This window comes from Carlito syrichta, unplaced genomic scaffold (assembly GCF_000164805.1).
Source record: "Carlito syrichta isolate Samal-C Ts95f unplaced genomic scaffold, Tarsius_syrichta-2.0.1 Scaffold100986, whole genome shotgun sequence".
NCBI classification, from domain to species: domain Eukaryota; kingdom Metazoa; phylum Chordata; class Mammalia; order Primates; family Tarsiidae; genus Carlito; species Carlito syrichta.
In genome coordinates this window covers 312,183-456,361 of record NW_007045082.1, presented here as the reverse complement: position 1 = coordinate 456,361, position 144,179 = coordinate 312,183, and the positions used below count along the sequence as shown (strand labels likewise).

The 144,179-nt window shown below is 34.9% G+C and overlaps 1 long non-coding RNA gene across 4 annotated transcripts; it reads left to right on the top strand.

Moving 5' to 3' along the window:
• Positions 1-35,872: 35,872 nt before the first annotated feature.
• LOC103266860 lies at positions 35,873-136,682 on the top strand. Of its 4 annotated transcripts, XR_002482309.1 has the most exons (7): positions 35,873-36,425; positions 38,124-38,184; positions 91,938-92,052; positions 113,093-113,286; positions 113,696-113,756; positions 118,223-118,302; positions 136,578-136,682. It is a non-coding gene; the product is annotated as an uncharacterized LOC103266860 (long non-coding RNA). The 4 variants fall into 4 exon arrangements; XR_002482310.1 differs by lacking the exon at positions 136,578-136,682 and having other exon boundaries at positions 113,122-113,286; positions 118,223-118,916; XR_504722.2 differs by lacking the exon at positions 136,578-136,682 and having other exon boundaries at positions 118,223-118,916.
• The last annotated feature ends 7,497 nt before the right edge of the window (positions 136,683-144,179 follow it).

Genomic DNA, 144,179 nt, shown 5'->3' with positions numbered 1-144,179 from the left:
GGCTTGGCTTTCTTTCAACTTGGCTTTCTTCTTTCTTTGCCTGATGTCTCTTCTAAATTCTGATGGAGGACCACAGGTCCATTCATTTATATATCTATTCATATCTTCACGAAGGGTCCATGATTTCATCTGGTTCCTCGGGCATTAATTAGTTGAGTGTCATTTCTGAATGATTTTTTTTTCCCATGCCCATGGGCATCCCAGGCCTTCAGTTTTCTACATGCCAGGATTAGAAGCATGAAAATCCCTCTGATGCTGTGTTGGGCTTTACCTGCCTAGACTCACATACAACATATCTATGTATAAGTTAAAGAAGGAGATTTTTTAAAAACAAAAACAAATTCCCTCCCTTTCTTCTAAACTATCATAAGTTATTTTCAGGAGCACTCGGCAAGGGTGAGGGGAAAGTATAACACTGTGGTTGATTACACAAATATTTAAGAATTGTGAAGAATTATGTCACTTGAGACTAGTATTTTTATGAGTTTCTTGATGAAATATATAACTAAAATAAATGTTTGTTTATTTTAATTTGCTCTAATCTACTTTTAGCAAGAGACTTATTCTATTTTTATGAAATGTATCTTTACTCTAATGTCTAAAAATAAATTATTCCTTAAATGTAATTACTAACATATTTTTCTAGTTTAGAATTTCCTGAGAGGAAAAAAAAATTTTGTTTTGGAATTTTTAGTGTCAAGGACATATTAGAATATAAATGTTGTTGACATCTTGAGTTTAAAATGAGAACTCTCTGTATTCATAAAAGAGATTAAGAATTTTAAGAACACTTGACAATAAATTGCATTAACAGAAGTCAGTATTCTCTTTGTAAAAATTAGATATTTCCACTTATGGCCAAATGAACTCATTATTTTTGTTGTTGTTGTATTCTGGTTATATTATCACAAGAAAATTATGAGACTTTCAAATTTACCTCTCTGTTGCTAAATACTGGAAACTCCCATGATGTTTAATGTCTGCTACTTTGATAAGCATACAAAATTTATAATTTGTCATTTTAAACTAGATTTCTTTCATTTGTAGTAGTTAGTGGTAAAAATTGTTTCACATTTTTGCGATTGTCTTTGCACTTATTACCTCTAATTCACTACTACTACAATCCTAGTCCTATAACACATTTTTGTCCACGTTGTACAGAGAATATCAATGATTCCTAATTATTCACAAAAGAAAATTTAAATGCATTGTCCAGATTACTATCTCCTTTATAGCCCTGTCCCGGTCTCCTTTCTCCTCACTAAATTTATTGACTCAACCTATAAATTATTTATGACACAACTTACAATTTATTACATACCCTGTCATTGTGTAAAGCTGGTATAATTTTTAATCTTTTTCACTCATAACATTTTTTTCTCTCATTTCTACTAGTTGAAATCCTATCTACGGATTAATATCTGGTAAATATGCCCTGAAATTTATATCAAACCCTGTTTAGTCTGTTTTGTGCCACTATAACAGAACACCACAGTCTGGGTAATTTATAATGAATAGAAATTAATTTTTTTCACAATCCTGGAAGCTGGAAAGTCCAAGACCAATGTGCCAGTATCCGGTGAGGGACTTATTGCTACATCATCCCATGGTGGAAGACAGAAAGGCAGAGGAGTGAGAGGGAGTAAAAGAAAATGCTTGAGAGCCGGGCTCGGTGGCTCAGCCTGTAATCCCGCGCCTTTGGGAGGCTGAGGTGAGTGGATTGCCTCAGCCTGCGGGTTCGAGACCCGCCTGGGCAGCAAGACCTCATCTCTACAATAAATCGAAAAATCAGCCGGGCATGGTAGTGCATGCCTGTAATTCCGGCTACTCGGAAGGCTGAGGCAGAAGGATCGCCGGAGCCCAGCAGGTCGACAGAGTGAGACTCCAACTCAAAAAAAAAAAGAGAATGCTTGAGAGCAAGGAACATTTTAAAAGATCTTTAAATCATGTTCAACTAATGATAAGATTCCTTTAAAGTTTTGCATTTTAAAGTAAACTCAGGTCTCCATAACCGGAACTTTCCAGAAATGTTTATAAAATTTGGTTGCTGAGTCTCTGAAAAATAGTTTAAAAGATATACATAAGTATTTGTACAAATTAAGATTATTTAAACTGATTTACATATGGTGGTTATGTTCTTTATAAGTCTACATTTAAGTTCAATTTTAAGATTATGCAAACTAACTTTGCATAATTGTCACCAAATAGTAACCATTAAGCCCTATTTATTTTTGTAGTATCCTGGGGATACATGTGTTTTATTTTTGGTAATCTGCCTTCATTAAATCAAACATTTTTTTCCAAAGAAAAAAATGAAGAACATAATAATTAATTAAATATGCACTCAATTTGCAAATAAGAATTGATGAAAAAATAGACCAGTTAGCTTGATAATCAATTGTATTGACTTGTGTTTAAAGCTGGCTGTAACTTCAAAACTAGAAAATAAATCAAGTTTTTTTCTTCTGTCTGTTAACATCATCCATTTCATTTGGATATATGTTTACATCTACATTGGTATTTATATTTATAACTATGTCTTGCTTAACATAGTATTTGCATATGTTAATCAGCAAATTAGGGTAGTCTTTCTTTTAATTACAAGTGGTAGGGCCAATTATAAAAAGCTGTATATGGAAAATCAGTCAACAATTTTATTTTTTCAGCAAAAAAAGACTTGCTATTCCTCTAGTATTGGTAGAGTTTGAATTTTTGAAGTGTTTACTAACTCAACTAATTTACTAATTCTTTGCAATAAGATATAGTTATTGGTTTTGATGAATTTGTAATGGAAACTAGTATAGATAAGATTCTCTGAGTTATCAGGATCCACATTTATTAATAACTTTGACTTATCAAATTCAATTATTGGTTAACTGCTGGAAAGAATTAATATTTTTATACTATTCAGCTAAATTTATCTAAAGTAAATAAAATGTCATTTTGGCAAGAAATGACTTTGGCTTCCATATTCGGCCTCTGATTTCCAGCCTTCAAACACCTCACACTAAGTTTAATTCCAATAGTGTTCAGACCACACAAATAGCACAATGTTTACTACTTGGTTTAACAAAATAGAGGCATTGGCACTCACAATTTTTATTCTTTACATATTGACCTGATTCATTAAGGCAAAAGATCAAAGAGGCTTTTTGAAAAAGGAAAAAAAGAAAACTTCCTTGCTAGAAAATGGGAAAAGCTGAGTCTGAAATTAAATCCTAAGCCTCACAGGTTGGCTTTTCAACAGTTCAAACCTCAGTTTTTCACTGTAACTCCCCTTTGAAACAAAATGAAATTTTCCAAACCTAAGTACCGTGTGTTGCAAGCTTCTTTTGTTTTCTTCTTTACAGCATTTCTCTTTTTAATCATGCTGTCTCTACTTTCATTATTGTCTTTGAGCGCAGTTCTCTTTGAATTTTTCTTTCTTTCTATATAGTCTCTTTTTATCCGTCACCCCTTTTCTTTATTCTTCCCTATATCTTCATGCTTGAATCTAATGATTAAACCTCCTTGCCATCTAAACTTTTGTCTGTTTGGAATAAGCATAGACAAAACTGTTCCACTCTCTGAGAACCACTTCTACTATTTTCATAGTTTGTAAAACTGTAATAGATATAATTTGAGTAAATGTTCTCGACATATAAATTGCATCTCAGGTAATTCTCAGTATTAAATTGGAGTGTTGTTTATCCATATCCTTACATTTAAAAAATGTTGATTATTAGTATCCTTCCCTTTTCTCAGAGAAGTGCCAGTTTCTGTCTTTAGTTATATGTTTTTAGTACCTCATTTCATACTACTGTGAATTATTTTTGCTTCATTAAAAAAAGAGATATCACATAGGAAGTATGCTCTTGTAATGGAATATAGGGAAGTCCTAGGGCTTAAGTAGCATTGAAACTGCTCTGGTTAGGTGGCACCAATCCACGTTGCTTCAGGTCACACAATGTTAATCAATACTTAAGTTAAAGGGCCTTTAAAAACATCTTATAGCCAAAAACAAAATAAAACATAACCCACCAAAAATATTTTCACTTTTTGGTAGGTAGTTTTTGCATTAAGCATATATGTTTTGATAATAGAAATGCCTTTCTAGCTGGGCTCGGTGGCTCAGCCTGTAATCCCGCACTTTTGGGAGGCTGAGATGAGTGGATTGCCTGAGATGGCTGGTTCAAGACCCGCCTAGGCAACTTGGCGAGACCTCATCTCTACAATAAATCAAAAATCAGCCAGGCGTGCTAGCGAGCAGCTACTCAGAAGGCTGGGGCGGAAGGATCGCCAGAGCCCAGCAGGTCGAGGCTGCAGTGGCCGGGAGCGGCCACTGCACACCAGTCTGGGCTGGACAGAGTGAGACTCCAACTCAAAAAAAAAAGAAATGCCTTTCTACCAGAGGATTAGAGGATGTCCACTAACTGAAGCAAAGCAAATAAAAAAGCTTTCAGAATGAACAGAGCATTCACTGTGGCAGTGAGGCTGGCACTTACTCATCTCATAGGACGGTATCTTTGGCTAAGGCTGTCATCCTCTCTGCTTTGACACTTGGAAATGGTAACTGAGTTTATAAGACAAAACTGAACACCGCTGCCTTCTTAGGGTGAGAAGAGTATGAAATAGAGCTCACAAAATAGAATTCATAAATATAATTATGTGCCATACTGTTGGGGAGAAAAACAGACTCATTACTACTCAAGTCAATGATTTGAGTTCCAGGCACCAGTACATTTACTTTATTAAAGGAAGAATTTGGGTGTACTCAGTTCCAGAGAAATGGATGCCTTCGTATTACTGAACTTGGACTTTCATTAAAAGGTTGCTAAGCCGAATATAGCTTAGAAAAGGAACCCTTTAAAGAGCATTGTTAATTGTCTAGATTTTTCTCAAGGCAAATGGCAACACTCACATACTTTCTCCTCTCTTTTTGTTGTATTTTTTGTTTTTGTTTGAGTTGGGTCTCACTCTGTCACCCAAGTTGGAATGCAGTGCCACACTCATGGCCATCACAGCCTCTGCCTGCTGCACTCGGTCAATCCTTGCTCCTTAGCCTTAAAGTAGCTGGAGCTACAGGCATGCACCACCAAACCTGGCTAATTTTTTGATTTCTTGTAGAGACAATGTCTCGCCAAGTTGCCCAGGCTGGTCTTGAACTCTTGGGCTCAAGCAATCCTTATGCCTCTACCTCTCAAAGTGCTGAGATCACAGGTGCAACCCACCACACCCAGATAGGAAATGGGTTATTTTAGAAAATTAAGAGCAGGAGAAATAGGGAGATAATTTTAAATTTAGCACTCAGACTAATTTGAAGAAATAAAAAGAAGACATATTTAGATTGGTGATTTTAGATAGAGGGTGTTTTCTTGATTTACCTACCTTCTTAGCCTTTCCTAGGCTGTAAAGTTTATAAAAGATAAATAATAGGCCTGTATTCTGTGAAGAAACAAACACAACCCCTTTTGTTGCTGTGTTTGAAAATACTTTATTTGAATTTGATATGAGAAAAATATATGATTTCTGAGAAGAATCCTACAATGCGAAAATGAACATATAGAAAGAAATAGATTGGTCATCACAACTCCCTTCTTTACTTTGAGGTTTATGCTAATGTACACCAGAAAAACACTTTCCACTGGTTTCTTTGACCATTCTGTGACTTTGGTCTTTCCACTCCACTGCACACAGGCTCTCATATTTCTCACATCCCACCCTAATGTGCTTTGAGCCATCTCTTAAGTTGCATTTGGTTTCAGAGTACTAGGTATATTGCAATTTTATTACTATCATACATATTAATAAAATATCTATAATCAATAGTATCAAAATTATTAACTATCAATACTGTTAACATCAAAAAACAATATTTACTATGTACCACTCACCAAATGTAATATATATGCATAAGTATTTTGGTAGGCAGATTGGATCCTTAAGCAAGAAGGAACAGAACAGAAGCCTGTGAACACAAGGACATAATGAGGGCCAGAAAAATTGGAAATCTGTCTAGGAGGGCATCTGTGGGCCCCACTGCCACTGCTTTGGTTGGTTGGAATAATTTACCAGTGATCCCTCTGTAAGGTAGCAATTACAGAATAGAAGTTCTGTACTTTTTGATTTTAGAATGCTACTTCTTTAAAAGTCTATACAAATTCTATAAGAATTTTGATGGAAGCTTGTTTCTGGAAATGTAAGTGGCACTTAAAGAAATGTATGGTCAAAATAATTCACTGAATGTTTTACAAAAGCACAAAAGACATTCGAAATGGTTAAGTCTGTTCAATACCTATTAGCACAGGGATGAATTGATCATCCCTGAGGTGTGTGGCATTGTTATTGATCACAGAGCTTGAAAAACTTTGATGACTAGCTTATTTAGTTTAAAAGAATGCAAAAACTCAGAAATAAAATAAAATTTCCTTAGAAATTTTAAAATAATACAGAATTATCTAACGTTAATTTATTAATGAGTTCCTTGTATTTATTGATACAGTTGCACTGATTTTTGAGGAAATACTAAACACTTTAAGTGGCATGTAGTGTTTTGGGTTTAGATTCCATATTTTAAACAGGGAATAGGTGTATCCTTGGGGTTAGCAGAAACTAGGTTATTCTAGTCTTCTCATGGATCTAAAATTTGGGCTACATATTTGTATGGAAATTCAAAAGATTTATATTCTACTTTCTACAGTACCTTGTAACAAATATTAAATCCATAGAAAAAAATTTATTAGATCTGGAAGAACACTTCCATTACTGGAAAAGTAAAACAAAAATGCTTTATGAATTCAGAAGTAGGTAGGAATACAGTGTTCTATTTTTGTTTTGCTTGTAGAAATGCACTAAAATTGATCAATAATTTTTGAGTGCTTGCTGTATTTTAGCACCATTTTTGTCATCATCACAGTTACTAAAGTAATTAACACAGTACTTCTCCTCAAATATGGTTTGACATAATTATGGAAATGACACATGAAAGTCTCTTAAATAACCAAAAGTCATTTTACCAGAGAGTGTTATTGGGGCAGCAGGACTTGAGAGGAGATGGGGCTCAATGATGGTGGCGATGTGTTATAATATTGAAGACTAAGTCAGACTTTGCTAGTGAAATGAGAGTAGCAATGGAGGGTGTTTAGAATGAGGGGAATCTCATGAATGAAGGAATGAAATTTCCAAAATGTGTGACCACTGATGAGACAGTGAGAAGGTGATCCTGAACTATTTTCTTGATGAGTCCTTGTAAAAGAGTTCAGATGAGAATGAGGGCGTGTATGTATGCCATTGACATCTAGATAGAAAAGTTTGTGTTTGGGGTGGTCTGATAGAGGGAGCCATAATTGTTTTTTAAGAAGAATTATAGTACAATGAAAGCAGCATTTAAAATGGATTAGTCCGGAAGTGATATGCAATGTATGGACGATATTTGGCATGTGGGAAGAAAGTCTGGAGGCAGTGTGGTGCCCTGAAAGTCCGCAGGAAACCTTTCCAGGAAGACAGGTGTGAAGTAAGCGATAAGCTTTTAACTTCAGGTGGTGGTGATTAGAGGGGTGTAAAAAGAGAGGATACCCGAGGTGTTTAATTTATAATAACATTATATATCTATATTTGAATCTTATAACTACCCTCATATGTTTGGTATAACAGTTGTTGGTTTAGTTTAGTGAGCAAAATACGTTACCATTAATGTATTCCTTATCTCTCAGTTACAGGTGTGATTAAAAATCCACATTGTCCTGCTTATACAGAGATCTTACTATGTAGTAGTACCCCCTATTCTAGTCCACTAAGTGCATGTTCTTTCGATTATTTTCCAACAGTGGCAGTCGAATTTGCTGAAACAGATACATGCTCTCAGTCCATCCCCATTTTGAACAATAATCGGTACTTTTGAGGTTGTCGGCCTTTCAACTCCATTTCACATAAGCTCTCATATTTCTCACATCCCACCCTGATGTGCTTTGAGCCACCTCCTAAGTTGCATTTGGTTTCAGAGTACTAGGCATATTGCAATTTTATTACTATCATACATATTAATAAAATATCTATAATCAACAGTATCAAAATTATTCACTATCAATACTGTTAACATCAAAAACAATATTTATTATGCACCACTTATCCACTAATCTAATGACCCACTGGATGACTTGGGACTGAATGCTCTGTATCCATTCGTCAAACAGAAGGTAACTGGTACAGAATGCATGCCAACCCCTAACATTGTTATTAATGCCACCTATCAAGCAACTGAACCAATCCACCATGTATTGGTAGATTGGAATGTAAGCTAGCTGCCAGAATGATGGCAAAAAGTAAACTAATAGGATTTCTTTCTTGCCTTCTTTCTTTTTTTTCTGAGTTGTAATCTCACTCTGTCGCCCAGGTTGAAGTGCCGTGGCACACTTACGGCCACCCCAGCATTGATCTGCTGGGCTCCTACGATCCTTCCACCTCAACCTTCTACAGGCGCTCACTACCATGTCTGGCTGATTTTTGATTTCTTGTAGAGATGAGGTCTCGCCAAGTTGACCAGGCTGGTCTGGAACCCTCGGACTCAGGCAATCCACTGGCCTCGGCCTCCCAAAGTGCTGGGATTACAGGCTGAGTCCCCAAACCCAGCCAGGATTTCTTTTTAATTTCTATATGGATGAATGCTTTTGACCTTTTCACTATTTCTGTACATTGTCAGAACACAGGGTCAAATTAAACTAATAAGCAAATTTGACAAAGGCATGAGGTTGATGCTGATATGAACTTTACGAATGATAAAGGAGTATATTTTCTATTTTTAAAGTATTCATCCATTCTATGCTTATCAATTGGAATACTATTCAGAGGTCATTTATGTTATGGAGTTGAGCAATGCACTCATGAAAATTCTTTCCATAAAATGGAGTTTCTCTCTTGTTCATTGGAAGGATAAGGCCCATTTTATAACTAGAGTGTGAACACTGGCAACAACGTTCTGCTGCTGCTGCTGTTTCTGTTTGTTTGTTTGTTTTTCATAATTGGATCTATCAAAGAGCCTCAACCATTGCATATTTTTGCCCTGCAGCCTCTCACCTGACTGAGTCAATATAGGGTGGTTTTCATGTACCAACATTGCATAAATCGTGTCAGCAACAACCTGGTCAATTCCATCTTTCGTGCTGTTTTAACAACTGATTTCCTCATGTCAAATTGACAAATAATACAAAGAGCAGTACAAAAAGATTACTTTTACTATGTTTTTTCACTTGGACATTTAGGCAACTTTATATCAAGTCTCTGTGTATCCACTAGTCTATTTTTGCCAGTGAAACCTTGAAAAGAATGTTGTTTACATGATAGATATTTAGGATTTATATTGCTGTAATTAAATTCTCTCTATGTTGTTAATCGGTGAAGAATTCTTGAGATGTAAGTGAAATATTGTGTGAATTTTATTTAATGAAGCAATTAGGACTCTTTGAACCTGTGGTTGCAACTTCTAATCGAGGAAGGTATTGGGAATCCACATTTGAAAATCTCTAGGAACTTTCTCTGGGCAGTATAATGCTTTCATTTTTAAAGGGGGAGAATAAAACTTCACTTCTGAGTTATATTTGTCTAAAGAAAAACTGCATTAGAGATTTCGTATGATCCTGACGGGTAGCCTAGTGATCCTTGGCTCTAAAATACCTAACGAACTTGAGGAGAAAAGTAGATTTGCATTATACAGAGAGTTCTTTGTTTTGGGTGATTTATCTATTCTTTTCCTGCAGATCTAGCGATAATTAAAACAAAATCATCAAATTGGAGATTGCCTACCTAAAGAAAAAAAAAAAGACTTCTTTGTTAACGGTGAAGAGAAAGTTATAAATAGTTTAAATGAGAACACCAGTATGGAAGAAGTAAAGTCGTATTGGGATACTGCAAGTGAGGCAAGGGGGAAAGGCGTCACAGACTTCAGTACCTCTAAAAATAACAAAGATGCATAAAGAGTACAGCATTATTTACTAGGTGTTTTGATACTTTTGATCATTACTTCAGAAAATGAGCACTGTTGAAACACAAGTATGAAGCACGTTTAAAATGTTAAATCAAATTGCAAAAGCCAAAATTTTACTACAGCTAATTACACCATACTAAGAAGAAAAGAAAAATGAATTATCTATTTTAGATAAAGCCTCGATATAGTTGTATTTGTACAAATTCTAACTGTGATGAATTAACACAAGTTAAGTTGGTGGATGTTCAAACCAGGGACTTGAAATTCTTACTCTATATGCATCAAGTGTATCTGAAAATTGCTAATGTAAATATTCTTTTTCCATGGGAATGTTGATGCAAATAAAATCAATGGAAGAAGCTATACTACAATTTCTCAAGTTGGAACTTTTTGTATTATAATTTGGTTTTCATTCAGATACTGTCATAAAAAAAGTCGTGTATCTTTCTTAAGCTCAAAAAGGCGCAGATAGATATAAGTAGAGGACAAAATAGAAAAGAAAAAAAGAATTTCTGGGACTACAAGGCACTTTTTTCCCCTCTGATTTACCATTTATAATGTAACCTAAACATTTAGAGCACCCACTTAATATTTTTTGATTTGTATTTATTTATTTGTTTCTGCTTATCACAGAATGTGCAGATGTACCTTCTCAAAACACTCAATAGTATGTTTATTGGAAAAATTATTTTGCTAGATTTACTTATATTTAATGCAAATTTTTTCAAGAAACTGTACATTTTGTCAAAAAAGAATTTTTTCCATCAGTCTGTGTATAATCAGAAGAGAAAATTCAAAGACTAGAAATAAAAAGTGAATGATTAATAAATGACCAAACTGTGGCGTGTGAACATTTTTAGAAAGAGATTAAGGGAATGCTTCCTACGTCAGTAAGATAAATTTGTAAGGAAAACAAAGAGTACTGATTGCAAGCATGTTGTTAGCGTAACCACAGAATACCAGATATCCACAACACAGCTTATAAATTCCACTGGACATTTGTACACACATGGTGGGAGGAACATGAAGAGTGGGACGTATCAGGGTATTTTTTTTCTGGATTAATTTTTAATTTATATGATGTTACCACAATAATATTCAGATTTCTGGAAAAAAGTTAATGAGAATTTTTTTACTCCTGCAAGTATATTTAATAAAACACATCCAAATTTATTCTAAAAAAAACACGCTTTGAGACAATTTGTCAACCTATAATTCTTCAAGAAGTGAAATCAGCAGTTGATAATAATCGTGCGTCTGTGGTTAATTAGCTCAGTTGGTTGAGTCATAGAGCTAATTAGGCCAAATCTGGGTTTGATCTCTGTGTGGGCTGGTGAGTTTTGCTCTTTTGCTGGGTCACAGAATACAGTTCTAACTCAGGCCAACCATCTCATAGCTGTAAGTCACTGGCCATAAGGAAACTGGACAAGGGAAATCAAATTCTACAAGCCTGGAATTGATCTTTGAACTACAGGCAGTATTTGCATGTTAACATATGAAGAGAAGCATTAGTTATTCACTCAGGACTGCTGCAAAAAGACATACAGGAAAGTTTCTGTAGCCTCAAATGACACATTCTTTTTTTTTATGTCTAAAGATTTACTCAAGTGTTTTTTCTATCACTCAACTATTCCTTCAGTTTACCAACTCTTTGTCTAAATGTGTTTATACAGATACACCAAAGCTCAACCGATATTCCTAAGACTAACTTTTTTGCATGGTAGAACCTTGTGTCTCAACAGAATATTGAGCTGCATTCCTTGTCAACTAAAAATAGGCATGTTTGCATCACCAACACAGTTTACTCTGAATTTCGATTTTACCTCTAAATCAACTATTTAATAGTTATGCTCATTATTCATAAGGCACAGAGCTTAATACACTTGTTTGTTATATCAGAGATAGGTTCTGTATAATACTTTCTGTCTCCATTTCATTTTACCTGCTTTGTCAAATGTCCCATAGTCGTCTTGTTCTTTGAAAGGTTCAGGTACTCTCTCACTTACTTCCAATTCTTTTTGTTTCATTCATTGTCACATGGTATTTAAATATATACATGACTCTGTATTATCTTTAGTAGATTGCTAGGGTATTTAAGGGGTCTGCTAACTGAGAAATACGACAAAGGAAGGAGGAAGAAAGAGATGGAAGTCCAAAATGTCACATTTGTTGCAGATAGAGACTAGATTGGAGAGGGTAGCTTAGATCCATAGGTAAATAGGCTTTTTAACACAAACCTCAAACTTAGAGAAACTTACTGAATTGCTTAGACTAGGAAAACGTAGATCTCCCTAGAGGGATCGACCTTACTTTGTGGACCAATAACTTCTTCTGTAGGAAAGTCAACTTCCAAGGGAAAAAAAGAGGGGAATGAATGGGTTTTTCCATACATGGACAGCTTTTTTTTTTTTTTTTTTGCTAGCATATTAATCAGATTAGTCCACTGTAAGAGAAGAACGGTATGAATTGCTCCATACAGAAGAAAACATTAAGCGAGAAAAATAATTCCTGCCACCCTCTCTTCAACTTCAGATGTTATTTTTAAACTGCACAAATGGGTGTAAGATGAAAAACAAGAAAAATGACAGAAACGACAACTTCGACTGTGTGTACATTGTGGTAAACAGATACTTGTAAATTTCTTGAGAATCAGCATAACTCTGTAGTGTGGTGGTCTTTGATGATGGTCTCCCAAATTTCTGAGGGCGAATGGTTCAAATGATATCTGCCACATTGCAATCATAAACATCACGATCATAGTGAAATGCTTTCCTTGGAAATGCCTATATACCATGATGAACAAGTTAAATTAAAAGTAAATATTTTACTGAACTAATTCATTTTACCAGTGCAGTATCATTAATAGTAAACTCAACATACCACTAATCTAATGAGTTGGTTCACTGTTGTAAAAAGTTCTGTTGTCAAATGCCTTTAAACACCATGTGATGTGGGGTATAATTCAGGATTAGGTATACAAGTGATCATTGTACAGGTAAAGTTTGGGCCTCCCTTTGGTCCCCACTTTGCCTGGTTTGTGATCAGGTACCCTTACTGATGTTGTGTTCCCCCACCTACTCACCCCGTCAGTATCTCACTACTGTTTATTCCTTTCTGTTTATGGTAAATGTTCAGGGTCCTCTAATGAGTGAGAACATGTGGTACTCTGTTCATTGTTTCTGTGATAGATCAGTGAGTATGATAAACTCTAAATTGCTGTGAAGTCCATATGTCTGTCTTTCTTTATGGCTGCATAATATTCCATTGTGTATATGTACCACATTTTTTTATCCAACCCAGTTTCGATGGGCAGCATGGTTGGTTCCATGTTTTTATTATTGTGAATAGTGCTGCAATAAACATATATTTTCAAATATCTTTTTTGTAGAATGATTTGAGTTCCTCTGGGTATATTCTCAATAAGAGAATTGCTGGGTCATCTGAAAGAAATTATCACATTGTTTTCCAAAGAGGTTGCACAAGTTTACATTCTCACCAGCAGTGTGGAAGAGTTCCTATTCCTCTGCATCCTCACCATCTACTGTTGTTTGTTTTATTAATGATGGCCATTCATACTGGGGTTAGGTGGTATCTCAATGTCATTTTGATATGCATTTCTCTGATTATTAGTGAGACTGAACACTTTTTCATGTGTCAGTTGACTGCCCATATGCCATGTCTATTCATGTCTTTTGCCCACTTTTTAATGGGGTTGTTTGTTTTTTTCTTTTCAGCACGTTTTGTTCCTTGTAGTTCCTGGATATTAGGACTTTGTCAGATATACAGTTGGTAAATATATTTTCCCATTCTGTGGGCCCTCGCCTCACTTTCTTGATGATTTCTTTTGCTTTAGAGAAGCTTTTCAGTTTAATGAGGTCCCACTTGTCTATTTTATCTCTTATGACTTGGGCTCTTTGGTTTTGGTCAGGAATTGTTTGCTGGTTCCCATTTCCATAAAGGTGTCTCCTGTGTTTTTTAAGGTTCTTATAGTTTGAGGTTTTACGTTTAGGTCTTTGATCCATTTAGAGTTGATTTTTGTGTATGATGATAGGTAGGGATCCTGTTTTAATCTTCTGCATGTGGTCAGCCAGTTTTCCCAGCATTATTTACTGACTAGGTTCTCCTCTCCCCAGTGGTTGTTGTTGGAGGCTTTGTGAAAGATGAGTTGGTTGAGAAATTGAGGTTTGGTTTCCAGAATCTCTATCCTGTTTCATTAATCCATATGCCTATTTTTTTACCAATCCAAGACTGACTTTATCACAGTACTTCTGCATAGTTTGATAAGGAATTCCATGTAACTGGTGTTCAGTAAATTTAAGTTTGGAAAGCATTCATCAAAACCCTGATATGACCAAGTTCTTTGTAGTAAGATTTTATAGTGTCTAGTTTATTACTAATGAAGATGAGAGAAAATTTATTCTCGAATTATGTTTGCAATAAAAAGTATAAATACATACCAGATGGAAATAGTGTTTTAATTGCTGTATAACTAATAACTAGCAGCTTGTTGTAGAAGCTGTTTTATAAATTTTACTTACAATCTATAGAGAATGACTGTTGGAATATATTTGCATTGCTACAGTGGTTATTTTGAGCAAAAGGACTACAGATCCATTAATGAATTTTATGAAACAGACTCCACATGTGTTAACGTTTTTCAGAATATAATTGTACTCAACAAAGATATTCAGTTTAAGTTTTGGTATAAAACTGTAATTTTTGTCTAAGGAGAAAAACCACCTGGAAAATTGACTTGGTTATAGAAGTAAGAACAGCACAACATTCATTTACGTGGCAAATAGTTATTGAACACCTCCTTTGTGCCAGGCACTCTTCCAAGGACTGATGATGTAATAGTATACAACATAGATGATTAGCCCTGCCCTCATGAAGTTTACATTCCAGTGGGAGAAGCTAACCCCTGTCCACTTCTCAAGCATTTTGTGTAAATAGCCCTGTAAATTTAAATTAAAAAATTATTTATCAGTTCAAGATTAAAGCCCTCAAATGGGTTTATAAACCCAGCACATAAAATAAAGGTAGGATAATTTTGGTTGGTTTAACACATTTGTTTATTCTATCTTCAGGCAAAGAATTATAGTTATAATAGTACAAAGCCTGTTTATCTATTTTAGAACCTGCAGAAAACGCTCCTTAGAGAAACGAGTAATTAAATATTAGTCGTTTCGTCCTTGTAACATTATCCTCCTCTGTTCTCTTCCCTATCTCAAGGAAATTTCAATGAAATAATCGATTCATTTCATTCACCTTTCTTATGTAATTTGCCATCATTTTATGACAGAATGTAACTGATTTTCCGTTACTAAAACAATTTCACATTTCAAACTCTAAAACTCCTATGATTACCATAATACTTCTTTAAAAAACACACAGCATTTTGTTCAAATATGAAGTTTTGTAATAACCATCAAGTATAAGGACTACGTTTTATCTAGGCTTCATACTTTTTCAACCATCCCAGATTAATAAAGATTACAACAGACAATGTTATTCCCCTAAGGGAAAAAAAAATCTGGTAATAACCCCAGATTCACAATTTTCCATCAAAATACTAAGTTGTAATTATTCTTTAAATAAATGAAATGCAGTCTTATAGGATGACTATATGTTTTCTTTGGCCCTTTCTGGATTTCTAATTTGCTGTAAATAATGCTGTGTTGCTGTTTTATTGCCTAAAAAGTGAAATATCAGATGACATTGTATATTTTAAATAAATAAAACTTTATTTAATCAAGATAAAGTGGATACTTTTAGAATCTTTAAGGATCTTATACATTATTTGTGGCTTACAAAAAACTTTAATCTGAATTTATAGAGAGATATTGATTAAGTTTAGATCTCAACGTTGTTTCCATTTAAAGTGGATAAACAGACATCTAAATTCATGTAGTCCTCTTTAATAATACATGCAATCCTATTTTTTATAGATTTAATTTGATCTTTGTAGAAGTTATCAACAAAAATCATTCAACTACAAATAAAAGGAATAAAATTTAATTGTGATGATTCTAAATTATATGGAGAAAATCTATCTATAAACAAAAATACTTTTTAAAACTAGGCCTTTTGTTGAGGGAAAAGAACACAAAAACATTTTTTTTTTGAGTTGGAGTCTCACTCAGTTGCCCAGACTGGAGTACAGTGGCCGCACCCAGCCACCGCAGCCTCGACCTGCTGGTCTCCGGCGATCCTTCCGCCTCAGCCTTCCGAATAGCTGGAACTACAGGCATGCGCTATCATACCCGGCTGATTTTTTAAATTTATTGTAGAGATGAGGTCTCGCCAAGTTGCCCAGGCATGTCTGAAACCCTCAGGCTCAGGCAATCTACTCACCTCGGCCTCCCAAAGTGCTGGGATTACAGGCTGAGCCACTGAGCCCAGCCTGGTATGTTGATTATAATGTTGATGAAACAGAATGACAATATTATTCTACTTGAATTCTTACTAAATGAATTTTTAAAAGTTATCACAAAACAGAATTCTAAACATTCTTTCACTTCTTTGCATGAAACAAAGCAAACTGTCCAGGTAATTCAGGTTTCAGCAAACTCAAAAGTATTTGTTCAGTATAGTTATACAGGAAATATAATTTCATATCGTATGACTCCTCCTATCCCCAGGGATAGTGTGTTTTGGAAGAAGAGTGAGAGGAGAGAGAAATAGAGATACTTTCAGTTTGTTGATTTGTATAAGAGAATAATAGCACCTGCCTTGCTTATCTTTCAAAGATATTAAATGACATAATAGCCATACAATATAGCATCATATAAATGCACGATAATGGTAGCATCATTGCCCTTTATTGGGAATTCTGCTGAGAAATTTTGCTCCATCACTTTTTGTTACTATTTTCAACTTGGCATAAAGCTCCAAGGCTTAAAAAATGAGTCATAGTTAATATTACTTACTTATCACTATGTACTAAACATGTTCCAACCCTTTTAAGTTGAATTTATTTCTTTAATTCTGTCAACAACCCAATGAGGTAATTATTTTCTTTATTCTTATTGCAAAGGAGAGGAAAGTGAATACAGGTTGGTTAAATGACTTATCCAAGGGCTACAGTGCAAAAAACCCTGCAGGTTATCTGGTCTACCCAAAGCCTCAATGGGGCAATCTCCTGTATAGAATCTTTCCACAGAGCACAGAGTTTTAGAGCCTCTGTTCAAATTTATTCCAGTTAATGAGGCAGGTTATGCTGGTGTGCCCACTGTTGTATGAAAACCCCCTTCCATAAAATTGTGCAGATTAAAAAAAAAAAAAATCTTGAGTTTGAGTTGACTTTTTTTATCTCTTTACTAGCAAGCATAAATATCTGGGACTATATAAAGAAATCTACTTTTACAATTTTTCACTCCTATTTAAAAAGAATTTCAATAATAATTTGAACGAATGATAGTGAAGGGAGTAGAAGGGGTAACTTCTAAAACAAATTCTGATATATCAGGACAAGACTTTATAAATATAAAAGTAGATACTTGTTATTATGTATATTAGAAAAGGCATTTTGTAGTGTAGTCTAAGCAAGAAATCTCTTAAAATGAACACGTTAAGCATGCTTGCTTAACCTATGTATGATGTCTTTATATGTGCACATATGCATGCTACCATTTCAGAAGCTCAGACTAAATAGTTAAGGAGAATCATTCTCCACATCCTAGAAGCTTATATTCTAAGAACCATCACTGCCAAATTCAAATACTTGTAGTAGTTAAATACATTAATCACTGATGCCAATAAATGAATACAATTAAATAATCAGCTTTTCCCTCAGCTCTGATTATGGTCAAAGACAAGTTTGATTTCAAGTTGTTGGATTTTTTCAAAAAACCAAAGTATATATTCTACATCTCTAGCTATTACTTTCAGTTTTGCTAATCTAGCTTCTTTTCTATCTTAAAATAACAAATAAGAAGCTATTCTTTTTAAAAATGGAAAACATAAAAAGTTTAAAATTTTATAAAAGTTTTAGCTGTTTAACTGTACATATATGCCCACCGAAAGTAGACTGGGTAAAAAAAATGTGATACATATACACAATGGAATATTATGCAGTCGTAAAGAAGGACAAAATTATGAACTTTGCAGTGGCTTAGATGGATTTAGAGTCTATAATATTCAGTGATCTATGACAGAAACAAAGAACTGAGTACCACATGTTCTCATTCATAAGTGGACCTTGAACAATTATCCGATTATCATAATACTATAAGAAAGGGATTGGCAGTAGTGGGAAACTGCTAGGGGATGGAGGAGGGTGTCACACTTCATCATTAAAGGGTAACTGATCTCAAACCAAGTGAATCAGGGACCAAACTGAGGTCCAAACTTTACCTGTACAATGACCATTTGTTTACCTCACATCTTTAAAAAAAAAAAAAGCCTGTATACACACACACACACACACAAACACACACACACACACACACATACATACACACACACACATACACACACACACACACACACACATACATACACACACACACATACACACACACACACATGTACTTACACATTCTTCTCTTTTCATGTCATTTTCCATTTTCTTAAAAAAAATTTTTTTTCTAAGATAAAGGCCTCATTCTGTTGCTAGGCTGAACTTGAACTCCTCCTGGCCTCAAGCAATTGTCCTGTCTCGGACTCCTGAGTAGATGGGATTACAGGTGTGCACCAACCTACCTGGCTCCATTTTCAAGTAATAAGGAAACAGACATTTGATCAAGCAATGCTTGGGATTGTTCATTAGAAATCCATTTTGAAATTATTTTGAAAACATGGCTGGTCAAGGCACATAATTACTGAATCGAAAATACACAAGAAAAATGATTTTATTTATCTACATACATTATACCTGAGTTTTATCTTTGTCATTTCTCTCTTCTGTCTAAAGTAGGCGATGTTACTGCTTATGGGCTAAAATAGATCCTACACTAAAAGTTTGCTTCTTCTGTAACCTTCTAGATACTGTCTCACTGGAATGTCACACGAAGCTTTTCAATAAGCATCCCATCAAGTATGCAATTTTCGTAATGCTTACAGCACAGCAAGAATTTTAAAATATGTCACAGGATTGCTCTTCCCTTTTAACCATCAGCATCTGGGTGCACATGATTTTGTGTTTTATACCTTCTCACCCAGCCTTCTCTTTATACTTTTCTCAATCATGGGTAGTGCTTCACACTAAAAAAAAAAAATTATTTTAAAGATGTGGGGTACAATTCAGGGTTAGGTATACAAATGGTCATTATAGAGGCAAAATTTGGGTCTCACTTTGGTCCCCACTGCACCTGGTTTGAGGTCAGGTACCTTTATTGCTGAGGTGTGCTTCCACCTCCCTCTGTTGGCAGTTTCCCACTACTGCCAATCCCTTTCTTGTAGTACTATGAGAATTATTCAGGGCCTGAGGACAAGTGAGAACATGTGATACTCAGTTCTTTGTTTCTATGATAGATCACTGAATATGATAGACTCTATATCCATCCAAGTTGCTGCGAAGTCCATAATTGTGTCCTTCTTTATGACTGTGTAATATTCTATTGCATATATGCACCACACTTTTTTATCCAGTCCACTTTCGATGGGTGGCATGGTTGGTTCCATGTTTTTGCTCTTGAGGATAGTGCTGCAGTAAACAAGTGCTTCACACTTTTAAAATTACACATGACTCAACTGTCATACTCTGTCGGAGGGAAGATACTAGCCTTATATTAAATTTTTTAGTGTTTTACCTTTTCTGTAATACTTTAAGCTTTTTGAAGACATGGGAATCTTTCTTGCATAGCGCTTTACATATATGAAGTACTCATTATTTATTACAATATTGAAGGAGTAGAAGCCATCTTGACAGTTATTCTAATGGCATGGTTATAAGTTTGTTTTTTTTCCTGAGTCACAGAAGATTAAATTCTATAAATGAGGAGTTGACACAGGACCTGACAGGTAGGAAAAGGTTGAAATTTTGCCAGAAACAAAGAAAGGAAAATAAATGAAGTGGATGAAACTTAAAATATAAATAAAAATTAAATATAACATAACCTATAAAATAAAACATAAAAATATAAAGACTATAGCATGTGGGGGTAAACAGTCATATTTTATTTTTGAAGAAGTGTATGAACCATCTTCTCTGAGCAACAGGTTAAATAGACATTGGATGTTATGGCAAGTTAAGACAGCACGTTTTTTTGTATGTGGAAGATTCTATTGTTTCATTACAGAGCTGGGACACAATATTCAACCAAAGTGCAAACACCAGAGCTCATAATCACAACACCAAAAAAACTAAATCTATTAAGAAAGCTAAAATTATAACAATATTGTTTGTTTTGTAAGTCAAAATGTAAAATGCTTTCCAAAAACATGTATACTTATATTTTTATTTTTTAAATTTATATTTTATTTTAAAGATGTGTGGTACAATTCAGGATCAGGTAGACAAGTGAGACATCATACAGGTAAAGTTTGGGCCTCCCTTTGGTCCCCACTTTGCCTAGTTTGGGATCAGGTACCCTTATTAACGTTGTGTCTCCCCCACAAACGCTGGCAGTATCCCGCTACTGCCAATCCCTTTCTTATAGCATTATGGTAAAAGTTCATGGTCTGCTTATGAGTGAGAACATGTGGTACCTATTCTTCATTATACTTGTATTTTTAAAAATTATATTCCTTTTATTCCATTACTGAAAAATAATGAGTAGGACATTTTATTCCCTGATGATATCATATAAAAGATTTAGTCCTGTAGTATATTTTTAAAAACTAAAGTACTGGGGAACAATAGAAGATATAACGTAATAAAGTGGGCTCAGTTCATGTACAAATCACTTCCATTTAATTTTTTTTCAGTTACACATGGGTTTTGTTAAATAAAAAAATGCTCTTAATTCATTAGGATATGAGTAAAATTATCCTTGCCCTACTCACAAAATGAAGGTTATTGATAAACAAAAACCAACATTGTCACCCAAATTAGTATCCTAAATGATATAAGTTTGTGAGCAAAAATAGAAAACTTCTTATATAAATCCATGAGATGATGAGGAGCTCATGGGATTTTCATCTGGTTCTCCTAGAGATGAAGAAGGCGTAAAAACTGATATAGTCAGAACAATGGCCATTAATATGGAAATAATCTGGAGCATTCCTATTACAGATCTGGAATAAATTTAACAAATTGACTACAGAAGGCAGTGTATGAATAATCGATGTGTTTTGCTAATTCTCCCTGCTCTTGGCTCAACCACATGCCTTTTAAGGAGAAGCTGTCATCACACATGCAGAAGACCTGCAGACCTGGGGGACTTACTCCACCAGTGTAACCACAAATTAGTGGGAAGGTTGAGGACAATTTTATCGGAAGTCAAAATTATAAAATATCCGTAATTGACTATACATACTTGAGGATAAGGTCAGATCACATGTGAGTTTTCAAAAACAGTAGCCATCTATCACTGAGAACAGACAGAGGAGGAAAGTCTAGAGAGATGTGATGAACAAAACACCGAAGTACAGCCCATATGTGCAGTCAGATAGTTTAATAGGTACTAGAATGAATTACCTCTACTTTTCTGGCATAGCATTAGTTAATCGTTATCTTTTTTGGTCCTTTAAAGCTCCTGACATGACACTTGGACATTGCTTGAGCATATTCATTGGACTGCAGACAAACACTTTTATCAAATAATCCAGTGGCTAAAACAGAATTATAAACAGATATTCTTAGTCTGAGGGTCATGCCCTTCCCAGTAGTACTTCCAATTAATGCCTCAGATCTGGGATTGGCTCTTGACTGGGCAGCAATGACTCATGCTCTGCTTTTTTCCAAAGGCTTTGCCACTTACTTCAGGCAATGAATTGGTGAAGTTATATGTGCATTTAATATTGGGTCAAGGAAGCCCTGATGGTGCGTCCCATTAGGTAGAAAGAAATGTTTTAGATGTTTACGACCTTGTCATTTAACTCTGTTATTTTTTTTTTTTTCAGATTGAAAAATATAGTTTATTTAAAAAGTAAATTAGAGAAAAAGAGAAAGAGAAAATTCACCTCCCTAAAGTAGGGGAGGAGGAAAAAGCCAGGAAACATGGCGGTGGCCATGGCTCAAAGAGCACATGGCCACACTAGAGTCTAGTAAGGCAACAGCCATTATTTAACTCAATAAAAAACTGTGCATTTTGCCAAATGGTGGGTCTTATACTCCTTTATTCCCTTTGAATCTGAAATTAGTTCATACTTAAGGAATAACTTCAAAGTTATCAAGAAACATGCCAGAATTCCAAGATTGCCATGCTTAATATGTGAGCCTCACTTGGCATGTGAACCAGGAAATAAAATATTGTGCATATTTAGCATAAATGTTCTTCTTAAACAAAGTCAAACTAATAAGACAAGCAATAGCTTTACTGCTAATTTTAAACTTGATATGATTTGTCTTTTCTAACTCTCAATATGGCAATAGAACCTATTTAAAATCTCATGGAAAGAGAGGATTTATGACACACACTTTGAATTTATTTCCTTAATTAAAAAAAATCTCAAATCAATTTATTTTAGATCATTCCATCTGGTTTATGTGGTTTCAGAGGGAAAATCTTTGTATCTCAAGTTCTTGAACCAGCCAAAACTCCACTGAATTTACCAATTACTTGAAGACCAAATCTGAATATCTGAGAAATCCCAAGATATACAAAAGCAGCAAAAGAGGCATTTTAAAAAATTACTTAGAAATGACTTTTATTTTGGAAATTTGCATATTATATAGTCTCTTTATTTTGGAAAATTAAAAATAGAAATTTGTAGTTTTATAGTTATTACAAAAGTAGTAGTTAAAACCCTAAGCTACTTAAAACACCAGTGTTACCACACACTTAAAAACAGTACTTTTTCCCAATGTATGATGAGTAGTGTTGCAGTAGCAAAGATCATCATACTTATATGAACCTCTTGTTGCTTATATAAGTTGGATTGGAGTAATTAATCTTAGAGTTATCAACTGAATCAATTCACATTTGCTTAGCACAATACTTGTTCTTTGGATGTGCTCAAAGATCTCTCACTTTATAGCTGGTATTTTACGAAATCTTGTCTATCTAAAACTTCTTATTCCAATGGAAATGTTTTCATCTCTTCTCATTTGCTGCAAAAAGAATAGTCATGAGTACTTAATGGGTCTTGAGGTTTAATTGATCATAAGTGTAAAGTATAAGGCAACTTAATTTTCTACATTCATTTTTGAATTTAGTTAACAAAAAACATTGTTCTCTGTGTAGCCTCCTAATTTTCTAAAGAAATTCTAGATAATAATATCTGAGAACTCTGAAATGTTCTCATTTATATGATTTTTTTAAAATGTACTTTGTAATATTTTTAGTTAAGCACAATTTTGTAAAAAAAATATAATTTTTCATGGTGGGAATGCAAACTAGGGCAACCTCTTTGGAAGACAGTGTGGCGATTTCTGAAAAAACTAGAAATTGACCTTCCATATGACCCAGCAATTCCCCTATTGGGAATATACACAAAGGAACTCAAATCATTCTACAAAAAAGATACCTGCACACATATGTTTGCTGCAGCTCTATTCACAATAGCAAAAACATGGAACCAACCATGTTGCCCATTGAAACTGAATGGATAAAAAAATGTGGTTCATATACACAGTGGAATATTATGCAGCCATAAAGAAGGACAAGCATATGGACTTAGAGTTGGTCATACTCAGTGACCTATCACAGCAACAAAGAAGAGTACCATATGTTCTCACTCATAAGAGGACCTTTAACAATTATTATAATACTATAAGAAAGGGATTGGCAGTAGTGGGAAAACTGTCAGGGGAGGGGAGTGGGATTGACAGTTGAGGAAAACTGCTAGGGGAGGGAGGGGTCTACCTCATCAACAAGGGTACCTGCATAATCAACGTTTGTATACCTAACCCTGAATTTACCCCCACATCTTTATAATAAAAAAAAAGAATAAAAATTTTAAAAATATATAAAGAAAAGAAAATAAGAATCCCATTAGAAACCCACTCTTTCATTCACATGACCTCAAAGGAGTAGTTATATCAAATATATATATATATATTTACACACACACATATATATATATTATTGCCTACTAGCCTTACTCACAGCTAGATCTTGCTTTTAAATTTTTCTTAGTGCTTGATATTGCTTCATTTTTTCCTGATTTAAATTTAATTTTAATATCTTTATTATCATCAGCTACTTTCGACCCCTGCTCTCATGCCAACTCTGCTCCTCCAACCACTACGATGCAAGTGTCTCCTACAACCACAACATCCCACACTGTTTCCTTTTTAGTCTCAAAAGATGTCAATGTTTTTATTTAGGAACAGTTCAAAACTAAACATGGTGATTTTTTTTTCTTTATTTTAAACTCAGGGTTAGGTATATAAATGTTCATTATGTAGGTACCCTTGATGATGAGGTGTGCCCCTCCAACCCCTGGCAGTTTCCCTCAACTGCTAATCTCACTGTTTCTTTTGTTTGTTTGTTTTGAGTAGGAGTCTCACTCTATTGCCCAAACCACAGCCTCTACCTGCTGAGCTCAGGCGATCCTTCTGCCTCAGACTTCCAAGTAGCTGGAACTACAGAGTGTGCTCTACTGTTTCTTATAGGCTCTTTCATTTTCTGTTTTCCAACTTTTAGTCGAAATACATCTGAATCATTCAACTAGTTTGCCTCGTGCAATTTGCTTTTTTGATGATTCTCAAGGCAATCATCAGAGTCCCTATAAAAAAGCAGTGTTATTTCTCACTAAAATTATGAAGAAATTTAGACAAGAGGTGATCTTAGGGAAATGACTTTAACCAATTTTCTACTTTATCTCAAGTTCCACATTTTCACAGAAAAACTTCTGTTTTATCCCTTAACAACTTGGGGAAGGAAAACACAGATGGAAAAACATTGAGCAGAAATTCCTAAATGGGAGCAGTTAGCAGCTTTGAAAATGTAGATGTTTGAGAAGAAAAGAAAAAAGGAAGCAAAACTGAATCATGAAACTATAGAAGATTCCAAAAAAAAGTAATTTAGCTCAGCCTTCAGCAAACTACAACCCATGGGCCAAAACCAGGGTCTGTTTTTGTACAGTCTACTCACGAAGAATGGTTTTGACATTGACACATGTTAGAAAAATATTTTGAAAATCATACTTTATGATGTGAAAATTGATAAAATTAAAATTTTGTTTTCCATAAATAAAGTTTTATTGGAACACTGCCACACTCTTTCGTTTATGTATTGTCTATGACTGTCTTTATATTGTAACAGCAAAGTTAAGCAGTTGGGACAGAGACCATATGACATGTAGCACATAAAACATTTATTATCTAGCCTTTTGTAGAAAGTTTGCTGATTCCTGATGTATAACATTCCCCCAAGTTAATTCTGCTAGCTGATTAAATGATGGCTTATTGAATACCAGCTCTGGAAATCCAGGTCCAAATAAATCAATGAGCATTATTACCTTCAGATTTTTCCAGCAGAGTTTTTCTCTACTGGAAAAAAAAAGTAACACAAGGTGAGTACAAATAATCCATAAGAGCAGTTACATCGGTCTATTTGTTGTTTTGCAAAAATTAAACTGTTCATTTTGAGATAACTGTTTACTCATGTGCAGTTATAAGAAATGAAACAGAGATATGTAATTGTCAACCAGTTTCCCAAGTGGCAATATCTTGAAAACTGTAGTACAATATTAAAACAAAATACTAATATCAGTACAGTCAAGATATGGAATATTTCTATCCCCATAATAATTCTTTCTCATGATCCCTCTTACAGCTACACTTACTACCCTCTCCTTCCCATCCTTCTCTTCACCCCTTCATCGGTTACCAGTTTTCTACTTCTATAATTTTGTAATTTCAGAGTGCTAAAATGTCATCACCAAGTGTAACTTTGGGAATTGGCCTTTTTCATTCAGCATAATTCTCTTGAAATCAACCAGGTTGTTGAGTTTATCAATAGTTTGTTTCTTGCCATTAGTAAGTAGTTTTCCATGGTATGGATGTACCGAAGTTTTTTTTCCACCACTCATCAGGTGAAGGACATCTGGGTTGCTTCCAATTTTTGTCTATTGTGAATATAAAGCTTCATGTACAGATTTTTGTGTTAATATAAAATTTCATTTTGGAGAAATAATACCCATGAGTCAAACTGCTAGAACATATGGTAAGTGCAAGTTTAGTTTTTAGAAGAATCTGCCAAACTATTTCTAGAGTGGCTGTACCATTTTACATTTTAATTAGCAATATAACAGCGATTCAATATCCTCATCAACATTTAGTGTTGCTACTTTTTGTTTGTTTTAGATCTTCTAACAAGTGCATAGTGATATCTATTGTGGTTTAATTTGCATTTCTCTAATGTGTTTATATGCCATCTGTATATCTTCTTGTATAAAATCTTTTTGCTATATTTTGCACATTTTCTATTGGGATTATTGGATTTATTTTACTGTTGAGTTGTAAGAAGTCCTTATATTTTCTACATGCTGGTCCTTTCTCAGAAATGTAGTTTGAAAATATTTTCTTCCAATCTGTAGCTTGTCTTTTCATCCTCTTTGTTAGGGTTCAGACAGGGTGAGGGCTGTGAGGTGGAGAGGGAAGGCACGCAGCATGGTAACCCTGAGATCCAAGTAAATGCAAAGAATTGCAACACACAAAGAGGTTAAGAAAAAGAAAAGTTTATTTAAAAGTAAGTTAGTGAGAGAAAAGGGAGAAAGAAGATTCACCTCCTCAAGGTAGGGGAGAGGACCAAAGCCAGAAAGCATGGTGACAGCCATAGCTCAAAGAGCTCATGGCCATACCAGAGTCTAGCAAGGCAATGGCCACTGGTTGCTTGTGGTTGAGTCCTTTTAACCATTCCCCTTGATGGGGGAAGATCATTAGGTGGTTGGGTGGTGGTCTGCTTCCACGTCATCACAAAGGGGCAGGCAAGCGCAGGTACTGATGATGTCAGGTGATGAACAGCAGGTAGATGGGTGGGTTTAATCACATGATTGCTGCCATGGTGGGGTTTATTTGAGTCATGCAGGTCACAAAGGACTGATTAGGTTAACCCTGGGAGGGGGGTGGTTCCTGCAAGAGACTTGTTAGACATTTGCAATGCACACACTTAGACATTTGCAATTCACAAATTCCTTGACCAAAGCTGGGGTGGTCACATTATTACTTTTATGACTGTGGCCAGCCAAAGAGTGATCTTTGATCTTCAGCCTTGACAAGGCACCTAAAAGTTTACTAGAGATTATTATGCTAAACCTTGAATGGTTGGACTGTCCTGATCTTGCATCTGAAAGAGATTTGCTGAGGGGGATGGGATAGGCTGCTGTTTGTCCTGCAGTAGAATGTCTGAATGCTTTCTAATGGTTGTGATGGTTGTGCCGAGGCAAAAAGACTAAACCCTTTCACTCTTAACTGATTTGTTGAGGAGAAATTTTAACTTTTCCTCAACTCTTATAACTCCATTGTTGGAATAGACCCCAGCAACAAAAGACAGATTAACAAGAAAAAAACAATCAAGTTTATTAACACATGCAGTGCACATTACTTGGGAAAAACTTCAATGAACACTAACTCAGAGCAGTGCCTTAGAACTCTGGCTTATACAGCAACTTCAACAGAGGACAATAAATTTTAGAGAAATGACCAGATCAAAAAAAAAAAAGCGGTTTTAGGCTTCTAGAGGCAGGAAACTGTGGGAAGGTAAATATATGGGAAAAATATGGATGGCATTAGGTTTGTTTGTAGATCCTCTAGTGCTTTCTCTGAGCTGATAAGAGTTGTCTCCAGAAAGAATTTATATACTCTCTTTAGAACTGGAAAAGGAGAGGATAAAGTGAGCTCTTTCTTCATTTGGTACTTCTTAATTGCCTTTAGCACAAAAACATTTACAAGTATGTCAAAGAGGCATATTTTGGGGTGACATTCTGATTTCTTCACAGTCTTCTATGGTGCAAAAGTGTTTAATTTTGACAGACCAATTTTTCTTAATACATTGTGATTTTGGTGTTAATTCTAGGAAACTTTTGCCTAGTCCCAGATACCAAAGATTTTGTTTTGTGCTTTAAAAGTTTTATAGTTTTATGTTTTACATTTAATCTTCGATTCATTTTGAGTTAGTTTGTGTATAATGTGGGGCATATGGGTCAATGTTCTTTCTCTCTTCTCTTCTCCTCTGTTTTCCTCTCCTCCTCTCTGCACTTCCTCCCTTGTCTGTCAGTGCCCAACTGCTCGAGCACACTTTGTTGAAAAGGCTGTCTTTCCCCCATCAGATCTGTTTTACATCTTTGTAAAAATTCAGTTGTTGGTTGGGCATATATGCATGAGTCTCTTTCTAGATTCCTTGTTCTGCTCCAGTGATTGATGTGTCTATTTCTCTGCCAGTGCCACACAGTCTAAAGACTTAAATATCGATCTATTTATTATAATAATATAAATATATTATAATAATATAATATATTTATTATAATATTATATATGATATTATATCTAACGTTAGTATATTATACTAGCTTTTAAATCAGATAGACTAATTCCTGTCACTATATTTTTCCAAAAATTATTTCAGCTTATTTCCATTACATTTCCATATATGTTTAGAATACATTTATCTATATATACAATACATCTTGCTGGGATATTGATAAGAATTGCATTAAACTGTATATCAGTATGAGGAGAACTGACATCTTTACTGTGGTGAGACTTGTATGGGCATGGTATGTGTACCCAGATCTCAGGTTTTTCATTCATATTCTGTAGTTTTTATCACACGAGTTTCGTACATGCTTTGTTTTTGGTTATTTTTTAGATCTACACCTTACTAGTTCTTTTTAAATTTTTTTTAACTGGTTCTAAATAGCTTTCTATTTTTATCTTTTTTCCCCCTTTGTTTTCTTTATTTCACTAGCTAGAACTTCCAGCACTATGTTTAATAGGAATGGTGAGAGGGGACATCTTTGTCTTGTTGATGATCTTAGGGGGAAAACATTTAGTCTTTTACCATTAAGTATAATGTTAATTATAGGATTTTTTTTGTAGAAGATCTTTATCAAGTTGAGAAAGTTTCCCTCTGTTCCTAGTTGTCTGAGAGTTTTTAGTCATGAATAGGTGCTGAGTTTTGTCAAATACCTTTTCTGTATCAAATGATATTGTTGTATGAGTTTTCTTATGTAGTCTGTTGATATTGTGGATTGCATGCTTTAATTTTGAATATTGAACTGGTTTTGCAGTCCCAGAATAAACCTCATTTGGTCATTATGTATAATTCTTTTATATATATAGAACTGAATTCTATTTGTTAATATTTTGTCAAGAAATTTGGTATCTAATATTTATGAGGGATATTGGTTTTCTCTTTTTGCATCTTGTCTGGTTTTGGTTATCAGGGTAATATTAAACTCATGAAATAAATGGAAAATTGTTCCTCCATTTTCCATTTTCTCAAAAAGACTGCATAAAATTGCTGTTAAATCTTCTTCTAATTGTTAGAATTATCCAGTGAAATCATCTGGGGCCAGAGGTTTCAGTCTGAGAGAGTTGTTAAATTACATATTCAATTTCCTTAATATTTATAGAGCTGTTCAAATGATCTAATTCATATTGGGTGAGTTGTAGTAATTTGTGTTTTTGAAGAATTGGTTCATTTCATCTAAGCAATCCAATGCACGTGTTTAGTGTGGTTTGTAGTGTTCCCTTATTATCTTTTGATGCCTTAAGGGTTTGTATTGATATCCTTGGTTTCGTTTCTAATATTGATTATTTGTATCCTGTCTCTTTTTTATCTTTCAGTCTTGCTGGAGGTTTATCAATTTTATTAATTGATTTTTAAAAAAGAATCAGTTCATTTTTTCACTGGTTTTTCTCTATTGTTTTTCTGTTTTCATTTTTATTTGTTTGTGCTCTTGTTTTCTTTCTCTCTGCTTTAGGTTTATTTTGCTCTTCTTATTCTTGTTTCCTGAGTTTGGAACTTTGATCGTAGATTCGAAACTTTTCTTCTTTTCTAGTATGTGCTCAGAGTTTTCCCTCTGAGCACTGCTGTGGCTGTGTCGCACAAATTTTGATATGATGTATTGTTTATTTGTTTGTTTGTTTGCGTCAATGTATTTTTTTCACCTGAGATTGTCTCTTTGGCTCATGAATTATTTAAAAATATGTTGATTAGTTTCCAAGTGTTTGGAGATTTTCCTGTTGTCTTTCTTATTATTGGTTTCTAGTTTGATCACATTGTGATCAGAAAAAGTTTTGTACGGTTTCAACTATTTTTAGTTTGTTGAGATTTCTTTATTTGCCATAACGTGGCCAATCTTGGAATATGTTTGTGGGCTCTTGCAAAGAATGAATATTCTAATTTCATGAATAATGTGTTTCATAAATGTCAGTTAGATCCTGTTGATTGATAATATGTTGACTTCTATATTCATGCTATTATTTATTTGTTCTGTCACTTGTTGAGAGAGATGTACTAAAGTATACAACTCTAATTTCAGATATATCTGTTTTTGGCTTTTGTTTTAGTAGTTTATAATCTACATCTTTTGCAGCTGTTTTGTTTGGTTCATGCTATATCTTCTTGTTGGATTGTGCCTTTTATCATGATATGATGTCTACCTCTGTCTCTGATAAATTTCTTTTCTTGGAAGTGTATTTTATTTGATATTAATATAGATACTTCTTTCTTTTGACTAATGTTTTTCTGACATAAGTATTTTCATCACTTTACTTTCAACTTGTTTATATTATTATATTTGAATTGGGTTCATTATATATAGCATTAGATTAAGTCACACAATTTTTAATCTATTATGCAAATCTCTGCCATTTCATTGGTATATTAAGACAATTCACATTTAAGTCAATAATTTATTTTTATGGTCTAAGTCTGTCATTTAATTATTTGTTTTCAGCTTGTTTTTCTATTTTTCATTTCTCTGATTGACTTCTTTTGCCTTCTCGTGAGTTTCAAAATTTTTGGAATTTTGATATATATAGAATTTTCTTAGTGTATATCTTTTAGTGGTTGCTTTATATATCTTGCATATTCATAACTTATCAAAACCTATTGGTATCTTCATTTTATTAGTTCAAGTGAGGTATAGGACTCTTACTTACCTTTCTGTGCCTTTACTTTTACCCATTTATGATAGTTGTCTTTAATATTTTGTTTACATACATTTGAACCATATCAGATAGTGCCATAATTTTGCTTACACAAGCATAATTTAGAAAATTGCAGAAAAGGAAAGTCTATTATATTGACCCATATTTGTACTTACTAAATTCTTTTATCCTTTTGAAGTTTCCAGGATTCCTTCTTTTATAATTTTATTTCTTTTTAGATAACTCTCTTAGCTATTATGTCAGGGCAGGTCTCCTGGTGACATTTTTTTTTTTAAACTTTTCTTTATCTTACAATGTCTTGATTTCCCCTTTATTCTTAAAGCATATCTTCTATGGACATGAAATTTTGAGTTGATAGTTGTTTTCTTTAGGCATTTGAAAATGGTGTGACCCTTCCTTCTGGTTTCCATAGATTTTAATGAGAAACCCACTCTCCCAATGGTTTTTTTCCCTAAAGGTGATGTTTTGCTCCTGTTCATTTCAATTTTTTTTCTTTGTCTTAGTTTTTTTATAACATTGATTATGATGTGTTCTAGTATGAATTTCTTTGGGTTTAACCTGTTTGTCGTTGACTCTGCTTCTTGAGTCTCTGTGTCTTTGCTAAATTTGGAAAGTTTCCAGCCGTTATTTTGTGAGCACATCTTAAGCTGTATCTTCTTTCTCCTGTTTTTCTATGAGTCTCATGACAAAAATATAAATGTTTTCTCTTTTGCTATATTTCCACAGTTGCCTAAGTCTCTGTTCAATTTTTTTATTTTTTAAGTATAGTTTCTCACTGTTGTTCAGATTGGGTAATTTCTATTGTTCTATCTTCCATTTCACTGATCTGTTCCTCTGCCTTCTTCACTCTGCTGTTGAGTACATCCATTTAGTTTACTTTTTATTTTTTCAACCAGTTGTTGCATATTTTAGTTCCGAAATTTTCATCTGGCTATTCTTTATATATTTTTTTTGTTAAGACTTTTGGTTTTTTATTTGTTTCAACCATGTTCATAATTGCTCACTTCAGCATTTTCATGGTGACTACTTTAAAATCTTTGTGAGATAATTCTAATATCTCTGTCATCTTGATGTTTGCATGTATTAATGGTCTTTGTAAAATTCATTTTGAGATCTTCCTTCTGCTGTGTATGACAAATGATTTTCAGTTGAAACCTGGGCCTTTTTGATATAATGTATGAGACTTTGGTTCTTACTGAAACCTTCTGTTTTAGCTGACTTCCTCCTGCAACACATTAGCAATGGAAGCTGAGGAAGCCACCTTGTCACTGCCAGATATGGATATAAGTAGTTTTTACTCCTGCGTAGACCTTCATTATTTCTGCTCCTGAGTAGAGCTCCACTGATACCTCCCTGGCAAGGAAAGAGGGAATGGTTTGTTACTGTTCCCATTGGTGCCTCCACCAGTACCTTAGAAGTTGAGGGAGAGCAGGGTGGTCTTGTTATTGCTGAGCTATTTCTAATGTTGTTAATCTCCTAGGCCTCCTCTGACACCTCCTCAGTGTGAAGGGGGAAAAAAAGCTTCATTACTATTGGTTTGAGGTTCATGCTCTCCATGTAGTCTCCACCGACACTGCATGTGGGGTGGAAAAGGAGTCTTGCAATTCTCCACCCTCCACCCCCTGCCCTTTGCCCATGGCTTTTTACTTAGACCTCTTTTTTAATACTCTGGGGAATGGAAAGAGAGGTCCTTGGTTCACTCTCTTTTAAGCTGGCAAGGGTTAGCAACTATGCTCCTTATTCAATCTTGAAGGTGAGGGTAGGGATGGGATCACAGATTTTTCTGTGGTGTTTGGGCAAAATGGTGTTGTTCCAATGCTTCTAGACTTTCTAGGCTATCTTTTCTTGATCATCCGGCTAGAGAGAATAGGCTTCTGTTGGAACTTTGTCTGTACCAGTTGGCGTTTCTGGGTTGCAAGCTTCTTCAACACCAAAATCTGGATCCATAAGCTAAGAAGAAAATTCATGTCATTTCTTGTGTCCAGCAGTTCTTAGCTAGTCTGTGATCTTCATTCTGCCTTTCAGAGGCTCCGTATATTTGTTTTATATATAATGTGCAGGAATTTTATTTGTACCTAGCAGAAGGATTAGGAAAAACTATGTCTACACCATCTTCCTAGAAGTATCTTATTTCTTTGCTTCTTTTTTAAATTGGGAGGACACATGCAATTTTCATATTAGATTGTTGAAAGAAGTTGAACAGAATGTTTAAAAGAACTCATTAATGAATTTAGTAGTAAAAAGGAAAAACTTCAGACAGAGAAAATATCTCCATCTGTAATTTATCTTTTAATATCCATTTTTACTTACACTTTCCAATTCTACCAGCTTGTTTCTTAACAATTTTGCCTCTTTTTGGACCTGCAGCACTTCTGCTTAGTAGTGAGCTTTTTCTCACTTAAAAGTACTTATTGAATAACTCCCACACGGGGCTTCTGTACATTTGGTTCACTGCTGCTCCTCTGCTCCTATCACACAGACCTGATATCTACTAGTACTTAATAAATACTGCTGAATAAGTAAATGAGAACTGGATATTTAAGTTTTCATTTCAGCGAGTGGTTATCTGCTTTCTTCTTGTTGTTCTGAACCCTGGGACATGTGTGTCTGTCCTGCTTAATTCCTCACCAAACACCCTTGAAGCGTGTGTGTAAGACACCAGCAGAATTTGTCCAGAATGTTGCTATCCAGAAAACAAAAAAATTCAATTTCAGCACATATGTAAATTTCTGTCATATAATTTAGAATTCTATGTATTTTGAACTACAAATGGCGCGGACAACACAATGGTTCCTGTGTGTGTGTGTTTGTGTGTATCTGTATACGTATCACTCTTATTGCTCCAAAAGAAAATCACCTGAAGGACATGGCACAGAAATGACCAAAAACCATTTATATAATATGCTTTCTAGCTCCCTGAATTTGGGGGGGTGGTGCTGATTTCCTTTTATTAGGTAAGTCATAGTTTGATTATTTAAAAAAAGATCTTTGTCATGCATTGTGTAGTGCATATATGTATAAATAGGGGAAGGGTAACATCAATTCATCATTTTGATAAGAAACGAAATATCACTTACAATTTTTTGCAAACAGAATTGTACTTTACATACAGGTTTTCCAAACACTGCAAGTTTTTTTTTTTTTAATGTAGTAGACATGGTCCGTTTTAGTGCTACTCAATATGTTTGGTTTCAGTACAATCATAATTGCTTTCCTGCTTGGCTTTAGATTCTGTTCAAGGAAATTGTGAAAGATTTGATTCGCTCTACTTTTGTTAGAAAGTATAGAAATATTTGTATATGGGAACTTTCATTGCCTGCTATAAGGGAAATTTGTTGGGGAGGGAGAATCATTTCCTTGTGTTACCTAAGAGCTGTTGATAAAGTTCCTGCATCTTTCAAAGGCATCTTTCATGCCGCTCAGACAAACTGTAGCCAGCAAAGGAAGAGAAAGAGCACTTCTCACATATGTCAGTCTCAGCAAACTTGCACAGCAGCTGTGCTAGGTACTGATGAGGATTACCACCAGACCCAGTTGCAGAGTTTTGTGTAGTTGAAGAAACAACTGGCTTTCTAAGAGGACCACTTTATTGGAGATGGCAGCAAGAGTGCATCCCCACTGTTGCTAGAAGATATTGTGGTCCTATACCACAAAAACAGTGCCAGATAAAATCAGAAAATAATACAAAGCAAGAAGAAAACTCGGAGATTTTTACATCTTAAAGTGAGAGACTAAAACAAATGTCCTGGGCTTGTTGAATTCACTTGCCAGGAAAAGAGACTGACGAAGGGATGACTTTAACTCTGAAAAACGTGCAGGGCATTCGGTCTTTTCATTTGAGAACCATTTGGGTGTGTTGAGAAATAAAGTTGCAGAGTAGGCATGTTCAGACCTTTATTTGCTACATTTGGTAGGAAAGATTTTTTTTTTTCCTCTCTCTTAACTACAAGAAGCCAGAGTTTTCTGTGCAAACGAAACAGGCGTTGCAAGAATCAGATTCACTTTGGACGACTCTTCACATTCCAAGTCATCATTGCGTTAGGCAGCACAATTCCATCTCTGGTTGATGGGCAGAAAAAGTGGGCAGCTTGCCAGGTAGACGTTTCCATGACTCCCAGCCCCCAAAGGTGATGCGTTTTTCAGCTAATTCAATGAAGAGTGGGCTGAACTTTGGGTCTAAACGAGAGACAATAGCTGCCTTCGCAGTATCAGCAGAATGGTTGATGGGAATGCACTCTACATTTGGCAGAGAATCATGTGACCTTACGACTGAGATTTTGTGATGGTGCCAACGGAGACTTGGAAAGCAGCAACCGTCCTGACTTTTTTCTTCTTTTCTAGCATGGCTCAGAAAATGGTGGATCTTAATACTTGACTTTAGCCAGACTCAGCAAGCGACTGAGCTTTGAAGCACAACTTCGCCTTTATTCTGGGTTTTTGGCAGGCCACCAGGAGGCTGTCCCTTTCACGCCTGATAAATTCTGCTGCTTATCTCTAAATAGAAAAAAATAAAAAGGAAAATAACAACAGAATATTGAGGCATAACAAGTGAATCCTCAAACTGTATGTGCTTTTTGTTTTTTGCCTTTTCTGACTGCTGATTTTTTTTTAAAAACAATGTTAATGCCCTTTCTGCTTGCTGAAGAATCCAAGTAGTTGGGTCTTTTTTTTTTTTTTTTTTTTTTTTTTGGTTTATAATGAACAGGCATTTGAACTGGGCAAACAGGACGACAGCAGCAGTGAACATGAGATCATTGCATTACAGCAGTGTAGCAAACTGGCACCCTGCCTTTGCATCCCTTTGGTTCAGGAGACAAACGTGTGCAATCCTCATTTCTAAAGTCAGCACAGCCTGGAAGGATTCCTGGTCTCTCCCACCTTCTACCATTCTGCTGCCAGTGACGGCAAGGATTGGTGCAGCTTCTGCGCAGTGCTTTGTGCCTGGAATACCGAGATGGAAGAAAAGGAAGACAAGCACCCCGGTCCTTCTTTTCTAAGAAATTACAGGAGCCCTGAAGAAAAAAATCTGGGTTTGTCCTACTACATGCAAGAGTGCTGAAAAAAATGAGACGCTCCTGCTCAAAAACAAAAACAAAAACAAACAAACAAAAATCCAAACCAAAACAAACTTTAAAAAAAAGCAAACATTGGCTTATATAACTGCAGAGACATCGAGCTTTGTAAAGCAGCTTTTTAAGGCAACATAACCAAATGAGCCTTCTTTATTTTTATGATTTCAAACAATATGGCATAATTAGCAATATATTGCACTTGGTGAAATCGCACCTTTCATATCAGGTATAACTTTTTTGTTGTTGTTTCTTTTAAAGCCTGCTATTATGTAAAAGGGAATCCTTGAACTTTCAGTTTACTCTTATTTAACTCATTGCACACTTTGCTCTTGTTAACTTTTTCTTTTTCCTCTCTTCCGCTAAACCTGATTAGACTAGAAACTTAAGTAAAAATAGAAAAATATATATCAAAAAGACGGTACATGTGTTTATTCTTACTTCTGTTATACACAGAAGTTTTGGAAAGACAATAATGTGTTATCTGTACTTTCTGTGTCCAGTATTAGTTTTTGCTAAGAAAAGTGTTTAGACCTAGTTGGTAAATAAAGTAAATCATTCATGTGATTTATAGCTTGAAATGTGGAAGAGGAAACTTTTTGGACTTCTAGAAAAGTGTCATATTAGAATATGCATTAAACTACTGATGAATAAAATTAGTTTGGGGAAGTTATATTTAAATTATTTACAAGGATTTCAGTAGAACAGAAATAGGGATGAAAAGATTATGTTCTCTGTTGCTAAGTAGAAAAGAAGCTTGTTCTATAATAATACTCTCTTTTAAAATACACTTTAAAAGAAGTATTTGTCCTAGAGCAGTTGTAAAGAGCGTTGGAAATATCCATTAAGTATTTTAGTGGAAAAAGTACATACAAACTTGTTTTTTAAGTTCAAAGCACCATACTGGCTTAGCAAATAAATGCATTACATTGTAATTATTTTGTCTGTTTGTAGAAGTGAAATTGCTAAGCAATTTAAGCATTTTATAATAAAATCCAGTTTTTGTTGGACTTTAATGTAAAAGAATTATTAGCAGATGCATTCCACCTATTTTAATCTGGATAAAAATGTTTCTAAACGTGTGTAAAAATTATTTAAAGGAATAAATGCTTTTGAAAAATACAGCATTTATCATTGAAGACTATAATTTGAATATTAAGAATTGATGCTATAATATTTTCAATTAAAATGAACTTTAGGTAATGTTATGCTTTTAAAATCATCTTTTATTATCTTAAAATATGCAGGGTAAGCAATGAGAAATATTATAGAACTTATGAATCCAGGCTTCATTTCTGCTATTCTATGAAGAATTATGGGAAATTACAAAAACCCTATATACTGACAGTATTCAAATAAAACGTTTTATCGAGTTTATTGATTATTGTTCACTAATTATTTACAAAATAGTTCTTGTTCTACCATGTAGTCTCAGCTAATGGAACGCCAACTTTCACAGGCTTAATTAAAAATGGTAAATATGTTTCCATGTTTCAAGATCCTTTAGTTAAAAAAACATTATTTTAAATGTAATTTTCAGGAGCCATTAATCTCTACACTCTTAATTATCTTATTAAGCTCCATGCCAAATCCAAATCTCTTTTCAGCTTTCACTATTTCACTGTGCAAAACCTAGTCGCTTCTTTAACAGCCATCATCCTTTCACTTTCAAAATTGTTACTGTGAAAACGACACCAACCAAAATGAACGCATACATGCAAACGATGAAGCCACTTTCTATGTCATATGAGTAGCCTAGGGTGGGGCCCTATGAGTTTTCCAAGGCTTTTAAAAATATTTTGAAAGGTTTTTGCCCATTTTGATATTGTGTTTTCTTCTCGATCGTCTACCCTCATTCCCACCATCCACTGAGATGCTCCTCCTAGACAGCAGTTGTCTGATATTTCTCCTTTTGTGGTTGTTTTAGGGAAAAACTTAAAATGGATATGAAAAGTGAAGAAAGTGCTCATAGGAGAAAATCATCTCAGGTAAAAATGAAAAGCAAAAGAGCAAGTAATATTTAATATTTTTAAAGGAAAACAAAATTATTTTTTGTCTGTGTTAAGTTATAAGAATTGACTTCGTATTCTTTATGAATCTAGCTGGTGGAATTTTCATGGATGATTTTCATTTAAGAATGTATAATTTTACCTGTCTTTGTGAATGATTTTTGCCTGAGTTTGTGGTCCATGTATAGTTTGCGTCCCTCTTAATAAGTATCTGTGTATCCATAAGTACAACATAGGTGCAATAGAGTTTGATGAAAAGCGATTTAGGAAAAAGAAAAATTAATTTTTTTCATTTATTGTGTCATATACAAGGAAGTGAAAACTGGAGGAGGTGAATAAAGTCATACTTTTTCATTTTTTTTACATGACCTAATAAGACAAAGAAACCAAAACATACATTCTTACAAGTTATGACAAAATCTAAAACCAATGTTGCCTGTTATTCACATTTAAATTTATAAATATGCATTGAAATATTTTTGCTACAACTAAATGCATGATTGATTATTAACTATAGTTTTAAATAAGTATGGGAACAATATGAAAATAAATAATGGTGAAAACTATGTAGAACACATTATATAAAGTCAATAAACACATTTTAAAAATTTATTTCAAAACATACTGAATTACTAAGCAATTAGTATTTGGTATTATTATTTTTCAAAATAAAGTTATAATTAAGAAATGCTAAATGATTACAGATATGAGTGAATCAATTAATGATTGTACAACTTATAATTTTTTGTAGTTGAGTTTAGAATCTTAAAAATGTGTATATGGCTGGCTTTCTGTTTACTGATTTGTGTGTTTGCTTGCTGTCTGGTGGCTTAAAAAAATTTTTAGTAACAATTTATTTTTGCCCAACCTGTTGACCAGCTGAGAGTTGTAGGCCGACATGTATTTTAAGTATACCTTTGTTGAACAATGAGTTTTTATATATTTTATTTAAGAGAAAAGATATTGTCTTTCACGTAGTACATCTGGAGTATAAATGTTAGTACGGAGTAGTATTATGCCATTAATGTGTCACTGATTTTAGTTATCTGATATTAATTCAGACAAATATAAATTTTAGTATCATTCCAACTATAGACATATAGATATTTATTTAAGACATATCTTGCAGCGTCTTTACCTAGTGAACAAGTTCTTACTTGTTTCATGAGAAAGTTATAGTTACCAATTCTTTGAAACCACTAACTAAACTAGTTTGATAGAAAGTAAAATAAGCACAATCTAACTCGTACACAATTAACTTAATAGTTAATTTGGTTTTAATTGCAGGCTTGTAATACTACATTCATGTCTCACAATTACATAATTTATACATGCATGTATGGATTCTTTTCTTTTCTTTAAGACTCATCATCAATTAGAATAGTTTAATTCCAAAATATTCACTATTAAAACAAAGCAATCTGTGAAAAGTATTTCAATAAACTACTTTTTAAATACTTGTGCATATAAATTTGTGTTTAGTGGAGAATATTTATGAAGGCCTTTTAATGGGGAATCTGCATCCTGAGAGTTCAACATTTAAAACATTTATACTAAAGGGTCAATATTATTTTTATGTCCTAATTTCATCAGTTATTTACAACAAATTCTGCATTAATAGGGAGCCCATTCAAGATGTTGCTCATTGGCATAAACCCGTAGATCCGATCTTGTGGTGAACTGGACCGCACAAGCTCGCTTCTATGGGTCTGTGTCAGTGTGGTAATCTGACAAAAATGCTATACACAATGCTGTTCCATTATAGTCACCAAGTTCCTGTTAAACTCCAATTAATTATATATTTTGGAAGTAATTATATTTTCTTTTGTTTTTCGTGTATATTTTAACTGTCAACTGTCTTAAGAGGAAGGCTTCAGTGGTTGGCCACTTTGAAGCGTTTAGAGCATAGCCATTCAAGTTTGATTCCAACTGCAGTAAATTGCTTAAGAAAGTTGAATATTTTTTAGCAGAATTCAGACCAAGATCTAAGTAGATCCTGTTCAGAAATTTCAGTGCATATTATAGTGTCTAGTGCACCTCATCAACTTCAATAAGAAAATTAAAGGCTGTAACTGGATTTCTATGTTCCTATTTGAGCCTGTTTCTCCAGAAAAATGAGACTTAATGTTATTGATTTCTAATATTATTAATTTTTAGTGGAACTATGGCAGGAGAGATATCAGAAGACATTTCATGCTACCTATGCTAGAAACCCAAGAGGTTAGGATAGTTCTATGAGACACAGTTCAGTTTATTGCTATAATGCTAGACTATTATATCTACACCCTTGCCAAGCCCTTAGGTGTATGGCCGCCATATTTGGAGGAGCTGACTGAAGATATGATAAGGAATTTGAAGCAACATTGGAAGCTGTGTGCATCCAGGTTGAGGTAGTAGGTTGTATGGTTTAGAGTTACACCCTGGGAGTTAACTGTACAACCTTCTAGCTTTCCTTGGAGCACACTTGAGCCATCGAGGAATTCTTCATCACTTTAATCTGACTGAGTCAATTTCTGTGCAAGAAGGTAATGTGTCATGAGTATTTTGGATTATTGATGTGAGTCTTTGTTAGGCTTAAATGATCATTTCATCAATAACTATTAGATTATTCCATTTGGATATATGTAAGAATGTTGACAAAATGGTATTTTTAATGGGTTGTTACTCTAAGTTCAAATATTTTTAACAACTAGTGAGTAGTGAGTTAAACTGCATTAATATTGAAGTTTCTATCTGTAAGTTGACAATTTTCAAACTGATTATTGACCTATTTGTATTGGCTACTTTAATTTTTAAAAGTCTGCTAATGTTAGTAACTCACAAAGTACATTATCTGAGTTTTTCTTATGACACATCACTTTCTACCTTATGTTATGGCTGTTTACATGCTTGCTTATTTTTTTCACACTAGAATGTAAGCCCCTTGAGGGCAAAGTCCATGCCTTATTTTTCATTGTATCCCCTGCAATATCTTACACATAATAAGCCCTATGTTTTGTTTTTTTTTGATGAATGAATGGAGTATAACACCTCATTCTGTTAAGAATTTCTGCTGAATACTTGAATGAATTATAACAGTGGTACAAAATCTGGATTTTGTGTATTTGGTCTTAAAATTGCTTAAATTTAATTCCCAGACTGCTCTGCATCAGTAATACTACGTGATTTGATTTTTTGACTGCATTGAACGTGTCCATTCATCCAAGATAAAACATTTAAAATTTGGAAGTACTTTTTTTCTATAATAAAAAGAATAGAGGAAATATGTTTTCACAAATTAGTTTATTACAGTTTATAATCCTAAATTTATATTATGTATATTTCTGTTGAATTTTAAGTATCTTTATTTCCAGATGAATTGTTTTCTTTTTAGTATCAATTTTAACAAAAGGTGATATTTTAATTCTAACTTAACAATATGATTTTTTAAATTAGAGTTTTATATTCTGTATATTTTCCTTATCTTCTGCCCTTTATTTTTGTACAGCTGTATATGTTGGATAAACCAGAAATAACTAAACCAGAAACATGTCAAGAATTAATAATAAATGAGCATATGAAGTATAATTTGAGGATGGAAACACAGTTTTTTTTAAAGGAAAGATACCATACAATATTCTTTATGCTATAAAGCAAATGGGTCTTTTTGGAATCTATTAGCTTGTTTTCAACTTTAGCAGTATTTAATGCGTATCATTTGTATAGTGAGACTGTCATATTTCAGTCACAGAATTGAATAGATGTTAACATTAGAATTTCAATGTAAAACTTTTAACATGAAACATAGCATCCATAAAAAAATATTTTCAGGTACAAATATACATTAAGAGCATTAAGATCCCGGCTGTGTGATAATAAGCTTTCTAGAGCACTCAGGCATTCAAAATATCTTGTTATCTAGAACTTGCCAGCAATGTGGCAAAGAAGAAACGTCTGTACCTTCAACATGTAGAATATGTGAGCCTCAGAAAACTGAATACTAATATTTCAAGAAAATTATTTGGCATGCAGTTTAAAGACTATCTCTGTGAAAGAAAAATCTTTGCAAAGGCTAATCAAGAAGCAATTTATACAGAGCAGGAGACATAAGTATAAAAAATATATGAAGAGATGACAAAGAAAGTGACATAGTAACGAGAAACATTATATCTAATGGTGGCAGTTTAACACAAAGGTGGGAGAAGCAGACAACAGAGTAGTAAATAATTACATAGTTTTGCCCTTGAGAGACTAAGATCTCTTTCCTATGTGTTTGTTTATATATAATGTATCCCAATACTAAGCAAATACATTTAGAAGCCAAATCAAGTACACATGGTTAGACCAAATAAAATACAATCCCCAATTACTGTCTGTTTCCATGCAGTGAAACAGAGTTAAGTGTGTCTCAGAGGTCAACTGTGAAGTGCAGTTTAAGGATAATTTTACAAAAATACTATAAGCAATTCATAGAATTGTGCCATCTTTTATATAACATCTCAAATAAATGGGCATAGTAGAAAAATAACCGAAGAATAATGAGCATATAGGTATTATTTATTATGTTAGTTATGCAGAAATCATAAGAAGAATTCTAAAAGGCAGAGGATATAGCTAGCTTCAGTGAAGAAATTTTCAAAAACTTCTCTGTAGGATGAGAACACTATATGGAAGAACTATACTCTTGCCTTTGATTCATAAAAAAAAATTGCTGCACCAGCTATGAGGGCTATTTAACTTACTATATATTTATGAATAAATAATGTGACAAATATTAAAGTATTAAAGTTGATAGAATTTTTTAAGAAGTCAAGATGTAGGACCACTGTAATATTATTATCTAGGAATAGTTAAATTACGTCTATGGAACCAAAGGGAAACATTGTTCATTTAAAAAGTTGGCATTCAACTATGGGAGAAACAGCTCTCCATATCGAACAATCCCCTTAAGAATTTTAAGTGGTCAAGTTTTACTGTAGACTAAAATTTTCACATCTGGTAACATAAAAATATGAGAATTCTGAAGATGATTAAATGTCAGTGAATCATACTTAACCAATATTTCTTTTACTATTCTGGGTCACTAGGTTGGCTATATCTTTATGTTTATAGTGGCTGATTTATACTAAATGTTTTCTGGAATGAGACAGGAAGGAGTTAGAGTGGGAAGAAAGGGAAGGAGAGAAGGAAAAATTTTTAAAAATTAACCAAGCAATAGATTGTGTCTCACCAGGAAAGTCTAATCTAGTTCATAATATTAGTTAATAATGTTATGAACTAAATTGGCCCAAGTAACTATGAGGGAATCAGATAAATTACTTGGCAATTGCACTGTCTTCTTGAAAACAATCCAGGAGTACATGAACTATGTTATTAGAATAAATGAGTCAGTTTCTGTAAATAATCATTTAGTTTCTCTTATTCTCTATTATCAAATGCTAATGAGCATAGGTGTTTCCCCAAGATTCCCAAATGATGTGATACAGGATTCTGTCATCCTGAGCATTATTTCACACCCATGCCTAGTTTCTCTGCCACAGCATAAAGAAACAACTCATGAGCTAACCGATCAGGACATACCTATACCCCCTCCCAAAAAACCCTTTTGGTAGTGTCTGTGAGCTTTCACTAGGTAACGACTCTGACCTACCAGAAAAGTATTTTATCTCTAACTTTGATTCCCACTGCCCAAGCAAAACTACTGCCTGTTGTTATTTTTTATGTGATAATATGTTGCTCTTCTACAAAGCCCTTACTGATTTCCTAAGAGAGAATTTCTCAGTTTTGAATCCTGAAAGCCCTTGCAACTTTCATTCCCACAGTACTGTTTCTGACTTCTATTAGTAGTCATGACAAGTGTCTAAAGGACCTGTGACTTACCCTTGTGCCTTTTATCATGTACATGCTTTTCTTTTTTAACTGTACAGGTATTGAATTAATGTCTGTCATATTGAGATGAACTTTAGATGATTTATAGGCAATGATGAGAACTTCTATACACCTTACAATAAACTTTGTTTCAGTAGGAAAGTCCTATGTTAGCTAAGATATTTCTAGGTTTTTTGGAATATATTATTAGGAGTATTCTAACAGTGTCTGAGAGGTCTACAAGCCTGTCTTGAATAAGCCTGTGATATACCATTTGAAGGCAGTTTATGAAACTAGCTAATCACTATTATTTGTATCAAATTTATGTCCCTGTGGACAGAAATCCATGTCCTTTGAAAACTCACAATTCACACTGTAATGTCTAACTTATAGGATAGATTAAATAACTCTTTAGTGAATAAAAAATATTTTTTTTGTAAGAAAGCAGGATTTATTGAGAGAACAAAAAAGCTCCCACAGCAGGAGGGGACCCAAAGGGGTTGCCGAAAAATAGTTTTAAACAAAATAAAAACACTGTGTGGTATCATGAATTTTTCTACATTTAAGTAGACGTCTTCAAACTTTTGATGTTTGGAATTTTAAGTTAAATTAGAAATATCACTTTAACTTTTGGGAATTCTATTTGATAACTGATCTTAGTCCTTTAAAATTGGCATCACGGCCTGGCCCGGTGACTCAAACCTGTAATCTCAGCACTTTGAGAGGCGGGAGCCAGAGGATTGCCTGAGCTCAGGGGTTCAAGATCAGCCTGAGCAACATGGCAAGACCTCGTCTCTACCATAAATCAAAAAACTAGCTGGACATGGTAGAACATTCCAACTACTTGGAAGGCTGAGGTGGAAGGAACATCTGAACCCAACAGGTTGAGGTTGCAGTGGCCCTGAACATGCCACTTCACTCCAGCCTGGGTGACAGTGAGACTTCGATTAAAAAAAAAAAAAAATTGGCATCACATTGTGCGTGACTTCATTTTTAATCTTACTCTGTGGTGTGTGAAAGACGTCAATTAAATCTACACATATTTAGCTTCTACACTTGATATCTCCTAAGTCCCAATTCTGTTTCTCTTCACACTAAACTCTTAGAGCTAATCACTATTATTTGATTCTAATCATGTTTGAATCACTTATTTGATTCTAATCATGTTCAGTCTGTTTTTCTAGTTACTTTTCGTATGCTTATGTAGTCTATAATAGGGCTAAGTCATTAGCTATAAAATTTATGTGTATTTTTACCCAATAGGTACTTGATGAATAAAGCTTGATTGAAATTAAAAATAAAATCAAAATGTATTAATAATAAGAACTTTAGTGATCATCTGGCCCGTTTTCCAGATGACCAAACTGAGGCCCTGATCGTTTAATGATTTTGCCAAAGTCAATCTCCTAGTTATGGACACAACCTACATTTCTATTCAATTCAATAATCTATTTAAGAAGAAATATTTTAGAATCGCTGTCATTAGATTTTTAGGTGGTTCTCAATATTAATGTGCCATTAAACAAATTTTAATAAACTGATTGAAATTAGACAATAAGGTTTTGTTTCTGAAAGGTTACAAATCACACAGTAATTTATTTTCAAACTCAAATATGAGAGATATGTAATTAACATGATTTAAGATGAACTGCTTATCATTCAATTATTTCTTTCCAAGTACAATTACACTCATATTCTTCTAGGCACAGAGAGGAAGTTGTCTACTACTAGTTCTTCACTTATATTTTCTCTTCCTTCCAAAATGCTTTTCAGTTGGTGGTATATCTTGAGTAAAAAAGAAAACACTAAACATTGGTCAACCCGTTAGAATAGTGTTGCTTGGGAGATTGTAAATTAATTTTAAATGGTCACCATAAACAAGTCCAACTTCGCCTTCCATGAGACATGCAAGACGAAGGAAGTAATGGGAACTGTGATAGATCAAAGAAGGTATACTTACTTTTCAAATCTTTAGAATGACTCTGTCAGCCAATATCAATTTGGATCCCAAGGGTAGCCAGTTCTCTGTTTCTGTATGAAGACATCATATAGTAGAGCAAACTTTCAGTAAATCTGTTGTTTTGATGAATCTAACAGCATCTTTTCTCATAAAAATATAACTTTTTATATTATGCTGATGACCTCATTTCAAATAGATAGGTATGGTCCATGACAGTCAAAATTTTTTTTTGAATTTAGCTGACTAATAAAATATATGTATTCGTCAAGCAACAATTAACAATCGCAATGTTATTTTGTTTTCGTTTTTAAATTTTTTTTTTATTTTAAAGATGTGGGGTACAATTCAGGATTGGGTATACAAATGTTCATTAAGCAGGTACCATTGTTGATGAGGTATGTACCTCCTCCCCTGGCAGTTTCTCACTACTGCCAATCCCTTTCTTATAGTGTTATGATAATTATTCAAGGTTCGCTTATGTGTGAGAACATGTAGTACTCAGTCTTTCTTTCTGATAGATCACTGAGTATGATAGACTCTAAGTCTATTCAAGTTGCTGTGAAGTTCATAATTTTGTCCTTCGTTATGGCTGCATAATATTCCATTGTGTATATGTACCATATTTTTTTATCCGGTTCCCTTTCAATGGGCAGCATGGTTGATTTTATGTTTTTGCTATTGTGAGTAGTGCTGCAATAGACATGCATGTGCAGGTGTCTTTCTTATAGAGTGATTTGAGTTCCTCCAGGTAAATTTCCAGAAGGGGAATTGTGGGGTCATATGGAAGGTCGATTTTTAGATCTATTTTGGTGTTATTTTAATGAAGGAAATGTAGTAATAGTAGTAATTGTAGTATTCTTCGTAGTAGTATGTAGTTTTCTATTTGCATCTAAACCTCAATGTACAAAACAATGGCATCTTATCATTCTTATTCTCAAGTAATCAATGCTATAGATACATGGATATTTGACATTTTAAGTAAAAAAAATCAAAAGATTAAAGACAGAGTTTAAATATTCTCATCTCCATACAAAGTCTTTCAGGTAACTGGGAAGAGTTAAAAAGTAAAGTAACATTGGCATTGTTGTTAATCATATTTCATTGTGCTAAAATTAAAAGGCCAGTTATGTACAAATCTAGAGTACGATAATGTTCCTATTCATTAATTTTTTAATATAATTTACTCCAATAAATTTAAATTTGGAAAATAGAAATAAAACAACCAATTATAAAAATACTAAATTTCTAGTAGTAACAAGGCATGTATTTGCAGTTTTGCTATGTGTTGTAGAAACCTTTCTATTGAATATAATTGGGATCAGGAGTTGATCAGTTAATGTTTAAATAAATTAATCTTAAAAATTAGGACAGAAATATAACCTATACTTTGTTTAAGGGTTATACACTTGATTATATATTTATTTGACAATAATTTCGAGTAAGCCAAGAACCATTTTTGTGTTTGGACTGCTGATAACAGATCATAGTTATCTTTTTCCTATATATCCCATAATACATCATAGATGATTTCTAATTTCTTCATGTTTCATGAGTGTATTTAAGTACAAATCCAGTGCAAAACTAGGAGAAGAATTATGTTTTGTCCAGATTTTTTCTAATCTTTTAAAATTGTCTTACATACATCCAATTCTATAGTATCAGAGCATTTTTTTAAGTGGATGAATTATATGTCATCTTTTCTAAATATTTAATTTTAGATTAGATAATTTATATAGATATAGACTATCTCTCTTTTTTACAGGCATATTTAATTAGTCTATGCAATATTTAATTGAGTTATGCAATTTCATATAAAGTAAACTGGTGTAAGCTGGTTTGGGATCAAAGGTAACTGACTTCAGGTGGCATATAAATCACTAGGTGGAAGCAGAAATATGTTATTGAGTAGTCTGGATATTTCTAAGGTGATGAAAATGTTCTCTCTGTGTTGTCCAAAACAATAGGCTCTAGCCACATGAAACATTGAGCAGCTGAAATGTGTCTAGTGTGACTGAAGAACTTAATTTTAAATTTTAGTTAATTTCATATTTAAATAGCTACATGTGGTTTGTAGCTAAGATATCGAACTGTGTACTCCTAGAGAGTAACTCGCTTGCATTTAGCATTTAGCGGGTTGGGGCAACTTTTGAGAGTGTCATATAATCTATAACGTGGCAAATAGTTAACAGTACTTCTGTAGTTGAATACTGTTTAGATTGACTTAGAAGATTTAAATTAGTTTGGAATGCATGCTTATTTTGTTTTGCATTATTGTTTTTATGATTGCTTATTTTGCTTTTATTTGAGTATAAATTGAGTTTTATGGAATTTTAAAAACTTTATTCAAAATAGGGAAGCCAATGAGTAAAACATTAGAAACTACAGAGTTTTACAACTCTTTCTGTAACATTCAGTTCAATACAACACAGACTAAGAAGTAATGACATTCCATCTCACATTGGCGCAAAAAAAAAAAAAAAGAAAAAAGTGTTCTTAATTTAGAATTAAAACTTCATAGAAGCCACAGGCTGAATTTGTTGAGTCCTCAAGCCCTTTGAAATATTTATAGGACACTAAATGCCTGTGGATGTGTTCATTTTTCTAAGAAAAAGTGCCAGCTTTTGTCAGATTTTTCAGAGGAGTGCATGATATCCTTAAAAAGTGAAGAATAACTTCATGATGTTACTGTTTAATACTTTTTTTTTTTTTTGAATTGGAGTCTCACTCTGTCGCCCAGACTGGAGTGCAGTGGTCGCTCCCGGCCACCGCAGCCTCGACCTGCTGGGCTCCGGCGATCCTTCTGCCTCAGCCTTCCGAGTAGCCGGAATTACAGGCGCGTGCTACCATGCCCGGCTGATTTTTTGATTTATTGTAGAGATGAGGTCTCGCCTGCCCAGGCGGGTCTCGAACCCACGGGCTCAAGCAATCCACTCACCTCAGCCTCCCAAAGGCGCGGGATTACAGGCTGAGCCACCGAGCCCAGCTTGTTTAATATTTTTTAAGATGCCAAAAGTTAATTCAGTAGTTAATTCTGACAGAACTGAAATCCTTCTTTTACAAATATCATAAATATATCATCTATTCATCCATATGTATTTTAAGGTATCTAAATTATACATGCAGTTAAATATGTAAAAATATTATCTATTCCACAATATGTAATTTATATGTAATTTATTAATAGCATAATTTAATTCATTAGGTAAACCTATGGAACAATGTTGACAAAAGAGAGTAGCTTAATTCTTTGGAAGGACTAAATAAAATTATATAGTTAAAATCACTGTCGTTTTCTGTTTGAACATTTAGCTAGAAATTATTGGACAAATCATAAACATGTAGGTTGAAACCAGGGATCGTGGCTGTCCCTGCAGTCCCAGCTACTCAGGAGGCTGAGGCAAGATGATTGCTTGAAGCCAGAATTTCAAGGCTGCAGTGAGCCATGATCTCCAGCCTGGGTGACAAAGCAAGATCTCTTCCCTAAAATAAACAAAAAGAAAAAAAAAGATTAGACTATCTCTCAGTTTACTATAGAGTACATTTGCATTCTTACTTATAAATGACTGGGTTCATTAAAGTGGTGGTCTATGAAACAAAAAAAGCCAATCACTAGTTTGATATTCAATGAAAGGACTTGTCCTGCATGGAAATATTGGCAAAATTTAAAAATTTTACATTTATATGTTTTTTCAAAGAAAAAATTTGCCTTTGAGGTTTCCTTTTTTAACTACACTTGACCCTTGAATAACACGAGGAGCTAGGGATACGGACTCCCCAGGCAGTTGAAAATCCACATATAGTTTTTGACACCTCACAACCTAACTACGAATAGCCTACTGTTGGCAGAAGACTTACAGGTAACACAGTGGATTAGCACCTATTTTGTATGTTAGATGTATTATATACTGTATTCTTTTAGTATCTTGAATTAGAAAAAAGAAGTGTCATTGAGAAAATCATAAGAAAGAGAAAATTCCATTATTCATTAAGTGAATGTGGGTCATCACAGTAGTCTTCATCTCAATTATTTTCGCACTGAGTAGGCTGAAGAGGAGGAATTGGTCGTGCTGTCTCAGGGATTACAGGTTGAGGAGGCAGGAGAAGCAGGTACACTAGGCTAGGCGTAAGTTTTATTGGGAAAAAAAAATCCACGTGTAAGTGGACCCACACAATTCAAACCTGTATAGTTCAAGGGTCAACTGTAGTGTTTTGTTTAATCTGCCAACTTCCAATTCCAAACATATCAGGTAGGATGGCTTCTACTGTAACAGTATTAGTCCTCTGTAAAAGTGAGAAAACCACAGTCAGGAAGTTATATAAATTCCCTACAACCACATCAATGGGAAATCCCAGGACTAAAACAGATGTGTCTTATACCAAAGGATTAGACTGCAACTATGTTGTTATAATGTCTCTTATGACAGAGGTTCAGCAACTTGATAGTAGGTACACTGAGTAAAAGTTTACAATTAAGATTTGCTCTACTTTATTTAAAGTGAATTTGCAGTCTCACTGGTCCAACTGGCCAGTCCTCCCCCTGCTCCCAGAGACTTTTCTTAGACCAGTGTTTTAATTTGGAGGTCCACACAATAAAAGCTCAGCGAGCTCTTTTCTGTTTCTGATTTTTAAAAATATAGAGTAGTGTATGATTGCCAAAGCTATCTAAAAACAGTAAATATATTTGCTTCTCACTGGGGATTTATCAGGTCACTGTGGTAACATGTTTATCTGAGGATAAAGACACTGAATAGTATTTCTCAGTCTTTTATGTCATGATTACTTCTGTTTTTAAGGTCCTACATATTTCAAAACTTTGGAGTACAATACACTTTACCTCACAGACCACTTGACATTAACTGACTAATATTTGAGAAGCAATTCATTTAGTCCCTTTCCTAATTTAGGGACACAGAGAAGACACTTTTTCTTTCTTCCACCTCTAATGATATTAGCTTGATCCTCCGCTTATTACTTCCTTCCTTGCTCTGGGTTTTAAGACCTCTTGGAATGGTATTCCTCACTTTATTGCCTGAGGACCTGAAAGAGGAAGAAATGTGGCGGGAGATGGGTGTAGTTTGAAACTGTCCTCTGTGTTACTCTGATTTCACTCATTCTGGTCAGCATCCATATTGATATGATTTCAAAGGCTTAAAAAAAGTCATCTCTCCTCCAAAATAACTTGATCTCACATTGCACAACAAATTTGTAGCACAATAATTGACCATTCCCCTCTTGTCCAAAATACAGGGATTGAACTCCAGCCCTGGAGTCAGGATCTCTGAATTTATAGCAAGGCTGAGTCAACCACGACTATAAAAACTGACCTTTTCCTCAGTGCTTGGTGATCATCATCTGTAAAATGAAAATTACAACACGAGCACTGCAAGATTTTTGAAGATTTAGAAAATAATATGCATATGGCACTTAGCAAGCATGGTGCCTAGTAGACAATAGGAGTTGAATAAAAAGTAATTATTATCATTACGCATGTTGAATTACACAGTGTACTATTTACTTATTAAAGGTCCCACTTATCTAATGCTGCAGGATTCATATAGGCAGAGCCAGCCATAGGAAATGTTGGGAGGTGGTTGTTTTTTCTGAGATCCCCTTGTCTTCTAAACATCATAGCATTTCTGCCTGGATTTGCCATTTTGAATATTAAATATTTCAGGTATTCTTTTCATTGCCAGGACACGGTAGCTAATAATTCTCACATTTCCTTTGTGAAGTTATAGTCCCTTTTTATGTGTCTGAAGTTCATTCCTTTCCTTTATGTAAGATGCTTATTCTGAAACATACAGTCTTGTCACTATTGTGTATGTGCAAATAAAGTAAAATGATAAATTGCTTGATTGTCTCAGTTTTCCTATCTGTAAAATAGGGAACGTTATACTTTCCCATTGCACTTCTCTAGACTGTTGAGAAAATAAAAAAATGCATAATGTAGAAAAAAAAGAGCATCAGCATTCTCATAGATGGAAAATTAAGCCATTTAAACTTATCTACAGGAAGTTTGATAAGTAGACTTCCAGGGAAGAAGTAGCAAAGTATTCTTTAGCTGTTCATTCTCCACAGAGATGCTGCCTCGCTCAATCTCCTTGTACCTCTTTGTTTTTCTGTCTCTGTCTCCCCTCCTCTCTTCTGTGTATCTGTTTATATTTTCCTTCTTCACCTCTATGCATAGTTACTGTTTCCACGTCTGCATGTGAATTCTTTTTTTATATCTAGCCAAATGGCAAAAGTAAGACTGTTATGTTTGACAGGTAAATGAGTTGTTTAACTAAGTCAATTAACATGAGCAGCTATAGAAATGTAGAGTTTAGTTCATATGAAACTGGAAGGCAATGCTTACATTGTAATTAATATATCAATAGTTTGCCATGCTTGCTTGTCATTTTGGTTAGGGCATGCCATAAGAAACTGGGTTAATCCTTTAATTTCTTTCTAATTTTTAAAAATAAAGCCAGTCTTGTACCCTATGCCTATTTGATAAAACTAATTTAATATTTCTCACAGGAAAATGGATGAGTCTGTGTTTTGTGCACAATTTTAGTGTCTTTTGATCTGTAGAAATGAAGTTCTATGTGCCAGGCTAGTCCAGTGAAAGTATAGTCAGTAATTTTATTGTAACCAATTTTCATTTGACATATTGAACAGGAGGTTTTTGACCTGGGTTCAAAAGTTTGTGAGATTTTGAACATGAATCTTTTTTCTCTTTGTTCCTCAGGCTGGACAGAGTGCTATGATAGGGTATTGGATGTTTTCTAAAGTAGGCTAACTTCCAGGGAGGAAGCAACACAGATATGTAAAGTTCAGTGGTATAATGCATTTATACCATGGTTCTGATCTTGGCCCACAGATCTATAGAAAGGGCATACCACTTCCCTGGATTGTGGCTAAAGGCCTAAGTAGTTTCCAGGAAATAACATCTTCACCTACTCTGACCTTAGCACCTAGTCCCTTTGTGGTGTGATCAGAGATTTTGGGAGCTGGAATAATGACCTTGCTCATATTCAACTGCTGATTATTTTACTGATGACTTTGAAAGTGCCCTCAGAGTAGGTCTTTTCAGATGTGATGAATATGAGTGTGGACTTTAGATATGACTGCCAAGTTTAGCAAATAAAAATATGGGACTTGCAATTAAATATGAATTTTAGAAAGACAATGAATATTTTATAATGTTAGTATCCCAATATTATGGTGTTTTGTATTACTTATTTGATATTTCAATTTGTGGATCTTATATTTTTTGTTTGGCAACTCTATTTAGATACCGTTTTCCATAAAAAAGTGTCTTATTCCTATTTCTTTACATATGCCCCACTCTCATTAAATAAGGGAATAGAAGCTAATGAAGAATCTAGAATAAGATTTATGTAATGAAATATCGGGGGAAAACATACACATTAATATAATAATGTATTGAATGAATGAAAATTGAGAAAGTATTGTTTTTTCCTAAATTTTAGAATTATATAAAATTTGTTTTAGGTTATCCTTACCTTATAGGATTAAACAGAGTACTTTAATAAATGACATTTAATAAACGAAAACCTGTTTATAACATCAGCATAAACTTTAGGGGATTTAAAATTTGTTGCAGTGTCCAAACCATATTACCTGTTGGTTTCTGCGGTATGCTAAGTGGTCTTTGCACATTAGTTACTATAGACTTTGTGTGTGTGTGTGTGTGTGTGTGTGTGTGTGTGTGTGTGTGTGTGTGTGTGTGTGGTATGTGTGTGTGTGAGAGAGAGAGAGAGAGAGAGAGAGAATGAGTTCTAGAGGAAAAGTTTTGCAGAAAATGAACATTCTGTTTAAAGCAATTTTGTTTCTCATTAATTTACAGCCTCATGTGATCTGCAATCAGTTACTTTAAAATCTCTGTTCACTTTTTAATTATCAATGCCATAACAAGATAGGTCTTATACATGTAACTTAGGCTGTGTGTTTGCCCCAGATTCAAGTGGATATTTTACATGGCGACTGTGAGGCATCACCATCTCACCCTTTCTCAGAGCCTGATCTCTTCCTTCCTGACCTCCTAACTGTCCCCAGCTCAGTGACTCTTACTCTTTGCTGTTTTGCTCAGACCCTCACCAGAACTAAGGTCTCCTGCTGGGTCTGTCCCATGTCCATCAGCCCCAGCTGCCTTTCATTCTTATAGCCCTGAGCAGAGACTCACAGTCCTGGACACTTTCAAAGTGTCATCCAGAGTCACACCAGGCACACATATGCTTGTCCACATGTTCACATGCAATGAATCTTTTTATTTAATGAGGGATTTTGTTGTGTAGTTTGGGCCGCATTTTTCTTACTTTATATGGAAGGACATAAGTACATGAAAAACTCTTTCAAAGTCCCATAGTCACAAACCAAGGCTGGAACCCAGATCTCATCATTAAATCAGTTGTTTCAGAGACTTAAGTTCTTTCTCTTTAATATAGGATCATTATGGTCCCAAAATGATATTTTTGTGATTGTGATAATTAAACACAAATGGAATATACCTAGGAGAACTGCCTAAAATGTACTTTCAGAAAATGTTTGTTTCCTCCTTGCCATTTTCACTAAAGTGAAGAGGATGTGTGAAAAATTTGTGAGCCTGACTTTGCTTGGGACTAAGAACTCCATTCATTTTTCTAACACCAACAAATTTATTGACCTTTTTTCTGCTGGACAAAGTTCTTTGCAACACAAGAATGTCCTTGATCGTATGATTATATAATCTTTCTATTTTAGAATTTGACTTGTTCATTAGCTTGTAGTTGTAACGCAGGAAGTACTTTCAAATGAGTAAATGCATAAGTAAATGGTGGTATCTAGTGTTGTTATTATTTTCTTGCAGTTTAATGTTACATTTGAGAGTAATATAGGTACTATATTGTTTTAGTGGAAATTTTAAAGTAAACCATAGAATACTTTAAAGTAGTTGCATTTTTTCAATTGTCCCATTTATCCAAGTTTGACGGTTACCTAGTTGTACAATATTTCACTTTGACCCTCATTAAGACCTCCAACTTTCTTTAACCTTCATAAGATTCTTCCCTTCTCTATACTTCCCCACTCAAAGAGTAGTATGCAGTTTTTAAAGATTTTGCAATGTTGTCTATCAATAAAGTTTAAATTCCTCAGCAGCACATTAAAGAACTTTATGATCTGCTTCCAATGTATCAACATAAGCTTCATCAGGTTACTCCTTTGTCTCCTTACACTTATCTTGCACTACTATTCTGTATTGCATTCACAGTGAGACTCTTTGCACAAAGCAGCTCTTGAGTAGCAGTGTGTAGTGGAAGGGAGTGTACATGGGCACAGGCATTGGAATGAGACAGGGCACAAATATGACTGCACCACATGCTAGCTATAGGGGCTGTCTCTACAAGCCTCACTTTTTAAATCTATAACTATGAGTATACAGCATGGTGCTTTGTAGGAGTAAATGATATAGTAAATGATATAATTCAAATTATGTTTTAAATTGATACAGTGAAGGCAATAAGTGGAAGCTATTGTGATACAGTAAAGATGAGCATGGATATCTCTACTTATTTTGTTAATTCTGTCTGAAAAGTTTCAGTTACTTTTATTTCTGGCAAAAATTGCATTCATTCCTTCAGATTTGTTTATCCCCTACATTCACATTAAAATAAGGTTAATGATGATTAAGTTGCATGCTCTGGCATTTCTATTCTCTTATTTCTTAATTAACATTGTATCATTTCCCATTCTTTTTTCTAGATTGTCACTTTTAGAAAGTTAGTCATAGGGAATGAGAGTGAAGGAGACTTTGCCATTCACTTATTCCAATATTCTCACTTAATAAATAAGGAAATGGAAATTCAAACTCACTGATAACATATTTTTGTGAGATTATTTGTAGTGTCTTGCCCTTAGTAGTCTGAAAATTTCTAAAAAGTGGAAAACTATGTATGCCTTAATATCTACAATGATTGACACAGAGTGGATCCTTAGTGGTGCATATTTCTGGAATAAGAGAATGTCATGGAACTATCTGGCCAGACTTCTGAATTATAGGATAGAGCTTTTTGTGCTATACTACATTTTCTTTCATTTAAATGTCATCTCATTCTGCTGATTCACTTACTAAAAATTTCTCTTGAAAGTTTTGGATCCTCTCTAGCTTGGTCCATATAAAACTGATCTTTATAAGATCCAAGAATTCTACTGGTTCTATAATGCAGTCACCTGTTCTGGAATTCTAATTATGCTCACTTCTAGAGGCAGACCAAGGGACAAACAAAGCTGAAGCAGTGCTGTTTTTCTAGCTAAGGAGATCTAGACATGTGGATCTTCTACCCTTGACATCAAATCCAGTGGTCCTTTCTTGTATGTAACGGTTGTTTCAACCTTAACTTTATAATAACACCTATGTTGTGTTAATCTTGGCTGTCTGCAGACTACTTTCATGCTTGTTGCTTCATTAATAATAATAACTCAGAGAGAAGCAGGAAAGTTATTAGGATTCATGTTTGACAGATGAGGAAACTAAGACTTGGTTTGAATTCAGGTTTCCTCTCTTCCATGACAGTGTTCTTACGCTGTGTAGTTTTGCCTCCCTTGGCTCAATTGGGGCTGCTGTGGACCCATGGCTGAGGCATTCTACACAAGTAAAACCTATCATTTCTCCATGAAGTTCTAGCAAAGTTCCTAGAACAGTCATGGGCTATAGGATCATTTAATTTCCAGGCTGAAGTCTCCATGAGGTCCTTAAATTAAACAGCTGGCTAGTTCAAATTGTGGTTTAGGGATGCAAAGTCTGTGTTTAGTAATTAGCACTTGAACTGAGCAATAACCTTCAATGAGTCTTTCATTTTCCTGCCCCAGCGAGAGAGATCAACAAACACAGACCGAGTGTGCTCCAGTGTCAGATTGTCAGACTTTAAATCACTTGTTAGATGTATGGCTTTAAAACAAGTCTAACTTCTCTGTGCTTCAGGTGTTTTATCTGTAAAGCAGTGTCAGCCTCAAAGGTTCTTGTGAAAAGGTGAATTAAATGATAAATGAATAGAACAGTGCCTGGCTCTTATAAATATTAACTCTTAATCATTATTAGTCATTACTTTGTGAATATATATATAAAAAAAAAGACAGTTTCATCCAATCTGAGTTGATAATTTTTTTTTGGGGGGGGGGGGGTTGGAGTCTCACTCTGTCACCCAGCCTGGAGTGCAGTGACCTCTCCCAGCCACTGCAGCCTCGACCTGCTGAGCTCCGGTAATCCTTCCGCCTCAGTCTTCCAAGTAGCTGGAACTACAGGCATGTGCTACCATGCCCGGCTAATTTTTGATTGATTGTAGAGATGAGGTCTCGCCAAGTAGCCCAGGCGGGTCTCGAACCCGTAGGCTCAGGCAATTCACTCACCTTGGCCTCCCAAAGCGCTGGGATTACAGGCTGAGCCACCGAGCCCGGCCTATGCATATTTTCATGTAACTAGAAACAAATTCCTTTTAAACAAGAAATAGAGAGGGTGGGAATTAATTCTTTCATTTATAATCTGATGATAATAAATGAAAGAATTAATTCAGTCAATTCTATTTCCAGCAGAAGCATCTTTTCAGTTTTGACCGTGTTGGAAACAACATATCTCATCTGGTATTATTTGTACCACATTGAAAATATATGTAACCTTATGTTGAAAGTATAATTACAAGTGCAGTTTTATCTTGACACTTGCTTGAAACTCATTCCGTTGGGGTTATGTGTTAATAATCAAGGGTGGGCGTTTGCTGTTAAGTATTTCGGTTTGATTTAGACACAGGTCATTATTACCTGCTTGTAATATATTTAACCTTCCAAATCTGCTTTCTGATTTATCTTATCATATCTACCATAACATTTCCAATTATTAATCACTTTCATTTTCCCATTATAGCAAGGCTACTACAAGGTAAAGTATTAATATAACTTTCTAAGTTACAGAATTTCTTAAGACCCACCCCTATCATCTGATGGGCATCATAGGCACTTTCCTCAAGAAAATGAAAAATATTCTGTGCCAGTCAGCAGTTGTCAGTAAAAAAGGAAATCTTCCCCTAAAGTTTATCTCATGTGAATATTAATATTTCTTATATGGTCACCATTTTCAGCATTTCATTTTCCAAATGCACTTTCTACAATCATGTAACATTATAGTCCATTACTAACCACTAATGGAGAATTTTATGACTAACTTTTGCATGGAAAACTATTGTTTGCTATGTGAGGATAGATTTGCAAAACAAGATGTGGTAACATTTAAATGGCCACTTATTTTTAGAAAACTACCCTGATTGTGACCTAAACCTTAGATTTCCATTTCATGGCATCATTATCTTCAGACCCAGATGGGTGTCTCTTGCACTTAAGGAGCATAAGAGAAATCATTTGATTAAAATAAGCTGTTTCTAATCATTAGTTATTGGAGATAAAAACATAATGATTTGGATAATAAATGTATGATCTGCAGCCATATTCATCCTCCAAGGTAATTAGCAATTATGTTCTTTCAGATCCCAGGATGGCAACAGATTTTTCTACTAGATGATCTTTTTGTAGAGAATTGTGGGTACAATACTTGATAGGTCAAACCAAACAAAATGAACTGTTTGATTTATGGTGTGAATATTTATTTATTTAAAGTCAGAGTCTCACTCTGTTGCCTAGGCTGGAGGGCAGTGGCACGCTCACGGCCACTGCAGCCGCAGCTGATTCTTCTGCCTCAGTCTTCCAAGTAGCTGGAGCTACAGGCTGAAGCCACATGCCTGTCTTATTTATTTATTTATTTATTTATTTATTTATTTATAGAGATGAGGTCTCACCAAGTTGCCCAGACTGGTCACAAACCCCTGAGCTTAGGCAGTCCTCTTGCCTCAGCCTCCCAAAGTGCTGGCATTATAGACATGAGCCATTGCACCCAGCCTACGGTGTGACTAGTATGAGAATTATTCCATAGCTCATTTCTTCATCTCAGTCTATGAAATTGATCTTTTAAGCATATTTTGCATTCAAAAATTTTAAATAATATACAAGGATCTTGTCTTATAATTACATCATGATTCTTTATTATTTTTATGCAGTATGTTGAATATCTGGATTCATTGTTATTTTAAAATTTTATTCCTTTACTGATATTGCTACAATCTATTTCAAACTTGGTATATGAAAATAACTATGAAGTGAACAATGATTCAGTAAAATATAATTTAAATACTGTAGTGCTCGAAGTGTAAATAGTACTCAAGGAGATTTGGGACTTTTTTAACATCAAGGATTTACTCATACTTAAATAAACTTTAAGTATTTATTTTATAACTAATCTCTATTGACAGCTCCTTTAAACACTGTTTCCATGTTGTTTAAAGTATAAATGAGTAGGATAATGAAAACAATTATTAAATAAAATAGAGGCTAAGTGACCTGCCTCTAAGTGCAGCCAATGAGTTAGTTCATAGCTATGCCAAAAATTGAACCTAGAGTTTCTGGTTTGCCCTGTTCTTTTCACTGGTACTTTAAACAAGTCAGTGTTTTAAGACAACTGACCTCAGTACATAGTGATGATTAACCTCAAAAAGTGACATAATATGATAAATATTCATTAAACTGCTAATTTAGTCAATATAAATATTTCTGGGGAGAGTATTCTTTTTACCTTCAGGAAGCCACATAATATCAGTAATTAATGAGAATTGAACCGACTCAGTGGTAAAATACTTTCAGATTTTTAACAAGGAATGTAGTAAAAGACAATATATTCAGGAACGTTAAGTTGTCTTTTGCATCACAAAGATGAAATTCTGCTATTTCTTTTGATGATAGAACATATGCTAAATCATAAGAGTGATAAATAAGGTTTTTGGAAATGTCATTGCAAACAGAAAACTTCCTAAATGATGGAAGAAAAAGATAAGTTAATTTAGATATTTTTCTGTACAATATAAAAATAGATGGACCATAAAAGTTACAAAAGCATTGCATGAACTTTGGAATAAGGCTAAGACATAGGGAATTTAAGAGACTCCCCTTTCACACATTATATCATGTTCTTACTCTTCCCTCCAGGACTTTTCATTTCCTGTTCCATCGCCTGAAATATTTATCTGACATATATTGGGTCTTAGATACCACATTCTCCAAGAATTTCACCAGCCTCCTGATATCTTTGGTAAAGACTCTCCAATGTGGTCCTCAGCATCTGTACTTTGCCCAACCGTTGTCACAGTATGATCAGCAGACTGATTGCAGTGGCCTAGTTATGGCATCATTTCCCACAAGACTCAACTACGTGAAGACAGGAACTGGGCCAGGTGTCTATCCAGGTGTTTCATACATAATCAACTCTGACTAAGTGACAGGATACTAGAGTTTACTAGGTCCTGTGCAATTTCTTGTAGCTTAGATACACAGGTTTTCTTCTGAGTCTCTTTACAATGTTTTTCACCCATATTACAGATGAGGAAGTTGAGACTCAGACAAGCTAATAGGTCAAACGCCATAAAAGGCAGAATGAGAAAATCAAGCCCATTCCATTTTCTAACTTGTTCTTTTATCCAACAGATTTATGCTGAACATCCTCTGCATGTCAGACATTATGTCAGAGCTAAGGATTCAAAGATAAATAGGTTAAGATTCCCTGAAGCTCTTTGCCTAGTCAGAGATAGACTATAAACAGTAATTATAATTCAATGTGATAAGGGCTTTGACAGAACTATGTACTCTGTGCTGTGAGATTTCTAAAGAATGAGTAAATGTCGGTGCATATTAGATTGATTCATTTTATTTTAATATTCCTTTAATACCCTTTTATATTTGACTGTTTAGTATATAACTACCCTAATTTAGAAAAAGGTAGACAAAGTCCTATGAAAATTAATAGAAGTTTAAATATTTTAATGCCATTTCTAAACTAATTAGTTTCATTATTGTTCATTTTATACATTAATTTGAATATCAAACAAGTCTATATGAAGCCTAATCTAAGATAGTTTTAAATGACTTGCTTAAAAAATAATTACTATTGTCATTTATATAACTTGGAATCCAAAGATAATTCTCAAGAAAGAATGATCATAAGCACATTACAAGAAGAGAGGAGTGGAAGAACTGGGCAGCAGTGCACTATGGCATAAAGATGGCTGAGAGGGTAAGTCAGGAACTCACAGGACTGTTCTAGAGAGCAGCTGTGTGCCTCCGTTCTGATCACAAGTTCGTCTACCGTCTTTGGAAATCTTTAATGAAAAACTGGTTGGAAGCTGGAAAAATAGATTTATTTCACTTTTCATAGTCCTTATATTATTCTTTACAGAAAATGGCCATGGGAAATTATGGCATTTCATAATGGCAATTAAAAATATTTTACTGAATGACACCAATGAAAAGTTCATAAAGAATGAGTCAGGAATTCAGTTAAACTATCAGGTTTCTTGAGGGGAGGACCTTGGCTTATTAGTCTGTGGGTCTCCAATGCTAGACATGATGGCTCACTCATGACTGAGAGGCTTCCACCTCAACGAGAAGACTCCCAACTGAAAATTTAATTCCTTAGTTTAAAAATAGAGTAAGCAAAACAAACAAAAAAAATTGAAAAGACCTAAAACAAATTTGGATAAAATGAAACTCTGCTTTAGAAGCCTAATTCCAAAAACCTAAAAGCAGCAAGTATTCAGTGATTAAAAGCTGGGAGCCAGCCCAACTGGGTGTTTAAAAGTCTTACCTGTTTCTTACTGAAGTAACCCAACCAGTGAAAATGGGTAGAAGCCAATAAGGGGACATTCACCCCTTTCAAGCATCTAAGGAATGTACATTCAACACATTCCAACCGCACCTCCCCCGCTAGGGACTGCTCAGCCCAATGGCCATCCACATCTGGCCGCATAGTGCAAAAAAAAAAAAAGAGATGTTTTTCTGGATTTGTCTCATTACTCCACACTGGTGACCCTTTCTCTTGTAATCAAGAGGAAAAAAAGTTATAATCCCTTTGAGAAAAAGGAAAAAGTAGATACCCAACTGTTCTGACATACTAAGTAGAAGGAGCAGCAAGAATGAACATAGTAATTCACAGAGCAAACTTCCAGAATTTGCACAGTTTTTTTTCCCCCTTTGGTCTCTCTTTGTAATTCTTTGGTAAAATTCCCATCTACCCACTTCCAATTGATTGTTCATACTTTTTCAGCACAAGAATGGGAGACGTAGTGTTTAACTGTAGGTTAGGTTATCCCTACCTGTGGTTTATTAATGTGGAGTTTATAGGGAAAAAAGCCCTGCCCTTACCAGTGTTCATAAATAATATATTTGCTGCATACAAATTAAGCCTGTCAGAAAATCCATTTCACCCTTGATAATCAGAAGCAGTAAGTCAGCAAGGTGGAATAACTGTACTGTGTCACTAATTTTTACTGCTATGTAGATATCTATGGATATCCCTCTAGGGATCCTAGAACCTCATATGTATGTAAGTGACTAGTTCCCAATTCCTTTACTTTCTGTCCATATCAACTAATTTGTCATAAAAATTTTGCAAGCTTGTAAAAATTTAAAAATTACCACCACATAACTAAGATTACTATTATAATAAAGCAGGATACTTGTAGAAAGTAAAAGTAATTATCTGTTTATTATAATACCATTATAAATTATGCCTTTTTTTACATTGTTCTGATGTATTAGCACCTATTGTAAAACATTTGTGGCTTTTTTTTTTTTTAACCAAATAAGCATAATGCTTCAATATTTTGGGGGAGAAATATTTATATTCCCGCTTTGTAATCTAGGAGGAATTTAATTTAATATTTACTATACTCAAATATTCACTAGAGATCATAATCTTGCTTTTACTAATTCCTCTTTTTTCTAAATTATATAAATGTAGAAGGTATGGAAGTGTGTGCTTGCCACAGAACAAACCCTGATCATACTTTTTGGTCTTCTTTATAAAACCTATCCTTATATAAATATTTAAATAAGATATTTTAAAATAAATGGTTTTAAAAATTGTCTGTTATATCACTTTCTGTTGAAAGTGAACTTTATACTAATTCTAGTTGACTGATTCTTAAGGCATTACATTAGTTTCTCTTTCATAGAAGAAATGTTTACTAAGACACATTAGATTTATGGGATCAAAAGCTAGAAACAAACTTTCCCCCAGATAGTTATTTTTTTTTTTTTTATGCCATTCTGCCAATTAGAAAATGTCAGTTCCTGTGTGTTATCTGGAAAGGTATTGTTTTCCTAATACTAAAGCTGCATATTCTGTGCTTTTTGGTATGTATTTCAAACTCTTAGCGTTTGTAATTTTTGTCATTCTGAAGTAGAAGGAATTAACTCAAATGTTTTGCCTTTATTGATCATCTACAGAAGATGTAATAAGTTACAGTACAAGACCACTACTGAGACTGTAGCTACTTCTGCTTGTCAGTAGAAGGACATCAGAGTTAGGAGAGAGTATATATGCAACATTCTGAATAACATTTTGGTATTGAAGTCAACAGTTTGTTAACCTCATATGTTCCCTGGATGACACTCAGGATGATGCCTATTCCTCGTCATGCATACTAATAAACTCTTTTACCCATTTTTTACTTGATTTTCTACCCCCAAGTTTCTCCTGGTGAGGGATATGAAATGTGGTGACTTTTTCAAAAATAATATGTATAGAAGCAATATATTGGGACCTAAGAGAAGGCTAAACATATTTTAACTGTTCTAAATCTCATCACTCAAACTTCAAAAGAGTCATTGCATATGCTCGAAATTGAAAATTAAAAAGTGAATATAAAATTTTAGGTAACAATGACTATTTTAACCTAAACTCAAAACTGTGCCTATTGCAAAATGCATTGAGTTAGTCAGGAAAGAGTTATTGAATAGTGTCAGCCTATGATATCTACAGTCAAATATTATGTATCCTATTTGTACAAATATTTGGAATACATTTATAAAATGTATACTTTAAAAATCTTAGTACTTTTCAGCAAATAGAAGGAATTGTCTTTAATTTGATTATAGCACTTAATGTTTTAGATTCTTATCAATACACATTTTTATTTAAAAATTCTTATGTATAATACAGATGAGCAGATTTCTAGGGTTTTTAAAAAGATGATTCTGAGCTTTTTGTCCTTGTTAAATACTATGAGTTTATAACTTTACAGTATTATTTTGTTACTTGACGATAGCAAGTTTGTTAATTTACTTTTCTCAAGGAAAGGTTTAGAGAAAGAATTCAGGTCTTTTAAGTTTGAAATGCATTCATCATGCCCAGTTCCTTCCACTGATAATTGGTGACTATTTGTAAAAACTAACTTTAATATTTAAGACATAGAATATTATGAATTGTATTGCAAAAGCCAATTAAAAGAAACTTTTTTTATATACTCAGCAAACTGCATTCCATATCCATTAAATCAAGTTTAATGTGTGCCAAAAAATAAAGCTTTACCTTGAGTTATTAAAATGAATATGAGACCCTCATATATTTCAGATTTTCCAGGTCTTCAAGGCCCTAAAGGATTTACTCTGACACCACTTAATCAAACTTTAATGTTTGATTGAAGATTCTTATTTTCTCTCTGGCAGTTAACATCACCAACACCTTGCGTCAATATCAGAACCTCTTCATTAAGATGATTAGTTGTAATGTCTACAACACTGGTCACTAGTTTTTCTGGAAGGGGAGAGGGACATCTTCTTTATATGTGTATGCGACTCTCTTACATCCATAGCTGACTTTGATGAATTTCTCTGCTAATTTTTGTGTTCAGTTATATAAAAGGGCTTCAGACTTTATATTTCTTGCAAATCAAGAAAAAGGAATTATTGCAGATAATAAAGTATCGAATTGTACCATACTTCTTTTCTTGGGCAGTTGAACGACAATGAGGATGCATGGGAACCTTTTCCAGTGAAAATAGTTTATATGAGGTCTGTTTTCTGTATTGTACAAAGGCATCTAATCTATTTAACAATACATTGTCAGCACCCAGGGTTCCAAAAGCATAAGGTGTATTGAGTGTATTAATCCAGTATAACATCGGAAGAAAGGTCATTAGAAACATTTAGGAATTGTTTTTGAAGAGCGCATTGCTGTAAGGTGCATGGCCATGTAAACATGATACCACTGTCTTATGGAATGTACAGAAAAGGGGTGTCTTTTGTGCCAAATAAACATTCTTCAATTAACGCTTCTCAATATGCAGTGTGAACTTTTCTAGTCTGTGTTTATCCATCCCGAGGCTGCTACTTTTAATGCCTCAAAAACTGTTGCCTGTGTATATTCTTCTGCTGGATCTTAAGGTGAACATCTGATTATAGGAATGTTTTCTCCTTGAAACCATCCAGTAAACTAAACTAAAACTAGATACATACAAGAAAGCAATAAGAAAGAAGGCTTACTTATGATGAATTCAGTTGTGCTTATATAATATAAAGGTTAGTGAGGGCTGCAAGAATAGATTAGCACAATAAATTCTTTGTATTTGAACATGTAATACTTATTTTGAATTCCATAAATAGTATGCTCATATGTGAACAGTTTCCTACCTGGGATGTATTGAGTCTTAGATTTGGGAGAAAAGTTTTTTTTTTTTCTTTTGAGTTTTTGAATAGGCATTTTGACATTCATTATCTATGTGCAGGGAAATGACAGGTTTTCCACATGAAATATTCTATGTTACCTGTTCTACTTTTGAAAGATTTATTCTCACACTTTTTAATTTGTTTTGTCTGCATCACTCTTATCTTTTCTGAAAAATGCATATTCTTTTTAATTATGTGTACTTATTTAAATAAAATATAATACCTAGCTCCAGGCAGTTATTGGTAGCCATATTCACATGATCAGAATATAAAACGCCTCAAAAAATTTTAATGTGCAAAATAATTATGTTTCTGCTCTTTACATTTGTTATATAAGGGAGGACCTCTCCAGAAACTGAAATTTATTTATAAAAAATTGTGTATTTATTCTTACATGTTTAAACCTCAGTCACCTTCAAAGTACTCTCCGTTTGCTGCAATACACCTATCAAGATGCTTTTTCCACTTCTCAAAACAGTTTCTGAGCTTGCCAATTTTGATGTCTTTTAGTGCTTCTGCTTTTGTGTGTGTGTGTGTGTGTGTGTGTGTCACTTCTTTCACATCAACAAAAACGTTACCTTTTGAGGACTTGTTAAATTGATGGAAAAAAAAAGAAAAGTTGCTAAGGGTGAGATTGGGTGAATAGGGAGGGTGGGACATTTTTTGGTCAAAAATTGCTGAACAGTGCAGTGTGGGCAGGTTCACTTTTAAATCATCCATCATGAAATAAACACACGTGTTGAAAGAATCTCAAAAAAAAAAAAATTAACTGAAGTCAAATGCAGCCTCTCACAACAACACTAACTGCTACACTGATGCTACTGGGTTCCTAGTGGGGAAGCCTTGCTACAAGGGACCCGCCTTCCAAAAGATAATCCCAGGATTTTTTGTGTGTCCCTCTCAGATATTTACACATATTCCTAAGAAAGATAAAATGCTTATCTTTGGAGTGGCTTAAACATTTTTGTCCCCTTTTCTTCAGGAATATTTATATGTCAGGTTGTTATACTTTAGTAGAAGGGCATATTTCCTTCCCTTTTTTTTTTTTGTTTTTTTTTTGAGTTGGAATCTCATTCAGTTGCCCAGACTGGAGTGCAGTGGCCGCTCCCAGCCACCACAGCCTCGACCTGCTGGGCTCCAGCGATCCCTCCACCTCAGCCTTCCAAGTAGCTGGAATTACAGGCGTGAGCTACCACGCCCGGCTAACTTTTTTTGATTTATTGTAGAGATGAGGTCTCGCCAAGTTGCCCAGGCAGCTCTCGAACCCACGGGCTCAGGCAATTCACTCACCTCAGCCTCCCAAAGGCACGGGATTACAGGCTGAGCCACCGAGCCCGGCCTCCTTCTCATTTTATTAATGAATCTATTTCATGAATTTTTTTCGAATATCTATAACTTGAACCATCCTTTTCTTGCTTATGTTAAATTCAATTTTATAGACCTACTTAGAATCCTGGTGTTCAAGTCGCTTTTTTAAAGCTTATGTTTTAAGCTCTTTTTTGTTCTACCTACACTACTTATTCTAATTAAACATATTCCACCCTTTCTGAGTTGTCTTTTGCCTGGTAGTAGCAGAGATCGGATCAGCCTAATGCAGGAAAAAAGAGATGTACTTGGCTGATAAACTGGCTAGTGAGTCCACATCAAGTAATGGCTCTTAGACCTTTGTGGAGTTCACAGGTCATACCAGCATAGCCAGAATAATGCTTTTTGAACTATGAGTAGCTGGCCTTCCTCTTGATGCATATATTTTTCATCTCTGCCAGCATTTTTTCCCACTTATTCCTAACAGGAAGAGAGAATCTTATAATATTAGATTTGTTATATCTGTTTTCCATAGATGTATATATTACTTAAAACATATACAAATTATGTCCTTTTAAAACCATTAAGTCCTTTTCTAATAATTTTTTAAAAAATGAATTACCGATTCCAGGCAAGGTTAGGAGGCAATGATTTTCTTGTTCTGTGCTCTTAATCTCGAACTAAGCCATATTTTCCCATTAGCTGACCTCAAAGTATATGAATTTTTTTCATGTTATGGTTTATGGGACCTAAAATTCCAACTTTTTATTACCTTTATGAAACTCAATTTTTTTTTTTTTTTTTGAGTTGGAGTCACTCTGTCGCCCAGACTGGAGTGCAGTGGCATGCTCCCGGCCACCGCAGCCTCAACCTGCTGGGCTCTGGCGATCCTTCCGCCTCAGCCTCCCAAGTAACTGGAACTACAGGTGCACGCTACCACACCCAGCTAATTTTTGATGTATTATAGAGACGAGGGCTCGCCAAGTTGCCCAGGCGGATCTCGAACCCACAGGCTCAGGCAATCCACTCGCCTTGGCCTCCCAAAATGCTGGAATTACAGGCTGAGCCACTGAACCTGGCAAAACTCAATTCTTTAACTGGTTCTTTTTTATTCAAGTTATCATTCCTTGGAGCTTTCTTTTGCTCTTCTTGGGGAGGACTTAAAGGTTTTCTCTGCACCTGTAAAAACTAGAAAATCTACAAATACAATGAATTTTGTACGTATAAGGAGAAAAGTGAAAGTGCATTATTGCTTGAAAACAAGATCTAGCATATTTTTAAATGTTGCTATACTAAATAGATCAGCATATGTAAACAAAACACCAGCCAAACTACTATCATCTAAACTTCAAATGAAGACAACTGGGTAAAATGAATAAAGTGTCTTCTGAAGCAATCTCTGAAGTCTGAAGGGAAAAAGAGGCAGTCAGAAAATCGCCAGGTCTGATGAACAAGTTATTTAAAAGTCTGGTTGAAAGCCAATGGAAATTACAGGACTGGCAGCAAAAAAACCATCTTGAATGAAATGGAGATACAATGAACTGGTCAAGTGTAGTAGGATTTCTGTTATCCCATGGCTGTGTTAAGTGACTGGAAATGCAGACCAGACGGCACGGTTTTCACATTATCTCCACGCATCTGCTCAGTGGATAAGTAGTGAGTGATATGAAGATTGTCCGGTAAATCCTAAATGGAAGAGGATATAATACGTTGAAAAAGGAGAGTGAGGAATGTGATAGAAATATGGTTGAACTTTATATGTTGTTAAGTTCTGAAGCCCTTAGGAATTTCATCTTTTAAAATTGTTATTATGTTCCATTGTTATTCTCAAGAACAGACTGTGACTTTTCTTTCTCGTCTTCATGTTTTTAAAAATAGTATCTAACACATTTTGGACTAAGTCTCTAAGAAAATTTAGTGTTTCTTTAAATTCTTAACTCAGTGTTTTACAAGGCAAACCATTCTGAATAAAGGAACACAAAATTCCTGACATGTTTGAAGTATGTAAAAACTACCTGGGTTCTAACGAATTGTAGACACAGTTTAGGTAGCCATCCTGAGAATTAGGAGGTTAGATATTACTTATTTGTTTGGAAATTCCGCCTCTATGATTTGTTCAAGATAGCCATGTTGTGAAAAGGGTTTTGACTGTAAAGAGTAAATGAATGAATAAGCATTTTTTATTAAACAAGCTCTACTTTGTTCTATTGCTGTTGTTCCTTTGTTGTTGTAATGTATGCTTCTAATTCATACAATACCCAACATGTTTTCCTTCTCTTCAAGAAATAAGCCTTACAAAAATACTTTCACTTCTAAACAATGTCACATACATATTTGAGGTTTTCTTTTAGTTAGCTGAGGTCTATTTTGTAATATTGTCTAGAACATTGATAAAAAAGATTTCCAAATACCCTCAGAGTTGCCCGAAAAAAGGCAGTTAGAAATAGAAATATGCCTTCTATTCCCTCACACTATTTATTAAAGATTTCTAAATAATAAATGAAGAAGAGAAGATATAAAAGTTACCCAAGGCATGTGGGCAGTCCTCTCAGTTCACAGTTGTAATATTTGGGTATCTGAGGTTTGGATAAATTACTACTTTCATAAGTCAACTTCCTTTAAAACTAGTTGGGGTTTTTGAGAATGCACTCAATGGATCTGTTCCTGCTTTAGTGAGGAAGTTCGCTTCTCATTTAAGCAGTACCACTGCTGCTACAAGGAACAAAAACATCATGGTGCATGGAGGAAGCCAGCGAAAGGATCCGTAAATATGACATTTCCTTGACTTGTTCACTTACCTCCTTCCCATAAGTAGTCATGCTTTTTAGGGTCTATGTGCAAGTAGTTATTTTTAAAATGATTACAAGTTTGCCTTTTCAAAATAATCTAAACTCTTTCATACTTTTTATTGTTTTTTAAATCTAGAACTTTTTTGGAAGGAGTATGTAACTTGAGATGGCCTTGTCACAGTTTGGAAATTCTATCTATCTTCCTTTCAATTCAAAATAAAAGTGCCTTCAGATCTTGAAAACTAGCCTCTATTTCTTTTTGCCACACTGGACCTTATGTACATTAAAACTTTAGCCTTATCTCTTTGCTTTGCTCTACATTTTCAAAAATCAGCTACCCTATCACAGCATTTCAGGTGCATAAAGCCAAGCTTAAGAAATAGAAATGAATTGGGATTTTTTTCCTCCTGTTGAACAAACCTTTCTTTAAAAGTAGCAGGTAAAATAACCCCAAATCAATCCGTTACATGGAAATGTTATTTAACATTTATATGGCATTTTTTTGTTTTCATTGGGTTTAAAGTTGCAAAATTGACATTCCATTCCACTGTGGTTGTGTAATGCGTTTTCAAAGAAGAAATCCAAACCTCGAAGTGTTAAGTATCCTGTCTGCAATTGCCCAATGAATATGGCAGAGATGAAATCAGAACTCAGTTTCTACGTTTGGTTTTCTTTCATCTGCTTCTCTTCTGTGTATTAAATTCTCAAATTAGAAGTGCTATGTGCTTTCAAATTTAACTCAGACCTCTGAAAAATACATGTTCTATAATACTCTTATACTTACTTTTCTGTAGCTTAAGTTCTTATTTTCAAAAAGTTAGAAATGTGAAATGAAACCGAAATGCAAATAGAAGCCTCCAAACTAATAGATTTTTATTATGATAAAAATAAAACCTTCATGAAAGAGGTGGTATAAAGCATGGACCTCATTCCTCTGGAACAGATATAATGGTATATTGGTAAATGCTCTACTACATCATGAAACTTGAGACTACCACATGGGACATGATAGAATATTTTGTTAATATGTCCTTTGAGCATTAAAGGAGTCAATGGTTACTCACACAGGTTTACCAGATCAAGAAATGAGTGATCTTTATCTGAATTTTCAGTCATATTATGCATAGTCAGATGAGAAATAGATGAATAGCAAAATGTTGAGTAATGAACCAATGGGAAAAAACAGTGAATGAGTGAAACTTCCAATGAGAGGCTTTAATGAATTCATATGAGATATTATGGCTCAATGCTTGATATGTTATAACATTCAAATAAAAATGGAAAATATCTTTGAATGTCAGTTTCTCAGTTATGCCAGAGTTATTCAGCTTTTTAAAATCATCATAACCTTCTCACTTTTTCTATGTTTTACAAAGGAGAAAATTCCAATAGTTTAACAAGACACATAGAGAAAAGTATTCAATTTAACACTGCACATTATAATTCCAAATTTGAAGCCCTAGATAGTCTTAATATTCGGGAAATGGTTCAGCAAATTATGGTGTATTCCTAAGATGAAATATTATACATCTACTTAAACATTTTTATTTGTTTTTAATTGTAAAGACAAGTTCTCACCCTAGTTACCCAGGCTGGTCTCGAACCCTTGAACTCAGGTAATCCTCTTGCCTTTGCTACCCAAAGTGCTGAGATTATAGACATGAGCCACTGTGCCCAGCCTATTTAAACTATTGATTAGGCAAATAGTAACATGTGATGAAGGAAAGAACATACATGAGCTTTGGGCTCAGACAAACCGATATTTGAGTCCTCTGTCACTTCCAGGATGTTCCAAAGGGACTTCTAGAATCTCTATACCCTCTTAGAGGCACTTTTAGGATCTTCCCTGATAGACTACTTAAACTGTTATGTAGTGAGATCCACATTCAACAGTGTGCTTGCAGAGGGATCAAGTTAATTTGGAGAGGTAGTCTGACAAAACACTTAAGAAAGGAATGAACTTTGGAATCTGATAGGCCATGATCAAATTCCTGCCATTTACTGTGGTTTTTACATTGGATACTACATTACTTAACTTCTTTGAAGCTCAGATTTCTTGTCCATAAATTGCTAATAATTATACCAGTTACTCAGTGGGATCATTTTGATAATAAAATGGCATTATATATACTAGCACTAATCTAGGTAGGGATTAGGTATTGAATGCATAGTAATTTTTAGCATAGTCATAGTGAGTCTTACATTAATCTCAAACTTTTAACAAATATTTTAGTTAAACTAAACATTAAACATTCTTTATAACCAAGACCCAATCCAACTGATTGGCCATCTTTTCTAATAACATTCCTTGTATAAGCCATCATTTTTGTTACTTCAGCCTGGTTTTCTTCCCCAGATTGCATGAATTCCCACTGTGAGCCTTTCCTCCTGGTCATAGGCTAGAAGTCTTTCCTCCCTCCTCCAGCCATTCTTGCTAAACAGCCCTCATACTTCAAGGCTTGCCTCTGGTAGAATTGTCTGCTGGGAGTCCTCTGTAAAGCACTCAGTGTTCATTGTTTCTCTTCCTTGTGCTCTCATAGCACTTTGTACATAATAGAATGTTTTACATTTTCCATAGATTATGATTTTACCTATGTCTGACTCTTCAACCACATATTAAGCTTTCTGTTTCTTCCCTTGCTTTAGTAATCGTTTTAGCAACTTGATCATTTGTACACAGTGGATATTTACAAAATATACGACAAATTAGATCCAAGAATGACTGAAAGCTCTGGGAATAACTTAATATAACTCTTTTTGACGCACTTGTGCCAATCGAAGTGCCCATTTGAGTATGATTTTTTTTCTAATTTTTACATATTGAATTTTCGTTCACATCAAGTTGGTTTTAAAAAGGCCAAAAATGAAGATGCTTGACACAAAATCACTTCCCTTTCTTCATGTTAATCTATTGTACAGATAGAAGACTTATGAGTACAATTTTCTTTTAGTCTAGACTACTTTATGAACATTGTCTATTAGATAATGTACAGCCTTATCCTGGCTGGCTTACAATAGTATCTGTAACATTTTGGGAAATATTTACTACTTCAAGAGAGGGAAAATAAGTGCACTGATTGACGTGACAGATTTGGAAGACTTGCAGATCCTCTGAAAATAAAATGGACTCGAAGCCGGGCTCGGTGGCTCAGCCTGTAATCCCGCGTCTTTGGGGGGCTGAGGTGAGTGGATTGCCTGAGCCTGCGGGTTCGAGACCTGCCTGGGCAGCGAGACCTCATCTCTACAGTAAATCAAAAAATCAGCCGGGCGTGGTAGCGCGCACCTGTAATTCCGGCTACTAGGAAGGCTGAGGCGGAAGGATCGCCGGAGCCCAGCAGGTCGAGGCTGCGGTGGCCGGGAGCGGCCACTGCACTCCAGTCTGGGCGACAGAGTGAGACTCCAACTCAAAAAAAAAAAAAATGGACTCGAGATTTCAAACATAATATCTTATAATTCTATCTTTGGAAAGGAAGAAATTGTAGATCTTTAAAACTGATTAAATACAAGGGTGATGAGATTGAGAGACAGAAAAAAGTTAAAACTTAACCCAAATATGAATGGCAGTGGATCTTGAAATGTTTTCAAATTTTAGTCTAATTGAAATTAAATGTTTTTAACAGCCTGGTCTAGAAAAATTTTGCCCGTTAATAAGTTATATTAATTAGGCTTCCAAAGACAAGAAAAGGCATTCTTGTAGATTACTGATTTTCTCTTACAGTTACAGACCTATATCATTTTATAGAAAATTAGTCTGTAACTGGAACAATCATTTAAACTATAAAATTATCTTTCTCTAGCTCTCCTCTCAGAGAGACATATGTGCATATATATATATAAAACATTCAAAAATGGCAAATAGCAGTCACCTTCTGAGAAGGTGTCAATGCATTTGATAATCCAGTCAAACATTCAAAATGCCTGACCAAATCTTAAGAATTTAAAATATTCTGATTCCTTTCATTTGGCATTTTATATTGAATGAATACTACCAGTACTCAACTCAATTAAAAAAAAAAAAAGTGACTGGACTTGCCAACGTTTGGCAAAGAAAACTCATCAAAATTTTAAACTATCAAGGTCAGAGTAGGTGTTGAACAGTCTTTACTCCTGCTCATAACCAATGATAAACTTAAACAATCCACCAGTATTTTGCAAGTCAAAATACTTATAATTTTGCAAACCACTTATAATTCTCTTTCTTCAGAAACAGAGAAATTGTTTAAATGTTACATATTTTTCTTTAAATAAAAAAGAGACAAATTAGTTCACATACAGTCCCAGCCTGGAAGTATTCTTTGGTTTGGAGGGTTCTAGAAGAAATGTAAAGAATCTTATCTGGTCTATGAGCTCCTTCCTCATTTTACCCCATATTGCTTCTCCAGCTCCACATTCCAACATTTTTTTCTTTTTTTTTTTTTTTTTTTGAGTTGGAGTCTCACTCTGTTGCCCAGGCTGGAGGGCAATGGCCTCTCCCAGCCACCGCAGCCTCGACCAGCTGGGCTCTGGCGATCCTCCCACCTCAGCCTTTCAAGTAGCTGGAACTACAGGCACGCACTACCACGCCCGGCTAATTTTTGATTTACTGTAGAGATGAGGTGTCGTCAAGTTGCCCAGGCTGGTCTCGAACCCACGGGCTCAGGTAATCTACTCACCTCAGCCTCCCAAAGGCGTGGAATTACAGGCTGATACACCGAGCCTGGCTCTCCAACATTTTTCTCATGTTCACCTTTATTTAACAAAACTGGATTTCTCACCTTTATCTAAATAGGTATTTTTATTACTTTCTACCTTGCCAAATTCCAAGTTACTTTTTATTATTTTTTTTTAGAGACAGGGTCTCATTCAGTCACTCAGGCTGGAGTATATGACTAGATCGTGGCTCACTGTACTCCCAAACTCAAGCAATTCTCTTGTCCCTACCTCCTGAGTACCTAGTTCTCTAAGTGTGCACCACCACACCCAGCTCATTAATTTTTTTTGTTTTAGTATTTTATTTATTTTATTTTTTATAGCTGTAAGGTCTTGCTTTGTTGTCCAAGCTGGTCTTGGACTCCTGGCCTCAAATGATCCTCCTGCCTAGACCTCCCAAAGCTCTGGGATTACAGGCACCTGGTCTCCAAGCTACTTTTAAATAACTAAAACTCTACCATTTACCATGAATACTTACTTGTTTGCTATAACAAATGAAATATGCATGTAAACAAATAATTAATATAAATAAATGCTGTCCTACAAAGCAATTATAAAGATTTAAAAGCCTTTACTAAATAACCATCAAATGTAATTCTCTAGGGGTAGTTCAATAGTAACTGTATTCAAATACGTATTTTAAAATTTTGACTCAACACCTAGCTATAAGACAATAAAACTATCATTAGCACAGTGGTTTGTATATAATATGAGTAATAAAGGATTTGCAATATTAATGAAATGCCGTTTTTTAGTACTTAAAAAGAGTCAAGCTAATATCAATGGATTAAATAATAAAGTATGTTCACAAATGGATGTGGACTATTTGCCTATTTTAGACTTTTCTTCCTCAGTCTACCAACTCAAAACTAGATGAGAAATGGATTCTTACTTCTCACAGAAGATTAAAACCTGGCACATATTTTCAGTTTTGGTAAGCTGATGATGACAAACAGCATTTTTCTATAAAATTTTCATAGCATGTGTTGCATGAATGACACATTAAGTATTTATTTTATAACTTAAAAGCCAAAGAATTAGGAGAAAATAAATTAAGTAAAAATTTTAAATTAAACTTTGATAATAACTTGAAGTAAGGAACTAACTAACTTGTGAAATATAGCTATTAGCTGGGCATATTTATAAAATATTATCAATTGGGAAAACATCTAAGACACATTTTTTTTTAATAACAATCCATTCCCCCCTTTTTTTCTTTCTGCTGAAATTGTCATGGGCAATCATTTTATGTTTGTTTGGGTTCTTCAAGAAGAAGTATTTGTGTGACCATTTTTACTGCTATTGGTACAGGCTACACTCTAGCAAGATTATAAAAATTCTTATATTTTTTACTCATACAAATATAATAAATGTTAATTTATATGATTGTATTTCTATGTAAACATGTCATGTAATATATGCTTTAGAAATATTGCATATTTTAATAACTATATAGATATCACAGGACCACAGGATTTTGGGATACATGTGAATTAAAATAATTAAAATGTTTATAAACTGAAAATTCAGTCATATAAATTTACTTATGAAGAATAATTAAATTGCAGTTGAGAACAGAGTGTGGAAACTGCCTACTCTAGTCCTATTTTAAAACAATAATTGCTTAATTTTAAATGATTATTCATAAAATTGAACTATGGACAAAATTTTTAAAATATAAACTTAACTTTTCTTCTATTCATCAATAACATTAGCTAGTACATTCTGGGTATTTCTGAATTCTTTGGTTCATATTCTAAAAAGGAGAGTGCTTTTGCTTTGTTTTTTGGGTTTTTTGAGATAGAGTCTTATTCTGTCACCCAGACTGGAATGCAGTGGCACAATCACAGCTCACTGCAGCCTCAAGCTCCTGGGGTCAAGTGATCCTCCTGCCTCCGCCTTCCTAATAGTTAGGACTACAGGTACGCCATCATGCTCAGCCAGTTTTTCTATTTTTGTGGAGATGGGATATTGTTTTTTTGCCTAAGGTGATCCCAAATTCCTGACCTTAGTGATTCTCCTGCCTTAGTCTCTAAAAGTGCTTGGATTACAGGTGTGAGTTACCAACTCTTTACTTTTTTAAAATAGTATTCACTCTCAAAGTGATAAAAAATTTTTAGGGAACAAAATCTGTGATTTTACATTTTAGGAGTAATACTATAAGAAAAGACACACTGGGATTGTTTAAATTACTTGCAAAAATGCAGACATGGCAGCTGGAAACAACATGAGATCCTCATTCTATAGGGCTCTAGAGAATTGATGTGCTTCTTCTAAACCCATAGTGAATTCATAACCAGTGATGGACAAGAATGCCAATCTCTTGCCTTATGGTTTAGGTGAAATTCTTAAAGATAAGTCTCATCAAACTAAATACTTAACATATCTAACTGCTCCAGACCATGTTTCCATATCCAATGAACACAGTGGTTGGTGCATAAAAGTCAGTCACGTTTAACAAGTGCATGGACTTAAACACCTTTATGTGAATTTAATATCTAATTGGGAATTGCTGCTCACTATGTGATCGCCATCTGTCATTCGGTATAAACTGAAAAGTATATTTTACCATTATTTATTATTTCACTCTTCTTATTCCGAGCTACAATTCCTAAGGAAGTTGCTGATTATTGATCCAATATAATTGAAATGACCACACTTTTGAAAAATATAATTAAATAACGAAAACAACTTGTTTCTTTTCATGTTGATTTAACTAAAGAAGGAAAAGTAACGTATATTTGTGATTTGTTTGTGTATTGTTTTTTGGTTATCACCTTAAAAACTGACTTGAGCAGTTTGTCAGACATATATTCATTTTCCTAAGATGAATATCTTTTTGATGGCTTTTGTGAAGAAAATTATACATTGGAATTGATATATTGTATGGAATCTAAATGCCAAGGATACATTTACTCTTCTGGATTTTAATTTACTTTAAGTTTATACAACTTCTGTGATAGCTCTTTACATCAAGAATTGACTGCTTTGTGTTTTTTTGTGTTTGTTTTAGAGTCTTAGTTTTTGCCTTATGTGCGGTTATATGCTTCTAAGGTACAGCAAAAGTGGTGCTCCTCTCAAGTTTCTCTCCCTGTGCCAGAATCACCTCCCTGCAAAACTGCATAGGGAACATTCCTAATCCACATTTGTTTCTCCCAGGACTCTGGCTCCTTGAGGGATTTGCCTGCTAGCGTGATGGAAGTATTCCAGTCCTGCTTTCTTTCGGATAGCATTTCTTATTCATTTTATCCAAATAGAGGATTATATTAACTAAACATGATTAAACTTGAGATATGAGTAGGTACATTTCTAGTACCTGGTTTTGTTACTGGTTCTATGACTGACGTTCCTGCAGATAGTATAGTGTTTTAAGATAACCGTCTTTAAATAGCAACAACTCCTAGGAAGAAGTTTTGAAGAAACCTAAGCAAGTTGCTTGAAAGAAATGGGCATTTAAGTGCTTAATTCAATTAGCAACTCGTAAAGTCTATATTGACGAGGATGCAAATAGCCTTTGTAAGCATTAATTTCATGACATGAACGTTTTGTAGTGACTGTGGAGTTTGTAGATCCTTAGGCAAATCTTCACTGTCGGTTGAATTTATTTAAAGAGCTTTTCTGGTCACCTTTGAACCTCAATGATTTCTCCAGATGTACAGAAGTGAACAATGTAAAAATCTTGCTGTTTCAGCAGAACTGATTCCAGCTGGCTGGGAACTGGATCTGCAAGTCATTGGTTACAGCTGTGTTTCGATTTATGTGATGGTTGAAAAAATAAATTACCCGATTAGATGGCTAGAAAGAGGACTCTTTGTTTAGCCCTTGTGTGGGGACTGAAAGTGTTTATGGTGCTGTTTTCTACGCAGTCTTTGCAAAGTAAGCTGGACAAATAGACTTATTCAATGCTTCTAAGAAATGCGCATATTCAGCTTTAATTCTTTACTAAAGAAACTGTATTTTTTTTTATAATGCTGTCAACCAGCAAATGTTTTAAACGTCTAGCATTTAAGAGAAGCAGTACGTTTTCTGTCCTACTGAGCATTGCATTTAGTAATTGAAAAGCAGTTTTCTTTTGTTTAATGTGTACTTTAAAACATGTCTTTGTAAGGCACGGAAATAGGAATAAGTTTTCTCTTAAACTCAAATCTTTCTTTTTTTTTTGAGTTGGAGTCTCACTCTGTCGCCCCGACTGGAGTGCAGTGGCCACTCCCAGCCACCGCAGCCTCGACCTGCTGGGCTCCGGCGATCCTTCCGCCTCAGCCTTCCAAGTAGCTGGAACTACAGGCGCGCGCTACCACGCCTGGCTAGTTTTTGATTTATAGTGGAGATGAGGTCTCGCCAAGTTGCTCAGTCGGGTCTCGAACCCGCGGGCTCAGGCAATCCACTCACTTCGGCCTCCCAAAGTTCTGGGATTACAGGCTGAGCCACCGAGCCCGGCCTAAACTCAAATCTTTATAACAGCCAAGTATCTGAACATAAATTCTAATTTAACCCTGTTCCTTAGTGAGCTATGGCTAGTGACCCATAAAAGAAAAAAAATAATTAAATTACCACATAAAGAAATATAATCAAGATTTACTGTAAAAAATTAACATGCCTGTGGGCCACTTAAGCTATGAGGGTTTTCAATTTGTCAGTATCATCTTTGTTATCTACGTAAGTTTTATATAGAAAGTTTAGAGAAATGTTAAATAGTATGGAGCTTTTCAGGTTAGTAAAAGTCAGAATTCTAGTAACCCTTGGAGCTTTAGTATACAGTGTCTTACGAAATAACTTCCCAAGGAGACTAATATATAATCTTGTGTGAGGGTTCTGTTTGTTTGTTTGTTCTTTTGTATTATATTTTGAAGTTTACTTAACTTGGATCATTCAGTTTCTTTAAGTTATAAGCTGTCAAAAGCAATGTATTGTTTATAACTCTCCCAGTTCTACTCAGGTATTCAAAAAAAAAAAAATGAGTGATGACTCTGGAAGAGATAGTTACAACAATATGACTTCATCATTATTTTCTCAAATACTGATTTTCTATATGAAGCCAACATTTTTTGGAAGTTTGTTTTAATGCTTTGTAAACTCCTAAAAGACACTGAAATCTTCAGTGAACTTGAAACTGAGGCCAAACACTTGACTAGGTATCACAAGGTCCTCTAAGTTCAGTAGCAGTTCATTGTGGACAAAGCCAAGGAGTGTGTTATATTTTCCAAGAAAATAAACTATTCCTTATCCATTTTCTTTCTTAAACTGAGATATATATATTATTAAACCCAGTGATGCAGAATAAATAACAATAATGTATACGAGAAGATTGATCTGTAGACCGTTTTGCTGTGTCAGGCAATTTCCTTGATCAACAAAAGTATACCTTCTAACCCTTAGCAAAATCAATGCAATTGATTGGAAAAGATAGGAACAAAGCATGAAAATGCAGGATACACTTGAACCTCTATTGTTCAGAAATATTTAAATAATGTTTATAATGCTTAGAAACCTTTTCCATAACTCTATGTAATGAAAGCTTCTTCAACTTAGATTGAAAACATGAGTAGTAGAGTTTGAGAATATTTTGCAGTGACATTCTTCATAAATTAATACTTTTTTAAAAAAGACTTATCCCATAGTAACCTATACTTCTAAAATGTATTAGGGAACAATTTCTATCACTTAGCGTGAGATAAAATGAAATTCAGTCTTCAAAAGAAACTTTATAATTATTTTAGTAAGAAAAGATGAGGAAAGAAAAAAATCTATAAAGAGAGAATATGTCTTTATTTAAAATAATTTTCTATCTTTCATGTTCCGTTTCTACCTGTCATGATCAGTAAATAATTACTTTTTTCTTTATAGAAAAAAACTTACAAAGTCGGCATGTTTTTTCACATTGAAGAAACTCTAAATGTGTATGACAAATAAGATTAATTATGTACGATCAGAATAATAACTATCCAGTAATAGTTTTATTACCCTTCTTTTAAGCAGCACATTAAAGGGAGTATTTTCCAAAACAACAAAAAAGATGTTTTAAAGTTTTTGAGAATTGATAGATTTTTTTTTAACTTGTGGTTCACCAGGTTTTCTGCTTTTCTTTTCATTCAAAATTTCAGAAATTCACTTAAGGAGGTTTTATAAAGTGAGATACTTTGTCCTGGCATATTTTAAACGCATCATTCAAGCTCAAATATGTCTATCTGACCAATGAACCTTAGTGTTTTTTTCAATCCACGTAAGCTAATTTTTGGCAGATAGATATCCAAGGAAGTTATGAGTTGTTCACAGTGCCTATACCATAACTGTATATACACATGTTTTAAATTTCAGGAAATTACTACCTCCCAAGTTCTAAAATTAAAATGTTATATATTGTTTCAAATAAACAATTTAAATGTAAATAAAGCAATCCTTATAAAAGCCCAAACATAACATTTTGATATTGCCATACTGTTCACCTAATATGAGATGATACTCTTTGAAATTCAGTTATTAGGCAAACTGTCATAGGAACATGGAAAGAGGATATATTATTAGTCTTTCTGGGGATAAATGCCACTGGACATTTATTGTGAGAATTAAATGAAATAATTATGTAGACAAATCTCTAAATAGTGTGTAGTAATGATCAACATATGTTTCCAGTTTTATTCCTCCTCCATTGCACAAGATTTAAGAGCTGCATTAGACTCTGGTGGTAACCTAGTTTTCCTGCTTACTTCTGAAGATAAGAGAATTAACATTTCAAGAGTTAAATGACTTATCCAAGATCACAAACTTTATTAATCACAGAACTGGTATTGGAGCTTGTTTTCTTCAATCTTAAATTAGTCCTTTTTTCTAAGTATTGTATATAGTGTACCACAAGAAAAAATAGTATTTTTCTATAGTTATGCTAGTTAAAACATAAATTATTATTGACCCTGTGCCATAATATTCAGAATGTAAATATAACAGTAATTGTTCAGTCATTTGATATAATTTAAAGTCTTATGTCATTTCTTAAGAAACCAAGATTAATTCTTTCTCTGTCACCTGTTAGGAAGCACATCAACACACAGAAGCATTTACTTATTATTAGTGTCTATAATCCTGTGAACTGTTGAAAATAATCTTCCATAATTTGATATGGCACAATTTTTTGTTGTCTCCAAATTGTCCTTCATTATCATATTCCTGAAAAATAAACACCCCACTGGTCTCCTGAAGACCCATTTGCTCCTGTGAGGGACTGAACAACAAAGTATACATCACTTTTCCCTCAAGACCACCCTCAAGTTCATGTTCTTCCTCTGATCCCCTGTCTCAGGCTTATCTTTCTGATGTACTTTGAATGTGAATATTGATGACAGACTGGACTTGGGAGTGTGTCATACACTTCTAAAGAGCAGAAGAGGGTGGAGAGGGAAGAAAGAAAACAGAGGAGGGGAGTGGAAGAAAGAGAGAGATTGATGCAGTGAGTTAAAGTCATTTTGGGGGGTGTCACTAATACAAGAATGAGTACTGGATTTCACATGCCAGGATCATTTTAAAAGGAAGATTCCTTTGCCATGTTAATGTGGTGTCCATCACTTATCTATCAAAAAGATAGAAAAAAGGTAATTTCAGGTTGACAAATAAACCTTTTATATTCGGCCATAAATTGTCTGAGTTAAAAACTGAATCATTCTCTAATCTAAATACTAAAATTCTAAAAGAAAATATTGGTGAGGTTTTTTCCCAGTAAGAATCAACTATAACCTTCATCATGATATTTTAAAAGTGATAACCCATATATTTTGCTTTCTTTTAATTTTACTTACAATAATTTGTTTTCTAATATGATTTGTAATGAAAAATTATCTTATTAAGGTACACAAGCACACACACTCACTCATCTCTTCTGTGTTTTTTTCCAGTGAATTTCATAGAAAATTCCCAACCAGATCATTCCAGTTCATTGGCATCTGATTCTTCTTTCCTTTGCCATTTGATTATCTCTTTTTTTCTCTTAAATAGAAAATGGCTAACCATTGCTGTGTTTGTTCTGAACTACTGGTTCTTCCTTATATGAATAAGGTTTTTTTAAAGTTTTTATTTTATCTGGATTTCTGCTACTCACACTTATATCCCTTCTTTATTGAAAACATAAATATGTAATATGTGTTGTTTGGCGCTAAAAAGAGTATGACTCTCATTTCTGGAAAGGTTAGACAAATAAACACCTCAGATTTATTAGGAGACTTTAGCCTAAGTAGCGTTTTGTGTCTTCTGATGATTTTGTTATCAACTATTTTAAAGTTAGTTTTTGTACTGTCCTTTCCCTTAAGTAATGTTATAAATTCTCAAACTTTTAGTAAACACACACACACACACACACACACACACACACACACACACACACACTCTACATGCTCTTGAGTTCAAATAAATTATTTTTATTACAGATCTTTCTATAAATCAATATAGTTTCATTCTCTTGAAAGAAACTAGCAGGAGAAGCTAGAAAGGATCCAATAATCAGTTATGCTGTAAAATTTTTCACAAGGACAATTTAAGTCAGCACTGTCATATACAACTTTCTACGATGTTGGAAATGTTTTTTATCTATGTTATCCAAAATGGCAGCCAGCAGCCACATGTGCTGCTATACCTTTGAAATATGGCTAGGGCAGCAGAGCAAATACATTTTCACTTTTATTCAATTTTAATGTAAATAGCTACATGTGGCTGGTCACACTTATTGGACAATAAAAGTTAACTAAAACAAAGAAAACATTATGCATGTCGTGAACAATATATTCTGCTCATCCATAAATTTTGAGTCAGAGTTTGAACTGCAGGTGATTTTTGGTTTTTTTGGTCCTCTATCCTTCTTACTCCAAACCTCACCAATTAATTTAAATCTAATCCCCATTATAACACTGATTTTAAATGGTCTTCATAAAAAAATAAGATTCCTGCCTTAGCAGTGAGGTAGAAGGCAAGTTGTACTAAAGTATTTCAGAGTAGTTAGTTTCCTTTAACTTAATGTAACATTTGATACACATTCAGATCAATCTTGGCTATTTTTAAAAAGTTAACAGAACAGATCTTCAAAAACTTATAAAAATAGTTATTTTAACTAAGTCATATTTGCATTGATTGGTTTAAATTAAATATAAAACAGTGTCAAAAATTTACTTTGTAAATACCGCAGCCATAGTGAAGTATAAACTCTGATTTAAGGATGTTTTAGCATTGATGACAATAAAGTTAGAATTGAAAGAGACCTTAAATCTGTATCTATGACAGTGGTGATTGAACTGATTGATTACAACATCTTCTTTGGAATAAATATTGATTTAATCAAGTGTGCACTCCCATTGGCCCTAATGAAAGTCCTGACAGAAGCCTGGGCACTTGGAACTGGCTAGCCCCTGTCTGAATATAAATATTTTAAATGCGTGGACATTCAGTTATAATTCTTGTTTTTCTTTAAATCTTCATTGCTCCTGATTTTCTAAACTCCTCAGTTAATATTTGTGTGCCTTCTGTAAAGTCAAGTCATGTGTGTGTGGGTATGTAATAAAGAGATAATATGGATTAGAAATAAAAGTTGTATTTGCATCTGTTGTTTCTGATTTGCAGAGCTAGGAGTGAAGTACTTATGCAGAGTCCGCAGAGCTTGGATGCCAGTAGGCAGTTTTGCTGTAAACACATGTTCAATTATTAAAATAGTCGACATTTTATGTCTGATAGCCATAGTGAGGTCATGGCATTAAATTATCCAGAGTATTGTGGGCAACTGTCTAGAAAAATAAATAGCATACAGGACACAGATGCTAGAGAACTAAAAAAAAATTAAAAGTTGGGTCTGAGCAAAGAGAGATTAAGAGATGACCAATGTCATACACGTGGGACAGGAAGAAGTCAGCAGGCATCTCACTGTTACTGACAATAAGTATTTTAAGCTACGCTGGGCATGTGTTGATTTTTGTCTGGGTTTTTTATCAGAATTCTAAGCTTGAACACTATTCCTAAATCTGCAGTTCAGATTTCTGAAATCTATTTTCATATTTATTGTTGCTTCGATGTTTGCTACTTGTTTCTTTCTTCCCCTTCTTTATTCTTCCCCTCCCTCTTTCCAGGTCTGTGTTTCTTTTTCTTCCTGCCTCTCTTATTAGTTTCCTTCCTGCTTTTCTCTGTCTCATGATAGTACGCATTCAACTCCATGTTTCCTTCTGGTGCCCACTTCTTTTTCTAGTTTTGTTTTTTTGTGTTTAAGGGTTTTTTTTCTTTTCCTTGCCCTCAAAATCAGGAGCCTGTAGGAGCTGATTTTAGAGATAGTATCCTACTACAGATGCCTCTCTTTCTTTCTGGGTTGTGTGATGTTTTCTTTGGAAGCTCTGCAAATGGTTGTCCTTCATGTTGTTGCCACAGATCTGTTGCCAATCTGCTACCTTAGTTGATCCTGCAGTGCCGCACTGCATGCTGGGATCTGTCTGTGTGAGTAAACTGAAATTTCCACAGCACCAGACAGCAATAGAGTTGGCTTGAGAATTGCCGTACTTTGATTCCCTTTGTATGTATTTTTTGTATGCTGCAGAGTCACTGATAGCTAGCTCTGTCTGGCAAGTAATTCAGAAATACTGCTCATGTAGAAAGGAAAGGTACGCACTTCACCACACTCTGTCATTAAAAGGAGCAATTGAAGAACAAAGGAACTGAGTAAATACCCATATATTGCCTTTTATGTTGTGAAATACTGTAGCACAAACACACTGTGTTCAGCCAACTGTTTTACTTACTTTTGTAATAAACGCATATAGTGGATTGTTTCAACAGATGTACAGGAATCCATATTTTATTTCAACATATATATTCAATTGTTAATGTTTGTAGCCTGCAAGCATGGCTCAGTCTCAAAGACTTTTACATATTCATCAACACACCGCTATTTGTGATTATTTTTAAAAGTTCTTAAATTAAAGACAATTAAAACATACAAATATTTTGCTGGTTGATTTCATTCCAGCCACTTAGGATTTCGACACACTTTAAAGCATATTGGTGATTCAGATCCTGGCAGGTCTTATAATTCCTGTGAAATGAGAGCACAGCTAGCTAATAAAAATATGAAGCAATTACGTTTAGTAAAACCGTGGATTTTTTTTTCATGATTACATCGAAACGATCGAGCTATACAGATCGGTCTCACACATGTGTCTCTTGGGCTGTTTGGAGGCTTCCCACAAAAGTGGAAAGACTCCTTTGCTCTGGCTTCAACCGCAGCAAAGGATAAAGTCGAGGGCCGTTAAAGTATCGCTGGCATGATTTCTCTCTCCATCACGTGGGAGCCTGGCTGCCTGAAGGATGAGACTGTGTCGGAGCCTGTATCCGCAACTGCATTTGGAGATCTGTTTCATCGATTAGGGGGGAGTAGGGGTGGGAATCGGGAGTGTGAGGTGAAGGGAGGACCCACTGACTACTGGCTCGTGGAAGCACAAGACATATTCTTCCGGAAAGATGTCACACCACTGAGAAACAGCCACAGAGGAAGTAGAAAGGTGGCAAGATGAGCCCCTGGAAGAAATGAAGGCATTTCTCATGAGAGTCTTGGGCTTTTTTTTTTTTTTTCCTCTTCCCTTCTTCTCTCCCTTCTTTCTTTCTTTCTTTTTTTCCTTCCATCATCTGACCTGCAAAGGCTAGAGTGACAGCGTCATGCAAATGCTGCAGGCCAGCAGGTCTGGGAGAGGGTGGATGCTAGACTGTGAGTTAATGTTAATGATGAGCCCAGTGAAAACACCAGCGCGGCCACCCCTGCTCGCAGAAGCGCTCTGAGTCAGCATCCGATGCTGCGCCGCCTCTCGCTGTCGGTGCCCGTGGCGCGCGTGCTCGCTCGGCACCGGGTCTAGCCAGGGGAGGGGGTGGCGTGTGCGTGCGTGGAGGGTAAAAGCCAGTCAGTCAGTGAGAAGCAAAGGTACGTTGGAGAGCAGCTAAAATCTGACTGATTTCCATCTTTGGAGCATCAGATGTATTCCCTAAGGAGGATGGGTCTCCGTGATGGGGGTGGTATAATTATGTTAATGTCATATTTATGGAGGGGTGAGATTTTTCATTCTAATAATTGGTTGAATGCTATGGTCAAAAATTGTAAAGCCATATTCAGTTTTAGAGAGAAGCATGGACTTATATCTAAGGGCTGTTTTCTTTATTTTTTTTAATTTTTTTTTTTTTTTTTTTTTGCTTTTGTGAGTGCTTTTTTTTTTTTGGTTTTGGGTTTTTGTTTTTTAAGTGTTTATTTTAAGCCATAAGTGATTCAGTATGGAAAAATCAAATGATAAACAGAAAGAGATCTTATATAAGGATGCATTACATCATGTGGCAGAATATTTAAAGTCTTACAAGGCAGAGTAAAGATCTGGACAGGGGGTGGGGGTGGTGTCGGAAAGGGGTGTGGTACCAGGGTGGAGGAGGGGGGGCCAGTAAGCAGATATTTTGTTCAGCATAGCTTTCCTTGCAGCTTACTTGGAAATGGATGATTCACCTGTTCTACAGGAAAACATTCTAATTCTTTCCGTTCTTTTTTTCCTCCTCTTTTCCCTTTTAAGATCAACCACTTCAGAAGAACCAGATTCCACTTCTGTGGCCAGGACTTTTATGTTATGACTGGTCCGATTGTTTTACCCTGCGTTCTATGCTACTAAACCTTGGATCATTCCTAAAGTACAAATTCTGTTCTCGAACCACAAACAAGGCTAAAAGATCGGAGGAAATTCAGTGAATATACAGGATTGAGATTGGGTATTTTCAAAAGTCTTGAGCTTTATCATGCAATTACTCAAGAAATAGGATTTTTTTTTAATGATCTTGCCAGCATTTTAACTTACATGCTTATTAAGTGGCACTGCTCAAATAACTACAGAGTATGCATGGAAATATTTGCTGTCTGAATAGTTTGGAGATTCAAAGAAAAAAATCAAGCTTCAGAGGTATTAAATTTTGACATGCAGAAAAGTTTTTGCTTTGTTCTTAACTGCAGCGTTATATATTTAAATCCGACTTAAAGTGTTATATGTCCTGGGCCCACCTTAATAGTTGTGCTGTATAGAAGTGTAATGAGAAGTAAATTTTCAGTTAGGGTCCCATTAAGTGACATATAATCCTTCTTTAATGTAATAGAGGCTATGTTGTTGCTGTTCAAATCTCCTACAAGCAGATTTTAAACCATTTTTGGTCTATTTCTTTGGATCTAATGGAATGACTCTTAACTGTTCATTGTTTTCATTGTTTCTCATACTCTTCATTATTTTAAGGTCTAGAATTAGTCTATAAGTGGTTGTTGTGATTACTCAGCTTATCCTAACTTTTATATATCATATATATTTCTACTTCGGTGTTTTAATTAGTATTTAGAGATAAAACTCTAACTGAACCCATCTGTAATTTCTAAGCTAACCTTATTACTGGAAGAAGAATTCTACCGCATCAAACCAGACTTTTCCTAGTCCCTGAGACCCTAACTTGTGAGGTATTTTAGTAACATCACAAGTCAGGCTCTTGGGACCTAGGCGGAGGGGAACAGCAGCTTTGGACCTTATTGATTGTCTGCAGTTACCACCAGAACAAAAGGACATACATAGATTCTGCCTAGAAAAAAAGAACAATGCTTTTCTTTATAATCAACAATGTCTTCACCATGACCCACCCCCAAAAATACTATTGTCAGAATCTGTACTCTCAAGTGATTACACAGTTGCACTGAAATAGCATTTGTATTATATTATACAGATCATACAAAAGCAACATAAGAAATCTGTGTAAGAAACAAAATTAAAATATAAGTATTTTTAAATACTTCTTTTGCTATATTTTTAAGTGGCTAGATAAGAAAGTACCTCCTTAGGTAATGAAGAGAGTTGTTTATATTTATAACTTGTTTCATATGCATCGAAATACATACATTAGCTACTTAAATCCTGCATGTCTCCATATAACTGTGACTTCGAATATGTAATATATAGCTATAATCATGCTTGAGGCCTGGAAATAACATGATTTACAATCTTCTTTACTGCCTCTATTAGATTTAACAACTGATTTAAGAAGAATGCTGTTTTGTACGTGGTATTTATTGCTAGAGTTTTCCTAAGTCTTTTACCCAAACAAAATATCTTGCATGTCATAGCAATTCTCTTGTTGTAAGAGTCCAAGAGTGAAAGTTGTCATCAATAATTTGGGCAATATGGTTCTTTTAGTTTTTAAATTTTACTTTGTACATAACATGGACCTACGTGAGATAAAACAGTAAACACCACCTATGAAGTCATACTGCTCTAGTTTTATCAGCTGAATCTGAACTGCATTAAAACTGTTTGATAAGAATTTTAGTTTAATCAGAGGTAACTATTCCAACCATAGCTATTGTGTTATATTTGAGCATTTAATAGCCAATTGCTGCATCAGATATGTATTTTTTGACTATAGAATCGATAGACCATATCTATTTTAAAATTTTACAATAGTATTACAAATATCAAGATTCAAAATGGAGATGAGAGACTTTCCATAATAGAAGAAACAAAGTGACTTTATTCTTTTAACTCTATTGCCTTACATGGGTACCATAAATTATGTCTTCTGCATTGTTAAAATAAATTTATGAATATATTTTAGAATACTGTATGGAGTCTTTGTTCACCTTTTAAAAAATTTGTTAAAATTATTGATGATTTGAAATATCATAGAATGCAATTCATCTATGAGTTACATTTATTAACAAATTAATATAACAATATCATAAACATGCCTCATCTGTACAAGGCATGTAGAGTATATTTAAGCATGTATTCACATATACCTATTCAGATTCTTTATTTATTATATCACTTTATTTATCTAGAAGCTCTGAAATTTGAGGTGTGTTTATGTGTATATAAACATAGGTATTAAAGCTCCAAATGAAAGCAGGTAATACAGACTGTAAAGATTTTTGGTAGTATTTATCTTTCACTCCTTTGAACCTGATTCTAGTTGTAATTGAACATTTTTAAAAGTCATAAGTTTCTCAGTACAAAGAAATCTAAGTATGTGTATCTATATGGACACAGAAACTTGATTACAGTTCATTGCAATGTTCACACAGTGGGTCAGAAGCTACCTGTTATACAAAACAGTGTCACACACAAGGAAATGTTTTGTGACATCTATTATAACATAATCATAAATAATATGTGTAAGATGCTCCATCAATTTGCTTCCGAAATAATGTAAGAGATAGATGTTTACTGGTTACAGTGATATCAGATATAGGCTATTACAAATACAAAATTTTCTTTTATGTTATCATATTCATGAAATACACTATATATTAACTTCTGTTTCATAAAAGAAATATATCAAAGTTGAGTTTGGAATACAGTGAGGTTTACTCATGTTCCTCATAAACATATAAAATATGTTTTTTATTGATAGTCTTGCACTATTTGAGTCTTCTCTATGTAACCTTCATATGGGAACTGTCTTTTGTGAGAGCATCTTTGATAAAGCTCTTCTCTTACTCCATAAAGGTGTGTATAGAGTTAAGTGAGTGACTTTGTTTACATAAGCTACTGTATACTGTATGTGTATAGACACATGCCACTTTTTCTGCATTTCTATCTCAGCTGTCACAGAATGATATTGTTTGGGCTTTATGATGTGATTTGGAAAATCAGATCATACTAAGCTTAAAATAAAAGGAGAGATCTACAACAAAGAGCGCGAAAATGATGTGTATTGCATACAAAGAAAAGCAGTGATATTAACAATTCGATGGCTTCCTGGTTAGGAGACCAGCCTGAGCCAGACGCATATATTAAGGGGCTGTCTGCTGCCGATGTGAGCTTGCTCAATGCGGTGGAAATGAGGAATCGCCTCCTCTCTGACACCAGCTTATTTGTACATATTAATTTGGAAATAGCAAATCACTGTTTTACATAAATATACTAACCCCTGCTTGATTCATTTTATTTCTCATATTGTTTGCTAATTTACTGGGAACTTCAAGTTCCTTCTTTAAAAAAAAATCATCACTCAACTTAAACATCTACCAAACGCCAATGAAGTATTAGTTTTTCTTTTGTTTCTTTTGTATTGCTCTGATAATATTGTGATACTCATGCTTTTAACTTTTAGTCTCTCTAAGGAAAACATCAATTTTCCAAAATAGCATTTTTTTAAAGGCTTTTAGGATCCATCAAGTAAGCCACTCTGGAATTTTGCCAAATCTAAATACGATTATATTTCATTTCAGGATTCATAAGATCAATATCTTTCTCAGTATAAAAGTTCTAAACACTTTAGTATTCCAGTGAAGCTACAGAAGAGGTGTAGACATATTCTTAAAATCATTTAAGCATTAGGCTACATGAATAATGTCTTGAATAGGAATATGCATCTCAGGGGAATTATAGTACAAGTTAATTACTAATGAAATTAGAAAGGGTATGTTCTACCTTAAACCCTTCAAATGGGCATGCTGGTACATGTGCCTAGGCTTGGTCTAATACACCTTAAGTATGTAAATGGTTTTACAGACTGTCATGTTTGGATGAGTTTTGAGAAAAGCAGTACAGAAAGGGTTAGCTGATGGCCAAATTTTCTTGCCATTTACACATGCAGTGCAGCCTACATTTTTGAAGGCAGCAAATGCAGGCATCATTTTGATTGCTTGGATTCTTTTGTTTAATTTTTTCCTAGATGTTTAACTTAGCACTCAGATCCCACTGATCCCTTAGTGACTGCATTTGGAAAAAGGAAACAAAGTTCCTAATATAGAGAAGTTTTTAAAAGAATCTTGGACATTTGTAAACACTTGAAAAATAGACTTTTTTAGTGTAACTCTGCATATGTATATTTATTATGCAGAAATTTAAGTACCATTATATCTGTGTCATCTTCATATTTAGTTTTCTTATCTATCAATGACCAAACACTGTGTAATTGATATATACACATGCACACATACATATGTTTGTTTCTTCTGTATGTCTTCATTTCTTAAAAAGGTTTAGCAAAAACAGTATAAAAATTGAAACGTCCTCCTAAAATCATCCTTACCATTTCTTTAATGAGCTAGTTTCAATTCTCATTGAATGTTGCTTTTTCCCATATCTCTCTGTGTTAAATGTCGCTTTATCAGATGAAGTACATTATCAGCCAGTAATATTAACTTACATGTAATATTTTACTTAAGAAAATTTGAGAGCAAGTGGAAGTTAAAGGTAATTGAGATCAAATGAATTTATGATTAAATAGTTTCATCTTACATAATCAGTTAGCTAATTCCATGCATATTTTATGGACAATTTAAAAGTGAAACATTCTGATAAGGTGAACTAAGTTTTTCATTGTTGATACAAATAGTGTTTTTTTAAGACTGTTACCTTACCAATTAATTGTTGGACAAACAAAAGTCTAAAAATCATGAGCTGTATCTTTTAGGTCAAGTAAATAAGAATAATAACCTCTAGTTTTGTCTTGGCCATGTAAGGCTTTTGAGGATGATTTGGATTATTTTTGTCAGCAGATTTAACCATTTTTCTTTTTCTAAAAAGTTTCTCCCTCTTTGTCGGTAGGTGCCTGACGATTTGTGAGTTCCAAGTGATTATTCTGTGGAATCATCTTTCCTTGCCTTTGAATTATCTTTTCCTAGGCAATGAGTGAACATCCGTATTTTATACATCCAAATTGGTAGGTCTTTCTTGAAATCCTTCTGTGCATTTTTTTCTAGACATATAATTGAAGTGTAAGAAATTATAGATTTATATTGTGATTGTTTTTACAGCTTCTGAAATCTTCAGGAAGAGATTTAATGACGTTGAAATACCAGCCAATTGCAGTGTTTGGTTTTGTAGAATTACTTAATGCAATGTGTTTCTCATAGTATGCTTTCTAACCTTGGAGGGTGGTGGGAGTCTGTGACTAAGTTATTACCCTGTTATACATCACACTAAAAGCCCAGCCTGGGCATTTGTAAACCTTGGGGAGGTTTCTACACTAGACAACATTTTTTGTTGGGGGATTACACCACAGTCGATTCCCTCCATTTCTTCCTCTCTTCCTGGCCCCCCTCCACCCAACATGGAGCCTTTTCAACTTCTTCAAAGAAGTGGGGAAAAAAAGTAGACTCTTTATTAATGGCAGAAAACAAACTGGCTGCTGGACTTCCGAAGCAGCTCTCTAATAATAAAGCAGAGTAGGCACTGCGACAAAGAATTCCTGAATGTACTAAATATATAGGGAAGCCTATTTAAATTCACCAGAGGGGCTTAGAGAACAAGCAACAGAAAGTTTAGAATTCAATTCAAGCCATGCCAGAAAATGAAAATGTACTTTAAAAAGGATTTCTGAAGCAAGTGTTCAAAGAAATGTCAACTTTTAAAGTTCTTTCTAGAAGAATGAAATTTGTACTCTAATTTATGCAGTGACTTTATCAATTAGAGAGGGAAAATGATTAACAGAATCTCAAAGGAATTGTATTTTATGTTTAGAGAATACATGTTTTCTTTCCATAGGATGTGCACCAGTGAAGGCCACCTAGTGCACTGACTAAAAACAACCCAAGTATATAGGTGGGACAAAGAGATCATTAATATTTTAGCAATTAGACATATAACAGAAGTGCTGGTCCTACTGTGGAAGAAAGATAATCAACTTGTATGTTCTTTTCAGTTCATTTTCTTGCATTCAACTCTATGATGTAAAATAATTTTTAAAAATGTAATGAGTAAATCAGAAAGAAAATTACTGATAAATAATATGACTATTTGAGTCTAAGTTTGAGAGATAAAAAGTGATCTCCACCTTTTATCTCAGTTATTAATTTTTTAAAAATCCCCTTGCCCTTTATTTGCCATTTATTTATTTGTTTGTTTGTTTGTTTGTTTGAGTCAGGATTTTACTATGTCTCCCAGGCTGGAGTGTACTGGTATGATCACGGCTTATCACATACTCAACCTCTTGGGTTCAGGCAATCCTTCTGCTTCAGCCTCCAGAATTGCTGGGACTACAAGTATGTGCCATCACACCTGGCTAATTTTGTTTTGATTCTTTTTTTTTAGAAACGAGGTCTTGTGATATTGTCCAGGCTGGTCTCAAAATCCTGAGTTCAAGCAATCTTCCTGCCTTAGCCTCCCAAATTACTTACATTTCAGGCCTGAGCCACTGCATTCTGCTTATTTACCTATTTATAAGATGTGTACATCTATAAGAAATACCCAATTTATTAGACTAAATATTTTATTTGCCCTGATGCTTACATAAAGAACTGCTCATAAAGTTTATTTAAGGCCAGTATGGCTTTAACTCAAGGATGCAATTGTTTGCAGACTTTTCCTGAATAACCTTTTTAAAAAATACCATAGATATTGGAGAAAAGATTGATGCTTTTTGTCATCAGGGGTTGTAAATTTTAAAGAGAATGGAGTCTTGGACTTACTGGTGACCATCTTTATTGCCTTTGTGGAGATTCTACTTGAGAATAAAGCCCACATGAACCTGAACTCCTGGCCTCAAGTGATCCTCCTACCGTGGACTCCTAAGAGCCTCCCAGCCCTTCACGTTGTATTAACCAATTCATAAATATGATGTATCAGCTCACAATAAGCTGTTTGTTTATTAATTCATCCATTCTTTGTACCCTTATCCAAGTTCCCTCTGCCCTCTCTGCCTCTGCCTCTCTCACCTGATCTCTCTCCCACTTCCTTTCTCTTTCTCTTCCCTGCGTTGACTTCATTCTCAGGTAGGCTCTCTCCCTGTAGGGGCAAAGATGGCCACTGGAAACGTCATACTTGCATCATGCATCATTGCTACAGCTTGTGATTTCAGAAGGAACAAACAAAAAAGGTTCTCTTTACCTCAAAATCAATTTCAATTGTCAGAAAGCATCTGATAGGTTCTGTTTTGGTCACATGCCCATCTGTGGAGCCACTTTGCTGTCCAAGCAAGGATTGCAGTGATTGGACAGCCAGTGTAGGGAGGCAAAAGATGAAGATTACCCTATCAAGGCCCTGAAGAGTGAGTGAGGGTCTGTCTGTGGCAGAAAGTGAGAGAAATTAAGAGCAGGCAGCAATGTAATGGGACACATAACCGCAACACAATTTTTAATCGCTTAGCAGAATGATATCTTACAGGCTTTTATCTAATAGCTTTTTTGGGTAAATTTGGTGTTACCTGTCAAGACACAATCTTATGAGAGAGGAGGGAAGAAAGAGGTGGCCCCATAATACTAATAAGGCTACCTGATCCCAAACCAGGTGAAGTAAGAACCAATGGGAAGCTAAAACTTCACTTGTATGATGACCACTTTCGTACCTAACCTTAAATTGTACCCCACATCTTTAAAATAAAAATAAAATAAAACTACAAAAGAAAAAAAGATACAATCTTAGGTTATAACACCAAATGTCCTCTATAGAGCATGGAAAATGTCTGCTGCAGCATGTCTCAATCTTGAATGTCAGGAAGATTAATTATTTTTGATTAACATTTTTATGAGCATTTAATATACAGAATACATCAAGAAAACCAGTTTTCGGTCTAATTTAGAAATTTAAAGTTTTTTAAATTCAAGATTAATAGAAATTGGTTGGTAAAGAAGAGATGATGGGGATGGTGGTTTCATTCTCTAGTCTAAATGTGTCTATCTTTGGTCACTAAATATTTAGGTCATTCAGTTACAGCAGATTTTATATCCTTCTCTCATTTACATCCAATATTAAGGAGATTTATGTTGCTGATTGTTGGAAACCTTTTATTTTTGTTTATGAATTGATTCCTTCCCATTCTACTATTTTACATTTATATACACACACGCGCATGTGTGTGTATACATGTATGATGTGCATTTGATGGCTACAGTTATGTGACTAGGATGTTAGATTCTTATACCTTATCCTTTATTTTGTTAACTCTGTTGTTTATCATTGTATGACTTGGACAGTTTTATAACACTTTACTATCAAGAACTACAATTTAGGAATCTTCCTCAATGAGAAAAAGATTAATTTGCTATGAATAATGATTCCAATGCAAAACATTTGGGGTATTTTGTGATGCAGATGAGCAAAGCTATAAATATAATTTAGGGAGTTTGAACATTTATTTTAGCATTCACAGTTCTTCTTACTAATTAATCAAATTACAAAATTATGCTGTGGCTTCCAGTATATTAAAATAAGTTGTCATATTTGGAACATCTGTTTATGGCTCTATTATGAATATGTGTTTCTAAAGGGATGAAGTATAGATTGCCATAAATAATGTTTGTAATTTATTCTGTGGAAGGATGATACCTACTTCCCTTCACAATGCTTGTTTATTTCCCACAGAGTAAATCTTCTAGATTGTATTTTATCATTCCCTTATCAAGACAGAGGAAAAAAGTCTCCCGTCTCAGTAAAGCCTTGCTGATTGGTTAAGAAAAGAGGTGGCTGTCATCAGCAGCCTTCCCAGACACTGTGCCGTGGCTCCAGACAGTCAGCTGGTACTATCGCTTTGTCTCAACTATAAATCATAGTCTCCTAATGGCCAAGGCTGACACCTTGACATTTTCAAGAAGAGTAAAAGACCTGATTTGAATTAAAATCCATTTTATTTCACAAATCTTGGGTTATTACTCCAAGCTTTTTCTGGTGTCTTCTTGAGACTTATTTGGGATTTTCATGATGATCAAAGGATTATTTGAATGTTATATTATCACTTATTTTATCTGTAAAACCATATTCTTACTTCTTTCTTAGTTCTTAACATGGGAAAATTGATTTCTAAGATTTTATTTGAGAAAAAATTCACTAATAAGCAGGATATTATTTTAACCAGAATGCATCAATGGTTTTGAAAATGACAATAGCAGCTACTGCTGTTTAGTTTTGCAAAACTTATGTAAATTTTTTTGTAATTCTAAAAATATAAACCGTGTGCATACATGCCCAAATTAACCTTTGATTAGTAGTAAATATTACCAATTATCAAGTGATTTTGAACTTCAATCAAGAAGATCTTCAGCTTAAAATCTTCTGAAAAGTATTTGCATTTTTATGTTCTTGGATATAACAAGAACATTTTAAGCATTAAATTTTAAGTATTTTAGAGCCAATAATGACTGACAAGTACTTAATTATGTTAGATGGGTCCTCACATTAAACTGCATTCGATTTTTTGACCATTCAACCCAAGTGATATAGGCATAACTTTATACTTTACTAGTATGAAAGAAACGTTATTTTTAGGTATTTTAGGAACTTGGGATTGAATGGTTAAAAAAAATTTAATTTGCTTTGCTATGCCTTCCAAATTTAGGAGAATACTACTGTTTCTTCAAGAACATACAGAAGAAGAAACTTCTATTTTCTTAGTATTTTGACTTCATCCATTTCCAAGAGTAATCTAAACTCAGCGAAGCCTTGAGTCACATCCCTTTAGAAACAAATATCAATAGAGAATTTGGGCATTACCTCTGTCTATTTTATCAGGTATGGAAGAATTACCACAATGCCTGGTAGTAATTTCTCTTCATCTTCATTATTAGTCCTTAACTGTGTCTCAAATCATGCTTCTAAGCAGGAACACACTGTGATTGTTAAATTTATGATTTTGCAAATCCCCATGAACAAGTAGAATTTTCGATAATTATAGATGAGAGACTCCCAGTCCTTAAGTGTTTTTGATCCCTTTTTTGTTTTTGCTTATCTGTCCATTCATTCATAATCTATACAAAACATCCAGTGCTAAGTAGGCGGGAAAAACAAAATGTAGTTAGAATTCCTTCTTTACAAAATAGTATATTCTTATAATTTTTCAGTTTTAAATATGTGGGGTACAATTCAGGATTAGGTAGATAAGTGGTCACCATACAGGTAAAGTTTGGGCCTCCCTTTGGTCCCCACTTTGCCTGGTTAGAGATCAGCTACCCTTATTGATATTATGTGCCTCCTCCCTCCCCTGGCCATGTCCCGCTACTACCATACCCTTTCTTATAGTATTATGATAAATATTCAGGGTTCGCTTATAAGTGAGAACATGTGGTACACAATTCTTTGTTTCTGTGATAGATCACTGAGTATGATAGGCTTTAAATCCATCCAAGTTGCTGTGAAGTCCATAATTTAGTCTTTCTTTATGGCTGCATAATATTCCCACATGTATATGTACTACCTTTTTTTTAAAAATCCAATTCACTTTTGATGGACAGCATGGCTGTTTCCATGGTTTTGTTATTGTGAATAATGCAATAACCATGTGTGTGCAGGTATTTTGTTCATGGAGTGATTTGAGCTCTTCTGGGTATATTTCTAGAAGGAGGATTCCTGGGTCATACGGAAGGTCAATTTTTAGATCTTTTAGGGATCACCACACTGTTTTCCACAGAGGCTGTGCTAGTTTACACTCCCACCAACAGTGTAGAAATGTTCCCTTTTCTCATCCTTTCCAGCATCTGTTGTTTTTTGAGTTATTGATGATGGCCAGTGTGCTTTTCATTTGCATTTATTTGATGACTAGTGAGGCTGAGCATTTTTTCATGTATCTATTGGCTGCTCATATGTCTTCTTTGAGAAGTATCTATTAGTATCTTTTGCCCACTTTTTCCTGGGGCTTCCTCCCCCCCCCCCCCTTTTGGCACATTTGAGTTCCTTGTAGATCCTAGATGCTAAGCCTTTGTCAGATATACAGTTGGCAAATATTTTTTTTCCCATTCTGTGGGCTGTCTCCCTGCTCTCTTGATGGTTTCTTTTGCTTTGCAGAAGCTTTTCAGTTTGATGAAGTCCCACCTGTCTATCTTATCTCTTATGGCATGGGCATTTGGGGTTTTGATCAGGAATTGATTGCCTATTCCAATTTCCATAAGGGTATTATAATCTATACAAAACATCATCCTATGCTAGGTATGTGGGAAAAACAAAATGAAGTTGGAATTCCTTTTTTACAAAATATTATAATACTGAGTGATCTCTCACAGAAACAAAGAGCTGAGTATCACATGTTCTCACTCATAAATGGACCTTGAACAACTACCGTATCACTATAAGAAAAGGATTGAAAGTGGCAGGAAACTTCAGGGAGGGGAGTGGGGGAGTGTGGAGATGGGATTGACAGTAGTCAATATCTGCCTGGGGGGGTACATCTCATCGATAAGGTTACCTGCATGGTGAATATTTGTATACCTAGCCCTGAATTGTACCCCACAATTTAAAATAAAAATTAAAAGAGGAAAAAAATTTATGTTCTTATAAAACATTTTTTAAGGAAAAAATGTAACAATGTATCAAGTCAACGTGATAGATCCAGAAAGGGGATGTAAGCATAATGTTTTGTGATTCTAGAGGAAGTATTTATTTTCATCATTGAACATCAAGAATAATTTCCTGGAGTGGGCTGCATTTAGCTGGTCCCTGATAAGTAGAAAGGGTTTCTAGAAAAAGTGATGGAAAGGCTGGAGTCTCTGGGGGGAATATGCACTATTTGCAAATTTGCTGGGACAGGAAAGATGAGTTATGTTTGGCAGTAAATTTTGTTGGCACGTGGATGCATTTGTTGAAAAGTTAGAAGTTGGGTGCCTATGGAAAGGTAAGCTGAAATCAGTTTGTAGAGTACCCACAATGTTCAGGGAGGGTCTTCTGGTGACTGTGCAATATTACACTGTAGTAGTAGGCACTGGGACTCTTTAAATATTTGGGGGCAGATGCAAGGATGTAAGATGTAAGATTAATGTTTCCTGTCAGTATGGCTTAAGACTCTAATCAAGGGAACATATCAGAACTACTGACCAAGCTTTATAAAGACACACCATTCTTCCTATCCGGTGAATTCTAACTCGCAGAGAACACACTGGTGCATTTTGTAAAAGTTCCTAGGTAATCGACTAACACTCCAATTGAGAAAGAGTTGGACAGAGAATGATGGATGAGAAGATATAAAGGTTTACTACACATAAAAAAAATCTATTGCAGCTGTACAGGAAGAAAAAAAACTGAATTATAAACCAGCGTTTTCTAACCTGAATTTCACAGGCCTCTGGACTTTCGAGGTGTCATGTTTGCATGAGGTGACATGTAATATTTTGAGGGGAATGTCCATTTTTTTGTAGCTAAAATGATCTAATTATACTCATAAGATTCTCAAAGGAGACTACAATCACCTCAAATTAAGAATTTCTATGGACAGTTAGTATGAAAGGAGGAGATAAATGGGAGAAATCTTATGAATATACAATTTAAAGATTTAGTGAAGAGTAGATTGCGTGGGACTGCAGTTTGTGTCAAGAAAGAAGGGAAGAGAAGGCTACATGAAGTTTTTCTACCTTGCTGATGCTAGAAGAAATATCATATCCCTTCTGTGAACCGGCATCCGTTCCCCCTTGGCCTTGTATTTCAGTTGATAAAACTTTGATATTAGGCATTGTATGAATGTGACACCATAGGAAGATGTTAAAATAGTAGCAAAAAATTTATAGATAATTATATACCTCTGGAAAGCATTCTTCTAGAAACACAGCGGAAAACTTGTGGATGCAGGAATCCAGGCTGTTTTTATCTTATTGCTCTTCTTTGTTTTTGTATTGATGTATTTTTGTATTTATTTTAGAGACAGGGTTTTGCTCTGTCACCCAAACAATGGTGCAGTGGCACAATCAGAGCTTACTGCAGCCTCAACCTCCTGCCCAAGTGATCCTCCTTCCTTTGACTCTCAAGTATTTGGGATTACATGCATGTATCACCATGACTGGCCAATTTTTAAATTATTTTTTGTAGAGACTGGATCTTGTTATGTTGCCCAGTCTGCTCTTGAACACCTGGCCTGAAGCAATCTTTTCATCTCAGTCTCCCAAACTGCTGGGATTATAGACATGAGTCACAGTGCCTAGCCAGTGTTGTTCTCTTTGAATGACTTCCATATCCAAGGTAATCTCGAAATGCTTACTGAATATCCACCATATTGTTCACTTTCAGTCAGTAGGAATAAAAGAAGAAAAATACAAGCACTGCACTTTCTTTTAAGTAAAAGATTTAGAATTTTTATAAACATAATCTACTATGCCCTTGGAACTTAAACACAAGGTACACAAAGTTTTGCAGAAGGAAGAGCATGAATACAGACTTTATCTGAGTAGTTAGTCACCTGGCTAAAGCCAGAAGAGAAAGCTGCAAACAGACATTGTAGAAAAACTAGTTTCTGGTTTCAAATGGAGTTAAGCCTACTAGTCCAATAGTACTAAACCCACTAGTCACATTATCAAAAGATAGCTAGTTTTTTTAAAAAAATAAATTAAACAATTTCTTTACAGTGATAACAAGTGTTCATTTTATAAAATTAGAAATCCCAGACAAACAAAAAAGTAAAAACAATTATTAAATGCATCACCCAGAGACTAACTCCTATTATTATACCATATGTACTCACATGTTCTCTCTCTCTCATCATACAGACACTCGATATTTTTATAATCTTTTGTGACTTGTTTTTCAATTGTCAGACACTAGATGAATACTTTTCCACATATTATTTTATCATATGCTTATTGTTATTGTTTTATGATACAGTAATATAAATTATTTAACCAGGTAGCTCACAGGTATATATTAAGTTTCTTTCTACCTTATTTTTAACTAATATAAACAGTGCTATGATGATAAATTCACTTTTATATAATTATATAAAATGATTCCCTCGGGATAGTAATTGGAACAAATGATAATGGCCTGAATGAAGTGGTGGCAATGGGAACAGAAGGACAAGGAGGGATAAGAGGAAGATTTTGAAGGCAGAATTGACAAAGTCAAGTGATTGACCGTTTAGTGGAATGATACCTAGAAAACTTAAACCAAAATTATTACCTCCCAAAGTTATGCTTATTGCTTTATTTTCTCTTCTCCTTCAACCTAAGACATTTATTGCTTTCATGTGAGGGAAGAAGCAATCAAGAACAGAATCAACAGAAGATTTGAAGTGATCCTTGGATTATTTTTTAAACTTATAGGCAGAGTGATAAGCTCAAAACAAATTGTTCTGATTTGGAAGAGAAAGACTCTTGAGAAAAAAAAAATTAATTTCTAAAGGGCGTGACTGAAATATTAGCCTTATCCTAGAGACCTGGGTCATAGAATTTATAAAAGTTAACTGCAAACTAGAGAAGGCTTTTGGAATCTGATCTGGAGGCAGCTTGTCCCTCGTACAGAGCACCAGTGAACTCTCTAGACTGGTGGCAGTGAAGAGAACAGTGTACAAGAGGGAGAAGAGAAAGCTGAATGTAGGCAAGCATTCCCTATTTCACTCAAGCTTTGCAACCTCTTGTGGAAGAAGTGGAAATCAGAGATGTATAATTCCACTTTTATGATGTATTACATTTCTATATATTCTAATCCATTTTAAAATGGCAGATCCAGTAGAAATAACTATCGTTCTAGATTTTATTTTTCTTTTCCTTTTTAGTGAGTGAAACAAGAACTTTTTGAAATTGGAATATTTTTTATTTCATGTGGTTTATCTAAGAATAGCCTAAGGTTTGGACTTTGCCCCCCCACCCACCCAAAGTTTCTTTCAAGACTTCTTTTTTCTTTATGCAGATAATCAAGTCCCTGGTCCTCAGCTGATAGACCCATTTATTCATTCACTCTGTTAACAAACACATTAAATGTCTTGCATATGGAAAGTGAATTCTTTTAAGTTGTAAAATTAGTTTTAGCTACAATTTATTTTATTGTATTTGCTTAATGTTAATTGAACATACCAAGGCCTCCATGCTGGATGGAGCATATGCTTCAGACAGTTCTCACTTAGGGATTCTAGGATGACTATTAGAAGCCAACAAAGCATGCACACACACCTACACACAAGACTATAGGAAATATTGACAATGATGTTAACAAAAATGTGCAATGAAGCAGTTTAGAAAGACTATGCTATGTAAAGTCATGGAACATCTCTTCAAAATCATTGACTAAAAACATTGTGAGAAAAAAAGTCTGATTTCTTTGTTAGTGCTTCCAATATCTTTCCTGGGGATTCGAGTGGAACAGATAATCCAGTGAAATTTGGGGCTTTGCATCATTACTAAGCTCATATCTGCAAGCTAATCATGTGTGATAAAGCTAAAATGTAAAAGCATTTGAATCAATAGCGCTTTCAGATGCTTCTCTGATAAAATTGCTTCTTTTTTTTTCTAATTCATATAAAGGGAAAGATTAAGAGAAAAACTTATATTAGGAGTAACAGGATCCAACAGGGTATTGCGCTTCATTGTTTTTGCTGGCATCTTTGCAAACCTTTTAATAATCAGATCTCAGAAATACCTGTCTTAGAAAGGCGTATACTTTCTGTCTTCCATTTACTTGAAAATAAATTAAGTTGGGGTCATGAGCAAAGGTTAGGTTACTTCTACCTGGAAATTAATGAGAATTTTTATGTTGCCCTTTGGTTCTGTTTTTCTGCCACCCTCCTCATTACCCTCCCCCAACACTTTTTATCTTCTTATAATCCTAAAGCTCCCTTTCACACATCATGGTAGTTAAAGGAATTTGAAACTGTGGAGTTCTATATTTACATAATTATATCCTGGATAGATAATAGAATAGGGTAGGGTAAAGTATTTTTAAAAGATGTGATATCTTCAAGAAAATTCACAGATATCATAAGTGACTCTAATTTATTGGCAAATTTCAGGCTTTTTTTTAGTCATATTTCTACTAGAAGAAATCCACTTTCCATTTTGTGTTTTCTCATTTGCATTACTGCAAAATTATTCATGCATGTGAAAAGAATATTATTCATCTCCATATTCCTTTCTCCTTACTCCAAACCCAGTAGGATTTATGAGTTATACATAAAAACACACTGATATATCTATCTATTTATACATAGACATCTATGTGATTCAAATTTGGTATTACAACTAGATAGCAAACCCAAGTGACAATATTATGTGCTACATATGTCTTATTACATCATTAATGATATACCAAAATTGTCAAAGATGTTGAAATCCAGTAATTGTAACTGACAAGCTTTAACATGATTTGTCTCCATTGGGAATGATTTTTTAAAAAAATATACAAACATACTTCTGAATTCTTCCTCTAAGTGCATAGGACTGTATGGTATGCTTTTGTTTCTTCTCTGCTAATATTTTCAGTGAAATGCTGTTTTTACAGTATTTATGGTATCTGGTTTCTGAACTTCTTATATGTGTAAAGACATATCATGTCCTAAATTAAGAAATCAAGGCTATTCCAGAAAGAACTATGAAGATGAACTGGCAAGAAGAAAAATGACCAATCTGGCAAGGCTAAGCTCCCTCTGATGTTTGATTCTTCTTAACTCAGTAACCCAGGAAATTATTTCACTTGAAAGCTTAGGCAGATTTCACACAGAAAACATTTTTCTTTCCTATTCTCCAGTTCTACTTCTATCCTTATTGCTTCAATTCCTGAAAAGTTTTCTCTCAAAAATATGTCGGCATTTGCAATGCAAGGGAAAAAAAGGATGACAATAAATACCATGAACACAAACCTAATTCATGACAGTGATGAGGTATTAAAGACTTTCCACCCTTTGCGTCCTTCGTTATCTGTATTTAGGGATGGCATGAAGATGGAGTAAGAAGAAGCTTATATTTTTCTCTTTAAAATTAATTTTCATTTAGCTGTTAAGAAGCTGGTAGTGTTTAAACCCAGAAGACATTGTAATTGCATTTTTTTCGTGTAGTTGTAGCAGGTATGAAAGTGAACAGACAATAGCAGTCATGTACAGAATAACCTGGTTTTCTAGATGGACCCACTTGTCGGAGATCAAACGGCTACAGCACATTTAGGGTTACACTCTCTCTCCCTTCCTCCTTATTCTCAACCGCAGTGGAGCTTTTTCCAAAGTTGCCATGGTAACACTATATCTGGCTGCTAGCTCTGTCGTAAGTTATTGAACTGAGACTGGCTTTTGGTTTAGCAGATAATTAGGTTCTGTCTCACAGGTTCATTTTCCTGTGACTGGGACGTGAATATGACCTACAGCTGGCCTCAATTTCAGTGTCACAGACAAAACTTTAACCCTTCTGAGCTCCCCAGGCACGCTCCTCAGCATTGCTTATGTGGTAGAGACAGTCCAATGCAGCTCACCTGCACTTTGGGGAGGATTACCAAGTCCTCGGTTTGTTTTTTACTCTTCATCATGACACTTAGAAAAGGTCACACACGTGGAGCATTTTCTAAATTAAAAATATAGTACTGTGATAGATACATACTCACATAGTTTGCATATGCTACATGAAATTTTTAATAGTCATTCACATTTCCTTGATTCTTTAGTAATTTTTAAGTCACATTGAACTGTCTTTTGTTTCAATTAGGAATCCACAGAATTCAGAGTTCAAAATCTATATTCTCTGAAATGTTAACTTGGTACTTTTATTCTCAGCTTGGAGAACTATCTGCCAGTTAATTCACATCCCTACCTCTACTTTTATATGCCTTGAATTTTAGCTGACATCGAAAGGTTCCTTTGGAGTCACAGGCAGACCCATGTGACAGGGAACAATAACACTACTCTACACAAATGCCAAAGTGTTCACTCACGTCTTAAATTTTGCTAGTTTGGAAAACCAGCTACTTTTGCATGTCGTATTTGGGAGATTTCAGTCAGTTCAAATAACCATTCTTTGTGTAGGACAAATAAAGAAGCATAACTTTAGGAACAGATATTAAATTCACAATACCCATGGCAACACTGAATTGTGGGATCAGTAAGAGAAGGTGTGTCTTTGTATGTCAAACAATGGAAAATACCTTCAAGGAAATCTGTTTAAAAAATTTAGTATAGATTTCCGGGAAACTCAACATGAAAGGAACGAGGGAGAGTTGAGTTCACCATAATTAACACAAGTTAAATACATTTTATAGCTTACTTGACTGGAGAATCACCTAACTATGTTAATAGTGATAGGTAAAATTTGTGAAAGGGACGATTAGAAGTACACCAGTTGTGTGTTGGATTTAGGATGAGTGTGTCTTCGAAAGCATTTGTGTGCATGTACCATATAGACCATATTGTAATCCATTCCTCTCATACTCAAGCTCTAAACGAGAAAAGCACATCAAAGGCAGCAGCCTCAGAGAGCAGCCATGGCCTCATGGGTCCCACAGCTGCAGAGAACTTGGGGGAGGGAGCTGAGGTCAAAGTATGGGAGTTTGTGTAAAGTAAGAAAGGAAGCCAATATGTGAGGAACTCAGTTGTCGCCCATTATTTTCCACTAAACTGAGCTCTTTAATTTCTAATCTCAAGCATGTAGCATCTGTTGTTCTTTTTTATGATTAATAAGTATGTCTGGAATGAATGAGTGAATTTTTTTCTAATCTCTAGGATATGTAGTAAGAGCTAAGTTAACATTAGATTATAAAGAGGACTGAGAAAGTGTACAAGCATTTTCTTTCTTTTATTTTTATTTTTTTGAAAGCAGGATTTATCGAGAGGACAGAAAAGCTCCCAGAGCAAGAGGGGACCCAAGTGGGTTGCCCAAGCATTTTCCGTTAAAAAGATTTTGAGCTGTCTTCTCATGGTTCATAGTAATGTCCAAGCCCTACGCATGCAGGTCAATACTTGTCTGCATTATTGCAATAGCCTCCTACCTGGTTTTCTTCTCTTTTACCACCACTGTTGTCTCTACTACACAAAAGAAATAGGGTGCTCATCTATTTTACTTTGAAATGCAAATCATTTCAAGTCAGTGTTCTCCTCACAACTTCCCAGTGGTTTTCTGTGTCATTAGAATAACATGTAACATTCTTACCTTCCTTCCCAATCTTGACGTGCCCTCGGCTGTACCTCCTTCGTGACTCTCCTTATTTCCCTCTCCACCTTGCCTTTTCTCAACCAACTGGGCACTCACCAGCTGGAGAGCCCTAGCTATTGCTGTTCCTTCTGCCAGGAGTGAATGGCTCATGTATGTCCTTAGAAATTTCCTTAGAAATGCCTTTCTGAAACATCTTAAAAAGCACCCCATTCATTTTCCAACACCTTTCTTTAACTTGTCTTCCTTCATAGTACTTATCACTTCTTGATATTAGAAAACAAACAACTGTCTGCTTATATGTCTTTCCCATTAAAACATAAGCTCTGTCTGAGCAGGAGCTTTGATTACTCATGGGTATGCCTAGAACTTAGTGGGCTAGATTAGTAACCTTCAGGAAACATTTGTTGAATGAATAGATGCATGAATTATTGAATAAAGAGGTCAGGTAGAATGTCTGGGTATCCTAGCCTATGTGAAACATTACATGAGTGTTTTTCTGACATAATGAGTAAAATTTTTCTCTACATGATGAAATTACATGAGTTCATGAGGATACAATTTGGAGATACAGCTTAGGTTTCCACAAATCTCTTCATTAGATTGAGTTAAAACAAAAAAAAAATTTAGCTTATTTGCACCTCATTTTTCCATGAACTAAATCCAAAATCCTCCATATGCCAAACACATCACCAGTCCAGCCACTCACGGAATACTTTTTCTATAAAGGGTCAGAGTAGATATTTTCAGCTTTGAGGACATACAGTCTGTGTTGCAAGTCAGCATTTCTGTTGAGGTGTGAAAGCAGCCATAGACAACACATAGATGAGTGGGTGTGGCCGTGTCCCAATGCAATGTTATTTATAAAAACAGGAATTCGCAATAGGCTGTGGTTTGCTGATCCTCTCCCTCCTCTCACCCCGGCTTGTAGTTTTCCTCAAATTCTCTTCCCACCAAGTTATTGAGAGAATGCCCAACAGACCTTGGCTCGCTCACCTGGTGCTTTCAAGAATTGAGACAAACTCAAGGATGGTTAAAGGGTAAAACACCTACCTGAGTGACTTGACTACTGAGACTGATTTCTTTCCTTTCTTTTTATCTGTTTAAAGTCTTACCTTTAAACTTCCCCTGTAGTAGCAATAACTGGGCCATGTCAGATACTCCCAGTGACAAAATTTCTTCTTGGAGGGTGAATGAGGTGGTGTGTTGCTAAATGTTTAACAACTGGTTCTCTGAGGGAGACAAAAAGACAATCACTGATTTCTGTATGTAAATTCTCCCACCGTGGACATTTTTTCTTTATTTTATTTTTATTTCTTTGAGTCAGGGTTTCACTCTGTTACTCAGGATAGAGTGCAGTGGCACAATCACAACGCTCATGTCTCTTTGCACTCTCGACCTCCTATGCTCAGGTGATCCTTCCACCTCAGCCTCCGATTTGCTAGGACTACCGGCTTACACCATCAAGCCCAGCTAATATTTTGATTTTTTTTGTAGAGACGAGGTTTTGCTATGTTGCTCAGGCTGGGCTCAAACTCCTGGGCTCAAATAATCCACCTGCTTTGGCCTCCCAAAGTGTTAGGATTACTGGCATGAGCAGTTGTGACTAACTACCAATATAATGTCACTTAACATAGAGTTGGAAAAAGATAATCTCCCGAGTCAGTATAAAGCCTGCTGCTGAATACATATTTAAAACTCCAATAACACTGCTCACTGCTATTGCAAAGTCAGGAGGAAAGAGTGGTGGGTTTGATAGGTGCAATTGGCTGGATGATCTTTTGCAGTCCCAGTAAATAATGAAAAAGTATGTAAATATAAAGCTGTTTAAAAAGCTCTGAGCTCAGTGTTTGCTTAAAATACATGCTCAGTAAATGGTAGCTATTATTGTCTTAGTTTAAGTTATTGTAAGCATTAAAATTAAGTGGTTAGCTACAGATTCAATCCAATTTTAATGTGCTTGTGTTAATAAGGCCTCTTAACATTGAAGCAGCGAAGATAAAGGAATTTTATGTAGCTATTCATGATTCTGCCCAGCTCAAGGTTAAGATAGCAACATAACACTTTAACAGGATAAAAGAAATCTCCACTTGACTGCAGCTCTTCATAACACTTCACAAGGGTCAAGCTGTTTTATTTCATGTCAATGTTAAACAGAATGCATTTTAGGAGCATAGTTCAATTATTGATTGAATAGTGGGTTCAAACTGACTATAATCCCAGTTAATACACTCCAAGACCAGGGATGGACCAGCAAATGGGTAGTTTTCACTCAAGTATTGAGGCAAACACTCAGATTAAAATTTGTAACTTGGTTGTCTTATAATTTTTGGACACATACAAATACAATATGGTTCCAGTCCTGCTGTAAAAAACTGGTAAGGTAACAAAAAAAAGTTGACGTGGTTTGAGTAAGTAAATACCAAAATGGACATCAATCTGAGAAAAATTAATGAAAAAAAATGTATATGGATTTTAGAAGAGTTTAGGTTCAAACACTCAGTCTTTGGGAGAAAAGACTAGTATATTGTTGTTGTTTTTTTTTAATTTTAAAGATGTGTGGTACAACTCAGGGTTAGGTATACAAATGTTCATTATACAGGTACCCTTGATGAGGTGTGCCCCTCCCTCCCCTGGTGGTTTCTTTCAGCTGCCAATCCCGCTCCTCCTCCCCTGGCAGTTTCCCATTACTGCCAATCCCTTTCTTATAGTATTATAATAATTGTTCAAGATCTGGTTATATGTAAGAACATATGGTACTCTCTTTGTTTCTGTGATAGATCATTGAGTATGATAGACTCCAAATCCATCCACGTTACTGCGAAGTCTGTATGTTTGTCCTTCTTTATGACTGCATGATATTCCATTGTGTATATATACCACAATTTTTTTTTTTTTTCAGTTGGAGTCTCACTCGGTCGCCCAGACTGGAGTGCAGTGGCCACTGCCGGCCACCGCAGCCTCGCCTGCTGGGCTCTGGCGATCCTTCCACCTCAGCCTTCCGAGTAGCCGGAATTACAGGCATGCGCTACCACGCCCGGCTGATTTTTGATTTATTGTAGAGATGAGGTCTCGCTGCCCAGGTGGGTCTCGAACCCGCGGGCTCTGGCAATTCACTCACCTCAGCCTCCCAAAGGCGCGGGATTACAGGCTGAGCCACCGAGCCTGGCTATACCACATTTTTAAAATTCAGTTCAGCTTGGATGGGCAGCATGGTTGGAACTTGTTGGTTTTATGTTTTTGTTATTGTGAATAGAACTGCAACAAACATGCTTGTGCAGGTATCTTTTTTTGTGGAATGATTTGAATTCCTCTGGGTATATTCCCAATAGGGGGGTTGCTAGGTCATATGGAAGGTCAATTTCTAGTTCTTTCAGAAATTACCACAATGTCTTCCAAAGATGTTGCACTAGTTTGCCTTCCCACCAGCCGTGTAGAAGCGTTCCTTTTTCTCTGCCTCCTCACCAGCATCTGTTGTTGTTTGTTTTATTAAAGATGGCCATTCTTACTGGGGCTAGGTGGTATCTCAATGTGGTTTTGATTTGTATTTCTCTGATGATGAGTAAGGTTGAACACTTTTTCATGTGTCTGTTGGCTGCCCGTATATCTTCTTTTGGGAAGTATCTATTCATGTCTTTTGCCCACTTTTTAATGGGGCTGTTAGTTTTTTTCCTTTCAGCATGTTTGAGTTCCTTATAGATCCTAGGTGTTAGGTCTTTGTCAGATATACAGTTGGAAAATATTTTTTTCCCATTCTGTAGGCTATCTCCCTGCACTCTTGGTGGTTTCTTTTGCTTTGCGTAAGTTTGTCAGTTTGATGAGGTCTCACTTGTCTATCTTACTCTTATGGTTTGGGAACTTAGGAGTTTGATCAGGAATTGATTGCCAGTTCCAATTTCCATAAGGGTGTCTCTTTCATTTCCCAAGATTCTTATAGTTTGAGGTTTTACGTTTAGGTCTTTGATCCATTTAGTGGTGATTTGTATGTCTGGTGATAGGTATGGGTCCTGTTGTAATCTTCTGCATGTGGTCAGCCAGTTTTCCCAGCACCGTTTACTGAATAGGTTCTCCTCTCCCCAGTGGTTGTTGTTGGAGGCTTTGTCAAAGATGAGTTGGCTGAGAAATTAAGGCTTTGTTTCCAGAATCTCAATCCTGTTCCATTGGTCCATATGCCTGTTCTTGTATCAATACCAGGTTGTTTTGATTATTGTAGCTTTATAGTAAAGTTTGAAGTCTGAAAGTGTGATACCTCCTGCTTTGTTTCTTTTGCTAAGGATTGTTTTGACTATTCATGGTCATTTATGTTTCCATATGTATTTCTGTATTGCCATTTACAGGTCTGAGAAGAATGATGTTGGTAATTTAATGGGTATTGCATTGAATCTGTAGATTGCCTTTGGTAGGATGGAAATCTTAACAATGCTGATGTATTCTATTTTGAATACTACAAAAGTGATTTTTAGACTGTCTACCCTTCAGTCTCCTCCACCCATCTCCTTCATTCTAGAAAGCATTTTGCGCATCTATAAAAGGTATTACTTACTGTTTGGTTTATGAAATAAAATAAGAAAGACAATATTTCTTTCTACTTTCTAGCTAATCCGGATGTATTTCTATTCTTGCTTCTATTAGCACATAATTCAAATACATTGGTTTTATAGTGGTTATTCTGTTATGTTTCTCAAGAGCCTTCTGTTCTAGAAAATTCCATCAATGGAACACTTCTGGCATGTGCTGGTCAGAGTCCTCCCATCACCAAAATATTACTGAATAACATGAATTTTCTCCGCTGTCAATTATTTCATAGATATTTTTTGCAACCTTTTCTTTTGATTTACTGCTCATACTACTATTAATGAAAATAGATTTTAGATACTCAACTTTTGTTTTTAAAATCTTGTATTGTGGAAATTCTAAATATATGCAAAGTAGCAAGAATAGCCTAATGAACCTCTATGTGCTCATTACACATATAGATTTAACTATTTAACTAATATTAATTTATGGTCAATCTGGTTTCATCTGTACCCGTCATTCACTCATTCCTAACTCCCTGGATTATTTTGAAGCAAACTCATGCATAATGTAATATGCAAACATCAACAAACATTTCAGTATGAATCTTTAAAAGAAAGCATTGGTTTTAAAGCCACAATAGCATTATTATACCTGCAAGCATTTACAGTACTTCCCTAATATTATCAAATTCCTTAAGTATAACTTAAAATTATCTCATTTTTTTCTTTGTATTGTTAACTTGTTTAAATGAAGAGTCAAAAAAGGGCCACACTTGTCATTTGACTGACGTATTTCTAAAATCCCTTTCAGTCTATTGGTTTTCCTTTCATGTAATTCTTTGCAACTTATTTATTGATGAAACTGAGTCATTTGTTCTTTGTTTTTTTCTTTTGTTCTGGATTTTGCTGATTGTATTCCTGTAGTGTCATTAACCAGCTTCTTCAATCTCTATAAATTCTCTCAAATTTCCTATAAATTTGAGCTAGACTGAAATGTTTCACAGGTTTATTTCTCTCTCTCTCTCTCTTTTTTTTTTTTTTTTACCAAGAGTTGTTCAGAAATATCATTGTGTAATCCAAACAGGAAGCTCATAGAAAGTTTGCCTTTATTGCAGCTAATTGAAAGAATGCTTGTGATTTTATAAGTATATGTTATGGTTGTATCCTACAGAAATTAAATATTTCTAGCGTGTATACTAAACTTAATTTTGTCATTATTACATAATATTTCAAGAAAAACATCTTAATCATCAGTGATTCCACCAACTGAGCGAGTTTGAAACAGCATTACTCTAGTGATTATGAGATTATAGATTATTCTACTCGTGTGTCTAAAATTGGATTAAATTTTTGAGAAATTCCAGAGGAAGTAGCCTTGAGCACACACAAGATACATATTCAGATTTTTTAGAATCTAGAATAATTCTAGGTTATTGTCAGAATAGAGAATGAGGAATATTGTGTTAGACAAAGACTTCTTTGATGGCCTCGATCATTCTAGTTGGTGCCCTTAGAGGAAACCAATATGGACCAGATTACAGGGGCAATTCAAAGCATCAGAATTCTGGTGGTGGAGTACAATGAACCATTTCAGTCTATTCCAAGGAAATAGGACAATCTTGTCAATATCCTGGAAAGCAGAGTTGCGATAAAAATATGAAGACGCCATATGAAATGTTAATTATATTTGCAAAACATAAGTATATGTATATTCTTAGGAATGGAGAAAAAGTATGGGATTGTGGCTTTTCCAAAATTCGTGTCTATTAGAAAAGCCACCTCTGTGATTACCTTTTTGAATCCTCTTATGAATAAAGAAGACCTGGGAAAATTAGTAGTCTTTAATTTATGGTTAGTTATTAGCTTATTATGACAGAACTTGAATCTCGTGTCCCACTTGCCAGATATGAATAAAATATATTTTTCCACTATATATTTATCAAAGTGAATATAATACAAATTCTATTTGTATTGATGCTTTTTGTCCAAAGTCATGGTATCATTTATAAATATGCCAGTTATTTAATAAAACATCACTAAAATTATTCCTATATTGCTTTGAAACTCATAGGAAATATATTTCATTGGCGCAGAGAACTGTATTGTATTAGGTTAATGAGTTTTCTTCAAGTTCTGAAGTTCCTTGAATCTATTTTAATTCCATATCAGGAATTGGAGAGGTTTTTCCAGGAAGAGTTACTTGAATTCACCAAATACAGTGCGGGAGTCCATGACCCACTTCTTGTATTTCTATTTTCCTACTGCTTTTACCCACAAAGAGTAGACACATATTACTTGTTTTAACATATTGCTATGTAAAGACCTGTTAATGTTACTATTTTTCAAAAGAAATGTTTTGTTTTAAATGTAGTCATCCAATATGTAATTTTTTACTATTTTTATTTTTACTATTATTATTGTTTTTTTTTTTTTAACCACTCAGACTGTGTCCTCTCTCTCTTGCTCTCCCAGAGGAAGACAAGAACCATCACCAGTGGCAAATGGCAGTTGCAAAGCAACACCAAGAGCCGGCTTTACGCTCAGGAGAGAACACTGCACTTCCTCCTCGTGGTTTCTGGTGCTCGACACTCTCAGAGAAACTTCTCGAGTAACCAACTATAGAAAAGACCCTTGAAAGTATAGTCTCATGCTATTATTGCATGTAATGCCTAACCTGCCACAGCTAGGATCCTGAAACAGGCTGTATCTTTGGAGCAAAGTGATGAGGTTATTGTGAAAATAGAAAAGGATAGCTGTAGGCAACTCCAAACGTATAATTTCTACAGAGCAATAGCAATTAGATATACTTTTCAAGGGTGGGGAGGGGAGACTATTACATTTACAGTGGGATTCTTTTAAAAATTTTATCTTATTATGGTAAGAACTCTTAACATGAAATTTAGCCTCTTAACAGATTAAGTGTATAATACATTATTGTCAACTATAGCCACAATGTTGAACATTAGAGTTTTAGAGTTTATCCATCTTGCTTAACTGAAATTTTATGCCCATTGAATAGTGACTTCTCGTTTTTCCTATTCTCCAGCTTCTGGTAATTGCCACTATACTCTTTGATTCTACACGTTTGACTATTTCTGATACCTCATGTAAGTGGAAACACACTATATTTGTCTTTCTATTACTGGCTTTATTTCACGTAGCATAATATCCTCCAGGTCACTGATGTTGTCTCATATTGCAGAATTACTTTCTTTTGTAAGGCTGAATAGTATTTTATTGTATATATGACATTTTAAAAAAATTAGTTCATCTGTTGATGGATATTTAGAGTGTTTCCACATCTTGGTTATTGTGAATAGTGCTGCATTGCCTTATTCAAGGGAGTTCTAATATCTCTTTGATTGCAGTTCTTTGGATATTAAAAGGTGGAATTGCTGGATCATATGGTAATTTTATTTGCAATTTTTTTGAGGAAATTCCATACTGTTTTCCTTAACAGCTTGCACCATTTTGTGTTTTCATTAACAGTGTGCAAGAGTTCCAATTTCTTCACATCCTAACCAACATTTGTCCTTTTTGTTTTATTTTTTAATTTCCAAAGTTAATTAGAGAAAGAAGGAAGAAAAGAAAGATATGCCGGAGTTGACACGGGTAAAAGAAACTACCTTTTGTTTTTTCCATAACGGTGTTGTGACAGGTGTGAGGTGATATTTTATTATGGCTGTGATTTGCAATTCACAGATAAATAGTGACATCGAACATTTTTAAATATACCTGTTGGCTATCTGTTTGTCTTCCTTGGAGAAACAGCTATTAAAGTTTCTAGTTCATTTTTTAATCAGGTTAATTTGGGGTGTTTTTTGCTATTGAGTTGTTTGAATTCCTTATATATTTTGGATCTTAATCCTTTATCAGAAGAGATTCTTTTTTAATATTTCATGACATATTAGGTTGAAGAAATTAACTATCTTAAGTAAAGTGCTTTCGTGTGGCTTACTATGACACTGCTGATTATAATATTAACAGAAATGTATGAAATGCAGCTTATACCAAGAAACAGGTTAGGTTTTGCTAGAGCAATAAAACCCATATTCTAAGAGTTTTGGTCAAGAACCTAAAATTCAGTTGAATATAAAGAAATGGCAATTATTCAGGAAGCCTCAGAAGTACATTTTAGAAACTGATGTGAAGACTTTAATGGTGATTATATTGTGAAAAAAATTTCATATAAAGAATTTCTGTTTTGAATATCCAAGTAAATTTTGCATTAAATTTAATTGTCAAATGTGTAGCTCATGTTCTTATATGACATTTTTTATATCTTGTTTATATTAATTTGCAGTTTATTAAGAAATGTTTTCTGTAATTTGATTTGTTAAAAAAGATTCTCATGGTACATCAATAAAATTCTGTATTAGTGATAAAGGAATTTCCAGAAAAGGTATACTTTCCATTGATATTTGAAAGTAAGCATTTCTTACTTTATCCTGATTATGCTAAAAATTTGTATGGGAGGATGTGAGCCAGTATTACATGATTTTCAATGTTTTCATCTAGAGAATTTCTTTTTTCTATTTTTATGTTTATATTTGGCCAGCTAATTGGATTTCATTGAGTGAGCTGGTATTTTTAAGTAAAACAAAATTAACAGATCTTTGGAAGAGCTAAATCTAAGACCTTGGCCTATTACACATGTAAGTTTAGCTTTGCTAGCTGCCATTTTAAATAAATAGTAATAGTGACCATAAAATAGCAGAATCTTAGAGTTAGAAGATACCTTAAAAATTACTCACCCTCTACTCTGAGGCTGGAATTCCTTAACAATATCTCTGGCTTACAGCATCCTAATCAAGGAATTAATATTTTCTAAGTTGTGCAGATTACTACTTTCATAGGAAGCTAATGACATGTTTAGGTAGCTCTAATTTTTAGAAAATTATTTCTTATATTGAACCAAATTTTGTCACTGGAGCAGTATCAAACATATCTACATGACAGTATTTTGAATTTTGGAGCTCAAACTTTCATGCCTTTCACCCCTACAAACCTTTACTTTGTTAAAAGAAATTTTCAAGAATCTCTAAAATAATATTATTATGTATCCATATGGAGCTGACGATAAAGTCTTCCATACTACAAAAACTGCCTGCAATTTTTTTTAGTTAAACTGCAAGGAATTAGAATTCAACTACAAAGTTAAAGAGAAGAACCCTTTACTTCTGACATCAACTACAGGTCTGGGATTATCCCAAACCACCTTCAGGTTGAATAATTTACCATTAAGACTCATATAACTCACGGGAAATCATTATACTTATGGTGTCATTTATTAATACTACAGGGAAATTATACAGAAAATAAGCCAAAGAAAAACACACATAGTACAGAGTCTGGAAGGGTTCCAAATGGGAGATTTCTGTTGTCTCCAAGATTTGTTGCCCTTCCACTACTAATGTGTGATGATACATATCTTAGTCCATTTGGGGATGCTATAACATAATACCACAAACTGAGTAGTCTATAACAAACAGAAATTTATTTCTCACAGTTTTGAAGGCTAGGAAATTCAAGACCAAGGGGTTGGAATCTGTACCTTTTTGCTGTGTCATTCTATGGCAGAAGGCAGAAGGGCAAAAGTGGGAAAAAGAGCAAAAGAGGGCCCAGAGAGTCAAATCTCCCATTTATAACAAATCCATCCCTGCGATAACAGCATTAATTTATTCACGGCCTAATCACCTCTCATAAAACTCTACATCTTATAGTTGCATTGGAGAGTAAGTTTTGAATACTGTACATGTTTCCTGAAGAACACATGCTAACACATGATGTACTGTCAATTTGAGAAGCTCACCCGAGCTTTTGTATCCAGAGTTTTTATTAGATTTTTATTATATCTGATTGATTGATGAATAGATGAATTGACAAGGTTGTCCAATGGACCCACCATAAACAACAAAGTCATCCCTAATATTTGTAAAATGTCATGGGTTTAAAGGTATTTCCCAGGAGTCAGTTGAAAAGGCCAGATTTCTCTTTGGATAAGGCCAAATTTCTTTCTGTGCCGTATTATTTGGTATTTTCATGTCCCCAAACACTCTGAATTCTTAATCTTACATGCAATGTAGTTTCAGAAGCTCAACATGTCTTGGATGTGTTTCTCTAGATCAGTGGTCCCCAAATGTTTTGGCATTAAGGACTGGTTTTGTGAAAGAACATTTTTCCATGAAGGGGGGTTGAAGGACTAGGGGGATCATCAAGCATTAGATTCTCATAAGGCGCACGCAACCAAGATCCCTCACATGTGCAGTTCACAGCAGGGTTCACGCTCCTATGAGAATCTAATGCCTCTGCTTGTCTGACAGAAGGCAGAGCTCCTCTAGCCCATCAATCACCTCCGACTGTATGTCCTGGTTTCTAACAGGCTGCAGCCCGGGGGGTGGGGGATCTCTGCTCCATATAATCTCTAACTTATCGATTTCCTCTTTTAAAATAAATACTTCCGATTGCTTGTCTTTAGAACTACCTCTATACTGAAGTATTACATCCCTACTAGGAAATATGATAATTCTTTGGACTTTGAGGTTGACAGACTTGGAGAATCTTGACATTTAACAGTATTTAGACCTTGGAAACATTATATATTCGTTATGAGCGTCCAGTTCCTCATAAATACAGTGTTATCAATAATACTCATTTCATATTTTATGGAGACTACATGAGATCACATGTCAAATTTTTAACGCTTCATGGGAATTTGAGAAATATTTGTTATTTTCTAAGACAAATACTGGAAAGTCCGAATTTGTGTTTGGGAGAGAGGTATCTTAACAGTACTTGCCTATCAAGTCTTCTAGTCTAAATGTATGCATACATTATTAAAAAAACAGAATTCAATTCGATTCATCCAATATTTATCTAAGTTCAGCTGAGAAGTGCAAAGCATTATGCTAGTGACTGAGAGAGAAAAAGACAGTTTCTGCCTTCCTGGAGTGAAAACATTTTCATAAATTTCTTTGATTTAAGTAGACTGGAATAGATGTCAAATTCAGGTGCATAACTGGTACAATAATACAAGTCCAAGAGAGAAAAACATTTCTAATTGGGGTTATTGGAAAAATGCCTCTCCAAAAAGGTAATACATTATGGGAGGATCAGAGTACTAGGTGGGCTTGTATGGAACCTTTGAAAGTAGTAAGTATCTTTTTTGAGAATTTCTGATTGATTATACATGGTAGAAAAGTGAATTTAGAACAAGACATAAATAACCATGAATACAGGAACAAAATATAAACAAAATATCTTAGAAATCGAAACTCTCTGAAATAATTGGTAATGTTAAAAAAAAACAAATGAAACTTGTAGTCAAAAGTTGAATCTTTGTATGAAAAATACTTTGTTTAATGCAAAGAGATTGTTTATTTGCTTCATACTTTAAAAACCCATGAGACGTTACCCAATTTCTGAAACTTACTATGCCAGTTTTTTATTTCAAGGAACATATGTGTAGATTTTGATGTAGTTCATTTGAGAACTGTGAATAAATTAAAATCGTTCATTTATTCATCAAACAATTCATTCAGCAAATATTCACTGAATGTATTCTGTGTACCAGGAACTGTTCCAGGCTCTGGGATACATCTGGAAAAAAGTAGACAAAACCCTGCCCTCTGTGGGTCACTGATAAATAAACAAGTGAGTAAATATGCAGAATATAAGATGGTGTAAGTATTATGGAGAAAATAAAAGCAGTTATAATTAGTGATAGAGAGGCCACAGGAGGGTGGTATTTGGTATTTTATACAAGTCTATCCAGAAAGGCTTCATGACAGACATTTGAGCAGAGACAATTCCCACTGTGGATACATACCAGAGAGGTATCTGGGACTGAGAGTTCCAGGAAGAGAAGCAATAAGAGTAAGGTTCCCAAGGTTGGAGCATGCTTGGCATTTTTCCAGAAACAGCAGGAAATCTAGTATGATGGCTGAAGGAGAATGAGCAAGGGATGCTGTAATAGCAGGCCGTGTGTCAGGACAAAGAGTCTGTACTTATACCTCACCTATCCTGCCCTCTTTGCCTCCCCCTCACCACTTGACTTTGTGCTCCTCTACACTTGTGATGTCCAATATGGTCACCACTAGCCACTTGTGACTGTTGGGAACGTGGAATGGGGCTAGTCCAACCAGACAGTATGACATATTTAATATGTTGACATAAACATATTTTGGCTATTGGGCTAAGAGTAAGTAATTTCATCTGTTTCTTTTCTTGTACTTAATATTTTTGTTTTGAGATAATTCTAGATTCCCACACAATTGCAAGAAATCCTATCCACTCTTTATCCACTTTTCCCAACAATATCTTGTGAATTTATATTCACAGTAGTGCTACTGGGATATTTACAATGATCCAATCCTATTCAGATTTCTCTAACTTTAGCTGTACTCATGTACGTGTGTGTGTGTGTGTGTGAGTGTGTGTGTGTGTGTGTGTGTGTGTGTGTGCGCGTGTATTATTTCTATGAAATTTTTTTTTACATGTGTAGGTTCGTGCATCTACCACCACATCAAAATACAGAATGGTTCTTTCATTACAAAGATCCCTTATATTGTCCTTCCATAACCACTCCCATTCCTTCTTGTATACAACTCCTCCCTTTAGCCCTGATCTCTAGCAATAGTCTGTTCTTCATTTCTATAATTTTGACTTTTGAAAAATGTTATGTAAATCAAACAATGTATATCCTTTGGGGATCGCCTTTCTTCCCTTAGCACAATTCTCTAAAGGTTAATCCAAATCACTGTACACACACACACACACACACACACACACACACACACACACACGCACGCACACGCACACACACTCACACATTTCATTGCCTCCTTTTTGCTGCGTAGTATTCCACGGTACAGATGTACCACAATTTATTTATTTATTCAGCCATCAAAGGACACCTGGGTTGATTCTAGTTTTGCTGTTATGAATAAAGCTGCCATAATTATTCCTGTACAGATTTTTGTGAACATAAATTTTCTCTTTTTTTTTTTTTGAGTTGAAATTGCATTCTGTCACCTAGGCTGGAGTGCTGTGGCACACTCACAGCCACCCCAGCATCGACCTGCTGGATTCCGGCGAACCTTCTGCCTCAGCCTTCCAAGTAGCCAGAACTATAGGCGCGTGCTACCACACTTGGCTAATTTTTTTTATTTATTGTAGAGACGAGGCCTTTCCAAGTTGCCCAAGCTGTTCTCGAACCCATAGGCTCAGGCGATTTCCTCTCCTCACCCTCCCAAAGTGCTGAAATTACAGGCTTGAACTGACTGAACATAAGTTTTCATTTGACTGGGGTAAATGCTGAGTCCAATCTGATTCCAATTGCTGGGTCATATGGTAATGGCATGTTTAGTTTTATAAGACTGCCAAAGTGTTTTCCATAGTGGCTGTGCCCCATCTGTTTCTTTTTACTTTTTTTTCAATGTGGCTACTAGAAAATTTTAAATTACATCCATAATTTTTCACATTTTGTGTAGAAAGTCCTGTCTTGAGTACCAAGTTCTTCCCAGATGCCATGATTTTCATCTGGAGTATATTCGTATTATCCCATCATAAATGCATGAACGTCTATAACTTACCCATTTAAGAAAATCTCTGAAACCAGATGCCCTAGGTTTAGATCTTGGGTCTATTTCTTAATGTCTGTATGATTTGTTATGTTACTTAATACTTTGGTTCCTCAGGTTTTTCTTTTTTTTTTTTTTTAAGCAGGATTTATTAAGAGGACAAAAAAGCTCCCACAGTAAGGGAACCCAAGGGGCTTGCCTGGTTCCTCAGTTTTTTTAACCTGTGAATGGGGTGATTGTAGCAGTACTGATCTCGTTGGGTTTGTGTGAGTGTTACATGAATTCTTGCATGTAAAATTATTTTCTGTTGAGACCCTTCTGACCTCTTCCCCGAAAGCAGCTTCAAATCCTCATACAGACTTCCACTGCAGTCAACATTCTCATTAAATTTGTGATTGCATGATTATTTCATATATTTCCTCACTGCTAGAATCTAAGCACCTGTGAGGCCAGTGACCTCATGGGTCTGATTCACTGCTGTATCCTGAGTGCTAGCACAGAACTGGCCAAGAAGAGGCACTTAATTTATCACTGAAGAATGAATGAATGAATTTCCTTCAATGTAAACATGTGTTCATGATTTACTTATAGTATTATTTTGTTTAATTTCTTTCTTAATTTTTAAAAACTCATTTTTTCATGTTTCTCTGATTAAGAAGACTAGGTCTCTAATTGTAAGTTATAGAAACAGTTTTTACAAGAGGATTCTATGTATTCTGGAATAAAAACCGTTCTGGTATTATAACAGAATTCAAAGGTAAAAATTTTAAGACTCATCTGTAATGTGATACTGTTTAGTTATTTGGATTAAATATTCAGTTTAAATAATAATTTCGTTGTTGCGCTGAGATTCTCTGGGTTGACAGAATTCAGGTTACTTACCTACTTCCTTTGGCTTTATGGGCCTTTTGAAGACTGAGCCCCCAAAGCACCAGTAGGTGACATTGTTACAGAAATACTTCTTTATACCAATAATTTTATTTTGATATTCCAATTATTTAAGGCCTTAATTAGGTAAGTTTCAAGACAGTCTTAGGAAGGTCAGTGAAAACCATGGTGCCACATACATGATCTTCCCTTATTCACTCTCTGTTTAAAGCCCAAACTGTGTACCAACTATGACTAACAACCGCATATACCTTTTGTACACTCACACACACACATTTGGTTAGTCATTTGCCTTTGCCTTCTTACATACTGAGAGCAGTTACCAAGATAGAAAGAATATGAACTTACAGTCACTTTGACCTAGGATGAATGAGACTCTTGCTCTACCATTTTATTAACTTTGTGGTCTTAAAAAGATCAATAAACATGTTTTGCCTTCATTTCATTTGCTACATAATGGAAATGCTACCTGGAGACATTCATTGCATTGATGACTAAATGAAAAAGTTCACTTATAGGTTCTAATAATAAATATCTCCATCTTTGGGTGGTACCACCTTGTGTCATGAATTTTAGGGCATACTTATAGAGGTATGTTTTCTCCACATGACTACGAAGGCAGGTGTTATTGGATTAATGTTATACATCAGACATGCTAAGTATCAGAAATGTCATTTAACTTCACATAGTTACATGACAAGACTGTACTATAAAACCATGACTCTCAAGTCCAAACTAATCCATAGGGAGATGAAATATTCCTCTTCTTCATTAAAATATTTGAGCTCAAATTTATGCTGAAGCATATCCAGGTATAAAATAAAAGTTGTGATGATATCTGCTTTGTATCCAATATTAGATTCATAATTTACTGATTATTTTATTTTAGTATGACAATGCAAGTGTCTACTATAATTGTCCATATTCACACTTGAAGAAACAGGCTAGGAGAGATTAAATTAGTGGCTCAACGTCAGAGAGCTAGTAATTATTAAAACCAGGATATGATACTGTATAACGTGAGGGTTCAGGCATTTACCAGTAGTGTATATTGCTCTTATTTCAATACTTTAAGTTGGTCATCTAGGTTGATTACATAGAAGGTAATGTTCTTTTTTGTTTTCATATGTCTTATATTCTTCAACATTTTTTATCCATTTTTATGAGGGGAGTCCCCCAAATCCAGAATTTACTTAAAAAATTGTATATTTATTCTTATAAGTTTCAATTCCAGTCACCTTCAAAGTACTCCCCATCTGATGCAATACCTACTGAGCTGTTTTTTTTACTGCTCCAAACAGTTTTTGAACTCGTCAATTTTGATACCTTTTTGTGCTTCTGCTGTTTTTTATTTCACCTCTTCTACATCATCCAAACGTTTCTCTTTGAGGATTTTTTCATCCAGGAAAGCAAAATAAAGTCATTCGGGATGAGATTGGGTGAATGGAGGGAGAGCGGGACATGTGGGTCATGCCAGTTTCAGGTAAAAACCACTGACCACTCAGCACAGTGTGGGAAGGTGCACTTGTAAATCACCCATCATGAAATGGCCAAACACATTGAAAGAATCTCAAAAAGATTTCATTTTTGAGTCTCTCACAACAACACTAGCTGGTACACTGATGCCAAAGGGTTCTTAGAACACTTATCTAGCAGGGGAAACCTGTACTACAACAGATTTGCCCTCCAAAAGATAATTCTGGATGTTTTGCACCCCTCCCTGTACAGTGTGATAAAATAAAGTCATATTCTCTCTTTCCTATGCCTTTTTATTTTTCGCGTTTCTACAGCCTTTATAAATGGAAAAAAAAAAACAGCAAATCTTTTCTTGAAGTGAGCTAATAATTTTGGCCCCTCCCATTTTTCTGTTGTAACCCAAGGATTTCAAGGATCGTCATAAATATCTATATACCAACAATAATATTTATGATTAGGTAACCCCAGTGTTAAAGATGTGAAAACATGATACCACGGTTTTTTTAAAAAAAATCATTCCAGCCACATTTTAATAAATCTGTATATAAATACCTCTGGAATAGCAATATTACATGGTTTGCTTTTCTAATGGAAATATTAATTCTTATTTAAAGATTACTATTTATTTGCATACTGTACATGAGTCTCTGTTTGAAATTTGTTAGCCTTCCATCTACTGTACATCTACTCCATGCAGCTATTTTTATGGGAAAGTTGGTGCTTTACAGAAGCATTTTGCTTTTATGTGTTGCTATTTTATTATTGCCATATTTAAATGAAGTGCTCCTATTGTGTAACCAGGGAGAGTTCTTTAAACTTGGGAATATTTGCTTCACGTAATATAGTGATACTTATTTATTTCATTTCCCTAAAATATTAACTTTGATTAATAATTATATACAGGCTTTGTTCTTCTTATCTGGGTGTCAACAGTAATTGGAATCCATATCCATATCCTACCTTGCAATCATGCTGCAAAAGGCCAATAAATTCCCGCTGAGTGTGTTACTTGTTAAATTTAGTGCATTACATTCAGGGTAATGAATAAAAGCAGTGGACCGTTACTGTCTGGCTGACTAAGGAAGGCTAGAACAGCCAGACTCCCCTGAGGCCTGGAGTTGGCTTATAAAAACAGTGACAGGCAGAATTGAGGGAGTCCCTAAGCATCATAGTTCAGTTTGTCTCCCTTAATTTTCTCTTCTGTAGAGTCTCAGGCTATAGGGAGGTGAGGTAACCTTAGACATTAATTCACACAGTTTCACAAAATGCTACATGCTTTGGTTTCATTAACAAGCAAACACAGTTTAGACAAATAGTTATGCATTTACATCGAGCAGGGAGATGAGAATATGATTGGATGTAAAGTTGTGGCTAGGCCTTCATGCGGTTGTCTTTGTATACCTATGTAGGCCTTCTGTGTATTCACCTGTCTGTACTTAAAATGCACATAGGTATTTTTAGGAGTAAATAATGAGGCAAGCCCCATAGATAGATATGTCTATTTGCTTCCATCTCATATTTATTGAACATACATAAACAGTTAGTGAAAAAAGGACTACCACATTCTTAAGGCTACTTACAGCTTAATGAATAGTTTCTTCATATGAAAAGGATTCTTTTTAAAACTATAATACCATAAAAATTACATGTACTGTATATGTACAAATGCAAAGATGTTGGCACAAACCGGTGTATTTTCTAAGTTTTGGGGTTTTTTTGGTTTTTTTAATTGATAACTGAGTGAGAGTCTTTATTCTCTCAGCCTAACAATTGTTACATACTATACTTCCTGCCAAAGCCAGCAGGCTCCCTTAGTCCTTTGAGCTATTGTGAATATCAATATCAAGACAACAAAACTAGATTCTTAGAGAAAGGAAGAAAAAATAATTTTATGAAATGACCACTTTATATTATTCTTGAGTGTCCTGGAAAATGAAAAAGTGTGAAGTGTCCTTTGCTGTCCATGATAGAACAGCTGGTTCCAAATAACTTGTTGTATCTCATTAGAGATGTATTAGATCTAATTATGCAACATATAAGTGAGATCATTATAGTAACATTATCTCGATGAGGTAAGTAAAGCACACATGAAATCTGACACTGCTGCTTGAAAGAATTTTCTAAAGCAAATGTAAGAAATTAATGACCACTTAAGTGTATGTTAACTGGTGTTGCAAACCAGTTATGAATCTTTGTCATGTAATGAAAAGATATAATAGGGATAATGTGTACCTTGATTTCTTCTGGAGATAATAATGAACTTCCAGGCAAATATTATCTTTTGATATGGACAAATTGTTTTCTAAACATAATAAAATCAGTGCCTTTTTAATAGCACTTTGTGTTAGAGATTCTCAAACTTTGGAGTGTAACAGAATCACAGAGAGGGCTTGTTAAAAAACAAAGATTGCTGGGCTCCAACCTCCATGCTTCTGTTCAGCAGGGCTAGGGGGAGCCTGAGAATTTGCATTCTAAAATTCCCAAGTGGCATTGATGCTGCTGGTCCACGTCCACTATTTGAGAACCACTGGACTGTGTGAAAATCACCAAAGAAGACACTTAACTCACATTATCTTCTTGATTAATTTTCTGTGAGATGTAACCTAAGGATCCTATTCTGCGTGGTATTTTTCAATCAAGCCATATCTTTGGAAATCTGGATTCTTTTACAAAAAAATCCATCCTTAAAATGTAATTATGACTATCTGCCAAGCTTTAGACATATTTATAACAACATATTTATAAACAACAGCACACATAATCAAAGGAATAAATATTACAAATTTCATAATTAACAAGAAAGATGCCAAAAATAATTAGAAGAAGAATCAGCTCTATCAAGCTTATTTTGCTTTTTCTTGTCTACAGACATTATCTCTTTCTTCAGAGGTCTCAGTGTGCTTACTAAATTGGTTGATTCTGTCCAACAAGTTTTAAGTTTTAAAAAAGTAGCAATGGAATCAGTATTGTTTATTATCATATATAAATCGACTAATTGACTCCCATAACTTGGACGATTTTGCTAATTTAATATTGTGTTTAGGATGTTGCATATAATTAAATGCCACCAAAATTTCACATACGACTTTAATTTTTCAGTTTTTGTATTTTATCTGTTTCTTATCCCAAATCAAACATTATAATTGTTATGGTAGCAGTTGATATTCAAAGGGCATTTCCAGAGAGAATAATTTCTGGGCTCTATTCAGGTAACCTTCAAAATTAGACAATCTGGTTCATTTTCTGAACTGAAATGTCTAAGTCTCCATAAAATAATAAAATAATAAAATATCTATGTAATCATCATGCCTAAAAGTAAACATAAATATTGTGTGGCCCAATATTAAAGATATGACTTCAAATTTTCTTATGAAAGAGATTTTAAGCCAAATTTATGACACAACCAAAGTTCTTAATTTTGAAAAATTGGGTTATAGTTTGTTTGCTAAGATGATTTTAACTGAGCTATCTGACTAACCCGTGTTGTCTCCATCCTTATCTTAAAACATAGCAAGGCATGCCAGTCGTCTGCCATGTTAGAAATGAGGAAACTGTTATTGAAAGATACAAGTCATTGTTTTGGGATCATTTCACTGTGGTTATCCTAGTCTTTTAAAAAAGTTCTATTTCTCAGCATCACTTTTTTAAGTATACAGAAAACCTCTTTCTTATATTGAATTATGTCCACAGGCACAACTAGATTGAAGGTTTAGAGTCTGTTCACTCTTGACTGTACTCTGTAGTCACAGGAAGAGCTTAGAAAATACTGATGCCTATGTCTCACCAGAGAAAATTGGATGTAATTGGGCTGGTGAATAGCCAGGTCATTAGGGTCTTTAAAAAATAATCTTCCCATGTGATTATAATGTGCAGCTGAGTTGGAGACCAATGTTTATAGTTATTTACAGATGAATCCATCAAAAGAGCAATATCAATGAAGCTAGTGTATGCATCTCACATGCTAAGAGTATTGGCACATGGAAAATAGTAAAGCTTTCATTCTGATGACTGTGCATTTGTGTGTTTTTAACCGTACAGAAGTGGGATAATCATGGTGAAAACCACTCTATGGATTTAATATAATCTTGGCAAAAACATGTGCTTACATTAGCAATACTTATAATGGGGTTACATTTTCACTTGATTCAGGTTCTTTCTTTCTCTTGTTCTTCTGCAATGATTCCTAACCAGAATACCAGAGAGTAGATGATGTGTCGGGTATTGTGCCAGGGATAGGAACACAGTGGTCAACCAACATAAAGATAAGCTGATATAATTGGTAATATGTTTAGAATTAATACAAATATGAAAATTATTGGTAAAATAAAATACTTAACTGATTAAAAAGGATTTTAAAAAACCAACAATAATTTGGCATTAATATAGATTATATTGACAAAAATTAGGGAAAAAATATGGATCTGAAGAAGAGGAATAGAAGGCATACAAAAGGAAAGCTGTATCAAGATTTTCATCTTAACTGGAAGGGGCCAACCTTGCTACGTCATACTTGACTTTGAGAATTACACAATATAAAGTATAAAAAAGTATGTGGATATAGGAAACTAACCCATAACTGTAGGCTGCTTTGGAACCTACATTTCAACACTGATACATTACCAAAGCTATTCTCAGAGACAAATTCATAGGCTTTAACAGTTAAAAGCATTAAAAAGGAATGTAGAGAAATCAAGTCTTTATCTTAGGAACTTAACTGGATTATAGTAAAGCAATGGCAAAACTTAGGGACAGAAGAAACACAAATTTAACTGAATTACAGAAATCATAAAATCAACAAGCAACCCACAGTAGTTATATTTTCTAAAGGACAAAAAGCTCTTTAATATTCAAAGAGTAAAAAGCAAAAAAAAAAAAAAAATAGAAATACGAAATAATACAAAAACAAAACATTTTTTAAAATGTTGAGGGTAATGTTTAAGAGAGTAATTGCAAATTTCTATAAGATATGCTGACAAATATATTTTGTATAGGATATTAGTATAATGTCCAATAATTCATTCAAACTTTAGTTTATCTCAGCAATATGTACATGATTTCAATAATCAATTTATAATATTTGACTTTATATAACAACATGATATATGTTTGTGTACTCAAACTGTATTACAGAGTTCATAAATATGTTCTAAATATACTTCTTACAAATTTATATTTTTGCGAAAATTAGTATGAGATTTTTTTTTCCTGTCACATTTTTTACCTGGTTATTGCTGGTTTAGAAGAGTCACAAAATTCCACAAACTTCCTCTATGAAAATGTATGCACATTTCGTTTTTTACTAGATGTCTAAGATAGAGTATTTGTGAATGAACAAAATACTTGGTGCTAAGACACTGGGGGACAGGGTAAATGCAGATTAACCTTCTTCAAGGATAGTGTGGCAAGTGCCAGGTATCCCAGTGTTTGAGGAGATGAGTCCCTGGATATAAACAGCAAATACAGGTTTGGGAAATTTTATATATATATTTTTAATTTCATTTCAGAATTTTTTTTTTTTTACAAAATACCTCTTTTTATCTTTTTGCTTTTTGCAAATTTGATACATTTGTAGGAAATAGATCTTAGCTAGAGACCTGCATTTTACTCTCTACTACATTTGCTTATCCTACTGCCCATTACTTCTTGCATGTTAGCCTAACTGGTCTTGAGACATGTCTCTTCCTTCCAACACCCCACCATACCCCACTATTGTGCCTCAATCACCTTATTAACGTGGAGCATGGAGCTGACTTTTGCAGGCTACACATTCGGCTATGAGCCCAATACCAGTGTATCTCAGGCTCATTCACAAAGGTTGAACTAGTCCAGCTCTCATACTCATGGACAGTTCTGTGTTCTTATTGTAACAACCACATCCTACAACAGACAGTGAGGACCATTACTAAGAGCTATAGTGGCAAGTGCTGGCTGTTTGTCCTCCAGGGACTCATCTCCTCAAACACTGGTATACCTGGCACTTGCCACACTATCCTTGAAGAAGGTTAATCTGCATTTACCCTGTCCCCCAGTTTCTTAGCACCAAGTATTTTGTTCATTCACAAATACTCTATCCTAGACATCTAGCAAAAAATGAAATGTGCATACATTTTCATAGAGGAAGATAAAGAAGTTGAACTCCAAATACATTTTAAATCATAAAAGGAGTTTGAAAATATTATAAAATAAATGGGAATGCAGAATGTGCCACATGAAATAAGATATATCAGTGAAGGTAGGTTTGAAATATCAGTTGAAAGCAGATTTCTACCTTTGGGTCAGGCTGTAAATATTAACATTCCTTAATTAGGAGCGTACTATATATCTGGCATTATGCCTAAGAACTTTGCATATATAATTATATTTAATCTTTCCAAGTCTCTGTCAGGTAGGTTCTATTATTGCTCTTCTTTTTATTTTTTATGTTTTTGAATAGGGAAGCTAAAATGTAAAGAGATTAAGAAATTTGTTCTTCATGATACAAATAATAAATAGAGAAACTTGATTCAAACTCTAATTTTCCCCTGGATTTTAAGTTCATAATCATAATGCTATAATGTTGTTGTATATTATTATATCGCTACTTTTACTGATTGCAGAGGATTGGAACCCAATTTACATTAGTTTAAGAAAAAGCAGAAATCAAAGACAGGACCCTAAGGGATTTCACAAATCAAGAACAGGAATGTAGATGAGCTTTGGAACATCAGAAACCCATGAATAAACATTGTCCAGACTCAGTTTCCACCTCAGCTCCTACGACTTTGCCACCCTTTGTCAGTTCCCTCCTCCCAACTCTACAACCCCTGGCTTGCTTACTCCTGTTCACAAAATAGGAAATAAGGTCGCTGTGAGCGTTATACCTTTTAGTCTAAGTGCCCAATGCCAAAAAAAAGATGACCTTGACTCATTTATTATCACAAATCCTGCAAATAGTGGAGGTAGAAAACTGGCCAGGTTTAGGTCATTGTTCATTTGACAACTATCACTAAGTCATTCACGTAAGACTATTTTGAGAATGTTCTATATGTCTGACCCTATCTTGGGCACTGGAAATTCAGCAGTGAACCAGACAAACAAGATGTTACATTTTAGTGGGAAGAGACAGGCAATAAATAAAGTTAAAATATATGATAAATATCGGAGTGGCAAGTACCTATATAAGTAAATACATACGTTGAGTTCAAATAGTTCTAAATTAAATCAGGGTAATACATAGAAAATGATAACATGGAGGGGTGGAGGTGGTCTGCATTATAGATACAAGAGAATGTTTCTCTGAGATGACATCTGAGTGTAGACCCAAATGACAAGAAGAAACTAGCCATTGAAAAATCAGGAAAGACTATAGTAGGCAGAGAAGGTGAAAGGGACAAAAGCAGTGAGCCAAGAGAATATTAGACTGCCAGGGTGGCTAGAACCCAGTAAGCTAATGGGAGAAAGATAGGAAACCAGTTCGAAACAAGGAGGCAGAGACTAAAAATATCTACAAGTCTTTACAAGGTATATGAATGTTATTCAAAGTGGAAAAAGTTAGAGCCAGAGGGAGGGTGCTATGATTTGCCCAAGTTGGGTCAGGTACCCCTTGGGTTATGTTTTAATTTGACTGCTGTGCTGAAGCCAGAGGGCTAGAGAATGAGACTATTTCCCATGGGAGCTGTGGTTCTGGACAGATAAAGCAATGCACAATTCTACTCTCCTTACAATTCCATTCAAATACCTCTGTTATAAAGCCCCTTAACAGTTAGTGCTCACATATTGTCAGTCACAGTAGCTAGTGTTCTTTCAAAGCCAGCTTTATCTAGAAGGTTATATTTCTGCTGGTTTTCAATATCTTAGATTTTTTTAATCTTTCATCCAATTTTAAGACTGTTTTAAGGGACTGGCTCATTTGGAATATGATCCGGTGTTGGAAAGTGATCTTTGTTATGCTGATTTATTGATTGATTACCTAGTGGTTAACACCTGCTTGAATACTGTTTATCGCCCCTAGGCATTGGCTTCTAGTTCCATTTCATTGGGCTTTGTATTTTAAAATCTCCTATCTCTCAAGCTCTGTTATTTGCCCTGCTTATTTTCAGCTTTCTTAGGAAAGAAAATGATTGGATCCCGGGGGCATTTCCTAGATATCTGGCAAGGAACATCACACAGCTATAAAAGCAAGTCAAACTAACTGGAGAAAATGGAAAATGGAAAGAGATGCCAGTAGAAAGAAGAGAATCTGGGAGGAAAAAAGGGTGGAGAAAACTATAGACACTCTGAAAGTAGTCATATTGAAAAACAAAGGAACAGCCCAAAGAGTCATGAATCACTGACAGGAATTAATGAGATGGAACACTTCTCGAGGAAAAAGAGCCAAGTATAGATAAAGAAAGGAAAAATAGCACAAAAGAAAGAAGAAACAAAATCGAGGAAAGTAAAAAATAAATAAATAAATAAATTAAAACCCCAAGTGCAAGGTGAAAGAGTTAAACAAGAATGGATAAATTAGGAAATGGTGTATTGCATTAAAGCAAATGTATTCTGTTTTCTTTATTCTTATCTTTAACTGGCTTTGCATTTCTCGGGTAGCAAAGCCAAACTGAAAGGATAATTTTGTTTATGTACCCAATTTGCATAATTGTGCAATATAAATTACAATGCTAATTAAGGACAGCCCTTGGGCTTCTGGAATTGGGTCAGAGTGGCTCCCCAAGTGTAGGGAGGTTGGGGCATTGGCTCTGCCCCCTCTCCCGCTGCAGGGAAGCTGGGCAAAAGAAAAGAAACCTCTCTGACAGTGTGTGAATTTTGTCAGAATTTGTTGAAGACCCAGAACTGTATGTCTCACTCCCAGACTTGGCTTTTAAAATTATCTTTGTGTGATTTTTTTGCAATGAAGCACTTAAAAGCTAAAATTTCTCTTAGATACTGTGTTGGTTATCTTTTCATGAATTTTTTTCTCAATTTTTTTTTTTATTCAGAGAATTTTTGTTAAAACACTGTAGATTACTGAACATGAACCTGGCATGCAATGTTTTCTCACTGGATTCTTGCCAGAATTGTCTCAGACAAGTGCATGATATACCCTCTTGTGAGCCTGGGGGAGATGACAAGCTGATTTCTGAGCTTTAGTTAAATCCCTGTCCTTAAAACTAAACTATTGTAAAGTAACTACATCAAATTTAGTCCCAGAAAGTTGATTTCTTGCACTAGTCATAACAGAGAATTGAAAGGTACAGGGTTCATATCATCTTCGGCTTGGATTTTCTTCAAAGAAAGAACATTTCTGAGCTCCTATCTTGAAGGCTGAAGGCTAGCATAACAATGATGGAGCCTCTGTTGAGGCCTATTTTGAAGGTGGTGTTTTGCAGGCTTTTTGTAACCACTGAAACTGGAACTCAAGCAAAGGTTATGTACTGGCTGGGCTCAGTGGCGGCTCAGCCTGTAATCCCAGCACTTTGGGAGGCCGAGGCGAGAGGATTGCCTGAGCCCACGGGTTCAAGACCCACCTGGGCAAGTTGCCAAGACTTCGTCTCTACAATAAATACAAAATTAGCTGGGCATGGTAGCATGCTTGTGGTTCCGGCTACTTGGAAGTCTGAGGTGGAAGGGTCGCCGGAGCCCAACAGGTCGAGGCTGCAGTGGCTGGGAGCGTGTCACTGCCTTCCAGCCTGGGTGATGGAGTGAGACTCCAACTCAAAAAAAAAAAAAAAAGTTATGCACAAAATAGAAAGAAGCAGATCTCAATCAATGAAGTTGAAGTAGGGGTGAAGGAGATGGTGGAAGGGGAGACTAGTGTTCTAAATCCTCTCTGCCCTCTTTCCCTTCTTCTCCACCTTCTAAGAGTGTAGATGTCACTTCTATAAATATTTAAGATCTATCTGACTTGATTAACAGTATAACAGGGAAGGCTGCTAGTTGATAACACATGATTTTGATTGCAAGATACCAAGAAGCTCTTTGTACTGGGATGATTACAGGGATAATTGGAAAATATGTAACCTGTGTTACTAAATTTTCTAGAGCAATATTTACCAAGCTTTTTCATATTCAGTTATTTGAAAAAAAAACATATTTTGATTTAATTCAGGGGTTGGCCTGAATGTTTATGCACCCCCCCCCCAATTCATGTTAAAATCTTTATCCCCAAGGTGTTGGAATTAGAAGGTAGGGCCTTTGGAAGGCAATTAGATCATGTGGGTGGAACTCTCATGTATGAGATTAGTGCCCTTATAAAGGAGGCCTGGAATAAACCTCTTGTTGCTCCCTACTATAGGAAGCTACAGAGAGAAGTTGGTTGCTTATAAAGAATTAAGCTCTCACCAGGCATGAAATCTGTTGTGCCTCGATCTTGGACTTAACAGCCTCCAGAACCAGGAGAAATACATTTCTGTAGTTGATAAACCACCCAGACTATGGTATTTTGTTATACCATTCTGAACAGACTGAAACATAGAGTAAATTAGACAAGGGACTCTGGACAAAGTTGCTCCTGTTCCAAGGTGACCGGCTCTGGGGCTTTGGCCAACCAGACCTTCCAGTTACCTGAGACTAAGTGGTTATAGCTCATGGCATAGCAGTAGGTCTTGAACAAGGTTCCACACTGCAATCTAAGCCGTATCAGTGGTCAAGTGATCATTTATAAGAAGGCCCACGGTCAAATCAGCATGGGTTAGACATTTTGGCTAGACAAACAGAGTCGAATATGTTTATTGTAGGAATTCTGGTATTAGCAACACTGTTTTCCCCTTTTCCCTCCATTCCCTATGGAATCCACACTTCCCCACACTATCATTTTTCTCCACATGGGTTCAGTGAAACTGGCCTAACCTTAGCTAAAAGAGAGGGCAACTGTTGTTCTGGTTAGCAAGAATAGCTCATACCCCAGGCCATAGGAATTGGTTCAGGCTAATAATAGACTAGAGCCTTGCAAATCACAGTCATACTTAGGACAATGGGAAAATTCAGCAAACTGTTGTAATAATTTTTGATCATGTATATAAAGCTGTGAGTGAACTTTCCCAACTTATTCTTAGTATATGAAATAATATGCTCTTCATTTTGCTAAGACTCATCTGAATTGATCTGAATTGAGTATCATTTTCAACTGGAAGAGTCCTGAGATATATATATGTGTGTGTGTGTGTGTGTGTGTGTGTGTGTGTGTGTGTGTGTGTGTATATATATATATATATATATATATATATATATATATATACATATATATATATATATATATGATTTTTCCCCTATATTTCAGATCTAATAGGTCATACTCCACCTTAAAAGTCTCCAGGAATCACTACTGCATGTAGGATAAAGACCAAGTCTTTATGTAATTATAGCTAATATATAGATCTACCCATAATATAATCAATATATTTGAATCAGAAAATCTGGGGATGGTGCCCAGAAACCTGTATTTGAGCAAAGTGACTCTTTTTCATGATAAAGTTTTTTTAACCATTGACAAGAAGCTTCAAGCTTGGAAAACATCTTGGTTGAGTACTCCCTAAAAGCTATCTCGCTACTTCAATCCTCTGCTTTCTTCATGCCTTTTTGTTTCTGTTTCACTAGAGACCTTGTCCTAATCAAGTGGTTCAACTTCCCTAGGGGCCTCATCCTAACTGGGTTTGTAGTTTAGCAATGCCATGCCTACTTTGTGTGGGTGATTATTGTCAGGTTCTTACTGGAAGACTAGAAAATCAAACAAACTGAATTTTTATTCATTCAACTACTATTCTATCTTATTCAGGATAGAATGTTTACATTATCATATATACTTGCTTTGCCCTCTAAGATTTACCTTCTTGCTGATTTCAGAAAAATATTAAAACATTTCCTAGGCACACAACTGATGACATTGTGAGTTACAAACAGTTCATATTACACAGTAAGGGGGAATCATTTGAGAGTTCAACTCACATAATAGAAATTTCATCACAAAGGCAAAATTTGTTTGCATAAGTTGCACTTTGACTATATTTGCACACAAGTAGAACTAGCCAGATGCAAACACTGTGTCATGGTTTACAGCTCTGGCTCTAGAGCCAGACTTCCTGAGCTCAGATCCTGACCCACCATTACTAGTTATGGGGCCCTGGGCAAACGCACGGTGCCGCCGTTTCTTTTTCTACCGCACAAAAAAAATGTACTCAGTTCATTTTAGCTAACATTATAGTTTTTGAGGTAACATCCTGATGCCTCATGTAAAGGTCAGGCAAGGTTTGTCTAAACTGTGAATCCCTAAAAACACACATAAAGGCAACCATTTTGCAGACAAAAAAGTTTGGTTGAGAATGATTAAACATATACTGGGAAATGAAGGCAATGTAGGGTTCTTATAGAGCTTGCAAGATGTACTCAAATTTAATATGACCTAATTGATATACTATGAAATTTAGTATAGTTCACATTTACCCAAGCCCGGAAACTTCCACCAATTTTAGCTAAGATAATGGTGTCTATACAGAAATTCATATGGAAACATAAATGACCACGAATAGCCAAAACAATCCTTAGTAAAAGAAACAAAGCAGGAGGTATTACATCTCCAGACTTCAAACTTTACTATAAGGCTACAGTAATCAAAACAGCCTGGTATTGGTACAAGAACAGGCACATAGACCAATGGAACAGGACAGAGATTCTGGAAGAAAGCCTCAATTTCTCAACCAACACATCTTTGACAAAGCCTCCAACAATAACCACTGGGTAGAGGAGAACCTATTTAGTAAATGGTGCTGGGAAAACTGGCTGATCACATGAAGAAGATTGAAACAGGACCCCTACCTATCACCATACACAAAAATTAACTCTAAATGGATCAAAGACCTAAACGCACAACCTCAAACCATAAGAATCTTAGAAGACACAGGAGACACCATTATGGAACTTGGACCTGGCAACCAATTCCTATTCAGAACCTTAAATGTCCATACCTTAGGAAATACGAAAGACAAGTGGGACCTCACCAAACTAATGAGCTTCTGCAAAGCAAAAGAAACCATCAAGAGAGCAGGGAGAGAGCCCATAGAATGGGAAAAAATATTTGCCAACTGTATATCTGACAAAGGCATAACATCTAGGATCTATTCGGAACTCAAATGCACAGAAAGGAAAAAAACAAACAGCCTCATTAAAAAGTGGGTAAAAGACATGAATAGACACTTCTCAAAAGAAAATATAAGGGCAGTCAACAGACACATGAAAAAGTGCTCAGCCTCACTCATCATCATAGAAATACAAATCAAAACCACATTGAGATACCACTTAGTCCCAGTAATAATGGCCATCATTAATAAAATAAAAACAACAGTTGCTGGTGAGAATGCAGAGAAAAAGGAATGCTTCTACACTGCTGGTGGGAATGCAAACTAGTGCAACCTCTTTGGAAGACATTGTGGTGACTTCTGAAAGAACTAGAAATTGACCTTCCATATGACTCAGCACTTCCCATATTGGGAATATACCCAGAGGAACTCAAATCATTCTACCTAAAAGATACCTGCACACATATATTTCTTGCAGCTCTATTCACAATAACAAAAACATGGAACCAACCATGTTTCCCATTGAAGCTGGACTGGATAAAAAAAAAAAAAAATTGTGGTACGTATATACAATGGAATATTATGCAGCCATAAAGAAAGACAAACATATGGACTTTGTAGCAACTTGAATGGATTTAGAGTTGGTCATACTCAGTGATCTGTCACAGAAACAAAGAACAAAGTACCATATGTTCTCACTTGTAAGCGAATCTTGAACACTTATAATACTATAAGAAAGCAATTGACAGTAGTGGGAAACTGTCAGGGGAGGGGATGTGGGATTGGCAGTTGAGGGAAACTGCTGGGGAGGGAGAGGCTTACCTCATCAACAAGGGTACCTGCATAATCAACATTTGTACCCTGAATTGTATCCCACATCCTTATAATAAGAAATTTTCAAAAAAGATAATGGTGTCTGATATTTCTAATCTGCTCTCTTTTTCTTTGACTGCAGGTTCTTATTTTCCTTTTTTGAGGGCCTATTTCACTTCTAACTCCACTTATTCAGAAGATGTTACCATCATGTTTATTAATGGATCAGTCTGAGATGTTGGTACTTTCATGCCTGTGAGCACATATTATTACTTGTGAACAGTGTTCTAACATTTTAAATAGGTTACTAAAGTCTCTGTTATCTTGATGCTTATATTAGCATAGTGAAATAAACTGTGATTTCCTGGAAGTCAAACACTGAAATTTATTGTGTTTATCTTGTTCTGGAAATATAAGTAGGTGCTTGGTCAAAACTCCATATTATATTTAAAATATCAGGAACTTTTGAGGAGACTGGTTGGGCGGAGAAGAAAACTCAACAAGTGTAGACTTATGGTGATTACTGGAGACTTTAAGCTGCAAGTCACTTCTAAAAACACCTGGTAGCACTGCTCACTTTTAAGGTGACATAACAGAAAATACCTGTTTCACCAATTAAAAATGGACTGTAATTGTGTGGCATACAGTCCACCCTCAGCCTTTACTGACCTAGTGGGCATCTATGAGAAGTACTGTAAGGAGCACTGGGGTTAGGGTGAGAAAGCCAGGGTTTGTGACTTTGTGCAAGTATCTTAGGTATACAAAATGCACTTAAAATGGCTCATTCAATATCACAGGGATGTTATGAGAATTAAAGGAATAGAATAGTCTAAAGCACTCTGATATACTTTTCTAAATGTTCAAGATTTTTCTAGGCAAAACCAAAATGAGTTTTGAGGATCATATCTTGAGTTAGAGGTGGTGATGACAATAGCGAGTCGTTGGGAGAGGTAGGAGCATATCTTAATTCTCAGTCATTAAGATCTGCCATGAAATAATTGTTCCCCCCCATCTAAAATGGATGTATATACCTTTGAGAATGTATAACTTGATTGAAAGGTTCGACTACATTCTCACAACACACACATAGTTTAGACCATGATTGTATGGTACAGTCATTTAAGTGATATTTACTCTTTCTTCATCTCAATTATTTAATACATGGGAATTTAAATATTTCTCAAGACCATCATGAAAATATCTAGCATATTTTATAAACAACAATTTCTTAGATTATTAGATTCTTTGCTGTTTGTTCTTCATTAAGCACACACATATTGTAAGATGTTCTATATTTATAAAACTGATAATAAACTGTGAAAATAACAGAATGCATTTTGGGAAAACTGAAGCAGTAGTCCAGATATTTTATTAAAATTCAAGCCAATACTTTGAGTTGCATTACTGTTCATAAATATGTTTAAAATATTATTGAAGGTACATTTCTTATTGCCACTTTTTTGTTTCCATTCTTAGATTGTGGAAAATGCACTAGATGGAGAGTCATCAAACATGGGGACCAGACCTGACTTGATTCACTCTACCTGAATATCATGTCTTTGCAAAAGTCTTCCCTGCACTTCTTTCCCTATAGAATTAAATATTCTTCCACAGTGATCTCCTCTATTTTGTGACCATGTCTTCCCCCCTTGTAGTTATGTCTTCACATGATTATCTTTTGTACCAGGTACTCCTAAAGGGAGACAGTCTTATTCTTCTTGATAATGTTAGCACAGAGCCTCGCAGATCATTGATTCTCAGTAAAAGCTTATTGACTCAAATACATTCAATTGAATACTAATTTGTTTTATTAACTCTGGAAAAATGCTGCAAGATTAGTTAGGACTCTCAGGAAATCTTTTTATTTCAATTCTGACCAAATAAATTATTTAGACATTCAAAATGCAGTGTTTGAATTAGACGTAATAGAAACTTGAACAAATAACATTGTCTTGTTATATTTATCAAAAAATATGCCTATCCTTTCAGGAACGAATCTACTGAAGATATTGATAGAAACTGAATGTAAGGGAGCAAAATTAACTGGCCAGTGTGTGTTTGCATATGTGTAATTTGAAGGGTAGATGGGAGAAGGCTGTGTCAAGATAGCGTATGTTATCTATGTGAGAGTCTCTAACAGTGACAGACACTGCCTGATGCCTTCTTAGTATCCATTTCACTTTTCTTACTTCACAGCCATTTCAGTTAAATAGGAATGTATTAACTTAAAAACCTTATTTTGCTAGCTTTCGGTGCAAATAGAAGTAGTCATGTGACCCAATTACTGGCTTGAATCCTTTAGTTCCTTTGCTTTCCTCCCAGATGAATTCCTGGAGGAATACTAATCTTGCAAATGTGAGAATTAAAGTCACATTTCAGGGTTGGTTTCAATAAGAAGACTGAAGGAATCTGGACCTTCATGACACTGAACTAGAGTACTGATCCTGATCTTCCTATTCGTGGTCTTGTTCCATGAGACAAAGAAACCTATTACCGAGTTAACTCGCTGCTGGGCTTTCTTGAAAACAAATACATCCCTGATACATTTGCCCTTCCAGAAAAAAAGGAAAGAACATGACCTTCCTAGTCTAATGAGACTCATGTACGGCTCAAACCACTCAATTCAAACAACTCCACATCAGCAAGGGAATTGCCCTAAACGAAATATGGTATTTGATCATTTTTTGTTTGTTAGTTTTTTTCTGAAGCCTAGAGCTAAAGAACTCAGGAAAGTTGTCTTAGGATAGAGATATAATTTCTATGGATCATCAACTGATTATTGCATTTATAGTTCGTATTCCTAGATTCGGAAAAAATCAAATAAGAAACATAACTCACATAGTATTGCTGTAATTAAATTTTATTTCTCTCTGAATGTGATACATATTGCAGAAGCACAATAAATGAACATTGACAATTTCCTTAAATCTTGCTCTTTGTCCTATTTATATAATTTATTGTATCAGTGATTCTCAAGTGGTATGCTCCTGCAACTCATTACTGAAAATTCTTTGCAGATGTGTTGAAATTTTTTCATTAATTTGTATATTTTATTTTATTTTTATAACTAAGTACACATGCTTGTGACTGGAAGAGAAAACACCTCTCTTTTAACCCCAGAAGGATATTTGGTTTTAAGAATAATTGATTCATGCGCTGCCCACTCCACCTCTATTATTCAAGTGGAGATTAATGAAGAAATCTCTGACCTGTACATTTAACTGATCCAAAAATAGAAGGGAAAAATCCATTATTTTAAAAATTGCTGCAGGATGTTTGTATAACTCAGGATTTTTTTCCTATTAGGAATTATATGAACCTAGAAAAAGTTCCATTCCTAAGTATCAAAACAGAAAGACACTTTTAAAACAGGAAGTTATGATTTCTATAGTGATATTTATTTACAGAGATGGTGTCTCTGGTTAGTGAATTTCATGACTAGAAATTAAGTCTGCTGTCTCTTAGTTTGTGGAACAATAAAGGGAGAATTAGAACTGTGCTGTATAGTAACAAGAAGAACCTTCTATTATGAATAACTATCCTTATATCGATTATTTTGTTTCTTTTAAACTATAGTTCATCTTCTTTTGTTTCTTATAAACTATAGCTCATTTCCTTTTATTTGTTACAACTATAGTTCATTTTTTAAGCATAGTGTTGACTCATAGGGAAGCAGTGGATATATATGCACGTATGTGTGCACATATGTATAAGTATATTTGATTCATTAGTTCTTCCCTACTGAATATACTGAAGACATGAGAAGAAATATTTATAATTTGAACTGAGGACTTGGCTTAACTCAACATCTGTACCATCTATCTTCTAGCGTCCATTCCTTTACTCTGAAGAATGGAATCTAAAACTAAAATTGCACTTATTAGACTCCTACGCAGCTAGATTTCTGGGTGAGATTAGGTTTGGCTAGTTGGATGTCCTTGTGTAAAACTTAGATGGTGACCTTTTCACAAGGAAAAGGTCACAGGGCTGACTGACTTTGTTTATTTTTAATGACTTTTATTAGGGGACTTTTTATATACAATGCAATGCACATATTTTAAGTGTACACTTTGATTAGCTCTGACAAGTTTATAGATAGGCATAACCAACAAAAATACCAGGGTACATAAAATTTCCCTCACTTTAGAATAGTCCCTTGAGGCTTGCTTCACCCCTGGATCCAGGCAACTATTGACCTGCTTTTTCTGTTACCATAGATAATGTCTGTCTTTCCTAAAGATTCAAATAAATGGAATCAGGAGCTGGTTTCATAGAAGACAATTTTCCCACATGAATAGACATTTCTCAAAAGAAGATATATGAGCAGCCAACAGACACATGAAAAAGTGCTCAGCCTCACTCATCATCAGAGAAATGCAAATCAAAACCACATTAAGATACCACCTAACACCATTTTATTGGCCATCATTAATAAAACAAACAACAGATGCTGGCAAGGATGTGGAAAAAAGGAATGCTTCTACAGTGCTGGTGGGAATGCAAACTAGTGCAACCTCTTTGGAAGACAGTGTAATAACTTCTGAAAGAACTAGAAATTGACCTTCCATATGACCCTGCGGACTCATATATTGGGAATATACCCGGAGTAACTCAAGTCATTCTACCAAAAAGATACCTGCACACGCATGTCTGTTGCAGCTCTATTCACAATAGCAAAAACATGGAACCAACCATGCTGCCCATTGACATTGGACTGGATTTAAAAAAGTGGTACATATATACAATGGAATATTATGCACCCATAAAGAAAAACAAACATATGGACTTCGCAGCAACTTGGGTGGATTTAGAGTCGATCATACTCAGTGATCTATCACAGAAACAGCGAACAGAGTACCATATGTTCTCAGAATACTATAAGAAAGGGATTGGCAGTAGTGGGAAACTGCCACAGGAGTGGGGTGGGATTGGCATTTGAGGGAAACTGCCAGGGGAGGGAGGGGCACAACTCATCAACAAGGGTAGCTGCCTAATGAACATTTGTATACCTAACCCTGAATTGTAGCCCACATATTTAAAATTAAAAATAATTAATTAAATTTTTTTTAAAAGACAATTTTTTCCAGAGACCAAGGTGGAAGAATGGTTTAGGTATGATTCAAGACTTAACACTTATTGTGCACTTTATTTATATTATTAGTACATTGGAATATATAATAAAATAATTATACAACTCATCATAAAAAAAGAGACATGGGCTGAAATGGTAAATAAAATAATGGACAGGCCACACATAGACTGAAATAAGTGTTAAATTTTGACTGAAAGCCTGCCACCTGATGCAGCTGTACATCAACTCACTTGTCAGTCACTGATAGGGTTTTGATATGAGTCCACAAGCGATTTATTATGGTCTCTGTGTAGCCAAACCTCACTGCTAACGTTAATCTGTATTTGTGGTTTCTCCCCAGTGCTGGCATCACAGCCTCAGCTCCAGCCCAGATCATCAGGCATTAGATTCTTCAAGGAGTGTGCAACCTAGATACCTCACATGCACAATTCACAATAGGATTTGCCCTCCTATGAGAATGTAATGCCTCCACTGGCTGATCTGAGAGGAGGAGCTGCTCAGGAGGTAAAGCAATAGATGGGGAGTGGCTGTAGATACAGATAAAACTTCTCTTGCTCGCCCAGTGCTCACCTCCTTTTGAGTGACCTGGTTCCTAACAGGCTTTGGACTAGTACCGGTCTGTGTCCTGGGACTTGAGAACCCTGGTTATAGTGTATTCTCTTTAACTCTGGCTTATTTCTCTCAGCATACTATTTCTGAAATTTATCCAAACTGTTGATACGGTAAACAGAATTTTAGGATCGTTCCCGAAATTCTTGCCTTCTGTTATATATACCTTCTTTTAGTGATTCAATCAAACATGAATCTAAGTACTATTGTAAAGGTATTTTTCAGGTGTTGTTAAAGTACCTAATATGCTTATTTTAGGTTAGAGAGGTTTTCTTGGGTGAGCTTGACCTAAGTAGGTGAGCCTGACCTGAGCAGGAGAGCTTTAGGAAGAAGTTAAGATGTATTTGAAGCTTGGAAAACATTCTGCTGTTGCCTTTTAAAGTGAAATCTTTCACGGTGTAGAGAAGGCCTTATGGCAGGGAGCTTCAGGTTACTTCGAGGAGCTGAGAACAGCCCCATGTCGACAGCCAGCAGGAAAGCTGAGACCTCAGTCTCACAATCATAAGAAACTGATGTCTGTCAACAGCCACATGAACTTAGAAGAGAACCTTGAGCCTCAGATGTGATCACAATCCTGGCCAACATCTTGAATTCAGTCTGGTGAGACCTGAGCAGAGAACTCAGTTATGCCAAGTCCAGATTTCTGACCTATAGATCTATGACTTAATAAGTTGACATTATTTTAAGCTGCAAAGTTTGTAGTGATTTGTTATGTTCCAGGAGAATTCTAATGCATTGTGTGTATCATTAGATTTTTCCTTTTTATTGGGGAGTGCATTTATTATCTATTCTTGCCAACAAATTGCCAACAATTTAGTGTCTTAAAACAACCCATATTGATTTATCTCACAGTTTCTGTGAGTCAGGACTCTGACCATGGTTTATGTGAAGTCTATGATTCAGGGTTACCAGCAAACTTGCAAGGTCTCATCTGAAGGGGCACCTGGGAAGGGTCCACTTTCAACTTCTCTTGATGTAACTGTTGGCAGGATTCAGTTGCTTTGGAGTTGTTGAACTGATGGCCTCAGATGCTAGGTAACTACTCACCAGAGGCTACTCTCAGTTTGTTGTTGTGTGGGCCTCCCCAAGTTGGCAATTTAATTCATCAAAACTAGCAAGGGAGAGAGTCTGCTAGCAAGACTATACAATCTCTAGTAATGTAACTACAGAAATGATTTCCTCTCAACAATTCGATATTATATTAATTAATTAGAAAAAAATTTCTCAGAAGGAGGAAATTACACAATGCTGTGAATACCAGGGGCTAGGATCACTAGGAGCTATTGTAGAAGTTGCCTACTACAGAGGATAGTATTCCATTATATCAATGTACCAGAATTTCTTTATCCATTCAACTGGTTATAGACACTTGGGTTTATTCAAGATTGGACCACTATTTAGAAAAAAAAGTTTCTCTAATCATTTTTATGTGGGCATATTGTTTCATTTTTCAGGAAAGGAATTGTAGAGTCATATAGAAAATGTGTGTTTAGTCTTACGAGAAACTGCCCCAAATACATTTCAGAGTGATTGTACTATGCTACACGCCCAACAATATAAGCAACATATCCGGAGTCTAGTGGTTCCCTATCTCCACGAACACTGATTCTGTCAGTTTAATTGTAGCCATTTGAATGGGTGTATATAATGGTACTCATTATGGCTTTAATAGGCATTTCCCTAATATTTATTAGGGACTAATTATGTTAAGCATCTTTTCATGTATTCAGAGACCATTTGCATATCTTCTTTTGCAAAATATCTGTTTAAATAGATTGCCCTTCCTTCCAAGTAGCTAGGACTACAGGTGTGTGCCACCATGTCTGGCTATTTTTTTTTCCTTTTTGTAGAGATGGGGTCATGCTATGTTGCCTAGGTTGGTCTTGAACTCCCAGGCTCCAGCAATTTTCCTACTTTGTCCTCCCAAAGGGATGGGAATATAGGTGTGAGTCACTGTGCCCAGTCTCCGTTGTTTTTTTTTTTTTTTTTGAGTTGGTGTCTCACTCTGTCGCCCAGACTGGAGTGCAGTGGACACTCCCGGCC